We start from the raw sequence: 144,179 nt of genomic DNA, 5'->3' as shown, positions 1-144,179 counted from the left end.
TAAGAAAATATGTGTCACAGTCTTTTTAGAAATACCAAAAAATTATCTCACCCGAACATATCAGCTTATAGCAAGGAGCTGAAATAAAAGAGGATGGATATACTTTTTAGGCTCTTCCCACCCACTCTCACTCCCTCCCAGCATGCCATGCACCACCTTCAGATGGAGGGTGTGGCCAATATGCTCCATGTCTCCTGCATCCAGGATTGATTGGCCCACTGATTTTTTCTCTTTTGGGGGAAACTTTCATTTTGCGCTCAGGCCTTGTAGGAAATCAAAGTTGTAAAGCCATGGCCTATACACTTCATAGTGCAGATTGTGGCATATTTCCTTTTAAGATATTCTTAAGTTGTAGTCAATTCAAGTATAATTAAACAATTTTATACAAAAACATTTTTAAAATGTCAAAACTTGATTTATCAAAACAGTTTGCCAGTTTTCCATTTTCATTGGAAGAGTTAAGGGCATCATAACATGAAATTGTTTCCAATAGTTTCAAAATACAATTTCTGAAGGAAAATAACTCGGGGGACTCATCTTTGCGCACAGAATATGGCAGCTGACAAACGTTTTATGCAAAGAGTTTATAAAAAAAACTGAAAAATAACATCTCACATTCAGTAATGGAGCATAATGTTACAATCTCATTCATTCATAAGACTCTTTAAACAATTTTTCTGGGCAGAGTTTGAGAAACACTACTTTGAACATGTTATTTGGAATTGGTCCTAAGTAAGATATATGGAAATGGATTCTTATTCTTTGTGCAACTTCAAACATTTGGTTCCCCAAGATAAGTATTCAGGCAACAATCTAAGCATTATATAAAAAAATAATTTCTGCTGAAAAAATACAGCATTGAAAAACTGTGGAAAAACTGGTGATAGCTCCAAATGTACTAGCAATATGATTAGTGCTGATCGAAAGCGTTTTAATGTTTTAATTTTTTTTCTTTTCTATGCTTATCAGCTGAAGTCCCCTTGAGACTGGTTATCTCAAATAGTGCCCATTTCTGTATCTGCGTCCTTCAATTAGGCTTCTCAGTAAAAAAGAATTCTTCCTCACATCCACAAACCCATGCACTGGCCTTTTATTCAACGTTGACATGCTCTTCTACATTAACAACCCTTAAATGTAAACAAAATTGTTTCACAAAATAGAGTGCTTTTATCTACATGGTGATTTACGGATCGTGTTACCAACAGTTCTTTTGACAATTACTTGAAAAGTTAACATTTGAAGCAATATTATGTCTTCAGAATTAAAAAGTCAATATACTCCAATTGTGGAATTATCATTACAAATATCTAAGACATGTTAAATATTACAAGCATTTTGTGTGAATATTACACATAATTGCTGCACACCTCTTACACCCTTTAGAGTCATTTCAGGGTGAGTTTTTTGTATGAACTTTTAACAAATGTGCAACATTAATTTAATATAATCTTATTTGATTTATTTTGAAAGATTGCAGTTTCTATGATTGATGACAACTTCAATGTCGCTTAAAGCATATGCACAGGTAGTAACCATAATGTTGAAAATGTGTGTGTGTTTTTTCTAAATCTAGTGCCGTCGTTGTAAATCTGTCAAGTACTAATCAATCAAAATGCATTCAGCTTTGACTGACACAATTACACAGTGTCCTACGTGACAGTTACTATATAAGGAGTTTACTTCTAAAATTCCATTCATTCTGAATATCAGTAAGACTTTTGAAGAAATGCACACTGATGATACCCAGCACCCTGACAGCTTGGGATGTGTCAGGAATGAAATTGGTGCACAGCTGGAACCTATCCGCATGCTGAGATGACATGTAGAGTCATTTTTGCCACTGCTGTCTTGGCTTGACATATTCACAGCTGTAAATGATTTATCTTCCACATTCTATCCCAACTACTTCAAAGTGCAATTCTTCTGCCAGGGGGTGGGGGGCTTTGGGGAGTGCCCTATTGTTAATTGTTCTTTTCACTTGGACATTGTTACGGACAAGGAAGAGCAGGCGATGATAAAAGCCTCCAGTGGCCTCTCGGGCTGCCATCAGCTGGCTCAACCTAAGAGTGACCCTGAAGAAAGTGGGATACATTTTGTCAATGTACAGCTGCAAACTGTACTGCTGAGAGTGTCACTTCAAGATCGTTTGTGTGGTCTCTTTCCAGTAATATTTCCTGACTCCCCCTAAAGTAAAGTGACAGTTTATAAATTGCCCCTAGTTACTGACCTCCACAAACACAAGCAAGAAAATAGGAAAATAGCCGTCTGCTGCGTGACCTTTTAATACTTATAATATAAATTATACACCATCATTCACATGTAGTACTTAGTTATGTGAGGGGCTCATAGACAGCCAAAATGTATCAAATAATTCGTCAAATAATGTTTTCTGAAATTACTTTCTAAAACGTGCATAGTGTCATCCTGATAAAATGCTTGATTTCAATCAAAGGCCAAGTAATACTGGCTTTCTTTCCCTAAAAGGCATATAGTATATTTGTTCTGAAGCAGTTGAAACTCTTAACTTTATAGGTTTGAGATGGGATCCATATTCGCTGGTACTTCGAAAAATGTGCAGTGATTCTATTTAAACAGTTAATATTAAATCGTGGTTTTCCTAAATGTGTTGGCTCATATCATTTATATCCAGGGTGTAGATAGCAAATTTGGAATTGTTCCCACTTCCTCCAAATACTTGCTCCACTCGTCCACTATCATACAACAACAACTTGTATTTATATTGCGCCTTTAAAATAGTAAAACGTCACAAGGCTTCACAGTAGTGTTCTCAAACAAAATTTGACACCCAGCCACATGAGGCAATATTAGGACAGGCCAGAGAAGTAGGTTTTAAGGAGTGTCTTAAAGGAGAGCGAGAGCTAGAGAGGTGGAAAGGTTTTAAGGAGGGAATTCTAGAGCTTAGGGCCTAGGCAGCTGAAGGCACAGCCACCAATGGTGGAGCGATGAAAATCAGGGATGCGCACGAGGCCAGAATTGGCCATAGAGTGAACAAACACCATTATCTGTATCTGTTCTAATTACTGTGTGCATTAAAGTTCATCAGCAATCGCAGTGTTTGATAAATCCATGTTTAGTCAATATTTGATGTGAGCCTTTCCACGGTATTGAAATGAAAATATAATTATAATACAAAATGAGGTGGCGATATAGCTAATGCCACAATTAGAATATGTCCTTTTGCCAGATGATACTTATAATTACTTAGAACAAGGTTGAAGCTATTGGCCTCAAACAAGTTTCCATTTTAATTTGCGAAGAGTGAAGCTGGCGATAATACTCGGCCTTTTGAAAATGTATAACCATGTTAAATATATTTTCGATTGCCATTTGAACAATGCATCTAAAACGGCACAACACTTGCAAAAGTGCAGCTCTTAGCAAAAGTTTAATCATAGACGTATGTTTAAAATAAACAGACACATTTAATGCCTCTACTGTTTAACTTGGCGTCGCATTGAGTCCCGGGAAATACATGTCAATTTCCTTTCAAAATGCCTGGGATTACATCCACATGTGTTAAACCCGGGCGCACCAACAAAAAAAAGTTGTCCTGCAGAGCAAATTTTATCCTAATTTCACAGTCCATAGAGAAGCTCCAAGAGATTCAGCCCAGGTGAGGGAGGAGCGTTGATCGGACTGCAGAGGCCGTGCCCTCCTCGTGTGTGAGCGAGGGGCTGTCAGTCTCCAATCACCTTCATCCCTTTCAAAGGAAGAGCCACCTTGCATGATCATGCGAGAGGTGGGAAGGACACGCTGAGCAACGTCCAGTTCATCAAGAAAGGAAGCAGAACAATTAGCATTTCACACGCTTTTCAAAAAAAAAAACCTCCAGCCCTACCTTCCCCACAGAGTTCATCGTTTCCAATGGATTGTCCTTTTTTGGCCGTTGCATGCGTTGGCAGGGTGACAGTAGTCGAGTGTGCAAACTTGCGCTATTGTCCCAAGACGCTGCGAAGCCATGGAGACCCACTAATATGACATAGGAAAATGTTTACTGATGGATATTCTATGGGCTTTGTCCAACTCTTTCTCTATCATGACGACTCGATTTAAGTCTCTAACTGTTTGACTACAAATGCAAGAGTGCTATCCAACTCGATCCCATTGTCAGGGCGGTTTGAATGGGTAATTCAGCTTTTGTCTGTCTCGATTGAGGAGGCAAACATAAAGACAAGATTCTTGAGCGCTCAAGCCCCCTATCCATGGATATCTGCACATCTCTTCAGTTTTTTTCTCCGACTTCTCCTTCTGACATCAGCCCCCCAAAAAGCCTGAGCAGAACAGTTAAAAGTAGGCAAGCCAGACTTGCAAAGCCAGCATTGTGTTACTGCACTGAAGCATGCCCGTTGCAAGCCTCCAGACAGCTTAAGTTATTTTTCCATGAAAAAAAAACCCTCTACCGAGTCTTTGTACATTATCCGCATATCATGTTTTATAGCAAGGGGTGAGGGGGCGAAGAGAGAGGGAGAGAATGGGGAAATTGCGCTGAAAATGATTGTACTTATTGGCTCACTTTTTTCTCTCTCTCTCGCGTTTCCATAACAACAATTTGTGATACAAAAGAATGTGGAACAAGCCAGCCCAGCGCCTGATTGGGATGTATTGTGTTAAGAAGGAGCTGCTGATTGGTCTGGAAGTGCCTTAACTACAGGCAGTTTATATTCATTCAGCTTACTCTAGTGGGAAAATAGAACGAAATTTCAAGATTTGTTCGCCAGCGGGTCTCAAAGGTGAGTATCAGCGATTAAACAAGGGGTGGGTTCTTGATGAAGATAATGTACAGGTACTGAACATGCAACCAGCATTGTGTTTACTTGTTTATTTATGATAATAGCCATACAGTGACACAACGGGTTTCAACCAGGGAATATATTAAATAGAAATGTACAGAAAGTATGACTAGGGAAGTTTTCTGCTAATACTAGATACTTGTACATAGAATAGGGAAGGTTGTGAGTACCTGGAATGTTGCAGGAAGTTAAACTCGCTTACTCTTTTAATGTGTTGGTATTTCTTTTCCAAAGAAGCTGTTATCAAATGACCGAATAAATGTGTGTGTATTTATGTGTGTGCTAGGAATCGTTACATAGGGCTCGTCAAGGTAAACATTTTAACGGTAAATATGAACAGCGCAAACTACTGTACATACTGAAATTCAGACAATGCTCGCGATTAACATCTATGAACACAGTCACGTGTGGTTGAAATCTCTGGTGCTTGATGTGTATAAAAGTATTGAAAGGAGTTGACATTGTTTGATGGGGGTCTACTCATGCCACTGATTAAAGTAAGTGACTTTTCTAACACTGCTGGTTTATAATCTAATTACTAGTGAAATGATCTCACTTCGTTATCTTACAGTCTTGGAGAGAGAAATTCAGCCACTTGAACTGTTGATGGCAAACCAGCCAAAGGCACGGATGCCCTGAAGTTAGGATTAAGATGGCATCGGCGGACAGCGAGGTGAAAACTTTACTGAACTTTGTCAATCTGGCTTCGAGTGATATCAAGGCGGCTCTGGACAAATCTGCCCCTTGCCGGCGTTCGGTCGATCACAGGAAATATTTACAGAAACAGCTCAAACGTTTTTCGCAAAAATACTCCCGGATCCCGCGGTGCCACCCCAACCGAGTGCTGGAGACCAGTTCGAAGAGAGGGTCAGAGGACAAGAACCGAGCTTATATTCTGCAGCATGCCGACTCTCACTTACATTTCAAAGCTGGCGGTGAGAAGGTATCTTGTGCGGCCGGCCAGGATTGCAGTGACACTTTGCCGGGCACTCTCACAGCGGAAGGGAAACAGCTGGGCAGACAGGACCAGGTGCCCATGAGGAAAAGACAGCTCCCTGCCTCCTTCTGGGAAGAACCGCGGCCGGCCAAGAACCTTCAGCCCTTGAATTTGCTCCGTGTAGAGCAAGTGGTTGGTGCCACTGATGGTCCGCCCGCCCACGGATCTGAGAGCAAACGAGCCCAGGAATGCTCCAACCCACCCAAACACGCTTCCGCACTTCCAGCGCTCCAGCAGGACTGTGACAGAGAGCCCGTGAAATTTCACTTTGCCTCCCTGGCACGTACAATGAATCTCTGCAGTTGCTGTCCATTTCAGTACCATGGCCACCGGGCGTACCAGAGCCACCTGGGCCTGCCTCATTCCGGCTTCCCTGACATTGGGATGTGGAGGAAAGGTGCGAACTTGCCAGCCGAACTCCACGCTTACTCCAAAGACTCGTTAAACGGACAAAAAATCCACAAACCTGTCGTTTTGAAACCCATTCCCACCAAGCCCACTGTCCCGCCTCCTCTGTACAACGTGTATGGGTTTCTCTGATCGCGGTTACAACAGGCTTTGCTGCATGATTGGACTTTCAAACTCAACAGTAGGGACATTTATAACGCTGGGGATACATGAATGTTTACAATTTATATCCAATTGATCACTTAATCACTGAGCAAGCAGTTTTCGGGATTGTGAGTGTGTGTGTGTGTATGTGTGTCTTTGTGTGAATGTCCTGTTTGTGTAGGTGCACGTGTGTGTATGTATTTTCTGTGCGCATGTGTGTCTGTGTGTGTGTTTGTGTCTGTTTATGTGTGGGGTTTGTGTATATGTCGGTCTGTGTGTGTGTTTGTGTGTGTGCGTGTGTTTGTGTCTGTGTGTGTGCGTGTCTGTGTGTGTGCGTGTGTTTGTGTCTGTGTGTGTGTGTCTGTGTGTGTGCGTGTCTGTGTGTGTGTTTGTCTGTGTTTGTGTCTGTGTGTCTGTGTGTGTGCGTGTGTTTGTCTGTGTTTGTGTCTGTGTCTGTGTGTCTGTGTTTGTGTGTGTGTGTCTGTGTGTGTGCGTGTCTGTGTGTGTGCGTGTGTTTGTCTGTGTTTGTGTCTGTGTGTGTGTCTGTGCCTGTGTCTGTGTGTGTGTGTCTGTGTTTGTGTCTGTGTGTGTGTTTGTGTGTGTCTGTGTGTGTGTGTCTGTGTGTGTGTGTGTGTGTGTGTCTGTGTTTGTGTCTGTGTGTGTGTTTGTGTGTGTCTGTGTGTGTGTGTCTGTGTGTGTGTGTCTGTGTGTGCGTGTGTCTGTGTTTGTGTCTGTGTGTGTGTGTGTCTGTGTCTGTCTGTGTGTGTGTGTGTGCATGTGTGTGTTTGTGTATGTGTCTGTGTGTGTGCGTGTGTGTGTGTTTGTGTATGTGTCTGTATGTGTCTGTGTGTGTGTGCGTGTGTGTGTGTTTGTGTATGTGTCTGTGTGTGTCTGTGTCTGTGTGTGTCTGTGTGTGTGTGCGTGTGTGTGTGTGTGTGTCTGTCTGTGCGTGTGTGTGTGTGTGTCTGTATGTGTCTGTGTGTGTGTGTCTGCGTGTGTGTTTGTGTGTGTGTCTGTGTGTGTGTGTGTGTCTGTGTGTGTCTGTGTCTGTGTGTGTCTGTGTGTGTGTGTGTCTGTGTGTGTGCGCGTGTGTGTGTTTGTGTATGTGTCTGTGTCTGTGTGTGTCTGTGTGTGTGTGTGCGTGTGTGTGTGTTTGTGTATGTGTCTGTATGTGTCTGTGTGTGTGTGTGTGTGCGTGTGTGTGTGTTTGTGTATGTGTCTGTGTGTGTCTGTGTGTGTGTGTGTCTGCCTGTGTCTGTGTGTTGGTGGTTGTTTAGATATTCATGCTGTGGTCTTTCCAGAGTAATTCTAACCATACAGCCCAGCCTATTTTAAATGTAGACCCAGTTCCGGAAGGTAATGCTGCAATCGCTAGCTGGAGAATATTAACAAGCACGGTTTAATGAGCTTTGCACAAGTAGGTCGAACTGAACAGAGGACGAGTTAAAACATCCCAAAAATAATTTCAAGAGCAGGCAGACAACACACGCTCTGTGGGAAGAGCGGCCCACGGCAGATATGTTGGCGACAACGGCAGCAATATTTCGGGGCCTTTTCTGCAGACATTGAGCAGGAGGTGCATTTCATCCGGCGAAAATGTTGTAACATTGTCACTACATTTGTCTGGATGGTTCTAAATGACGTCCAACCGCGTGTGAATTCTAGGTTCAAGAAATGGTTTCCCTCGTGTGTTACTTGTCTTTTATGTCTACACGTGATTAATGTAATGGAAGATATAATTTTATTGAATAAAAGAAAGGGACGTGTCTTCTCATTATCAAGTCAGTATGTGAAGTACTTTGTGTTGGCGAAGTGAAAGTGCTGCAAGTCTCGACTCACACATGGCCAGAGCCGGCTCAGTGTGGCCGCCGTGAGGCCGCACTCAGACCTGTACCTGGCTCGTTGCATTTACTGACACAGGGAGCTTCAATGTTGTATTTTGAAACACGGTGTGCCAGCCAAGAAATTTGTATCGTGTTTCATCTGCTCATACTTCTAATTGTGTAATACTAAAAATATACACTTAAAACAAAAAGCCATGGAACGAGGTTCAGAAATATATTTTGTTTCTGAGGGAATGGTCGGTTCCTAGCGTTTCCTTTAGATTTTCAACAGTTACAAACCTATAGCAGATATTAAGCAGAACGGGTTGTCAGCAGGCTTGAAGTGCACTTATAACAAACTATCGGCGTCCTTTTTATAATTAGATATGATTTACTAAATTCAGTGACTGGGACTGCAAACTTGTCTCTTTCGTGTCGAAGACTAGGGGGGTGGGGGGGGGTGGAATTCATCCCCTTAGTGCCTCTTGTTAGCGCCAGTAGATGGCGCCAATGGGGTGCTAGACCAGTATCACTGGGGCAAGGTGAATCCAGCACCGCACGCCAAATTCGGCCACCCCGCAGCAGCGCCAGTAAGAGCTATTGCTGGGAACGTCAACGCCAGGTAGATCGTGACATCAGTGAGTGTGCAACGCTCACTGACCACTGATTTGCAAAATTGATTCTAGCCGCTTACCTCACTGCCTGGAGTAAACACCGACAGGGAGAGCTGGCACGCAGCACCAGGAAGCCGACTCCAGGGACGTTATTTAAAGGGATCGTGAGTAATCACTCGCAGCTGTCAGGTTAGTGCTGTTTCAGAGGGGTTTTTTTTAGTTTCACCCACTGCAACAGTTTCATTCTGTAACTTCAAGGTTCTTTTGTATCAGGAGTCTTCTGGCAACTAAAAAGTAGCTACATTTATTCTTCAAAGATTGCTACACTTGGTAACATTAATGGGGACTGTATGGGCATGCCACCTCACCCTCCAGGATCTATGGCGGAGGGAGCAGAGGCAGCGAGAAATATGGGAACACGTATGCAGAGAGATGAGGAGGGACATCAAGGTTCTCACCAGGAGGTCTTACCCTCCGAGGGCATACCAAGAGCACTTCTCCTACCTTCAATTAAGTGAGGAGCAGTGTATTAGATGGCTCCGCTTCACCAAGGAGGTGGTCACAGAACTCTGCCACCTCCTCCAAATAGACCTCCAGCGTCACACCAGGATGGCTTAAAGCCCAGATCCCCTTTGTTCACCACATCCCCATCATTCCATCCCTCGCGCAGGCCATATCACAGTGCAAAGCTGAAATGGGAGACACCACAAAAGAATGGTAAGTGAAGTAATACATTTATAAAAAAGCAGTGGACACATATTTATCCCAAAAATATTTACTTTTCATCCTTGTGCAATCCCTTAGTGCCTGTTGTTACTGTGCCTTTTCCTGCTCTAGAGCTCCTACGAAGGCCCGGCTGTAAACTGCACCACCTCATAATGGCGGCAGCAGCCTGGGCTGGCTGGATGACAGGCAGCGACAAGGGCAATGGCGGAGTGGCAGTGGTGGGAGCAGGAATGCTGTCATCCTGAGAGAGGACAGCAGTTTCCTGCTCCACTAACCCACTGCCACTCCCCCGGGGCAGCATCTCAGCATCCCTAGCAATCTGTTGCAGCACAGATTGCTGGCCTGCTGCGACACAGTGAAAGCCCCGGTCGACGGTGGTAGACCCAGCCACGATGGCAGCTGTCAGAGCTTGCATGGCATCAAGCTGAGCCTGCATGAGAGCAGTCTGAGATTGGATGCCACCAACTATAGACTGCATTACAGCACTAAGACATTGCGTCGCTTCCGCCTGTGCTGCAATGGAAGCTGCCAGATCACCCTTCACACATGGCATCAGGCCTGGGTTGCCACAGTCTCTCTGGGAGTCTACCATCCTTTGCAGACTGGAAATGATGGGCTCCATGGTGTGCGCAGAGTCTTGTGCAATGTTGGAGGCAGACTCATCCACGCTCCTTACCATTGCCGAGAGGCTCTCGGGCACCCTTGCCATTGCACCTATCATCTCCGTGTGCATGCCCATCATCCTTCTTCTAAAGGCCTCCGCATCGAGGTCCTCATCTGAGTCCTGTGCAGCAGAACTCGCGCGTGAACTTGCCCACTGGGGAACTGGCTCCAGAGCTACCCTTTCCCCTGGCCTTGCTGCAGCTCACTCGTCCCCAGTGCCTCGCCCTGTGCTGATCCCACTACTATGTTAGCCTCTAAAGAATGTGTAGTGCCATTATCTCAGCTGATGCCTGTGGGCGAGACATGCAGTAATGTGGTGTGTTCTTCCTCCTCCTCTTCTCCAGCCTCGCTCTCAATGATGCCCTCAGGGACAGGCTGTTCAGGTGCTTGCTGATTATCTGAAAGCATAAAGGCACAAAAGTTGGGTTAAGGTGAGGGGAAGGGGGCAGGAAGGGAGAAATACATGCATGCAGCATGATTAGCTGGAAAGTGCGAAACACTTGTGGGGTGAGGGGGAATTGGGATGTGAGAAGAAGGAGTAGGGATGAACATACCGTTGTTGTTCCCTAGGGGTTTAACATCGTCGGTGGCCACAGCGCCCACCACCTGGTGCCCAATAATCTCCAGCATTCGATTCTCCAGCGCAGACTGTGGTTGGGTGTCAGCTTGTCCCCCACCTGTGCACTCCTCCTCCCTCCTGTTGTGAGCCAGCTTGGCCTGTAAGAGAAAAGAAAGTGTGTGAGTGAGTGTGGAGCAATGTGTTTGGGTGATGTGCCTGCCATAGTTGAATAGCTATCATTGTGTGCAAGGTGTGAGATGTGGGTGTGAGTGTTGGTAGGTAGAGATTGTTGTTGGGTGAGTGTTGGGGGTGTGGTGCTTTGGGCAGTGTGTGAAGACTGTGGCACAGATGGTAGTATGTAGCATTTATTGAAGCATTCACTCACCCTGACCACCCGAGTGAGGTCGTTAAATTTCTTCCTGCACTGTGTGTGGGTCCTGGGGACCACAGTGCTGCCCGAGACCTGCTGGGCAGCCTCGCTCCACATGGTGCGGGAGACTTGTGGTGAGAGCCTCCTGCCACTTGCCGGGTAGAGCACTGCCTCCTGTCTCTCCACAGCAAAAACTAACTCCTCCAGTGCTTCATCGCAGAATCTGCGGGCTATCTCCCTGGGGTGTGGCCCTGCCATGATCACACCTATTCCGCCCATTGGAAGGGAAGAGGACCTCCCTGCGTGCTGTGACTCCCTCCATAAGCATATGGAGAGAGTTATGGGAGAGCCTGGATGCAGCCCTGCGCCTCTGTGCAGTGCTTGTCAGTGTTTGCAACATCTCAATGCTGTAGATCACCGACAGCACAACTGTCAAAATTAATTTGCGCACAGGCCTTTAAGGAAACTGGCTGATGACACATCATCAAGTGACATCATCAGACCCGCTTCCTTCAATTGGCCGACAAACGCGCTGGGTGGGCTTAACAAGCCCAATCTCGGTAAAATCATTCTACAGAGCGGGCTGGAGCCAGCAGTGAGGTCAGAACCTGCCACCGACCACAGCCGCACCAGACCCGCCAAGGTAAGGGAAATCGCAGTCAATGAGTTGCAATTAGACTGCACCCAATATTGGTCCACCCTTTAAGTCTAACGCCAATGAGCTTGGGTTTTGAGACTTGATTTAGGACTCCAATCATTTTATTGAGCAGTGAGCACGAATTTTTCGTGCAGTCTAGATCATTTGCACCTGGCGCTAATTCTCCAACTTTTCATCTGATACCGCCCATTCCTTGGCTGTAACAAATTTCTAGCCATAGGGCTTTTGCATTGATCAGGACATTGAAACATTGAAATTTACGGCACAGGAGGCCATTCGGTCTATCGTGTCTGTGCCGACTGAAAAACAGCTATCCAGCCAAATCCCACTTTCCAGCTCTTGGTCCGTAGCCCTGTAGGTTATGGCACTTCAAGTGCATATTGAAGTAATTTTTAAATGTGATGAGGGTTTCTGCCTCTACCACCCTTTCAGGCTGTGAGTTCCAGACCCCCACCACCCTCTGGGTGAAAAAAGTTTGCCTCAACTCCCCTCTAATCCTTCTACCAATTACTTTAAATCTAAATATAAGAGTGCACAAGACCGGAAAGGACCATTGTGGTCAGCTTAGAGGGGTCCCACTTGGTCTTTTAGTTCCCTAATACACATTAAGGTCACTTTAATATCAGCTGTCATATTTCTGGATATTGATGATGTTACTGTCCTCCCAAGGTACTTTAAACCCATTGGAACACCTTTACAATTCAAAGGGCCATTGTACACAGTTTCAAAGGTGGATGTAAGATGTTCTGTGGGAAGTAAAGATACAATGGGGGCGAAATTCGCCTCCTTTGTGCCTGCCGTTAGCACCTCCGGGGGGAGCTAACGGGGTGCAAAGTGCTTATCGCCCATGTGGGGGGCGCTAATAGCACTGGCCGAGAAATTCGGCTGTGCCCCGCAAGGCTTCCGTGAGCGATGTCAACGACAGCCTTGCTTATTTTGATCTGGGCCGCATACCGCTGGCGGGATGCTAATTAAAGGGGCAGTCCAGTTGCACCCCGCGCCGACATTTTTTTTTGGCTGACCCCTAGCGTGGTCTGTGGCCGCCATTGTACCGTCCGGCACCATGTCTCAGTCATCTCTCTCGCACCTAGACACATGTAGACGTGATGTAGCTTGAAGAAAAATACGTTATGCGCTATTTTAAACCTGGTGGGCTAGTGGAGGCCATCAGATGGCCTGCAGAGTGCGCAGCGGCCCTCCCCTTTAACGGAAGGGGAGCTGAAACACGTCAGCGCTAAGTGGAGTGGCTGCGTAGTGCTCCGGCGCTACCGCACTTTGCGCCCCACGAGGAAGTGCAGCGCCCGAGATAGCCGGGGCGGTAAGCCCAATTTAGCGGCTGGGGTGGTACTCCCTGCAGAAATCATCAATTAGTTTAAACAGAGAGAAAAAGTGTTGCATACCTTTTGGTCTCCAGCCTCACTCTGAAGGGGATATTTTTTTTCCTTTATCTTGAGGCCCCATTGGCCCTGTGCCAGTCATGCTTGATTCTGTTATTTTATGGGAGATTTTATGTTTGGGCTTGTGCTGATGAATTTGCATGGAAACTTGGGTGTAACTTCACCTCGGCAAAACTAGCGTAGTGCGGGCACATTCTGCGCACAATTTGACGATTGCGGCGCCCTAGCGGAAACTCCAGGCCAGGGTGTTATGCTGGTAGTGACTGTTAGGGATAGAATTGGCCAGAGCACACAAGGGGCTATCATGCCTCATCTGGGAATTATGTTAGGCTGGAACCCTAATAACCTATAAGTTACAAAGTAATTTAAATGTGTTTTAATGTTAATGTTGATAGTTGCATGTTACAATATCTTGCTGTTAAATACAGACCCAAACACCTGAAATACATGGTGGAACGTTAGGTAGTTTTAGACGTTGCACTTTCTAGTCTTCATGCAGATGGAAAAAATATACCACTGTGTGTTAATGAATGCAGAAATGAGGCACATGGGGTACAGTATCCACAAACTCCAAGTGTACAGGACACCCCAAAGGTATACAGCATTTTTCTCTCTGTTTAAACTAATTGATGATTTCTGCAGGGCAGACCTGTGGCTTCAATTGAATGCTGGTCACTGCTGGTCAGACGATTAACGCTGGATTAATATAACCACATTTAGGCTGCAGATGCTCTCTGAGACCAGTAGCTGTTGTATCATTTCTAACCAGGCAGTACTTATTGGAATTTTCTCAACTACAGGAGACCTCTGGGCATGCTTACAGGCAAGTACAGATCATTGTTCAAGCCCTTCAATTCTCAATGTTTTGCGAGGGTGTGCCAATGGTCCAAAGTATTTAAGTGAGCTCAGATGACTTTACACTAGAACGGTAATGTTGCTGAGAAATAGTTTTGCTTTGCATGGATGCCACAGCTAATGAGTAAATGCAGCCAATGTCCAAAATCAGAGCCTACACTAAAATGCAGTGAAGTGAAGAAGTGAGTGTCACTCTACTTGGTTCCAAGGTCAGATTGGGCCAGAACTCCACTTTTACACTATGCAAGTTTAGTGTAATGTAAATACTAAACTTGTAATGTAAGAACACCCTTAAAGGTGTGTTTTTTAAATCCAGTTTGGCACCTTACTGGAGCTATACTCAATGTGCTGTCAAACCTTGGAGCTATACTCCATGTGCTGTCAAATCTTGGAGCTATATTCCATGTGCTGTCAAATCTTGGAGCTATATTCCATGTGCTGTCAAATCTTGGAGCTATATTCCATGTGCTGTCAAATCTTGGAGCTATATTCCATGTGCTATCAAATCTTGGAGCTATATTCCATGTGCTGCCAAATCTTGGAGCTATATTCCATGTGCTGTCAAATCTTGGAGCTATATTCCATGTGCTATCAAATCTTGGAGCTATATTCCATGTGCTATCAAATCTTGGAGCTATATTCCATGTGCTGCCAAATCTTGGAGCTATATTCCATGTGCTGTCAAACCTTGGAGCTATATTCCACGTGCTCTCAAAGATAAGCCGTTTATCAGCAAACACATAGAAAGAAAAGAAAACTTGCATTTATTTAGCGCCTTTCATTACCTTAGGACATAGAAACATAGAAACATAGAAGATAGGATAGGAGCAGGAGTAGGCCATTCAGCCCCTCGAGCCTGCTCCGCCATTCAATGAGATCATGGCTGATCGTCCAAATTCAGTACCCTGTCCCTGCCTTCTCTCCATATCCCTTGATCCCTTTAGCCTTAAGAAATATATCTAACTCCTTCTTGAATATATTTAATGAATTGGCCTCAACTGCCTTCTTTGGTAGAGAATTCCACAGGTTCACCACTCTCTGGGTGAAGAAATTCCTCCTCATCTCTGTCCTAAATGGCTTACCCCTTATCCTTAGACTGTGACCCCTGGTTCTGGACTCCCCGACCATCGGGAACATCCTTCCAGCATCTAGTTAGTCTAGTCCTGTTAGAATTTTATAAGTTTCGATGAGATCCCCTCTCATTCTTCTAAACTCCAGTGAGTACAAGCCCAATCGACCCAATCTCTCCTCATACGTCATTCCTGCCATCCCAGGTATCAGCCTGGTGAATCTTCGCTGCACTCCTTCCATGGCAAGAATATCCTTCCTCAGATAAGGCGACCAAAACTGCACACAATACTCCAGATGTGGTCTCACCAAGGCCCTGTACAACTGCAGCAAGACATCCTTGTTCCTGTACTCAAACCCTCTCGCTACGAAGGCCAACATACCATTTGCCTTCTTAACCGCCTGCTGCACCTGCATGCTTACTTTCAGCGACTGGTGCACAAGGACGCCCAGGCCTCGTTGCACTTTCCCTTCTCCCAATCTATTGCCATTCAGATAATAATCTGCCTTCCTGTTTTTGACACCAAAGTGGATAACCTCGCATTTATCCATGTTATATTGCATCTGCCATGCTTCTGCCCAATCACCCAAGCTGTCCAAATCATACTGGAGTTTCTCGGTATCCCCCTCACAGCACACACGCCCACCCAGCTTTGTGTCGTCTGCAAACATGGAGATATTACATCTAGTTCCCTCATCCAGATCATTAATATATATTGTGAATAGCTGGGGTCCAAGGACCGATCCCTGCGGTACCCCACTAGTCACTGCCTGCCACTCGGAAAAAGCCGTTAATTCCAACTCTTTGCTTTCTGTCTGCCAGCCAGTTCTCTATCCAAGTCAATACCTTGCCCCCAATTCCATGTGCCTTAATTTTACACGCTAATCTCTTATGCGGGACCTTATCGTAAGCCTTTTGAAAATCCAAATACACCACATCCACTGGTTCTCCCTTATCTATTCCAAATTCCAAAGCACTTTATAATCAATGAAATAAAGAACTTTGTGCAATTATTGAACCAGTTGGTTGAATTGAACAAGAGATAAATGAAAAACCCAGTAATAACCTTACCAGCAAACAGACTAGCGCATGTACATTGAGCAGAGTAGCTCACTACAAATATCTTGATGGTAACAGCCTAAATGTTTTGCAGGTTTTCCTGCAGCAATGAGAAACATTGACCTGAAGGCAAATTACATCCAGTGAAAATATTATAACATTTTAACTAAATTTGTTTGAATGGTTCTAGGTGATGTCAAACAGAATGTGATTTCCTGGTTCAAGAAATGATTTCACTTTGTGTTAGGTGATGATTACATGGTTTTTTTACTGTGTGTGTGTGTGACTGATATGGCTTAATGTAATGGGAATTATAATTAAATAAAACAGACATATTCTGAATAATATGGAGTTATGTGATGGAGAAACGGTTTGTTATATTGCTTTTTATTTAATTTTATGGATTGGATTTTGCTTTGATTTCATTACAGACAGGTTTACCAGTAAAAATGATGCTTGCAACAGTTTAATGGATAATGCAATATGTTTTTTGGGAGATTATAACACAAATCAACCATTTTTCTTGGAACTGATTCCTTCCTTTTCTGGGACATTTCCAGAAATCAAGCACCCTTGGAGAATAGTGTGAAGTAGTGGAGGGGTTCTCAGGTTGATTAATAGTCTGACAGGCTCCTTCCATAGTTGTAGCCGTTTTTTATACCAGCCGATAGGTGGTTAGTCCTATATGGCAGGAGGGTTTTCTGGGCTCCCACAGCCCATACAATGAGGGGGGTGGGGAGCACCCACTGGACGCGAGTATCCCATTGGATGTCAACCCAGAATTCAGAGCCGGAGCTCTGGTCTCCACGCAACAGGACGGCCAATTTAGATTAATGGCTTTGATAATTACTCTGTTTAATCCAGACAGTAACGCTTTTGTTCTAATGTCTTCCTCTTCACCTTAGTATATTTTGCCACATTCCATCTCTTCCTCTTCCTCTACCCAGCCCCTCTTGCACTGACAGATCTCTTTATATGCCCAACCATTCCCTCTTGCACTGCTATGTCTCTTTAAATGCCCCAATCTCCTTTACTTTTACTTCCAGGTCTCTGTATAAACAACCTATCCTTTTCTCATTGCAAAGTTGAAGGGCCTCTTGCAGGCAGCCTTATCACCAGCTGTCAGTCATCTGCAAGAAAGGAATTGTGAGAGACAGTTCAGACTCTCTACAGAGAAATTTAAATTAATGACTGTAAAGGTTTGTAAGACAGAGAGATACGTGCTGCTCACCTTGCAGTCTCCAGCCTCACTCTGAAAGGGTATTTTTATCTTGCCTTTTACGCTGACCAAGCACCTTGAGGCGCCATTGGCTCCATTCCAGTTACGTTTCAATAACTCTCATAGATTGCGCTGACTGATGGGTGATTTTAAGCTCAGGCTTATGGTAATTAGTTTGCGCAGAAACTCAGGCTCAATTTCACCTCGGCCGTCCGGGCACATCTTCGGGCGCAGTTTCCCGATTGCGCCCATGGAGGAAGCTCCGGACCACAGTCTGTCTTTGATATATTCCCTCTCCTTTCACTGTCATTCTCTCTCTGTATTCAATCTCGCCCTCTTTCATTAGCATGTTTCTCTTCATCTCCAAGGTTCCCCACTTTATCAACAACAACAACAACAACTTGCATTTATATAGCGCCTTTAACGTAGTAAAACGTCCCAAGGCGCTTCACAGGAGTGTCATAAAACAAAATTTAACACCGATTACAAAAATTAAAGCAGATGACCAAAAGCTTGGTCAAAGAGGTCGGTTTTAAGGAGCGTCTTAAAGGAGGAAAGAGAGGTAGAGAGGTTTAGGGAGGGAGGGCTAGATTTTACCAACCTCGGCGTTTCCATGGAGGGCAACATCGGTGGTGGGTCCCTGCCCCAATTACGGCTCCAGCCCACTGTCCAAAATGATGTCTCCCTGATTGGGCTTGCTAAGCCCGCCTAGCGCGATTCCCGGCCAATTGAAGGAAGTGGGTCTGATGATGTCATTTGATGAGGCGTCATCAGCCCATTTCCTTAAAGGAACCATGTGCAAATTTAGTTTGACAGCGGTGCTGTTAGTGTTCTACAGCATTGAGGTGCTGCAAACACTGACGAGCACTGCACAGAGGTGCACGGCTGCAGCCAGGCTCTCCCATGACTCCCTCCATATGCTTATGGAGGGAGTCACAGTACGCAGGGAGGTTCCCTTCCCTTCAAATGGGCGGAAGAGACCTCCCCAGGAGACCAAAGCAGCCTGGTTGCACATTGCACAGGAGGACACAAGCAGGGATGTCGTCAGGAGGACCAGGCTGCAGTGGCGCAAATCTTTCAATGATCTCAGTAGATCACGAAACGTTACTGCAAAGCCACATTCAACCTCATCCTGCTGTGCCACTCATCACATCCCCATCACTCTGCCTTCTCTGCCCTACTCCTGCACATCCTTACTCACACCAACTTACCTTGCACCTCCACCTATCCCTCTCTATCTACATTATCACTTCCCCATCTCACTAACCACGCTTCACACTCACCCTCATCCTAGTGCAATCATACCAATTAACAACACACAAGGGTAGGCACTTGAGTGTTTTAGCCAATGTTCATGTGAAGTTTCTGTTAATGTGCTGTCAAACATTTGAAACCTTTATTTTCAACACTTTGCGTTCTTGGACAGGTCTGTGCGCACCTTTGGAAGTGGCTTAGCGAGTTGCAGTGAATGGTGAGACATAACAGTACCCCCCGCAATGCTGATGAGTGTGAAAGGAATGGCTTGGGCATTGTAGGGATGCTTTATGGTGTTGGTGTAGGGTGGTGCCAACCTGGCGCATCATGTGGCAGCCAGGGTGTACAGCCTCAAGTGAAGTAAATCTGGCCATGGTGAGGCCATCTCTGGCGTCCCGGGCAGCAATGTGGTCGGGTGCTGATGCCCTCTGTCCTGTGCAGCATCGGTTGATTGCGGAGAAGTTTGGTGTTGTTGTTGGTGATGCTGGTGTGCCTGGTGCTGCTGATGTTGGGGCTGATTGTGGAGGGATTCTGAGGATCAAGGTGAGATAGTTTCAAGGGCACCGATGCTGATGTGATAGATGGCAGGTGAAGTTGAGATGACAGAAGCGACCTGTCAATGGTGAGAGAGGTTGCTCCAATGAGGTGACACTGAATAGCGAGTTTACTCCAAACACTTGCAATCTGCATAAAGCTCAATCTGTCTTCCAAGTGCAGTAAGAAACAGCTTCTGAGCCTGGAAAGTGAACAGCATGAGATGGGAAATTTTATAGCACATTTCCAGCTGTCAAGTAATGAGATGATTCCATGGCCATTCAACTCCCGATCTGCTTACCTGACATGATCCCCGAGCAGCGTAGACCCCATGGGCGACCTGGTAAACTCTGAAGGTGAGCTCAAAATAATTCTTAATGGACTGTTAACAAGGTCATAATGACCTGAATTGCCTCCCCCACCGCTGTGTGTCGGGTCTGCTCAGCGTTGACAGACCCGACTTTTCGGAAAGGTGTGTGGTGGCGGGTTGACAGCGAGGTCCTGACCTGCTGTCAGAAAAAAATATTTTCCCACCCGACCCGCAACCGATGGCACCCACTGACCCCCTGAAAAATTCCCCCCTGAATTCCAGAGCTTACGGCTTAGGCAGCTGAAGGCACAGCCGCCAATGTTTGAGCAATTAAAATCGGGATGCTCAAGAGGCCAGAATTAGAGGAGCACAGATATCTTGTGGTGTTGTGGGGCTGCAGGAGGTTACAGAGATTGGGGCAGGTGAGGCCATGGAGGGATTTGAAAACAAGGATGAGAACTTTTTAATCGAGGTATTGCTTAACCGGGAGCCAATGTAGGTCAGCGAGCACAGGGGTGATGGGTGAACGGGATTTGGTGTGAGTTAGGACACGGGCAGCTGAGTTTTGGATGACCTCATGTTTACGTAGGGTAGAATGTGGGAGGCCAGCCAGGAGTGCGTTGGAATAGTCAAGTCTAGAGGTAACAAAGGCATGGGTGAGGGTTTCAGCAGCAGATAAGCTGAGGCAGCTGTGGAGACGGGCGATGTTACAGAGGTGGAAATAGGCGGTCTTAGTTATGGTGCAGATGTGTGGTCAGAAGCTCATTTCAGGGTCAAATATGATATCAAGGTTGCGAACAGTGTGGTTCAGCCTCAGACAGATGTTAGGGAGAGGGATGGAGTCAGTGGTTAGGGAATGGAGTTTGTGGTGGGGATGAAGACAATGGCTTCGGTCTTCCCAATATTTAATTGGAGAAAATTTCTGCTCATCCAGTACTGGATGTCGGACAAGCAGTCTGACAATTTAGAGACAGTGGAGGGGTTGAGAGAAGTGGTGGTGAGGTAGAGCTGGGTGTCGTCAGCGTACATGTGGAAACTGACGCTGTGTTTTCGGATGATGTCACCAAGGGGCAACATGTAGATGAGAAATAGGAGGGGGCCAAGGATAGATCCTTGGGGGACACCAGAGGTAACGATGCGGGAGTGGGAAGAGAAGCCATTGCAGGTGATTCTCTGGCTATGATTAGATAGATAAGAATGGAACCAGGCGAGTGCAGTCCCACCCAGCTGGACGACAGTGGAGAGGGGTTGGAGGAGGATGGAGTGGTCAGTCGTGTCAGAGGCTGCAGACAGGTCCAGAAGGACGAGGAGGGATAGTTTACCTTTGTCACAGTCACATAGGATGTCATTTGTGACTTTGATAAGAGCTGTTTCGGTACTATGACAGGGGCGGAAACCTGATTGGAGGGATTCAACCATGGAGTTCCGGGAAAGATGGCCACGGATTTGGGAGGCGACAACATGTTTAAGGACATTGGAGAGGCAAGGGAGGTTATCATCATCAGTCTCTCTACACTGAATCTTCTTTTATCATCGTACCCTTACCCATATCAAATCCTCCCTCCTTAGTATGGTATCCTCATTCTCAGTGTCTCCTTGTTGTGTATCTCTCAATAGCCAATCTCCAGCTTTTAGTACCATATCCCTATACAAGCCTAGTTTCTCTTTCTTTTATTGCATGCCCTGCTTTCTCTGTTTCCAAGCTCAGTTACTTACACTGTTCCTCCATATCACCAACTTCAAACCATGGTTTCTACATGTCACAGCAGCGATGGTGCCACCCAGTGGCTTCCTGCTAAAAATGCCTATAAAATAATGTTCTGTCAGCCGAGACACTGGCAAACTTAAACTGAGAATAGGAACACAAGGCTATGAAGCTACCTGCCCCTTAGCCTCCCAGAAAGAGATGGCACAGTGATGGCTGCTCTTCAAATACCAGAGCAATTAGTTTTGTACTTGAAAGGGCAAGTGGTTTATTCCTTGGCAAATCCAGCTCACAGAAAAGGGGACACTAAAGGAATCCTATGCAAGAGGACATGGAATAGGAGGATGGGCTAAAACAAAATAAAAGGGAGGTTTAAAATAACCTTTACACAGAGAGCGGTTAGCATGTGGAATTCTCTGCCACTAGCTGTTGCTGAGGTAGAGTCCATGGGCCTGATAATAACTCGGAGCCTCAAAGAGAGTGGGAGAGGCGGACGGGGCACCCGGAAGTAAGAGTTCCCCGCAAGGCCTGCCGACATTAACAGCAGGACCTGTTTTAAATGATCTCAACAAGTTTCCCACCCGACAACCAGCCAGTTTGACAGGCTTGGCTGTCTGTTGGGCTGGAAAGCAGCCAGGGAGCAGATGGCAGGTTCGTCCGACGTTGCGGGGGAGGGGTGGAGGGTGCTGGGGTAAAATCGGACATCGCGGGGGGGCGGGTGCTGGGGTAAAATCGGACATCGCGGGGGGGGAGGGTGCTGGGGTAAAATCAGACATCGCGGGGGGGAGGGTGCTGGGGTAAAATCGGACATCGCGGGGGGGGAGGGTGCTGGGGTAAAATCAGACATCGCGGGGGGGCGGAGGGTGCTGGGGTAAAATCGGACATCGCGGGGGGGAGGGTGCTGGGGTAAAATCAGACATCGCGGGGGGGTGGAGGGTGCTGGGGTAAAATCAGACATCGCGGGGGGGGAGGGTGCTGGGGTAAAATCAGACATCGCGGGGGGGGAGGGTGCTGGGGTAAAATCAGACATCGCGGGGGGGGAGGGTGCTGGGGTAAAATCAGATATCGCGGGGGGGAGGGTGCTGGGGTAAAATCGGACAGCGCGGGGGGGAGGGTGCTGGGGTAAAATCAGACATCGCGGGGGGGGGAGGGTGCTGGGGTAAAATCAGACATCGCGGGGGGGGGAGGGTGCTGGGGTAAAATCAGACATCGTGGGGGGGGCGGAGGGTGCTGGGGTAAAATCAGACATCGCGGGGGGGGCGGAGGGTGCTGGGGTAAAATCAGACATCGCGGGGGGGTGGAGGGTGCTGGGGTAAAATCGGACATCGCAGGGGGGCGGAGGGTGCTGGGGTAAAATCAGACATCGCGGGGGGGCGGAGGGTGCTGGGGTAAAATCAGACATCACGGGGGGGGGGAGGGTGCTGGGGTAAAATCGGACATCGCGGGGGGGGCGGAGGGTGCTGGGGTAAAATCAGACATCTCGGGGGGGGAGGGTGCTGGGGTAAAATCAGACATCGCGGGGGGGGAGGGTGCTGGGGTAAAATCGGACATCGCGGGGGGGGTGGAGGGTGCTGGGGTAAAATCGGACATCGCGGGGGGGTGGAGTGTGCTGGGGTAAAATCGGACATCGCAGGGGGGCGGAGGGTGCTGGGGTAAAATCAGACATCTCGGGGGGGGCGGAGGGTGCTGGGGTAAAATCGGACATCACGGGGGGGGAGGGTGCTGGGGTAAAATCGGACATCGCGGGGGGGAGGGTGCTGGGGTAAAATCAGACATCTCGGGCGGGGGCGGAGGGTGCTGGGGTAAAATCAGACATCGCGGGGGGGTGGAGGGTGCTGGGGTAAAATCAGACATCGCGGGGGGGTGGAGGGTGCTGGGGTAAAATCGGACATCGCGGGGGGGGCGGAGGGTGCTGGGGTAAAATCGGACATTGCGGGATGAGGATTGAATATCGGTGGGGGGGTGGGTTGGTTGACATCGAGAGGGGTGGGTGGTCGGCTGATCGTGGGGTGTTTAAAAGGTAAACTTGATGGGCTGGTATGGGGGGAGGGGAAGCACTCCTGCTCCTCCTGGCCCATAAGCAATGCAATAAAGACACTCACCTCCTATCCTCTGCCGGGAAAACCGGTCTGTTGAAAAAAAAATTTTAATTAGTTAAAATGGAGGCACACAGCTTCCTTAAAATGTTTCAGTCACCGACCCGCCTCCTGAGAGCAGATTACTCACCAATCTCCCAACCCCCCAGTCCGCCTCCGTTAGAACCAGAAGTGGTTGGGTTGGAGGTGGGCTGGGGTCAGGTTTCCCATTGTTTCATTTTTACTCCACTCCCACCTCCCCCACCACCCACCCTGGGACTTTAAAATTATTCCCCGTTTGTTCTTAGAAAGCAAATTAGATGTTTGCTTGAAAAAGAGGAGTATTAAAGAGTATTGCAAGAGGATTTGAGTACCGGAGCAAGGATGTCTTACTACAGTTATACAGGGCCTTGGTGACACCACACCTGGAGTACTGTGCGCAGTTTTGGTCTCCTTACCTAAGAAACGATATACTTGCCATAGAGGGAGTGCAGCGAAGGTTCATCAGACCGATTTATGGGATGGCAGGACTGTCATATGAGCAGAGATTGGGTTGACTAGGCCTGTATTGACTAGAGTTTAGAAGAATGAGAGGGGATCTCATTGAAACATATAAAATTCCGACAGGGCTAGACAGACTGGATGCAATTGAGGATGTTTCCCCTGGTTGGGGGGTCTAGAACGAGAGGTCACAGTCTCAGGATATGGGGTAGGACATTTAGGACTGAGATGAGGAGAAATTTCTTCACCCAGAGGGTGGTGAACCTGTGGAATTCTTGACCACAGAAGGCTGTGGAGGCTCAGTCACTGAATATATTTAAGAAGGAGATATAGATTTCTAGACACAAGGCATCAAGGGATATGGGGAGAGAGCAGGAATATGGTATTGAGATAGAGGATAGCCATGATCATATTGAATGGCGGAGCAGGCTCGAAGGGCCGAATGGCCTACTCCTGCTCCTATTTTTCTATGTTTCTATGTATGGAGAGCAAGCAGGAGAGTGGAATTAAACTCGATGGCTCATGTAGTCTGCATGGATTTGAAAGGCCGAATGGCCCGTTTCGATGCTGTGTCATTCTGTGATTTGTTGATGTGTCAGTGCACTACTGTCTTGTTCAGAGGTCAGTTTCATTTTCTTTGAAAAGCAAAGAATATGGAGGGTGAGAAATTGGACTTGGTAGCGTCCGTTATCTGACACAAAGCGCGCCGGACGCCATCTTGATAAAGGCATTGGCGCATGCAGTTAACATCCACCAGAAGTATGCGGGGCAGGCAGATCATGACGCCAATCAGCGTGCAACGATGATTTGACGCCAGTGCTGCCATTTTGGAGCTCAACGCTCCAGCCAATGCCTTCTCTTAGGCTCGCACAGTTGAACATGCATTAAGAATAGGAAGGACCCCTCATCAGCACTATTTAAAGGGATCATCAACTACTTTCAGATTAGTTGCTGGTTGATTTCTTATGGCTGTTTCTGGAATGCTACATATTTTTGGTGCTTTTCATAATTGTTTCAAGTTTCAAAATTCTCCAAGGAGTGGTGTGGCAGGTGCTGAAGTACTTTGTGCTGACTTCAATGCTTCTGCACAAACCAGTTGCTCCCAGACATGAGTGCACGAGTAAGCCTAACTCTTGGAATCGAGCATGACTGGGAGAATGAGCAGAGGCCACGCAGAGCAGGACAAGCTACTAGAAGAGGGAGGAGGAGGAGGGGGAGAAGGGCTCTCAGCAGGCAGCCATATCTGTCCAGCGTGTTCAGGGAGCAATTCTCCTACCTGAACCTCAGCTTCACAAAGGAGGTCCTCACTGAAATCTGCCAACTGCTGCAGCCACAACTCCAACTTCAGAGCAGGAGAAGGACCGCATTGCCAGTGCCTGTGAAGGTGACCGTGGCTACGAACTTTTATTTATCTGGCTCCTTCCAGGCTGGTGTTGGAGGTATTAGCAACATCTCGCAGTTTGCCATCCACTGTTGCACAAGAGAGGTCACTGAGGCTCTCTATTCAAAGAGAGATAACTTCATTTCATTCCCTCTTGCTAGAGACAAGCAGGCAGATCAAGCACGAGGATTTGCAAGGTTAGCAGGCTTCCCCATGGTGCAGGGTACCATTGAGTGCACGCGCGTTGCTTTGCGAGCACCACATGTCAACTCTGCCATGTACCAGAACTGAAAAGGATTCCACTCCCTCAATGTGCAGCTGCTGTGTGACCATAGGCAGCGCATCATGCAGGCCAATGCCCGGTAGCCTGGCAGCAGTCATGATGCCTTCTTTCTGTGGCAGTCCGCTGTGGCAGCTGTATTTTAGCAACTGTGGCAAACCAAAGGGTGGCTACTGGGCAACAAGGGCTCTCCAATTATGACATGGTTCATGACTCTGGTGTTCAACCCACACACACATGTGCAGCATACATACAATGAAAGCCATGCTGCCACACGAAATGTGATCGAGCAGACCATTGGCATGCTGAAGCAATGATTCTACTGCCTGGACTGCTCTGGATGAGCCCTGCAGTACTCGACTGAGCGGGTCTCAAGATTCGTGCTGGTCTGCTGAATGCTGCACAACCTTGTCATCATGAGGGGACAGCCCTTGTCATCACCTATCAGGCGAGAAGGTGAGGAGCAGGAGCATGAGGAGGAGGACGTGGAAGAGGAAGGGAGGCGACAACCTAGACAGCCCCTTTCTGCTTGGGCTGTACGTGAAGAACTAATTCAAGTGCGATACCAGAAATCTCAACCCCAGTTCCCCATTCATCAACAGTACCACACTCCTTACCTTCCCTCTGTCACTGATCATCACAGCAATAAAAGCCAACACAAAATAAACATTCCAAACCAATTTTATTAATGAAATCATACCATATTGCATACGAACTTAAACCAGTCACCCTTGTGCATTCCCTTAGTGCCTGTCTTCCATGTGCCTTTGCCTGTCCTAGTGCTGTACACAGTGTTACCCCAGTGGCTGCAGCCTGGCCGGTGGAAGGCTGCTGACTTTAAATGGAGGAGACTGTAGATGGCCTTGGAGGACGACCTCAAGCAGCTCTGGGGCTAGAAGGCCCGGTTTCAGACTGCACCATCTCACCATGAGTGGCAGCAGTCCGGGCTGGCTGACAGGCAACAGCAAGGGCACTGGTGGAGTGGCAGGGGTGAGAGCATGAATGCTGTCATCCTGAGAGAGGACAGCAGGTTCATGCTCCATGGAGCCACTGCCACTCCTCCGGGCCAGCGCCTCAGCAATCCTAATAATCTGTTGGAGGAGAGATTGCTGGACTGCTGTGACACCCTGCAAGCCCCATTCCACACTGGTATCCACAGCAATGGTGTAAGAGGTGCAGGCTTACACCATCTGCAGCTTGTAAGTCAGAAGAGAATATGGGATCAGGGGGAAGTGGGATGTGAGAAGGAGATTTAGGTATGAGGATACCATCATCTTTAATGGACTCAGCCCCGCCGCTGGCCACGTCCTCAGCAATGGCCCTTCCAATAATGGCCAGCACCGTCTCCTCCTTTGGGATTAGAGCATGCAGTCATTCCTCTCCCCCTCCGGTTTGTTCCTGCTGCCTTCAGATGTGCACCACCTTCTCCTGCAAGAGAGAGGGAAGTGTGTCAGTGTCGTGCAATATGTTTGGGTGATGTGACTGTCATGGTTGAATATCTGCCTGTGTGTGCAAGCTGTTGAGGTGGGTGTGAGGCTTGCAACATTGCTAAATGTGTGAGGGTGAGGTGAAGCATGTGCATGTTAGGCATGAGTCCTGATTAATAGAGATTGTTGGTAGGTGAGTGATGGGATGTAGTGATTTGAGCAGTGGCTGTGGCTAGTGGTGCAGCTGGGATGATATGGCATTTGAAGATGCATTCACTAACCTTGACCACTCGTGAGGTCATTAAACTTCTTGCGGCACTGCATCCAGGTCCTTGGGGCTAAACTCTTGGCATTGACCTCTGTAGCTATCTGCTCCCACTGCCTTCTCACCGTGTGTCTGTTGGGCCTCCTGGCCCCTTGTAGTTACAGGACGTCTCTCCTCCTTTCTACCTTCTCCACCAAGACCTCCAGTGCAGCATTGGTAAACCTGGGTACCTGATCTCGGCCATATTCAGCCATTTTTCTGTCTTTCCCAGGTCAGGTTCTGCTCATATAGGACTCCCAGCACCTGCTTCAGCCATCATGCACCTCCCCTTTAAGAGGTGCAGGCTAGCTTTAAGCAGTGCAGGATTGCTTTAAGTAGTGCTAGCATCTATCGATTTTGGGCCCCCTTGATGATGCGTGCAGCCAATCAACAGTGCGTTTAGTGCTGGCTGCACACAGAAATCATGGTATTAAGCAGGCAGCACAAAGATGCCATGCTGCCTGCATTACACCGAACAGGCATGGGATAATCACGCATCACAATCCCCAAGCCCATTTTCGGGGACTATATGAGGCCATATGGGTTGAACTGAAAAACAAAAAAGGGGCAATCACGCTGCTGGGAGTGTACTATAGACCCCAAAACAGTCCAAGGGAGATAGACGAGCAAATATGTAGGCAAATTTCTGGGATGTGCAAAAATAGGGCAGTAATAGTAGGGGATTTCAACTTCCCTAATATTAACTGTGATAAAATTAGTGTGAAAGGTATAGAGGGAACAGAATTCTTAAAATGCATTCAGGATAATTTTTTTTAGCCAGTACGTAGCAAGCCCAACAAGAGAGGGGACGGTTCTGGACCTAGTTTTAGGGAATGAAACTGGGCAGGTAGAAAGGGTATCAGTGGGAGAGCATACTGGTGGTAGTGATCATAATTCAGTTAGATTTATGGTAGTTATGGAAAAGGACAAGGATAGACCAGAAATAAAAGTTCTCAATTGGGGAAAGGTTAAATTTTACTAAGCTGAGATGTGATTTAGCCAAAGTGGACTGGAGACAGAAATTTGAAGGTTAATCAGTGTCAGAGCAGTGGGAGGCATTCAAGGAGGGGATAGTGAGGGTTCAGAGCAAGTATGTTCCCTTAAAGAAAAAGGATGGGACTAACAAATCTAGAGCTCCCTGGATGTCAAGGGGCATACTGGGTAGGATAAAGAAAAAAAGGGAAGCTTGTGACAGATACCAAGGGCTCAATACTGCAGAAATCCTAGAGGAGTATAGAAAGTGCAGGGGTGAAATTAAAGAGGAAAATAGGAAAGCAAAGAGAGGGCATGAAAAATATTGGCAAGCAAAATCAAGGAAAACCCAAAGATGTTTTATACATTCATTAAGAGCAAGAGGATAACTAAAGTAAGAGTAGGGTTATTAGGGACCATAAAGGTAACCTGTGTGTAGAGGCGGAAGACATGGGTATGGTTCTTAATGAATAATTTGTGTCCGTTTTCACAAAAGAGAAGGACGATACAGACATTGCAATCAGGGAGGAGGAGTGTGCAATATTAGATGAAATAAACATAATAAAAGGGGAAGTATTAAGGGGTTTAGCATCTTTGAAAGTGGATAAATCCTCAGGCCCAGATGTAATGTATCCCAGACTGTTAAGAGAACATAAGAACATATGAAATAGGAGCAGGAGTAGGCCATTTGGCCTGTCGAGCCTGCTCCGCCATTCAATAAGATCATGGCTGATCTTCTGCCTCATCTCCACTTTCCTGCACTATCCCCATATCCCTTGATTTCCTTAATATTCAAAAATCTATCAATCTCTGTCTTGAATATACCCAATGACTGAGCCTCCACAGCCCTCTGGGGTAGAGAATTCCAAAGATTCACCACCCTCTGAGTGAAGAAATGTCTCCTCATCTCAGTCCTAAATGGCTGACCCCTTATTCTGAGACTGTGACCCCTGGTTCTAGACTCCCCAGCCAAAACATTCTCCCTCCATCTACCCTGTCAAGCCCTGTAAGAATGTTGTATGTTTCAATGTGATCACCTCTCATTCTTCTAAACTCTAGAGAATAAAGACCTAGGGGGTGATTTTCATTCAGAAGTCGGGAAGGAGGCGTGACTACAACTTTTGGGGTTGTAGTCCCGCCTCCATCGAGATGCGGCCAATCCACGCGATTTTAACTTGATTGACCTTGTTGAGCCCGCCCAGCGGGCTCAGCAGGCCAATTAAGGGCCACCCAGCAACAGGTGACGTCACAGACTGAAATTTCATCTGTCAAGACGTTTTGACAGATGAAATATCAGTGTTTCACAGCTGTTTGAAGTCTTACTTGTAACATGAGTCCTTCTACACTGACTTAGTTAGAAATCTCACCGACACAGAAAGCTGAAGGCTGTCACTTTTGACAGATCGCAGCCATTCTGCTTTCTGTGCCGGTTAGATGATGGACTCCCGAAACCTAAAGGAAGCAAGGCTGTAAAGGTAAGTACAGGTAATTTAAACTTCTTTACACACTTTAGACACACCAAACACACTTACCTTTATACTTATGCACACATCACTCACCTGAACACCAACATCTCGACCCCTCCAAGTCCTTCAACCCGACGGCCTGACTCTTCTAACTTGGCGTAGTTTGGAGCCGTCGAGAATCCCACACTTCAAGCTTCAAAATAGGGATTAGGCTAAAAACTGCCTGTTAACTATCTGTTAATAGGCAGTTAATTGGCACTAATCCCTTCCCGCCTCGGGTAGGCGGGTCCCAGAGCGGGGCGGGTACCCGCCTCCTTTGAAACTTACATGGAGGCGGGTTGGGGGCGGGATGGTGTCGGGACCCCCAAATTCAGGACTTTAATCCCCCGCACACCTCCAATCCCACCTCCACGGGTCAGTGAAAATCGATCCCCTAGTCTATTCAATCTCTCCTCATAGGACAATCCCCCCATCCCTGGAACCAGTCTGGTGAACCTTTGTTGCACTCCCTCTATGGCAAGTTTATACTTCCTTAGGTAAGGAGACCAAAACTGTACACAATACTCCAGGTGTGACCTCACCAGAGCCTTATATAATTGCAGTAAGACGTCTTTACTCTTATACTCAAATCCTCTTGTAATAAAGGCCAACACACCATTTGCTTTCCTAATTGCTTGCTGTACCTGCATGTTCACTTTCAGTGATTCATGTACAAGGACACCCAGGTCCCTCTAAACACTAACATTTCCCAATCTTTCACCATTTAAAAAGACTCTGCTTTTCTATTTTTCATACCAAAGTGGATAACTTTACATTTCTCCACATTATATTCCATTTGCCATGTTCTTGCCCACTCACTTAACCTGTCTATATCCCCTTGAAGCCTCCTTGCATCATCCTCACAATTTACATTCCCACCCAGCTTTGTATCATCAGCAAACTTGGATATATTACATTTGGTCCCCTCATCCAAATCATTGATATAGATTGTGAATAGCTGAGGCCCAAGCACTGATCCATGCGGTACCCCACTAGTTACAGCCCGCCAACCCGAAAATGACCCGTTTATTCCTACTCTGTTTTCTGTCCGTTAACCAATCCTCAATCCATGCTAATATATTACCCCCAATCCCATGAGCCCTAATTTTGCTTAATAACCTGTTGTGTGGCGCCTTATCGAATGCCTTCTGAAAATCCAAAATACACCACATCCACTGGTTCCCCCTTATCTATTTTGCTAGTTACAACCTCAAAAAACTCTAACAGATTTGCCAAACACGATTTCCCTTTCATAAATCCATGCTGACTCTGCCCAATCCTATTGTTATTTTCTAAGTGCCCTGTTACCACATCCTTAATAATAGATTCTAGCATTTTCCCTACTACTGATGTTAGGTTAACTGGTCTGTAGTTCCCTATTTTCTCTCTCCCTCCTTTCTTAATTAGTGGAGTTACATTTGCTACCTTCTAATCCACAGGAACTGTTCTAGAATCTATGGAATTTTGGAAAATGACAACCAATGCATCCACTGGGCTGGATTTTCCTAAGCCCCTGGAGTCGGGTTGGAGGCGTGCGGGCGATAAAAATCGGAGATCCGGGGGTCCCGACCCCATCCCGCCTCCAACCCGCCTCCATGTCAATTTCATAGGAGTCGGGTTCCCGACAAGTGCTGGAACCCGACTCCCAGAGGCGGGAAGGGATTAAAGGCAATTAAACTGCCTGTTAACAGGTAGTTTTTTGCCTATTCGCGATTTTTATTGCAGGTTTGTGGGCTTCCCAACAGCTCCAAACCACGAAAAGTTTTCGAGGCGGGACGTGGGTCTGAGGTCTTGGAGGGGTCGAGATGCCCAGTGTTCAGGTGAGTGAGGGGTGCAGGAGTGCAAAGGTAAGTGTTTTGCAAGTGTTTAAATAAGTTTAACTTACTTTTACTTACCTTTACAGGAGTCCTGCATTCCGGTGTCGGGAGTCGGCTGCAAGAACCACAGAAGCTCCGATTTTTAAAAAAAAATCAGCTTCTTTGTTTCTACAGCAAAATGATTTTAAAGTTATCCTGAGAAAGGACTGAGGCTGAATTAGCAGTTTTTCAGTGCTTGACAGCTTCAAACAGCTGTTAAACACTGATATTTCATCTGCCAAAAGCTTTTGACAGATGAAATGTCAATCTCTGACGTCACCTGTTGCTGGGTGGCCCTTAATTGGCCTGCTGAGCCCACAGGGCGGGCTCAACAAGGTCAATCAGAGGAAAATCCAGTGGGTTGGCCACATCTCCATGGAGGCGGGACAACAAGCCCGCATGTGGGTTTCCCACCTCCAACCCACCCCCGTAGCAAAATCCAGCCCAATATCTCTATAGCCACCTCTTTCAAAACCCTAGGATGTAGGCCATGAGGTCTGGGGGATTTATGGGCTTTCAGTCTCATTAATTTCTCCAGTACTATTTTTTTACCAATACTAATTTCTTTCAGTTCCTCATTCTTGCTAGACCCTTGGTTCTCCATTAATTCCGGGAAGCTTTTTGTGTTTTCTTCCGTGAAGATAGACACAAAGTTTTTGTTTAATTTCTCTGCCATTTCCTTATTCCCCATTATAATTTCTCCTGTCTCAGCCTGTAAGGGACCCACATTTACTTTCGCTAATCTTTTCCTTTTTACATACCAATAGAAGCTTTTACAGTCTGTTTTTATGTCTCTCGCTAGTTTACTCTCATAGTCTATTTTTCCTTTCTTTATCAATTTCTTGGTCCTCCTTTGCTGAATTCTAAAATACTCCCAATCCTCAGGCTTACTGCTCTTTTTGGCAACATTATAAGCCTCTTCCTTTGATCTAATACTATCTTTAACTTCTCTTGTTAGCCACTTTTCCTGTGGGGTTTTCGTGCCTTAAAAGAACGTGTATTTGTTGTAAATTATGTATTAATTCTTTAAATGCTAACCAGTGCTTGTCTACCATCATACCTTTTAATGTAGTTTCCCAATCTACCTTAGCCAACTCGCCCCTCATACCTACATAGTTTGCTTTGTTTAGATTTAAGACCCTAGTTTTGGATTTAACTAAATTACTTTCAAACTCAATATAAAATTCAATCATATTATGGTCACTCTTCCCTAAAGGCCCCTTTACTACAAGGTTATTAATTAACCCTTTCTCATTGCAGAAGTGAGTGAAGAAATAGCAGAGGCTCTGACCATCATTTTCCAATCCTCTCTGGCTACAGGTGTGGTGCCGGAGGACTGGAGGACTGGTAACATGGTACCATTGTTTAAAAAATTAGAAAGGGATAGACTGAGTAATTACAGGCCAGTCAGCCTAACCTCGGTGGTGGGAAAATTATTGGAAAAAATTCTGAGAGACAGGATAAATCTTCATTTAGAAAGGCACGGATTAATCAGGGACAGTCAGCATGGATTTGTTAAGGGAAGGTCGTGTCTGACTAACTTGATTGAATTTTTTGAGGAGGTAGCAAGGCGGGTCGATGAGGGTAGTGCGTTTGATGTAGTCTACATGGATTTTAGCAAGGCTTTTGATAAGGTCCCACATGGCAGACTGGTCATGGAAGTAAAAACCCATGGGATCCAAGGGAAAGTGGCAAGTTGGATCCAAAATTGGCTCAGAGGCAGGAAACAAAGGGTAATGGTCAAAGGGTGTTTTTTGTGACTGGAAGGCTGTTTCCAGTAGGGTTCAGTATTGGGTCCTTTGGTTTTTCTGGTATATATCAATGATTTGGACTTGAATGTTGGAAGTATGATTAAGAAATTTGCAGATAATACAAAAATTGGCTGTGTGGTTGATAATGAAGAAGAAAGCTGTAGACTGCAGGAAGATATCAATGGACTGGTCTGGTGGGCAGAACAGTGGCAAATGGAATTCAATCTGGAGAAGTGTGAGATAATGCATTTGGGGAGGACTAACAAGGCAAGGGAATACACATTGGCCCAGAAATTCAGGTCTCCACAGGTGAGTAGACACGGGGTACTCACCTGTAGGCCCAATGGAAGTGCCGGTTTCCTGCATGCACGGCGCATGCGCGGGAAACTGGCACTTCCGTTCCCCTGAAAGCAGGGGTTCAGAGGTTGAACGCGTGTGCGGGAGAGGCTGCACGTGCGCATCGAACTTCGTTTTTTTTTACAGGTTTTCCCGGGAGGGTATGTCTCCAGAAGTTAGACATGTAAAAAGCAGGCGTAAGGCCTGCTTTTTACAAGGTAAGTGGTGAATTAATTAAAATTAAAACATTTTTTCCACAGGTTTATTATTTTTAAATATTTTAAAGAAAGGTAAGTTTATTTTTAGCCCCGTTAGAAAATAAAAAAAAAAATTCAAAAATTTAAATTATTGTTTAAAATAGTTATTTCATGTAATTTATAGTTTATTTAAAAATGTGATTAAAAAAAAATTATTTGAAGATTTAGTGATGTTTTGGGGCCCGTAGTATTTCTAAATTTGACAGCACTTCCTGTCAGACTTATGAATGGAGCATTCCCTGCTCCGATTGGCTCTCCATGGCCCACGTGATCCCAGGGGACGCACCGAACTAACTGTGCCCCTGGGATACGCAAGCACTGCACGCTGGCAGTTGGAGGAGGCCCAGGATCGGAATTCCACGGGGGCCCACAGCTCAACGGCCGACGCGCAAGGTAAGTGCAGGTCGGGGGCTTGCACCCGCAGGAAGCCCCCGACCCGAATTTCTGGGCCAATAAATGGTAGGACACTGAGAAGTGCAGAGGATCAGAGGGACCATGGAGGGCATGTTCACATATCCTTGAAGGTAGCAGGACAGGTAGATAAGGTGGTTAAGAAGGCATACGGGGTGCTTGCCTTTATTAGCCGAGGCATAGAATATAAGAGCAGGGAGGTTATGTTTGAACTGTATAAAACACTAGTTAGGTCACAGCTAGAATACTGCATGCAATTCTGGTCACCACATTACAGGAAGGATGTGATTGCGCTAGAGAGGGTGAGAGGAGATTTACGAGGATGTTGCCTGGGCTGGGGAATTTTAACTATGAGGAAAGATTGGATAGGCTGGAGTTGTTTTCTTTGGCACAGAGGAGGCTGAGTGGAGACCTAATTGAGTGTATAAAATTATGAGGGGCCTAGATAGAGTGGAAAGGAAGGACCTATTTCCCTTAGCAGAAGGGTCAATAACCAGGGGGCATAGATTTAAAGTAATTGGTAGGAGGTTTAGAGGGGATTTGAGGGGAATGCTTTCACCCAGAGGGTTGTGGGGATCTTTAACTCACTGCCTGAAAGGGTGGTAGAGGCAGAAACCCTCATCGCATTTAAAAGATACTTGGATATGCACTTGAAGTGCCGTAATCTACAAGGATATGGACCAAGTGCTGGAAAGTGGGATTAGGCTGGCTAGCTCTTTGTGGCCGGCATGGACAAGATGGGCCGAATGGCCTCCTTCTGTGCTGTAAATTTCAATGATCCAATTTAGCCCCGGAGTGTCTTGGGTTTCTCAGAGTCTAATAATAAGGGGAGACACAGTCATTCCTCATTTAAATATCTTTTGTGGTGATTAATTTTGAAGACAACTAAATTACAAAAACTCAGTCCAAATGCATATTTTTATTAGAATCACTGTCTGAAAATGATAACATTTATATTAAATTTAAAGTTAAAAAAAAGTCCACAGAAACATTCCAGTCCATAAAACTACAACAATGTACTTTAACTAAGCGATACTCTTGCAGTTCCAAACATTGTTTTAAAGTAATGTCTGCTGATCACTGGATGCCAGGGTTGAGTACAATCAGAGAAAATGGAGGACAATAGTCTTCTTTTGATGGATGTTATGATTGACATCATCAGCCATCCAGTGTTGATCCAAACAGCTAATATTTGAATGGCGTGTCCAGAAATGCCTAAGATTCAAACTGGACATCAAGTCAAATTTTTCAAATAACAGTCCATTATTTTTACTTACTTCTGTTTCTCATGATGTAGAGACATTAATCATTCAGTTTATTAAGGTTTTCAATGCGCTTTCATCATCAGCAAAGCAAATCTTAGCACTCAAGCCATGACCACACCCCTCCTCCCACATTCCTGCTCTGACTCCAACCCTGTTCAGTCTTGCAACTGGCAAAAGGTGACAACCCGAGTTTGGGTCACAAATAAAATGAACTGCAATAGCACCAATCCAGTTCTAGTACAAGTATGCAGCGTTAAGACTGTCCTGAGTTTAGCCTGCATTGTCAGTATCAGCAGAAACAGTCCTCAGGGTTGTGAGTGTGGCTTAAAGAACAGAATTACCTGACAAGGGCAATGAAATTCCTGAAATTGGCATTGAAATGAATCAAATATATAAAGAACTCAGAACTGCATCCAACCTGGTGTAGATAAACAGGAGGTCTTATCATTCCCATTAGGCACATTTTTCCCAATTTTCGCCTATCTTCTGAAGTTGCTGCTGTCTAACATGCTGGCAGCTCTCCAGCACTTCACCCATGTGGCCTTTCTTCATGGATGGGTCTAGACAGTGAATGTTGGCATGATATTTGACCGTTTGGCTCGATTTTGACCTTATATGATGGTGGCATGCACTCACGTTCCAGCAAGAGTCACTGAATGACGAGTGGAAACCATGGTTACCTTTTTTCCCCTTTCCTAGCCCAGGAATGCAGGGGCTTTTTGTAGAATCTCATGTTGAGTTTAGAAGGTTGAGGGGTGATCCAATCGAGGTGTTTAAAATAATAAAGTGATTTGATAGGGCAGATTCAGGGAAACGATTTAACGATAAAGCCCAGAACAAGGGGCAATAATCTTAAGAGCGAGGCCATTTAGGAGTGAAATCAGGAAGCACTTTTTACACAAAGGGTAGTGGAAATCTGGAACTCTCTCCCTCAAAAGGCTGTGGATGCTGGGTCAACTGAAAGTTTCAAGATTGAGATCAATAGATTTTTGTTAGATAAGGGTATCAAGGGAAATGGAGCAAAAGTGGGTAAATGGGGTTGAGGTACAGATCAGTCATAATCTAATTGAATGGCAGAATAGGCTCAAGGGACTGAATGGCCTACTCTTGTTTCTATGTTCCAACTGCTGCCTTGGATAAGATCAGCACAGACCATGATGTGAATTTGGGACTTGCCTGGTCTGCATGGCTCAATCCTACATGATGCATTTACCACCGAGACACCTCAGGAGCTGAAACATTTTGAAGGTATTCCAACAACTATATGCTATCAGTGCAGTAAAAACCAACAGTATTAATTGCTCTTCAGCTGCTGTGATGTTCCATGCAACAAAAAGCATTAATCAAGACACCCAAGACAATTAGTAATATTTTGCTGCATGTCAGCATCTTATAGCTTGATGTTTATTATATTAAAATAAGGCATAAAAATTAAATAATGTATCATACTTCTATCAACATTTTGACTATAAATGGCTTGGAGCTTGTTATGGCCTGTATGCTTTCAGGACAAGGTGCAAACCGAAGCGAAGTTCCATGCGTAAATTGCGTCTGAGCCGCAGGAAAACCGAACAATCAGTTTCTTTGCTATTCCTTCGTGAGAAATGGTTATAAAATCTTTCTCTTATATGATGTTGATGCAACAGGTTATTCCTGACGTAAACTTTGGTACATTTTCTACATTGATAACGTACAGATTAAAATACTGAAATCTAAGAGATAAAAAGAAAAACTGTGAGTGCTGGAAATCTGAATTGAGAACACAAAATGCCGGAAATACACAGTAGATCAGGTGGCATTTGAAAGAGAAAAGAGAAGCTGATATTTCTGGTGCGACCTTTCATCAGAACTCATGAACCCAAAATTTCAGCCCACCTTTTCTCTTTTAGACACTGACTGACCAGCTGTGCATTTCTGGAATGTTTCTGTTTCAATACACCCCGTTTTAGGTTCCTCTATTTGGAACTATTTAAATCCAAAGACCCTGGCTTATTTTCCAACCTTCCAGTGCTTATTCATTCAATCGTAGGCCACATGAAATCTGTCCACGATTAGTTAGTGGATCTTTTACCTCTGTGCTGTTATCCCATGAAATATTGGGCCAGAATTTGCGGTTGGTATACCGCCTTTGAAATGGGCAGCAAGTTCGGGATTTCCGCATGCGCTTGCGCTAAATCCCAAACTTACGATCCGTCAAGTTTCAACTTGACAGATGATCCGCACTGACATTGAAATCCTAATTGCTGGTGCAGAGTTGGGCTAATTGCCCACCAACTGCCCAGCAAATATGTATGAAAATTTTACGGCTGGTGCAAATAGGCACAGGACCTGTTTGCACAGCGTAAGGGGATACCTCCTGACAAATCCAAGTAATTTTAAAAGCTATATGAGGCCGGAAATGGAAACATTTACATATGATCCACAGGATGTTGTTCATGGTGTCCACTACGTGTCATGATTTAAAGGTTAATTTAGTTGGGGATGAACTCAACAAATGTCAAGTGAAATATTACATGTTTCATTTAATATAAATCTTAGATGTTAGCACGAGAGTCATTCTTGCAGCTCTTAACAAATAATCTAAGCAGCAGAAAGCATTGTACTAGTGATGTTAATACGCAAGTTTTGCTAGACCTTTTGTTTGCTGATTGAAGCATCGGCCCACGTGATCCCAGGTATGCTTACGCACACGGTGCGCCCTTGTCATCCGTGGGTCACTACGCTGCCCTCTACTCCGCAGCGCCTGACAGCAACTTCTCGGAGGAGGGTTCCCAGCAAGTAAATGCGCATTCGATTCGGATGCCGGCGGCGTAATCCTTGATTACACTGCTGACTGCAAAATCTGGGCCATTACTTCCTTTGCATTGTTGCACAGTTATATATCATAAATCATTTGTGGTTGCCACTACCCCGATTTTGGACTGACTCCTTTCTCTGCACTCTGTAATATGCAATTACTTTTCTTGTAGATTGCCATGTGGTTTCTTGCCAATGGATGAATTTACACAAGATCATTTGTACAGTTGTGCTCCAAGTATCTTCTCAGCCTGCCCGGGAGAGGTAGCACTTCAATAAGTTTTAATCTCTCATTTCCCAGAACCTTTCGAACTTTAATTCTGCAAAGATGGGCAAGAGGTCTTGGCGGTTCTAAACAAAGATTGAAATGAACATATGATAAGCAATGGAAACAATGGTTGTTGTGACAAAAAATATCTGCCGATGATAGTTCTTTCACTCCTTTCTCAAGCAAACGAGTACATGCAATAATAAGAATGATTGCAATAGGATCTCAGCCACATTTGGAGGGAATGCAAGTTTGCCAGAAGATCTTCAATGAGTAATTTTAACAGAGGTGTTAACCTGGTTATAATCAATGGGCTAACACTCCCATTAAAATGGCCGAGAAAGGAATTTTAGACAAACAAGTTACGTGTTTGTTTACTTATATCCCATGGCTTCATTGCCATATGATGGCTAACCTTGGAATACTATTGCTTTGAGCAAATAACATTTGATATGCAAAATCCCCTTTTAATACAGCTGTTTCCAGATATATAAAAATAATGTAAAATAAAATAGCATATAATAAAATCGCAGAACTAATGCCAACTATTCTATTAGATTTCATGTTTTAGAAGCCCTTGAAATTTTACCAATGGGAAGCTTATTTTACTAAGCCTGGCTAATGTAAGTATAGCATTTTATTCATAATTTAAGCAATATTTGTAAGTTTTTAGATAGGCTCTAAAAGGTTAATTTTATTCAAAGCTTTATGTTAATCAATTTACATTACTATGACAATTTGTTGTTTGGAATGAATTTATTCAGAGACTTTACCGCGTTTAAAGATCAGTTAATAAACTTCGCAAGCTTACAAAAAATACATTGTTATATTCAGACTTAACGGTTACAGAAACTACATGAAACCTTTTAATTAGGCCAGTGGTTTAAAAAGATACTCCTATAAGCACATTCTTTATTGTCCCATATGCTAAAAAAAAAATCACCGATTAGATCTTCAGTTTAAAATATGTTTGGCTTCCTTGGCAATGTGATTTAGAAGCTACAACAAGTGATGTACTTAGTAGTTTTTTTTAAAGATTATATTAAACCAATTTCCATCAAATGTTGCAGATTGCACGGTGCACCAGTGATTCAAATCTACAGTATTGGATCACTATTGGCCATTTTGCAGAATGAACTGCTATGAACCAGAATGAACCAGCTAGTTTGAACACGTTGATAAATGCAGCCAATTCAGTTTTTCATAGTAACCAGGTTTGCTAAAAGATTACTGCTCCTGCCCCTTCCTTCTGCTGTGAACCTAAATAAGTCTAACTGCCATTTGGAGACTCTCTAAGAATGGTACAGTGCCATGCTTATATTCTAATTGTCATGGCTTGCCATAGGGCAGGTTGAGAAAGTGGTTAAAAAAGCATACGGGATCCTGGGCTTCATAAATAGAGGCATAGAGTACAAAAGCAAAGAAGTTATGATGAATCTTTATAAAACACAGGTTCGACCTCAACTGGAGTATTGTGTCCAATTCTGGGCACCGCACTTTAGGAAGGATGTGAAGGCCTTAGAGAGGGTGCAGAAAAGATTTACAAGAATTGTTCCAAGGGATGAGGGACTTCAGTTACGTGGATAGACTGGAGAAGCTGGGTTTTTCTCCTTGGAGCAGAGAAGGTTGAGAGGAGATTTGATAGAGGTGTTCAAAATCATGACGGGTCTAGACAGAGTAGATAGAGAGAAACTGTTCCCATTGGTGGAAGGGTCGAGAACCAGAGGACACAGATTTAAGGTGATTGGCAGAAGAACCAAAGGCGACATGAGGAAAAACTTTTTTACGCAGCGAGTGTTATGATCTGGAATGCACTGCCTGAAAGGGTGGTGGAGGCAGATTCAATCGTGGCTTTCAAAAGGGAATTGGATAAGTACCTGAAGGAAAAAAATTTGCAAGGCTACGGAGAAAGAGCAGGGGAGTGGGACTAGCTGAAGTGCTCTTGCAGAAAGTCAGCACGGGCTCGACGGGCTGAATGGCCTCCTTCTGTGCTGTAACCATTCTATGATTCTATATAAACTGAGTATGTCAAATTAAGATCTGTCACCTGAAATGTGGTTATAGTGTGTTCTCCAGCAGGTTTTATACTGGTATATATACAGTATATGAGACACACAACTGGTTAAACCATGAGGCAATAGCCAGTAGTTTTATTTAGCTCAGGGTCTCCTCTTTCACAACAAGCTGCTGGATATTGAATTGCAGCCATTAGTTACACCCTCTGTAACTCTTCCAGTCTGTCATCTCACCTATATTTAGACCGTGGCTCGGTGAGCCCGGGAAATGGGGAAATAAACAGATGGAGTTTACCTTAGAAAAATAACATTAAAATGACAGTTGAATTTTACAGTAAAACCTAGCTTTGTTTCTAGTAAAATTAGTTATATTTGCCACCCATTTTTTTGGTTATTTTTCCCTCTCTGGGTCTCCCTGCGTCACTCAGTGTTCAGTGAGAGTGGGCAGGAAAGTGGTCCGTGATGTTCTAGAACTTGACACCACGACAACAACCTTGAACTGACTTGCTATCTTGTTTTTCTATCCCTTCCACTGGAAAAGCACTTCTGCCAGTTGGGAGCCAACCATAGGACAGAGTGTGGAAAAGATTCCATTCCATTGCGGCACACCATCCCTAAAATGTTCTTATTTACTAAATCATCTGGTTACTTGCTAAAAACCGAGTAAATTAAAAATAATAAAAACACTTAATTTTAGACTGCTTCCCCATCTAGCTCTAACAGACCAACAAAGTGATTCTTTGAGGTTTTGAATTTATATGTATATACTTGCCTGATTTTGCTTTGATATCTGCCCAGTCATCATAACTGTCGAGATGTTCCTTCAATTTACTGCAGAGTTTCACATTACCGACATAGTCAAGTAACACATCAATGATTGGCCCAGCCCATCTGTAGATTCCAGGTGTAGACACCATTTCACAAAACTGAAAACAAGATCATAAGACAAATGAATTGCTCCTGGGCAAAGGCACAGTAGTAATCAGTTTGAGATATGTTAACATTACATCAACTTGTTTAATTTTGTGATGCTACTTTGCTTAAAAAGTCAAACCTGGGTTACCCAATTATTGCAGGTGTCAGTGTTGAGGCTATCCATTCTGACACAAAGTGTGACAATTTCCTTTCTACATGGATTAGCAGCAGTTAAAGGCATGTGCTTTCTGCCATTAACATTTAATATGTCACATACACAAATAAAATAAGTTGATATCTGCAAGGCTCTAAGTCACTGTCTGATAATCTGTGAGGCCCTATCTTCTTATGTTGCCGCTCGATCCAATTTCTTATGAAGTCCTATATCACTATCCAATACCCCGTGAGTCCCTATGTGACTACCCAACATTCTAGGAGGTCATATATCACTACCCAATATCCTGTAGAGCCCTATAGTATTATCCAATATCTGTGAGGTCCTATAATCACTATTCAATATTCCTTGAAGCCATATGTCACTATCTGGTATTCTGTGAGGCTCTACTTCAATATTCTATGAGACCAAGGTTCAATATGCTGTAAAGACCTATTTCACTGGCCAATATTCTGTGATGTCCTATATGACTATCCAATATTCCATGAGGCCCTACATGCCTGTCCGATAATCTGCGATGCCCTATATAATGGTTCAATATTTTGTGATGCCCTTTCTCACGGTCCAACATTCTGTCATGTTGTACATCACTGCTAATAACTTGTGCAGTCCAATATTCTGTGAGATCCTATGGTTATTTGGAGCTAATTTAATCAATATACAATTTCTAGAAAAAAATGGCACATTTCTATCCAAAATTAATGGAATTCACCAACAACAATGATCAACGTGAAGTATATTTCTGATTGGTAACATGCTAATTTTTCACTGTAGTGGCCAATCAAACTAACATTCCTGACTGTCTCCATGGAAACCATAGCTACCAAGTCAAAAACATGTTGATAAAGAAAAAAACCTGTTTAATGGGAACGTTCCTATTGGGACTAAAAGTCTTTGTAACCACTCATGTGTACAGAAGTATACGAGCAGAATCTGCTGAATGGCAGCGTGCCACGTAAATGCTCAGCAGATAAAGTCTTGACCCTTTCTCCAAAAAAGAATACAACCGCAACCATTTGCATTTTTTTATGTGCAGGAAGACATTTCCATGTGTTTTACATTCGGGAAGCTAAAAAAGTGGACAGTGAGCAGGACAAATAAAGGAAAAGTAGAGAGGGCAAAGTCAAAGAGAAAGATTTTGATGAGGTTTTTGAAAGAAGGGAAGGAAATGGGAAGGCAGAAGGAAACTAGGCCGGGAATTCCAGAGAACAGAAGCAGAGGGGCTGAATGAAGAGCCGCAATGATGGAGTGGAGGGAGGGAAACAGGGAGTAGCCCAGTGTTAGAGGAACAGAGCTCTGGTGCATGAGGGATTAACGGTGTAGCAATTAAGATGGGGAAACGCTATGGAGCAATTTGAAAGCAAGGATTCATAGTTCTGAAGTCAACTTTAAAATGAGCAAGAGCTTGTTGCTTAAAAGCAGCAAAACAAAAAGGAAAGGTTGGAGGATTATTGTTTAGGGTTTCATGTAATGCTATTTTTAAATGTTTCAAATCATGAAAGGTGTTTCAGTCACTGTATTTGTGTAATTCACAGAATGATGTCCCCTAGATTTTGCCTGGATAAACAAATGGCCCTTACAGTGTTTAAAATGATATTATGCAGTTACATATGTATATCCAGCAGAGGGAGGCTATTCCTACAGTCACTTAATTGGTGAGCTCTTGGCTGAACGTAAATGGTTAGTATGTTTGAAGGTGGCTGCTGAGTAAAGACGCTGTGGACAATGGCATTTAGATTTATTTGGAATCCTGCTTCAAACATAATTTTTGGTTGAAAACAGATAAATTTGGCTGGAAAGGCAGCAATCCTCTGACCTTTCACTTGGGAAACAATTGTCAGCAGCAACCAAGTTTGAGAGGAGGAAGTCTTTTCTTCAGGTTTCTGTTAGTTTAATTCAAAGAGACTTTATTTTTCTGATGAAGAAAAAACTGTGAGAGCATTTAACTCTAAAGGACCGTTGTGCTCTGTGTGTGTGTGTGTGTGTGTAAATATTGCCTTGTGTAGCTAGTGCCTAATCTTGGACCTAATTTTGGTGCTGTTAAATTGTAAATAAATAATGTAAAATGTAAATAAATAGGTATTGTTAGCCTGAGATCTATGTGGTTGTGAAAGTAGATGTGGTCAATAATACCCTGACAATTTTGACACTCCATTCCAAGTGCAGAGTTTCACTTGACAGATCAGAGAATCTGGTATAAAAGCGAAATACTGCGGATGCTGGAAGTCTGAAATAAAAACAGAAAATGCTGGAAATACTCAGCAGGTCAGGCAGCATCTGTGGAGAGAGAAACAGAGTTAACGTTTCAGGTCGATGACCTTTCGCCAGAACTGGAAAAAGTTAGAGATGTAACAGATTTTAAACAAGTGCAGGGGCAGGGAAAGGGTGGGGGGGAGGGGAGGAATGAACAAAAGGGAAGACCTGTGATAGGGTGGAAGGCAGGAGTGATTAAATGACAAAAGGTACAAGGCAAAAGGAGATGGTAATGGCATAAGTAAAGAAAGAAAAGGTGGGTCTAGAAGAGGTGTAAATCGGAAAAGCAGAATCATCAGCAACAGCTGCCGTCCGAAAAAATGGGGGCAGAGTTCACGATCTGAAATTGTTGAACTCACTGTTGAGTCCGGAAGGCTGTAAAGTGCCTGATCGAAAGATGAGGTGCTGTTCCTTGAGCTTACGTTGAGCTTCATTGGAACAGTGTAGGAGACCAAGAACAGAGAGGTCAGAGTGGGAGTGGGGCGAAAAGTTAAAATAACAGGTGACCGGAAGTTCAGGGTCACGTTAGCGGACTGAACGAAGGCGTTCCACAAAGCGGTCACCCAATCTGCATTTGGTCTCCCCAATGTAGAGGAGACCACAGCGTGAGCAGCGAATACAGTATACTACAGAGAATGGGTACACAGTAGATAATTCAGTATTTTTTATCTTATATAATACTCCTGTGAAGCGCCTTGGGACGTTTTACTACGTTAAAGGCGCTATATAAATACAAGTTGTTGTTGTTGGCAAAGCATTCACTGCGCCTGACTCACAGTGCTCCTGATTTCTGGGCCATTAAATTCAATGTCCAGAAAATTGGAATGCTGCTCAATGAGACACTGCATTGGGCACAGAACTTGCAAGTTTGGAGCTATTAAAAACCAGTATGTTTCCTGCAATCATGATATTTGTTATTCCTGGGCCCACGTAACCTCTGCAAAGGCAGATCAAGTCTAGATTGTGAGAGTCGGGGTCTGATCAGAGTAATATGTCTCTCACAATATGGGCAATCTGGCCCGAATTTCCTTGGGGTTCTGACAGACTCCCGCTGTCACTCTGATGGGGGACTGGGGAACCCATCAGAAAATGGCCAAATCTGGATTTTTCGGTAAGCTTGGTAAGGGAAGGAGCCTCTACCCACCCCTTACAAGGTTGATACTATCAGGGTGCAGCCACGGGAAGCAGGGGTTCCCTACAGTTTTTTAAAATTCATTCACGGGATGTGGGCATCGCTGGCAAGGCCAGCATTTATTGCCCATCCATAAGTGCCCTTGAGAAGGTGGTGGTGAGCCGTTTTCTTGAACCGCTGCAGTCCGTGTGGTGAAGGTACTCCCACAGTGCTGTTAGGTAGGGAGTTCCAGGATTTTGACCCAGTGATGATGAAGGAATAGCAATATATTTCCAAGTCAGGGTGTTGTGTGACTTGGAGGTGGTGGTGTTCCCATGCGCCTGCTGCCCTTGTCCTTCTAGATGATAGAGGTTGCGGGTGTTGGAGATGCTGTCGAAGAAGACTTGGCGAGTTCCTACAGTGCATCTTGTAGATGGTACACACTGCAGCCACGGTACGCCAGTGGTGGAGGGAGTGAATGTTTAAGGTGCTGGATGGGGTGACAATCAAGTGATCTACTTTGTCTTAGATGGTGTTGAGCTTCTTGAGTGTTGTAGGTGCTGCACCCATCCATCACACTCCTGACTTGTGCCTTGTAGATGGTGGAAAGGCTTTGGGGAGTCAGGAGGTGAGTCACTCACCACAGAATACCCAGTCTCTGATCTTCTCTTGTAGCCACAGTATTTATGTGGCTGGTCCAGTTAAGTTTCTGGTCAATGGTGACTCCCAGGATGTTGGTGGTGGGGGATTCGACAATGGTAATGCTATTGAATGTCAAGGGAAGGTGGTTAGACTTTATCTTGCTGGAGATAGTCATTGCCTGACACTTGTGTGGCACGAATGTTACTTGCCACTTACCAGCCCAAGCCTGAATGTCATCCAGGTCTTGCTGCATGCAGGCACGAACTGCTTGATTATCTGAAGAGTTGTGAATGGAACTGAACACTATGCAATCATCAGGGAACGTCCCCAATTCTGACCTTATGACGGAGGGAAGGTGATTGATGAAGCAGCCGAAGATGGTTGGGCCTAGGACACTGGCCTGAGAAACTCCTGCAGCAATGTCCTGGTGCTGAGATGGTTGGCCTCCAACAACCACAACCATCTTCCTTTGTGCTAGGTATGACTCCAGCCAGTGGAGAGTTTTTCCCCTGATTGCCATTGACTTCAATTTTACTAGGGCTCCTTGATGCCACACTCGGTCAAATGCTACAGTGGGAGTTCCTACTTCCTTGGCTCAGTTGGGACCTAACATGGGACTGGAGGATGGCATGCTGAGTACGAGGAGGCATACTGGCCTCCAGATGGGCCTAAATGGGCCCCAGTGAGTGAGTGGGTTCAGCTAAACCAATTTACAAACAGCGGTTTCGAATCGCTACCCCTCCTTCAGTTCTGAGTGGAGGAACTTATCATTAATGGGCTTAAATCACCTAGCATTCTGGACAATAGAGCAGTTGTATTTCCCTTTTGTTTCAGCCCGGGGAGCTCCGGAAGACACATTAACCCAGTCCAACCACTCTGAGTTAGCCAATCACAGCTTTCTCTTGTGTATTGGACCCTTTGGGCGGGAATTTTGCACACAGCCCTTGCAGGGCAGAACGGCAGGACCTCACCAGGTATATAAGATAGCTGCTGAAAAGCTATCGCTCTCTTTACTTCGCTGGACCACAGGTGAGCAGGGTGTTCTGACTCCTCGGCAAGGCAACCTAGCAGGAGTTAGGGGGTGGTGATTTGAGGGTAATTGCTAAGATTGTTTAAATAACATTGGAGCCATTTTATCCCTCGTTTTCGCCGTCTGCAACCCCGTTATATAGTTTTACTGTAATTACTGTGTTCGTGTGATATAGTTTATTCTTTTGATTGTAGTTTATTTAGGTAATAAAACTTGATTTTTCTCTCATCCAAACCACTTGTCCGTTTTAAAATCATTAATTATAAGTTCCTCCACTCAGAACTGAAGGAGGGGTAGCGATTCAAAACCGCTGTTTGTAAATTGGTTTAGAGTGCAGCAGCAAAAGGCTGCTGATCAGGTGAATTACTGTAAACCAGGTAAAAGGTTGGAATTGGTCAGAGCTCAGAGGCAAAGGCTGCTGGCCAGGTAAATTACTATAAACCAGCAAAAAGATGCCCCCCTTACACTGTTTCGGATGAGATGTTAAACCGAGGCCCTGTCTGCTCTCTCAGGTGGACGTAAAAGATCCCATGGCACTATTTCAAAGAAGAATAGGGGAGTTATCCTCGGTGTCCTGGCCAATGTCTATCCCTCAATCAACATCACTAAAAACAGATTATCTGGTCATTATCACATTGCTGTTTGTGGGAGTTTGCTGTGTGCAAATTGGCTGCTGCGTATCCCACATTACAACAGTGACTACACTTCAAAAGTACTTCATTGACTGTAAAGTGCTTTGAGATGTTCGGTGGTCGTGAAAGGCGCTATATAAATGCAAGTCTTTCTTTCTAGAGGGGTTGGACTAAAAATTAGTCTGGGCTTATTTTCAGCTTTCAACAGGTGTCAGTTTCCTAACATATTCAAGGGGTCTAACGCTGTTTCAGGCATCCACCCGAGACGCCTAAAACAAGGACCCCACAAATTTTGCAGTGGAACCAATGCCTGTGCAGAATGGCGCAGGCTGTCCCACTGCTCAATTGGTATACTTTGCACCCATTTTACACCCAAAAAACAGGCGCAACGCATATCAATTTCTACCAGGTTATGAAGGGTGAATGGGGTGCTCCAGGGAAACACTAGAATTTCTAACGGTCAGTCTTGCCTCTGAGTCAGAAGGTTGTGGGTTCAAGCCCCACTGCAGTCTAGAGCCCATAATCTAAGATGACAGTACAGAGGAAAGGCTGCATTGCCAAAAAGGATGTTATGTTGGTAGCTATCACTTTAAAATTCAGTTACTGTACAGAGGAATTTTAACTGCCAGTGCACTTGGCCTATTGTTTCAAGGTATAGTGTTGTGGTCTCCCTGGGAACAGGCTTGAAATAGTCTGACGCACAATTCTCAAATATATACAGAGTTCAAGATTGGTTCAGTTTGTATACGATTGATAGTCTCACTTTGAATCTTAGAGGCCAGCTATTCAGATTCCAGGATGTCCCTGGTAGCCCTTTTCAGGATATAAAAAGCAAGATTCTATTGGAAACAGGGGTCAGTTGGACATCCTCTCAGGGAAAGGCAGTTAAAGACAGAGAGGCAGTGATTTGAAGAATCCTCTCAGAGTCTGTGAGCAGTTGGACAGTTCCTATGAGCAACAGTTGAGGAATTCTCTCAGTTTCGGCCGTCACCTTAAAGTACTTCAGAAGAAGAAACATATGGCAATTTAGAAGTACAGGTTAACTATCCCTTATCTGCAATTCCGAAATTCGGAAAGCTCTGAAAACCGAAAGTTTTTTCGTGGAGCGTCTCTCGGTATTTCCAGTGTAAAAGCTTGAGCAGCTTGCACGGGAGTTTGCAGATTACTGCGTGGCCGTGTGCAACTTTGAGGAAACATTGCTGTTAACTATTTCTTTATAGTAATCTGGTTACCTAGCCAGGTTTGCATCCATCACTAGTGGTGTAGTTGTAGGGTAAACCCGACGGCTGCCTCTTGTCCAATTATAAGCATTATTATTATCCATTCTGAAATCCAAAAAATTCTGAATTCCGAAACACATCTGGCCCCAAGGGTTTCAGATAAGGGATAGTGCACCTGTATTGTGTATATTTATAATAAATTCTATATATAGATTAGGTTAGTTCTCTGAGTTACAGGCACTGGAATTCCTGAGGCAGGAAAAGTGGAGAGAGGGCACAACCCCCGCAGCTGGAGGAGAGGGGAAGGGGCGGAATTTGGGACAAAACCTGGATCTTCTCTTGCGTTTCGATCCCGGTTAAAGTTGTCCTCAAATTCCAATTTGTGGGGGGAGGAAGTGGACAATTTTCCAGATGGCCCCTCTACATCAAGGGGGCGTGTCTGGTGGAGTTCCCGAGTCACCTGGGGAATTCTGCCAATAATGCCCTGTGAGGCCTTCTTGCCAGCTGAGAGCTGCCATTCGTTCCATTGAGGGCCTTAATAAGGCCCCAAGACTGCCCAGGCCAAAGGTAATCAAACCTGGATGGGGATCGATCATCTTCAAAAGGAAAAGCTCCATTAAGAGCATTTTACCACTGTCTCGCCTCCTTTTCCTTTGACCTTCCTAGGCTTCCAGTCCAGCCATGGAGCAATGTTGCACCACTCCGATTTTCATGGCCGCTATCAAGGTGAGCGCCTCTGAAGCACCCTTACAGCATTGTTCTGTACAGACTGCTAGTTAATGGTTTCCCAACACTACTAATTACCAGTCTGTACAGAGTAGTGCTCTCCATTCCTTACTACAGAATAACAATTAGCATGTGTATTTGTCATAAAGATTCACTAATAATATTGCAATTGTACTCCATGTGCCTCAAAAATTAAATTCCTAACTCATTGTTATTTGAATGATAGAAATATTAAAGTTATTTCCAGAGCTTACTTGTACAGTTTTGGGCTGTTTATACTCCAAATGTATGTCGTGTCTTCTTATCTCTTGTTCTGGATGTTGACGACTGCCGTATTCACACGTAAAACAGGATTCTCCATCACCGCCAAAATCCATAATTAACTTTAACAAACTGAGGTACTTCATAGAAAACATGATTGTTGCTGGGAAGGAAGTAGGGTGTGTTGGAATATAGGCATTGACGTTAGCTCCATAGTCCATGAGCAGCTGTATGTTTCTGATGCAGCCATTTCGGATAGCGATTAGAAGGGGATTCATCAGATCAACATTGGGATTTGCCCCAGCCTTGAGCAGCATTTCTGTGGCTTCTACATTGTTGTTGTAAACAGCAAAGTACAAAACAGAAGTACGTTTGTCTTCAAAAAGCCGGGATCTTTCAGGTGACAAGAGGGCACTGATACTGTAGCCAGCTTCAATCAGCTCTTCAATGATATCATCTTGGTTGTGTTGAGCAGCGAGGTGAAGAGGGCTAATTCCACTGCGCCTCACCCGAACTTTGCTGGTAACTGGAATCAGCATTTGAACTATCCTGAGTAAGAATAAACCACATTTGTGTTATTACTAAAGCATTGACAATGGTCTGTGACAGATAAATCAAACACTTTTATAAACAACACATAGTTAGTGTGATTAATCTGTGTCAGAAGTGGTCTGAGCATATTAACGTTGTGTGAGTTGAATCACACTGTCCTAAAGCTGTTTGCACGATAGAGACCTGGGCGTGTAAAACAAAACCCCTCATCACCTGAACTGGATTTTGCGTCCTTTGCACTAAGGTTGAGCGAGCAAATACTTGATGAGACAAATCATTAAGCTGTTTTATTTCACTGTGAATGAACACAGAGAGTAACATTTATGATAAGCTTCATTAATTCAATCAGTACAACTTAATACAAAATAAAGAACACACCATGCTTCCCTGCATCAGTAGATTGTCTTACTCGACTAAAACAAGTGTCTTCTAAGTGTTTCTCCAGCAATTTTGACTTTCTGAGTCTGCCTGAAGCCTTCACAGCTCTCTTTTTAAAAGCCTTGCTGACCTCACAGACTTCCTGTTTCAAAAAGCCTGTCAGTCCTCCGGTTTCTCTTTTTTGGCCCGGAATTTGTGGTCGGGATGACAGCGCACTGGCAGCGTTCACCATCATCCCGCCTTTGAAACTGACCGCAACTCCGGGATCCGGCGCATGTGCAGGCGCATGTAGAAGTCCCGAAGTTGCGGTCTGTCAATGACAGAAACTTTTCCAAAAAAATGTTTTAATTTCTTTTTTAAAGTTTGTCCATCTTTATTTCAGGTTTGCCTTTTCCCCGTGTGAAAGTCCCAATCTTTGTTTTGCTCTCTCTAAGTATTTTAAAAAGTTGGAAATTTAAGGTAAAAAGTAGCTGTTCTGACTTAAGGTTATCGACCTGAAACGTTGACTCTGTTTCTCTCTCCACAGATGCTGCCTGACCTGCTGAGTGTTTCCAGCATTTTCTGTTTTTATTTCAGATTTCCTGCATCCACAGTATTTTGCTTTTGTATTAGAATTTTAAGAGCTTACTCACTTCTTGTACGCTGTCTGTGAGAATCCTGCCTTTTGATTTGCTGCTTAGACAGCCTCTTACTGTCACAGGAGTTCAAACAAGGGGATCCCCACTACAATCCATTGATTTGAATTCAAGGTCGGAAAACCCAAGATTCTCGACACATGGATTGTGAGATCTTTGTGCGAAATGTACTTCGGGGTTCAGCAGCGAACGCCTTCACTTCGCTTCTGACCGCAAATTCTGGGCCAATATCTCTCTTGTCACAGACAGACATGGGTCAAAGGGCTTTCCAACATAATGGGTATGAGGTGTGATGTAAGAAAACTACTAGGCCCTTGGTCTGAGTATTAAACAAGGCTTTAATCAACTGTTTTTCAACATGGAGACCTAGTTGTGTCCTTCACTAGTTCCTGTTAAAGAATGTCCTGAGCAAGCTGGGCCCATGCCCGAGTATTAATACTCTCCCTGGACAGCGCCACCAGCAGGCCGCCAAGTATAATTTCATAAGTCATTTCCACATGAATGACAAGATTCATGTCAAGGTGTTCTTTGATTACCTCGACAAGCTAATGAATTGCTTGTTGTTTAGACTCTGAGAAAAGCATCTGCCATTTAGCATCTATTGTCCATACACTTTGCTGAAAAAAGGTCAACATTAAAAGTAACTCTTACTTGCAAATCCCTGTGGAATTCTGTGGCTGTTACCTTTTTTGTCATTGATGTTTTAGTATCTCATCCAGTAATTTGCATATTTCATCATCTTTTGTGAATTTGCCTTTCGAACGACAGTATTTCATACCTATGCAACTAAAATCACCCTCAGGTTTGTTTTCAAGAAAAGTGATTCAAGCAGACTTAATGGCCTAAATTTCAGCCCGTAGGCAAGTTCCGTGCAGAGGATCAGTTTTGAGGTTAGGAAACCCGGAAGAATGGGTTTCCCGAATGTCCTGCAGTTTAACTGCAGGGCTCCTGTAATTTTTTTTCCTGTCGGGTTCCCGCCCACAGGCAACCTGATTGACAGGCTGGCGGCCTGTCGGGCGGGGAAGCTTGCTTCACAAGGCCGCAGCCTAGTAGAGCAGGTAGGTTTAGTGAGGGAGTGGGGCAGATTGTGGGGGGGTTCTGATCGTGGGGCAGGGTCCGATGGTGGGAGGGGGGTCGATGGTGGGAAGAGGGGAGCAGACAGATCGTGGGCGGCAGATTTACTGGGTAGCTTGTTGGGCCTGACCCAGAAGTAGTGCTTTTAAAGCACTTACCTCATGGATTCAGCTCTCCTTGCCTCCTTTTAACTGCCGAGTTTCCCGAAGCCTGGGAAACCCGGCCAACATAAGTTAAAAATCGAATGACTGTTAAAATGAATGCAGGCAGCCTCATTATAATATTTAAATGACCAACCAGCCTCCCGCGAGCAGATTGGTCGCCCGTCCCTCATCCGGCTTCAGTTAAAATTGGAAGTGGATGGGTTCGAGGCAGGTTGGGTCCCTGTTTCAGCTTTTTTGAACTTTAACCTCTGACACGACACCAACCCACCCATTTGTGGGAGTTAAGATTCAGCCCGATGAAATCAAACACAAAAGTGCTGGAAATGCACAGCAGGTCTGTCAGCATTTGATTCAGATTTCCAGCATTTGCAGTTATTTTTCTTTTTATCCCTACCCTTCTAATGAGTCAATCAAGGGACGTGATTTCTGTGGATGGGTGCTGCCACTCCCTGGCTGATGCTCCACACTTAGAGCATATATGGTGCCAGGAATGGGGATTTGTATGAACAAGTTCATCAGCGTTAACTAGCCATAGGGCATTTTTCACTGAAAGCTTCAAAGTCTATTTTTATGAAGAAAAGAAAGTAAGGTCTTGCATTTATATAGCGCCTTTCACAATCTCAGGACATCCCAAAGCACTTTACAGCCAATGAAGTACTTTTGAAATGCAGTCACTGTTGTAATGTGGGAAACGCGGCAGCCAGCTCCCACACACAACAATGTAATAGTGACCCGATAATCTGTTTTTAGTGATGCTGATTGAGGGATAAGTATTGGCCAGGTCACCGGTGATAACTCCCCTACTCTTCTTCGAAATAGTGCCGGGGAGAGTGGGAGAGATTGTAAAAAGCACAGAAAAACTATACCAATATATGACATACCTAGAAAAAGCATTTAATACAGTTCCCAAAGACGTAATTGTGCAGCAGCTATAATAATAGGTTCATCTAATGATGTCTCACTGGAATTATACATAATATATACAATGCTAGGGGTAAGCCATTGACTGGAAGATAACAATGTTATATTAATTTCTCTCTCAAAAACACAGAGTAACAATGTAACCGGTTTATGTTATGTATGCTTCACACTGGTAAATAATGGTAAAGTTTCCTAAGACTGGTCTTGTTTAAGAAAGCTGCATTGATAAATTTCATACGAGAGCACAAATTTAACAGAAAATTCATTACTTTAATCAACTAAAAAGCACAAATAAATAGTTCTTTCATTGCCAGTGCTCCCAAGTCATTTCCTTATGGTCTCTTCCATTCTATGGCTTGCGATCAGTGCCTCTAACATAAAAACTGGGCTGCTTAAGCCATAAGCTTCAGGGACTTGCACTTCCAACTCCTCTTCATTGATCCTCGCCTCTGGCTAAGATTATTATAATATTAGTTGAGGCGGTTAGGTGAGGATTTTGCCCAATGCTGGCTCTGGATCGGTGGAAATAAGATTCACTGAACTGTGCAATATATCTATTTCTTTAAACAGCAGCCGGCAGTAAATAATGTACACGGCAGTGTGTGTAAGTGTTTAATATTGGTTAACATCTGGAAGCCTTTAATAAATGACTGTGTGTGAGTGGTCATCCTTTGAATTAGGAAAACCTGTGCCGCAGTGCAGGCTCTGTCAGGTTTTTCTGGAAAATCAACTATCACAGACTCGTCTAGCCCTGATTTATTAATCCTGATATCAGTGTATAAAATCTTTATAGGAATTCATTTTATAGCTTTGACGCATCAAATGGTAGCAGCAATGTGCACACAATGAATATACTTGATCTAACACATTGCCTGATTCTATAAATGCTTCTTTATATATCAGGAGTTCTCAAGAGTCAAATACGTCATTTTGAAGTATTTAAGTGGATGCTCCCAAATTTTTAAACTAGTGCTGGCATATATAGTCAGGAATCCGCACTGTTGCTAAAGCAGATCCACATCGAGGAGCTCAATAAAGGAGTCCTCAGCTTCTGTTTCCTTTTAATGGCAAATACTCAAGGTTCAAATTCAGCCTCAGTGGCCTGAACTCTCAGTCATAGAAACTTGTGCAAAACTTTAAACTCAGGAAGTTATATCCCTTACAACTTACTCCATATTGCCCTTTGCAGTTGCAATGTGAAGGGGCAGCCAGCCATTCTTGCTTCCTTTGTTTGCATCAGCATTTTGTGAAAGAAGAAACTCCACGACGTCTTCATGCTCGTTTTTGCAAGCTTCATACAGCGCTGACGCATTATCACTGGCTTGGGTGTTGATATTTGCACCTGAGGAGAGTTTGGTTATAATGCATAGCATACTGTAATCAATATAGCTATTAACAGAAAACAGAGAGCAATGTTACTCAACAGATAAAATATTTTGTAAAATACTTTACTAATCTTAGTGTATATGTTTTTGAAAAACATAAATGGTAGCAGTTCCTTAAAATGTTGTACTTATATTACAACTTTAATTCTGTTCTTTAAAAATTGCACCCTTTTTTACCATTTGGAAGTTCAAGAAGACAATTCTATACATTGTGCATAAAGCCAACTCAAAATACCCATTTTCTAGAACTATAAATGATCCATTCCTTTTAACGTAGTCACTTCTTTAAACAAGGTGATTGGCGTAAGAAAACTACTAGGCACTTGGTCTAAGCGTTAAACAAGGCTTTAATCAACTGTTTTTCAACATGGAGATCTAGTTGTGTCCTTCACTAGTTCCTGTTAAAGAATGTCCTGAGCAAGCTGGGCCCATGCCCGAGTATTTATACTCTCCCTGGACAGCGCCACCAGCAGGCTGCCCAGTATTATTTCATAAGTCATTTCCACATGAATGACAAGATTCATGTCAGTGATTCCAAGTTATAAATAACGAGTTCAAATGATATTTTTGAAGTTATTTGGACCTAAATGCTATACCGCTTCGAGGTGGCACAATGTGTACCATGGCAGCCCAGGCCAACTCATCTACATTGCAATTAAAATCACAGTGGCATTCATACTGCCCTTTGCCCCCTTCTGAGTGGCACAATGGAAGCTCCAAGGCACAATGCAAATAGGGAGACAGACTAGGGTTCATTTGCATGCCACAGGGACAATAAAATGTAGTGCATGGAGTTCACAGAGACAACACATCAGTAAAATCAGGTTTACCTAAAAGAATAAAGTAACCGGTGCTGTATCCTTGTGTACTTCAGAGCAACACAAGCACAATGAGAAAGTCCACAAGGCCAGTTGCCCCTAAGATACACTCTGCAGCTGAGACATAAAAGGCAGGGATCAGCTCATTTAAATATCCACTGACATTGCTGGAACTTTCTTCTTAGGCAGTCCCTCGGAACCGAGGATGACTTGCTTCCACATTAAAAATGAGTTCTCTGGTGACGGATGAGTCCAATGCAGGACCTACAGTCTCTGTCACAGGTGGGGCAGACGGTGGTTGAAGGGGCGGGTGGGTAGGGTGCTTGGGTTGACGTGCGCTCCTTCCGCTGTTTGCGCTTGGCTTCTGCTTGCTCCCGGCGAAGAGAGTCGAGGTATTCGGCGCCTTCCCGGATGCTTCTCCTCCACTTTGTGCGGTCTTGGGCCAGGGATTCCCAGGTGTCGGTGGGGATGTTGTACTTTTTCAAGGAGGCTTTGAGGGTGTCCTTAAAGTGTTTCCTCTGCCCACCTGGGTCTCTCTTGCCATGTCGGAGCTCCGAGTAGAGCGTTTGTTTTGGGAGTCTCGTATCGGGCATGCGGATGATGTGACCCGTCCATCGGAGCTGATCGAGCGTGGTCAGAGCTTTGATGCTGGGGATGTTGGCCTGAGCGAGAACACTGACATTGGTGCGCCTATCCTGCCAATGTATTTGCAGGATCTTGCGGAGGCAGCGTTGGTGGTACCTCTCCAATGCATTGAGGTGCCTGCTGTACATGGTCCATGTCTCTGAGGCATACAGCAGGGCGGGTATTATTACTGCTCTGTAGACCATGAGCTTAGTGCCGGGTTTGAGGTCCTGGTCTTCAAACACTCTCTTCCTCAGGCGACCGAAGGCTGCACTGGCACACTGAAGGCAGTGTTGGACTTCGTCATTGACGTCTGCCCTTGTTGACAGTAGGCTCCCGAGGTATGGAAAGTAGTCCACGTTGTCCAAGGCCTTGTAATGGATTTTGATAATCGGGGGGGCAGTACTGTGAGGTGGGGGCAGGTTGGTAGAGGACCTTTGTCTTACGGATGTTTAGTGTAAGGCCCATGCTCTCGTACACTTCTGTGAAGATGTTGACGATGGTTTGGAGTTCGACCTCCGAGTGTACGCAGACGCAAGTGTCACCTGCATACTGTAATTCGATGACAGAGGAAGGGGCGACCTTCGATCTGGACTGGAGGCGACGGAGGTTGAACAGTTTCCCATTTGTTCTGTAAATTAGCTCCACTCCAGCGGGAAGCTTACTGAGGGTGAGATGGAGCATTGCCGCAAGGAAGATCGAGAAGAGCGTTGGTGCGATGACACAGCCTTGCTTGACCCCGGTCCATACATGAATTGGGTCTGTGGTGGGACCGTTGGTCAGGATCATGGCTTGCATGTTGTCATGAAGCAGACGGAGGATGGTGACAAACTTTTGAGGGCAGCCGAATTTGAGGAGGACACTCCATAATCCCTCACGCTTGACAGTGTCAAAGGCCTTTGTGAGGTCAAAGAAGGCCATGTACAGTGGTTGGCGCTATTCCCTGCATTTCTCTTGAAGATCATGTCCATTGTGCCCCTTGCTGGAACACAACTCCCATGTAACACGGGAATACTGCACCGAGGGGAGGCAAATTTCAAGTGCAGCCTTTAAAAAAAAACAGGGTTTGCTGAACAGTGCAGCAGCAGGTACGTAAGTAAGTAAAACATGTCTTCAACTAGACCCAAAGATGAGGAAGTCCATTGGAAGGAGGCACAAAAGAAGAGCACAAAACTTTAATGAGTCTGACCTTCAGACACTCGTAGATGGGCTGCAGAAAAGGAGAGGCAAACAGCTGGGTGCCCATGGGAGGAAACCTCAGGGAATTGTCTCACGACCCATGTGGAAAGAGGTGGCACTACAGGAAAAAGTTCAATGACCCGGGCCGTCATGAAACCTGTGTAAAACAGGTGTAAGCAGCTGGACTACCTGGAAACATCTGTGCAGCCTTTACAAAGACAGTTCAGCCTGCACTCTTCAGCAGCAGACTGGGGGACAAACGGGTGAGGGAGGAACAGTGCTTGGCCCTTGCACTTCACTCTCTAATAACTTCACTGCACGGTTCAGCAATATTTTTATTATATTTGTACGGAATTAGGGCTACAGCAGGGCATGGCGCCAAGCCAGAGAAGAAGAACACAGAAGTTCACTGATTCAGACACCCAAGCCCTCCTTGAGAAAACCAATGGCAGGCGGCACAGACTCCTGGGTGTAGGTGCCACTAAACCACCTTGAAAGGTCACTTGTGTCACTTGAGCTCATCCAAAGCTCTGCTGCCCGTATCCTAACTCGCACCAAGCCCTGTTCACCCACCATCCCTGTGCTCGCTGACCTACATTGGCTCCCGATACGGCAAAGCCAAGATTGAAAAATTCTCATCCTTGGTTTCAAATCCCTCCGTGGCCTCACCCCTCCTCCAGCCCTACAGCCCCCCAAGATCTCTGCCATGCTCCAATTTTGGCCTCTTGCGCATCCCTGATTTTATTCGCTCCACCATTGATGGCCGTGGCTTCAGCTGTCTAGGTTCTAAGCTCTGGCTATCCCTCCCTAAACCTTGCCGCCTCTCTACCTCTCTCCTCCTTTAAGACACTTCTTAGAACCTACCTCTTTGACCAAGCTTTTGGTCATCGCTCCTAATATCTCCTTATGTGGCTCCGTGACTAATTTTGTTTGATAACACTCCTGTGAAGTGCTTGGGCATTTTACTACGTTAAAGGTGCTATAGAAATGCAAGTTGTTGTGTGACCTGGAGGGAGGTGGCGCTAGCACTGAACACCAACTCCCTCAACTGCAGGACTGCAAACCAGTATCGGAAAAAGTGCAATGACCTCTCTAGGGATGGCAAGGTAACACACTGGGCACTCTCTCCTTTTCTTCCTTGCCCAGCTTGGGCACCAGCACACTCTTTACCCTCTTAAAGCAACATTTACACAACTAACCCTCCACTCTGGTTAAGGGATGGCTCTAAATCAGCATCTTGACTATGGTTACCCAGCTTCCTCACAGGAATTGCTTACACGCACAATCCTAAAACGACCTTCTTCCACTTTAACAGCCGCATCCCCCCCACATCTCTTACTTCACCTCTCCCATGCCACTTGGCAGATACTCCTCAACTCCTAGCCATACCCTCATCACTCTGTCTTCTTGCAGGACAGATTGGCACACAATACCCACCAAAGGCAGTACACCGAAGGGGGCATCCCCACCTCACCTCCTTCAGGGAGAAGGCAAGGAGCTAGTGGGCATTCACCCATCTCTTAGCCATTGGAGGACTTGCCGAGGTCAGTGGAATCTTGCTGGTGTCAGGTTAGTAACTGAGCACCTGCACTGTTGCCCTGGCTTCCCTTTGAAGCACTGCTCAGAGACAGTCTTCCATTCCCTGGTGGTAGGGTAGCTCCCCAAAGTTGTTACCATGGGGTAGTAGGTTTGTGGCTATGTCTCATCAAAGAATGATTTATTCATTTTAGATCTATCGCTGTGCGGAAGCATCCAGAAGAAACTGGAAGCTTCCGCCACACATAAAGAGCCAGCGCCTTTTTTATGTATTTCCCAGTGGCGAGTTTCAGGGCAGCATTATCAAAGCCCTGGAGAAAATGATCTAGCAACTTTAAGGGTAGGGGTGCTACTAGGTGTTGGAAGACCAAGAAAGGGTAATGGCAGAAAGAGAATGAATTTGAAACAATTAACACAAATCAAAAGTAACAGAAAATTCTGACTTAAAGGAATTTAAATCAGAGGTTATTTTTTTGCTATCTACTCTTAGGTTAGAGGTTATGCAAATTAAAATCAACCTCAGAAGATCACCTTCTGGTCACCAACCAAGAAATTAAATCTATTCTAGGAATTCATATTCACAGAGATGACGACCATCAAAGACTACATTCAGATTTAGTCCCTTTACAATCAAAGGCAGCGGCCCTGAATTTCCTTGGGGCCAGAGATACACTCCAGTGTAAGTCATCCAGGATTGCAGCACAAGCGCAGGAGGTTTGGGTGGACCTAGAATGTCAGATGGAGCAGGATTTCCCATGCTGGTACTTTCCTCAATGTTGTCCTCCCTACTGCCCAGCGACCTGGACAGCAGAAAGAAGCCGGCATGGAGATCAACCGAGGGCAGAGGTGATGCCCACCAAGATCTCCAGGCCGGTGTCATTGCCTGTGAGACCACCAGAAATGCAGCCATTCACAATCTGGTTCCACTCTCCAAAAAAAGAGGACCGATCAAAGGCAAATCCTGCATTTCTGAGGAGTGGGGGGCGGCGGAGATTGGGGGGGGGGGCTCACTAGCATTCCCACACAAGTGGTCATCTGAGGCCATTTTCTCCTGTGGGCCTGAAGAACTGGAGCCTGTAGGACTGATTAAAAAGCGCTGTGATTATTTGCACAAACACCTTTGCGGCCTTCTGCGCAGGCACGCGGTATACCGGAGCCGCACATGCGCAGTACCCAGTTGCCTGCACCGTAGGCCACGCTTTCCTCGGCTCCGCATGGAAAAGATCAGGGGATCTGATGGTGGCTGGGGGAAGATCGAGGATCAAAAGGGGAGAGAGAGGATCGAAGGGGGGAGAGAGAAAGAGAGAGAGACTTGAGGAGAGAGAGGCAGAGACTGGAGGAGAGAGACTGGGAGAGAGAGACTGGGAGAGAGAGATTGGAGGAGAGAGAGAGGGAGAGAGAGACTGGAGGAGAGAGAGACTGGAGGAGAGAGAGACTGGAGGAGAGAGAGGGAGAGAGAGACTGGGACAGAGAGACTGGGGAGAGAGAGAGAACGACTGGGGGAGAGAGAGAGAGGGGGAGAGACAGAGAGTCTGGGGGAGAGATAGAGGTAGAGTGAGATTGGGAGACAGAGAGAGAGAGACTGGGGGAGAGACAGAGAGGATCGGAGGGGGAAGAAAGTGGAGATCGGAGGCTGGAGAGAGAGAGAGGGAATCGGAGGGGGAGAGAGACAGGGATCAGAGGGGGGAACAGATATCGGAGGGGGATGAGAGAGGATATGGGGGGAGAGAGGATATCGGGGGGGGAGAGGATATCGGGGGGGAGAGGATATCGGGGGGGATAGAGGCTATCGGGGGGGATAGAGGCTATTGTTGGAGGGGGAGAGGATATCGGAGGGGGGAGAGAGGATATCGGAGGGGGGAGAGAGGATATCGGAGGGGGGAGAGAGGATATCGGGGGGGGAGAGAGGATATCGGGGGGGAGAGAGGATATCGGGGGGGGAGAGAAGATATCAGGGGGATAGAGGCTATCGGGGGGAATAGAGGCTATTGGAGGGGGAGAGGATATCGGAGGGGGGAGAGAGGATATCGGAGGGGGGAGAGAGGATATCGGAGGGGGGAGAGAGGATATCGGGGGGGAGAGAGGATATCGGGGGGGAGAGAGGATATCGGAGGGGGAGAGAAGATATCAGGGGGAGAGAGGATATCGGGGGGGAGAGAGGATATCGGGGGGAGAGAGAGGATATCGGGGGAGAGAGGATATCGGAGGGGGGAGAGAGGATATCGGAGGGGGGAGAGAGGATATCGGAGGGGGAGAGGATATCGGGGGAGAGAGGATATCGGGGGGGAGAGAGGATATCGGGGGGGAGAGAGGATATCGGGAGAGAGAGAGGATATCGGGGGAGGGGGAGAGAGGATATCGGAGGGGGGAGAGAGGATATCGGAGGGGGGAGAGAGGATATCGGAGGGGGAGAGGATATCGGGGGAGAGAGGATATCGGGGGGGAGAGAGGATATCGGGGGGGAGAGGATATCAGGGGGAGAGAGTGAGGATATTGGAGGGGGGAGAGAGGATATCGGAGGGGGGGAGAGAGGATATCGGAGGGGGGGAGAGAGGATATCGGGGGGAGAGAGGATATCGGGGGGAGAGAGGATATCGGGGGGGGAGAGGATATCAGGGGGAGAGAGAGAGGATATCGGAGGGGGAGAGAGGATATCGGGGGAAGAGAGGATATCGGGGGAGAGAGGATATCAGGGGGGGAGAGGATATCGGGGGAGAGAGAGAGGATATTGGAGGGGGGAGAGAGGATATCGGGGGGAAGAGAGGATATCGGAGGGGGGAGAGAGGATATCGGAGGGGGAGGAGAGAGATATCGGAGGGGGGGAGGATGTCGGGCGAGAGAGGATATCGGGGGGGGAGAAAGAGGATATCGGAGGGGGAGGAGAGAGATATCGGAGGGGGAGAGAGGATATCGGGGGGGAGAGAGGATATCGGGGGGGAGAGAGGATATCGGAGGGGGGAGAGAGAGGATATCGGAGGGGGAGGAGAGAGATATCGGAGGGGGGGAGGATGTCGGGCGAGAGAGGATATCGGGGGGGGGAGAAAGAGGATATCGGAGGGGGAGGAGAGAGATATCGGAGGGGGAGAGAGGATATCGGGGGGGAGAGAGGATATCGGGGGGGAGAGAGGATATCGGAGGGGGGAGAGAGAGGATATCGGAGGAGGAGGAGAGAGATATCGGAGGGGGAGAGAGGATATCGGGGGGGAGAGAGGTTATCGGGGGGAGAGAGGATATCAGGGGGGGAGAGAGAGGATATCGGAGGGGGGAGAGAGGATATCGGAGTGGGGAGAGAGGATTTCGGAGGGGGAGAGGATATCGGAGGGGGAGAGAGGATATCAGATGGGGAGAGAGGATATCGGAGGGAGAGAGGATATCGGGGGGAGAGAGTATATCGGAGGGGGAGAGAGGATATCGGAGGGAGAGAGGATATCGGAGGGAGAGAGAGAGGATATCGGGGGGAGAGAGGATATCAGGGGGAGAGAGGATATCGGAGGGGAGAGAGGATATCGGAGGGAGAGAGAGAGGATATCGGGGGGAAGAGAGGATATCGGAGGGAGAGAGAGAGGATATCGGGGGGAAGAGAGGATATCGGGGGGGGAGAGAGGAGAGAGAGGATATCGGGGGGAGAGAGGATATCGGGGGGAGAGAGGATATCGGAGGGAGAGAGAGAGGATATCGGGGGGGAGAGAGGATATCGGAGGGAGAGAGAGAGGATATCGGGGGGAAGAGAGGATATCGGGGGGAGAGAGAGGAGAGAGAGGATATCGGGGGGAGAGAGGATATCGGGGGGAGAGAGGATATCGGAGGGAGAGAGAGAGGATATCAGGGGGGAGAGAGGATATCGGAGGGAGAGAGAGAGGATATCGGGGGGAAGAGAGGATATCGGGGGGAGAGAGAGGAGAGAGAGAGGATATCGGGGGGAGAGAGGAGAGAGAGGATATCGGGGGACAGAGGATATCGGAGGGGGAGAGAGGATATCGGGGAGGGAGAGAGGATATCGGAGGGGGGGAGAGGATATCGGAGGGGGGAGAGAGATATTGGAGGGGGAAGAGGATCGGAGGGGGAAGAGAGAGAAAGGATCGGAGGGGAAGAGAGTGACAGGATCAGATGGGGAAGCGAGAGAGAGGGCAAAAACAGGAAGGTAGATTATTATCTAAATGGCAATAGATTGGGAGAAGGGGAAGTGCAACGAGACCTGGGTGTCCTTGTGCACCAGTCGCTGAAGGTAAGCATGCAGGTGCAGCAGGTGGTTAAGAAGGCAAATGGTATGTTGGCTTTCGTAGCGAGAGGGTTTGAGCACAGGAACAAGGATGTCTTGCTGCAGTTATACAGGGCCTTGGTGAGACCACATCTTGAGTACTGTGTGCAGTTTTGGTCGCCTTATCTGAGGAAGGATGTTCTTGCCATGGAAGGAGTTCAGCGAAGATTCACCAGGCTGATACCTGGGATGGCAGGAATGACGTATGAGGAGAGATTGGGTCGATTGGGCTTGTACTCGCTGGAGTTTAGAAGAATGAGAGGGGATCTCATTGAAACTTATAAAATTCTGACAGGACTGGACAGACTAGATGCAGGAAGGATGTTCCCGATGGTCGGGGAGTCCAGAACCAGGGGTCACAGTCTAAGGATAAGGGGTAGGCCATTTAGGACAGAAATGAGGAGGAATTTCTTCATCCAGAGAGTGGTGAACCTGTGGAATTCTCTACCACAGAAGGCAGTAGAGGCCAATACATTAAATATATTCAAGAAGGAGTTGGATATATTTCTTAAGGCTAAAGGGATCAAGGCATATGGGGAGAAAGCAGGGACCGGGTACTGAATTTGGATGATCAGCCATGATCGCATTGAATGGCGGAGCAGGCTTGAGGGGCTGAATGGCCTACTCCTGCTCCTATCTTCTATGTTTCTATGAAGTTGAAAATATGGAAACCCGTTTTGTTCAGTTCTTTTTAATACTGTGAACTAAAGAACTACAGCACTTTATATTTGTTGGTTGTCTGGTTGCATTGTGATTAATATTCTAATTACTTATGTGGCCGTACAGACCGCCAGCACCATAGGAAAGCCGCTGCTCCTGCTGCTTGTGCAGCCTTTGCTATAGTGACATGAGGGATGGGCTGATATATTGAAAACATTAAAATTAATACAGATTGCACGAATAGATACGCCTCTTTCAGCTCACCTTGGGCTTTTGGATTGTTTGTCGATGTATAACCGTGTAACTCAGTGACATTTCTGAAGTGTTGATGCATTATTATGCAGTTGTTTGATATCCCAATCATTTCTGACAAGTCATTCTTTTAAAAAAATAGAGTTTGTACATGACAAACTAAAAGCTTTTAATTAATTCTACCGTAAACAAACTTGCAGAATGGGCATGTAAATGACAAATGAATTTCACTTTGGATAAGTGTGAGGTGGTGTATTTTGGTTGCAGGAATAAGGAGGCAACTTACTCCTTGGAAAATAAGAGTCTGAATGGAGTAGAGGTGCAAAGGGATCTCGGGGTATAGATTCACAAATCATTAAAAGTAGCAACACAGGTTAAAAAAGCCATAAAAGTGCAAATAAAGCACTGGGATTAATTTGTAGAGGAACAGAATTCAAAAGCAGGGAAGTTATGTTAAACTTGTGTAGAACCTTATCTGATTGTCTCATGATTTGAGATGGTGGGGTGGCAATATAGCGTTACTGTATACATGTTTTTAAGTGGTGGCTGTTGCTGCCATTGTTGTTGTAAAATTTGTTGTTATAAAATTTGCCCACAGACAAAAAGTTCGTGCTCAAAGGAGTTCGTGGCCCGCTCAGTACAAAAAAGCATTAGAGGGAACATTACTTACCACACTTTGTGAGAAAACGTACAGCTTCCAACTGTCCACTTTGTGCTGCAACAAATAATGGCGTGATTCCATAAACATTTGATGCCTCAATCTTGGCACCAGCCATGAACAGAGCTTCGATGATGTCCATATCATTTCGTACCACAGCCTCGTGAAGAGCAGTCCATCCACGGTTGCAGCGGTGATTCACATCGGCGTGATATTTTAACAGAAGTCTAATAACTTCCACACTTTTATTTTCACAGGCTGTTAAAAGAAGTAACTGTAAAGTTAAAGCACGTGCTTAGGACATTTGGAATATTTTTTAGTGGTTCAGGATCAGATTGTACAGCTGTATAGTTTATGTGTAAACATTCTGCTGGCCTGCCCCAGTAGAGCATATTGTAAACTTGTACACTGCAGGACAGTGATTTTAGGATGGGAAATTGTGAGCTGGGAGTGCACAATTTTGTAATGTGCGTTCCTGGCACAACCCATATAATTCTCAAGCATTTACCATGCTAGCAACTGTAATCTGTACACAGGAATGTATTGTATTTGGCACAGTAGGTTAACTGAGGTCAAGCAGTTACACTTCATCAGTTTTATTTTACCTTTGTAGAGCGGAGTTTCTTTCGTCTTACTAGTGATGTCACATTCTGCTCCTGCTTCCAGTAAATAAGTCATGCACTCCAAGTATCCTTTGGCTGTCGCTAAGTATAAAGCGGTTTCCTCTGCTAGTGTCCGACAGTCTACAGTTCCGGGATAAGCTATTAAAAAAAAACATTTCAATGCAAACTTCAGGAACAGTACCTCATTTTCCTCTTGGTCATTCTGCGGCTGAGCATTGATATCAATCGTTTCAGACTTTAGCTCTATTCCGTACTTTCATATTTACTTCTTCCTCTATTACTCCATTTCAAGTGTTTTCCCTTCTAATTTTAGAGCCATGTCTGACTCATCCCTCTGCCTTTCCAATGACTTGGTCTGCGTGCCTGACCTCTGGCTGAGATGGATTTGTATAGTGTATAACTCTTTACACTTCTTTCCAGTGTTGTAAAATCTGTTTGGCTATCAAACCCATTAACGGCTAGTTTTCATCTGTACGTGCTATTCTCCTCTTCCCTTGTCCTTAATTTTTCTTATCTAATTTAAGAGGCTTCTCCAACCTGATCAGTTCTGGTGCATTATACCTGAAATGTTAACCTTTAGGAACATTCAGCCCCTCGAGCCTGTTCGCCATTCAATTAGATCATAGCTGATCTGTATCTTCATCTGTCCGCCTTGGTTCCATACCCCTTAATACCCTTGCCTAACAAAAAAAGATTTCTGTCAGATGCTGATGGACAGGCTAGGAATTCCAGCATTTATTATTTTTATTCCAGATTTCCAGCATTTGTGACTTTTCTTTTTCCATTTATATTTTTATCACTTCATGTTTCATGGTTTGTTTATTTTATAGAGAACAACTATTGCATGGGAATTTGACTTTTTTTTAGCTCTGATAGATAGTGAAGTGGGAGCCAACTTTAAATAACTTCTACAATCGTCACACAATATTCTTAAAGAAACAAAGTAACAAAAATAACAAACATCTACTCACGTTATCATGTAATAAACAATTTTTATTTGATAATAACATCTCGATGGAAATGCTCTCCCACATTCTCTTGAGGGTTACAAAGCATGTTTTCTCCGCCAACTAAAGGCTCTGACATACCCTATCAGTTAGAGACTTTAATTATGCGTGGCTTTATTTAAAAATATTTGGCAGCCTTCTTAGAAAGCTAAGAATATTAATTTAAAACATCCCATCAATCTGGCACACTGATTTTTATTTATTTTTTTAAACTTGGAGGCTCAATGCTAGTTTTAAGTGATCATATCACTGCACTAAAGTAGCCTGCAAATGTACTTAGTAAACAAATCTCACAATATTTGTAGCCATTTTTCCAGTATTTCATAAGGTAATTTCTTTGCCATTACAGCGGACCTCATTTCATCTTCGACGCTGCTCAAGATCCATTGAAGAAGTACCACTGTCTTTTTTTTAAATAAAATTAATTGTATAAAGTACATTAGCAATTGCAACCACAATCAGATCACTCCACAACACAATAGTATCAGTCTTGCACTCTCATTTCAGCCACAAATACACATATAAGTCTGAACCAATGAGACACATAACATATTTATCTTGGGCATTGATACTGAATATTCATTATCTATCTCTCTTTCAGTCTTTCACCCTCTCTAGTTACATAATAAGAAGTTTTCTGTCTGTAGTGAATGTTGTGCACTAGTATCATCAGTTTTCTTCTTGGTCAAGTCACTGTCTAGTTCTTCTTTCTAATTAGTTATTTTCTACTTTTGCTAGTCACCACTCATAGTCTGCAGAAATATCTGCCCAATAATATTGCAAGAAAAAATTCTGCTCAAACCTGTAAAAATAAACTTCCTCGTTCCACCTTCCAATTGCTCCAGTGTTTCCCCTTCCGAAGCATAATCAACAGCCTCAGTCAGTTAGCAGATAACCCTGCAATCACCTACACCCTGCACCCAGGACCCTGCCCAACTGAAGGCCCAGTGTCCTAAAGCCAATGTGAAGAACATCCGCCTATGTGCAACAGATCAAAGCCATGTGCTCACTGATGATACCATTCCTGCCTGCCCTCCAGATGCTTGCCGCTCTTCCGTCTATTTGCTCCCATGGATTTGATCTGGATGAGAGAAGCAAAGAGAGAAATGCAGAGGGAAAGAGAGAGTAACAGGGGCAATTTAACAGAGATAAACATAGGGGGCAAGAGAGAGTAACAAGCACAGGAAGAAAGTGAGAGAGAAAGAGTAACAGAGAGAAACAATGAAAGACTGAAACAATGTAAAACTGACAGTGACAGACAGAACTACAGAGAGAAAATGAATGATTATCATAGACATAAGGGGAACCACAGGACAGGTCTTTAACTCTTGACATGACCCTGCATATCAGGTGCCTCTGAGATGCAGCTAAAAGTCACAGCATTTATGAAGCTTCCCTCCACCCCCAAATGTTCACTGTGCAGAAAGTTCCGACAGATAAACTGAGTTTTGTAGACAAATGCTGCAGCCAATTTTCATACAGTAAGGTCCCATAAACAGCAATGAAATGAATGACCAGTTAATCTGTTTTTGTGGTTTGGGGGATGAATGTTGACCAGGACATTGAGAGAACTCCCTGCTTTTCTTCTTCAAAAAAAAGTAATGGGATCCTTTACATCCATCTGAATAGACAGATTGGGCCTTGCTTTAATGTCTTATCTGAAACACAACACACATGCAGCACTCCCTCAGTACTGCACTACAATGTCAGCCCAGATTGTGTGCTCAAGTCCTGGAGTGGGCTTGAAATCACAACCTTCTGGCTCAGAGGTGAGAGTGCTACCACTGAGCCATGCTGATACAAACTAGAAGATTTTGATGAGAAACAAAGTGACATCAGGTCAGTTCAGGTAACAGGAGAAAAAATTGCAGGGATATGGGGAAAGAGAAGGAATGTGGACAATGGGAGTGGAGAAGCCTGGTGGTGCAGGCTTGAAAGGCCAAATGGCCTACTCCTGCTCCTATTTTTTATGTTCTTATGAGTGGGACTAACTTGATTACTCTTCAAGAGAGCCGGCACAGACTCGATGGGCCAAATGGCCTTCTTCTGTGCTGTACTATTCTATGATTCTATATACAGAATACCATTATCCAAGCCCCAAACCACTTGTGAACCATACCACAAGAGATCTACTAGTTTTAAGAACATAAGATCATAAGAAATAGAAGCAGGAGTAGGCCATTCGGCCCTTCGAACCTGCTCCACCATTCAATAAGATCATGGCTGATCTTCGACCGTCTTTGTATGAAATATACAGAGGGCTTTTGTTCTTTTTGTGTATCCTCAGCAATTGTTTGTCACGTTCCTCTCAAAGTCCCAACATTCTTTTATCACCGACTTAACTGCTTCGACTTCTTCCTAGTATGTGATGTCTCTTTCTTACCTTCTTCAGTGTATTTTTAAATATATGTTTCTGCACTTCCCTCCTTTTCTTTCCTGAAGGCATTGACTCTGGGTTACAGTTCTACATGTTTAAAATGCCCTTTGGTGCTTCTTCTACAGGGCCAACTTGTAGGGTTATGGGGAAAAAGCTGGGGGTGGGACTAAATTCGGGAGCTCTCTCAAAGAGCAGGCACCGGCATAACAGGCCGAATGGCCTCCTTCTGTGCTGTAAGATTCTATGTGACTCTTCTTCATTGAGAGCCTTCACAGCTGAGCCTGATTCTGTCCTTCTCTGCCATTCAAACACACACACTTCCAGCGGGGGTCATCTGATAGTGACCAGGCATGGGAACTTGTGGCTGTTTTTCCCCCTCCCTAGAAGAAGGACTTGCATTTATATAGCACCTTTCGCGACCTCAGCATGTCCTAAAGTGCTTTACAGCCAATGAAGTACTTTTGAAGTGTAGTCACTGTTGTAATGTAGGAAACACGGCAGCCAATTTGTGCACAGCAAGCTCCCACAAACTGCAATGTGATAATGACCAGCTAATCTGTTTTAGTGATGTTGATTGAGGGATAAATATTGGCCAGGACACCAAGGATAACTCCCCTGCTCTTCTTCGATATAGTGCCATGGGACCTTTTATGTCCACCTGAGAGGGCAGACAGTTTAATGTCTTATCCAAGAGAAGGCACCTCTGACAGTGCAGCATTCCCTCAGCACTGCACTGATGCATCAGCTGAGATTTTTTGTGCTCAAGTTGAACCCACAACCTTCTGACTCAGAGGCGAGAGTGCTGCCCAATGAGCCAAGGCTGGCACTTGGTGAACTGAAGCCAATTGTAGCCCCAACTGTCATCAGTTGAATCAGCTCAGACCAGGGCTTGAACCCAAGACCGTCCTAGTTTGTAATGGACCAAACCGCTGAGCATCGGCCTAGTGAATGAATTATCTTCACCGCCCATCTTAGGCCAGCCTGAGATTTTTAACAGCAGGAGCAATAGAATGAGGAATGATATGAAAGGCAACTCAACAAAAAAGCCACAATGCACCAAACATTATATTACAACAATTCAAATTGATAGTTGCGTTTATCAGTAAATTAGTTACTTAACGGAGCTGCCTGCACTGGTGGCAAGTAACAAAATTAAAACTGATATAATTGCATGTCTAAAGATATTGGAAGATAGCAACATGTACAATACAAGGTTATATCTTTGAGAAAATTTGGTGCAATTAGTATCCTGTAAATTGTACAATAGGACAAATGACTGCATAAGTGCTGTTTCCCAGCTCCTGCACAGCCCAGGTCATTTCCCCAAACTGAACTAAAGGTCTCGCAACCCCTTCATTACACGATTGGCCCACAGACAAGGTACATGCCATGCAGTTTAATCTTTTATAATACAGTATAGTCGTTCCTATCCGATCACTTACTGACCTTTTAGCAGCAATTTCACACAGTCCGGTTTGTTGTAATAGACAGCTTCATGCAGAGGGGTCCAGCCGTTCGTATTTGCCACAGAAAGATTTTTTCCGGATTTGATCATATTTGACAAGGTTTCTTCATCACCATTGCTTATCGCAACGATGGCAGGATCAAGCTCCCTAGATTAAAAACCGGTTAGATGTAATAAGCACCACAGTGCAGTCTTTCAACCAGACAGCAGAAATGTGCATACCCGGTAAAATATTCCAACACTTTAAAGCGACTTATTCAATCATTAAATAATTCCTTCTGGACAAAGACCCCATGTTGCATAAGGCGCGCCCTCGGAAAGTGAGACATGTTGCTGGACCCCGGTTGATGATACTATGGGCACCTCTAGCGGTACTTTCTGACTGGCCGAGAGGGATTGCGAGCTCCGCCTCTTCTTTCCACAGGACCGATGTCATTCATTGGAGGCATTGAGGTCATCGCTCGGTGTCACAGCAAGTGCGGCGACAGCAAGGGGACCGCACAAAATAAACCAAGAGAAATTCAAACATTTAATGGAAAATAAAAAGGCAGACATTCCGAGCCCGCTAGCAGGAATGACCATTTTTGCCACTAGCTTCAAACCCACGGGTTAGAGTCACGCTCAGCCTCTCTCTCTCTCTCTATATCCCTGGACCTCAGACTGACCCTCGGCTGATCTGCTGTGATCTTCTGCTTCATTGTTTCCCCATGTTCCTTATTGCATAGTTTTATTTAATGGGAACGTTTGGGCACAGATTAACTTCAGCAGAGGCTTAGAAGGCTGTGATAAAAGATTTCTGAATCTTGACTGAAGTAAACGTGCTGTAAGTAAAGGTGATAGTCCAATTGTAAGACGACTTGCTACACTGTCACCGAATATATTTTCATAAACCGAACCCGTTTATTATAATCTATTTTCCCACCGCTAGATCTCTAAGTTCTCCAGTTATTTTTTTTTTAACCATCTGTTTCTTGGGAGTTGTTCCCGTTCCTTTTTTTTAAAAAGGGACGAGGAGAGGTTTTTTTTTCCTTCAATAAACGAGAACATCCCGCGGCTGTAAACAAAGACACACTTACACAGCGGGCTTGGCGATTGGAAATAGACTCCCGTCGTATCTTCTGTAGAAGGCTCTTCTTGGAAGGTTCGCTGTCGGAGCCGCGCTGGTCACAGGCGACCTGGCAGAAGGACGGGAGTGAAACAGTGAAAAATATTGGGAATAAGAGAAGCCCGTCATTTTCCCCGCAGTCTCTTTTTTTTTGGAGTCAATGTGAGCAGCTGGCCTCCAATCTGCTCTCGCACGTGTTTATTTTTGGCTTCGAGACGCCGAGGGACTATTTGACCATATAAGACAATAGAGTAAGCGGCTTCAGAGAAGGGGGCACATCGCAGAGCCAACTATTGCTGGGCTCAAGCAAGAAAACCCACGCTACAAATGATTCCTGTAACTTCAATTCACTGCAGTTGAAATTTGACTTATGCTGTCGTCTTTATATTTGTTGAGACCTACCTATAGTAGCCTATTATTTTATTTTTTTTAAACGTGATCCCAAACCAAACAAGTATAACTAAAAAGCTAAAAAAAATGTTGAAAATCTGGAAAAAAAATAGAAAGTAGTAGAAATGCACAGCAGATCCGAGAGACTGTGTGGAGAGGACAGGACGAGGCTTGGGACAGACTGACAAACAAGCATATTGATGGGAGGGGTCGGAATAAAGAACACATTCACACCACGGAGGGTTCGTGGGTTGAATGACCAGCTTAAAAGAAAAGGCAGGAGGTTGTTAGATGATGCGCAAGAGTATCTCGGGGGGATGTTACCAACACCACCTACCTAAACAGAATACTCCGTTGTCCTCCAATACTGTTAGATAGTAATATCAGGATTTCGTTTATAAATCTGGCATGACTTTCACATCAAACGTTATTAGTATATAAATGATCAATTAAACAGAATCAGTAGCAAGTATGATACAGAAATGAGTTTGATAAGTAAATAGAGCCCCGTCAAGAGTTAATAAGTTCACTTTCTGCCAAGGTGCTTCCTTTGTTACTATTGGCTTTACTGGGTATGGTTGCCTGAAGAGACGGGCACTTTAACTGCTCTCATACACCACACACACACAATCAAAGGCCAGAGAACACACTGACTGGTCGATCGCCTGCCTGCCTGCCTGCTTGGTGCAATCGTGTCCTAGTCTACTTTTGCCCTAGGGATGCGACCCAAAGAGGCGTGTCCCTCTGAACAAGGCCCCTGGGGCTTTTAGCCCGAGGCAGGCGAGTGCTGGATGAAGTGGTCTCTGGGGCTCTCAGCCTGGAGGATGTGTGTGCTGCTCTGGTTGGTCCTTTGAAGCTGTCAGTCCGAAGCACGCGTGCCCTGTGTCTAGACACCCACCTGTTCTTGGCGCACGGCTGTGGGACAACGTTCTGAACCGCTGGGCGATTCACCTGGGGCTGACCTCGGCTTCTGGGGTGAGTCTGGACCATCGAACTAGGAGGCTGGCCCGAGGAAGAAGACGTCGCCAGGCTTTGCTCGACCGCCATCTGAATGAGTTCGTCTTCACTCAGGCCGCTGTAAAGGCTGTACTCCTCCTGGCCAAACAGGCGTCCCGGGCCTCTGGTGGAAGTGACTCCCGTCGCCATTCTCCCGCAGCGTCAGGGGGCTGTGGATGGAGAAAAACAAAACCACAAGCTTTAAAAAGCCATTGCTCGCCAAGGGTTTTTTTTGTTGCATTCCTTTCCATTTATGTGCAGTTCTGTTAAAAAACAAATCTGGGAGGTTCACGAAAAATCAACGTGATCTAATTTGTCTGGTGAGCACATGTGGTTATTTTGGATTGCTTAATACGGCGTCTTTATTCTATTTACTGAGCTTCAAGATTTGAGACATGTTACATTAGCCAGACGTGTCCAGTTAGAGATTGCTAACACGTTATCATCTTATCGTCTTGGAGCTGTAACATTGTGGCACCTTCACGTGGATTAAGTGCGAATTAGCAACCAGAAATCGGCTCGGAGTGGAAAACCAAAAGCCTCAGGTGTGAGTCTTCCAAGGTCACAAGGGAATTCACACACCCTCTCCCCAACCTCTCCAAAGGTCCTGGGATCAGTTACAGATTGATCAGTTTGCCAACCAAAGCCAGGGATCGATTACACTTACCATCTCCTCTATAACCACACACTTCACTCAGCCAGGGGGAAAACACAGTATCAGACCCTGGACCCACTGTACCACAGCTTTAAATAGTGAATTAAATAACGCTCCTGGTTAAGCAACGCCTCGATATTAAGATTCTCATCCTTGTTTTGAAATCGTTCCATGGCCTCACTCCTCCCTATCTCTGTAATCTCCTCCAGCCCCACAACCCTCCAAGATCTCTGCGTTCCTCTAATTCTGGCCTCTTGAGCATCCCCGGTTTTAATTGCTCCACCATTGGTGGGTGCCTTCAGCTGCCTAGGCCCTAAGCTCTGGAATTCCCTCCCTAAACCTCTCCGCCTCTCTACCTCTCTTTGCTCCTTCAAGAAGCTCCTTAAAACCTACCTCTTCTGTTCTAATATCTCCTTATGAGGAGAGATTGGGTTGACTAGGCCTGTATTCACTAGAGTTTAGAAGAATGAGAGGGGATCTTATTGAAACATATAAAATTCTGACAAGGCTAGACAGACTGGATGCAGGGAGGATGTTTCCCCTGGCTGGGGGGGTCTAGAACGAGGGGTCTCAGGATACAGTGTAGAGATTCACGTATCTCTGGTAAACAGGATGAAGTGCAAACCAATATGGTGGGTATATTGTGTTTAATCAGAGTTTAGACGGAATATAACACACTAGCAATACAGCAAAAACATACGACCGTGACAAGCAGCTGGTACCGGACCCGATCAGACAGACGGCTGGCATGCGTGAACAGTTCTCTGGCTTCTGGCCTCTCTCTCTCTCTCTCTCTCTCTCTAGGGCCTTCAATGGTGAGCATGGGATCACTCTCAAAAGAGTGTTCGACCAGCCCAACTTCTCTTTTTAACTTCTGTTCGGCTCTCCCTTCCACCGTCTGTGTGCAAGCCCTTGGGGTGTCACTTTTATTCTCTTTTTAGGGGTGGGCCTGAGGCCAAGTTATTGACAAGACCATTTAACCTATAGAGGTTCCTCCAAAACTTCATCAACCAATGACAACTTAAGTTCTTTGTCTTGGTGTTTGTATGAAAGCTCTCCCCAAAAGAAGGTCTCATTACTTCATCCTTGTTTTTTACATTTTGAAGGTTGCTCCATTGGAATCCATCTTATCTCTTTTTACTCTCTCCCCCTTAACCCAGCAAGTACAAGGCCCCAGTCAGAGCTGTTGCACATTAACCAGTCGCTATCTCACCATTCTGACCTTCACAAGTAAGGTCTATGATACACTTCCTTTTTCTGCTGTGAACTTTTCTCTCAGAACTTTTACATTCCCATGAATTATGGTTTTGCGCTGCTTTCATTGTTCAATAGCTGTTGCTTTATACTTTTTTTTTCCTTTCAAAAATACATAGCAACTTGCAGCTGCTTGGGCTATGTACATTTTTAGGCACCCCTAGTTTCTAACAGTCCCCACCTTGAGAGGGAGAAAAACTCTATTTCGACCTCTCATTTACGAACCTCTACCAACCGTGCCAACTCTAAATTATTGGTTCGACAGTTCAATTCACTGTTCCAGTGTTCCAATTCTGCCCCGCCTGGGGTATCCTCTGTTTCTTCTATCTTTCCTGATCTTACCCCACCTGGGGTCTCCTCTACATTGCCTCTGATTTTCATCCATCATTAATTCATTAGTACAGTTAGTCATGATTATAGATACACATTTGGCTTATGCATCAAAGTCTTACTACACAGGTTACATATATCAAATATACTGTCATTACAAGTTTGAGAAGTACCAGAGCATGTGGAATGATACGAATCTATGGGTGAGCTGATATATAAACCCCAATATTCACCAGTGTGAATCGTCCCCGATGCTGTCAATTTCAATATCTATTCTCGAGTTGTCTTGCCCCAAAACATAAAATTGCTTTAGGGGGGGAGTTCAGTCGCATCACAAACTCACTGAATTCCTCAGACAACAGGAGAATGTCGTACCTGAATTGTGCCAGATAATTGTGCAGCTCATACTGGATTGTATTAGTGGTGGGGAACATGGAGATGGCAAAGACACTGAACAAATATTTTGTATCAGTGTTTACAATAGAGGACACTAAAAATATCCCAACACTGGACAAACAGGGGGCAATGGGGGGGGAGGAGCTAAAGACGATTAAAATCACGAAGAGGATGGTACTCAGTAAAATAATGGGACTTAAGGCGGATAAATCCCTCGGACCTGATGGCCTACATCCTAGGGTCTTGAGAGAAGTGGCGGTAGGGATTGTGGATGCATTGGTGATTATTTTCCAGAACTCCCTGGACTCAGGAAAGGTCCCGGCAGATTGGAAAACTGCTAATGTAACACCCTTATTTAAGAAGAGAAGTAGACAAAAAGCTGGAAACTATAGACCAGTTAGCCTAACATCTGTGGTTGGCAAAATGTTGGAGTCCATTACTAAGGAAACAGTAACAGAGCATTTGGATAAACATAATTTAATAGGACAGAGTCAGCATGGTTTTATGAAGGGGAAGTCATGTTTGACAAATTTTCTCGAATTCTTTGAGGATGTAACATACAGGGTGGATAAAGGGGAACCAGTGGATGTAGTGTATTTGGACTTCCAAAAGGCATTTGACAAGGTTCCACACAAAAGATTACTGATCAAGATAAGAAATCACAGGATTGGGGGTAATATACTGGCATGGGTGGAAGATTGGCTATCTAACAGAAAACAAAGAGTTGGGATAAATGGTTCATTCTCGGGCTGGCAATCAGTAACCAGTGGTGTTCCGCAGGGGTCAGTGCTGGGACCCCAACTCTTTGCAATCTATATTAACGATTTGGAGGAAGGGACCGAGTGCAACATATCCAAGTTTGCCGACGATACAAAGATGGGAGGGAAAGCAGTGAGTGAGGAGGACATAAAAAACCTGCAAAAGGACATAGACAGGCTAAGTGAGTGGGCAGAGATTTGGCAGATGCAATATAATGTTGGAAAGTGTGAGGTTATGCACTTTGGCAGAAAAAATCAAAGAGCAAGTTATTATCTAAATGGAGAGAAACTGCAAAGTGCTACAGTACAAAGGGATCTGGGGGTCCTGGTGCATGAAACACAGAAGGTTAGTATGCAGGTACAGCAGGTGATCAGGAAGGCCAATGGAATCTTGGCTTTTATTGCAAGGGGGATGGAGTATAAAAACAGGGAAGTCTTGCTGCAGTTATACTGGGTACTGGTGAGGCCACACCTGGAATACTGCGTGCAGTTTTGGTTTCCATATTTAAGAAAAGATATACTTGCTCTCGAGGCGGTTCAGAAAAGGTTCACTCGGTTGATTCCGGAGATGAGGGGGTTGATGTATGAGGAAAGGTTGAGTAGGTTGGGACTCTACTCATTGGAGTTCAGAAGAATGAGAGGCGATCTTATCGAAACATATAAGATTGTGAGGGGGCTTGATCGGGTGGATGCGGTGAGGATGTTTCCACTGATGGGTGAGACTAGAACTAGGGGGCATAACCTAAGAATAAGGGGCTGCCCTTTCAAAACTGAGATAAGGAGAAACTTCTTCACTCAGAGGGTAGTAAATCTATGGAATTTGCTACCCCAGAGAGCTGTGGAAGCTGCAACATTAAATAAATTTAAAATGGAGATAGACAGTTTCCTAGCAGATAAGGGAATTAGGGGTTACGGGGAGAGGGCAGGGAAGTGGACGTGAGTCTAGATTCGGATCAGCCATGATCCTATTGAGTGGCGGAGCAGGCCCGAGGGGCCGTATGGCCTACTCCTGCTCCTACTTCTTATGTTCTTATGTTCTTATGTATTGGCTTTTCCCACGCTCTGTTACCTACAAAACACAATGATTACAGTCACAGTTTTAATTCAGTCTTACAACCATTAGCACATCGACTAAGTATATACATTTCAAGTGACAATGATACAAAACAAAGAATACAGAAATTGTGAAGAAAGCTACAGTTTATCATCTAACCAGGAATACTTATTCTTTCACAGTTTTCAACTGATTGATATGGTACCATTTAGCCACCTTGGCCCTCCCCTTTTCCCCAGGGAATTGGACCAGATAAACCGAAGGACTGGCCCTGTCAATAATTGGGAAACATAACAGAAACATAGAAGATAGGAGCAGGAGTAGGCCATTCGGCCCCTCGAGCCTGCTCCGCCATTCAATGAGATCATGGCTTCTTCCCATAGTTTAGTACCATTACAACATCTCCCACTTGATACTCAAATGTTCGAACCTTCTTGTCAAAGTATTTCTCTGCCTGGTTGTTTGATTTGCCTGTTTGTGTAGCTACAAACATGTTAGTTTGTTCTATGTTCTCTACTACCATTTCAAGCCATTTCTGGTTGTCAATTCCCTGTACTAGGGGTGTGGCTGAAGGGGTTAACAGATGGGCTGGCATTCGCATTAGTCACCCGGTCATAGCCTGGTAGGATGAGATACCCGTTGTGCTATGTGGGGTGGATCTAATAGCCATTAGACACATTGGCAACATACTGGACCATTTGGTGGGGTGATCTGCACAAAATTTGTTTAACATAGTTTTCAGAGTTCGGTTTCCTCTTTCCACTACACCAGATGATTGTGGGTGATGGGAGATGTGAAGTTTATGCGAGATACCCATTATCTGTTGCAATTCGGTAAAAATTTGGGCGGTAAAGTGTGATCCCTGATCACTATCAACTTGAATTGGCATTCCCCACCTGCAGATCACCTCCCCCAATAAAAGGCGAGCTGCTGTCAATGCGGTGTTTGTTTTACATGGAAAATCCTCCATCCATTTAGTAAATTTATCAACTATAACCAGACAATATCGCAAGCCAGAAGGTCCTGTAGGTAAGGGTCCTATAAAATCAATTTGAAGGTGGGTCCACGACCCATCGGGAGGAGGGGGACTGCGCAACAATGCCCGATTAGTGTGGGCACTTAGATTGTGCTGTACACAGGGCAGACAACGATTCACCCTATAAGTGACATCTATGATGCAATCGGGATATCATGAAAATTTGCGTCGTTTCTGAACAGTTGCATCAGCTGAATAGTGTCCTCCTACCGGATGTGAGTGCAGGAGATCAAAAATTTCAGGTGCCATGGATGGGGGAACACAGACAACCGGGAGATCAGATGATAGCCACCGCATACGGGGGTTGTACATTAACACGGGGAGCAGCTTCCCCAGACTGATCCGGAGCCAATTGTGTGTCCGCAGCCCATGGAGTGGGCTGAGGTAACGGACATCCATTCTGATGCCATGCAATAACAACTGCATAGGGGGAATAACTGGCCTAGAGGGAAGGGAGGTTGATGTCCCCACCTTGGATACTCGAGACTGATCTTAAGGGAGGGGTAGGGGCTTTCCAGAGGTCACCGTTAACGGCGGCGTCCTTGGCAGCATGATCTGTCTGTGAGTTACCTTGGGTATGTACATCTGAAGAACGTGAATGGGACTTTACCTTACCAATACAGACAGGGTCTGATCGTGAATTTAAAGAATCCCAAAGGGAAGCAAAGAGGTCTGCATGGAGCAGGGTCTTGCCATCAACAGTACAAAAATTATTCCTAGCATACAGTGGTAAAGATAACAAAGTATTAATCGCATAGGCACTATCTGACCAGACATTAACAGGTATGTCATGAGTAATTTGGATTGCTGTCACCAGGGCTGTAACTTCAGCATATTGAGCAGAGTGGGGAATGCATTTATACTTAAGTTCTCGGTCAGGCATGACTACTGCAAATCCAGTAAGGGGCTTTCCATCCCTTTGATAGGATGACCCATCAATGTAGATGTTCTGGGTGTCACTTAGCGGAGTAGGAGAGACGGGTTGACGGTCGAACTCCAGTGGTGGAAGGGGGCACTCATGGTTGCCCCCCTCATACAGTAGGAGCTGAGGTAGTAGAGTTGTCTGCCTTGGCGTTATTTCCAAATCCCTCTGAGTTAATAGAAGTGTCCAGTGACTGAGTCGGGCAAAGGAGACCAAAGTGTCCCCTGATTTAAGTAAAAGATTCAAAGGGGTGTGGGGGCTATGTATGATCATTTTGGTCAGCCCAGTAATAAACGTGAAGTGTTTGACTGCCCAAAAAGTGGCTAGCAGATGTCGCTCACACACAGTGAAATTCTTTTCCACACCATTCAAAATACGGGAGGCGAATGCGATTGGCATAAGTTTACCCTGTACCTCTTGGCACAGAACAGCAGCAAGACTCTGATCGGTGGATTCCACCTCCAGGTGGAAAAGCTTCTCTCGGTGAGGACTTGTCAGGCATGTGGCTTGCATAACAGCAATTTTAAGGAGGGACACAGCCGTTGTATGTTCGGTGGTCCAGTCACGGGCCACAGCATCCTCTTTACCCTTTAACAGTTCATATAATGGTTTGGCTAGCTCCGCAAATCTGGGAATAAATGAGCGCTGGTATCCCACTAGGCCCAGGAAGGAACGAAGTGCGGTTTTGGATGCGGGCAATGGTAAACGCTGAATCACTTCAATCTTATGCTGGTCAGGGCTGAGTCCCTTTTGTCCCACAGAAACCGCTAAAAATGTCACTTCTGGCTGTAACAATTGTACCTTTTTGGGGTTAAGTTTCAGCCCAGCTTTTAAAAGAAGGCCTAATAGCTCTTCCATTAATTTAATATGAGTCTTTTTGTCAGGTGTTGCAAGCAAAAGGTCATCAACATACTGCAGCAGGCAGTTGGGTCTCGAAAAAGGTTTCAGTGCCTGAGCCATCCGTTGTGGAATATAGTTGGGGCATTGTGAAAGCCTTGAGGTAAACATGTCCAAGTATAACTTTGATCTTCAAAAATGAAGGCAAACTTGTACTGATCCTCTGACTTAACAGGAATACTCCAGGAGCCATTTGAAGTGTCAAAGGTGGAGAAGTAGCAGCCACCTGGTGGAATCTGGGACAGGAGAGTGGGGGTCTCCCGAACAACAGGGGCGCAAGCTGGGGTTACCAAATTAAGCTTGCGATAATCAATTGTTAGACGCCAACTATTGTCTGGCTTCTTAACTGGCCAGGTTGGAGAATTAGTGGTAAACTGCCAATGCAGATAACACCCTGCTTTAACAATGAATCGATAGTAGACCGAACATAAGGTTTACTCTCAGCCGGAATGGAATACTGCTTCGATAGCAAAATACTGCAGATGCTGGAAATCCGAAATAACAACAGAAAATGCTGGAAAAACTCAGCAGGCCAGGCAACATCCGTGGAGAGAAAATAGAGTCAACGTTTCGGGTAAACCCTTTGTCAAGACTGAAGAAGCACAGGAAATGAAATAGATTAAAGGGCCAGTATGGGGGCTGGGAGAGAACAAAAGAGAAGTGAAGAGACATTAAGAGGTATTCAAAAGGAAACAAGATGGTGATAGGACTAGTGGAGACAAAAGACGGCTCTAGATTAGGTGTGAAATGCGCTGGCAGAATGGGAGACAGCTGCCATGTGGGAGAGAAATAAAAGGTGGGGGGAAGGGGCCAAAACAAAGGTGTGGATAAAAAATATAAGTAAAAATGTAATAGGGGCCGAGGTTATGATCTGAAATGATCTGAAACCTCACCATCCTCGGCCTCTTGCATTGTTCCATGGAAGCTCACCGTAAACTCGAGGAACAGCACCTCATCTTCCGATTAGGCACTTTACAGCCTTCTGGACTCAATATCGAGTTCAACAATTTCAGATCATAACCTCGGCCCCTATTACATTTTTACTTATATTTTTTATCCACACCTTTTTTTGGCCCTTTCCCTCCGTTTTTTTTCACTCCTACATGGCAGCTGTCTCCCATTCTGCCAGCGCATTTCACACCTAATCTAGAGCCGTCTTTTGTCTCCACTAGTCCTATCACCATCTTGTCTCGTTTTGAATACCTCTTAATGTCTCTTCACTTCTCTTTTGTTCTCTCCCAGCCCCCATACTGGCCCTTTAATCTATTGCATTTCCTGTGCTTCTTCAGTCTTGACAAAGGGTTTACCCGAAACGTTGACTCTATTTTCTCTCCACGGATGTTGCCTGGCCTGCTGAGTTTTTCCAGCATTTTCTGTTGTTATTTATGGAATACTGCTTAACAGGAGGGTGGGAGGGTCCATTAATCTCCTCATCTCCCAACATCCTACCACAATCATGTTTGAACTTAGCAAAAACCTCTGAAAATGTATGAATTAATGTATTAACCATGGGGTCTTCAGTCCCGGGAAGGGTGAAATCCTCGGGTTTTTTAATTGCATATATCGAATGGGCATCTGAAATAGGTGTCGGTGGTCCCTCATTAAAGTGCCACCAAAGACAATCATTAGCATAGTCGAGGACAGCACAGTGTTTATGCAACATGTCACTTCCGAGGATACCTTTCTGGTCATGGGTGGCCATATATACAGGAGAGGGGACATCGACGGAATTCCCATCAATGGACAAGACTGTGGAGCTCAATCCCTGATTAGCTAACTGAGTAGAAGCATTAAAGCCAGAGAGGTTTAGGGTGGTGGCAGAATGGGAAAAGGGAGCGGGGTCATGTAAAATAGTCACGGCAGAACCGGAATCCACAAGCATAACATGGTGGCGGCCTCCAGGATCAGAGGCCCGGACAAAAGGTCGTCTGTCCTCCCCGTACCAGACAGGAGAAGACGTGGCCACCGTGGAGGCCTCTGACCGTCACTGGGGCCGTGAGTCTGGGAACGTATCTCCACTGTGAGAAACAGCCGAAATGTTTTGCACCCCCCGCCCCCCGCCTGACTGTGCTTCATGGCCTCAACTACTGCCGAAAGGTGTTCGAGCTGCTGCTGCACAGAGTTCAAATCAGACCCGTTATCTTCACGGATTGGAGGTTGGTAGCGTAGCCCATTATTTGGACGTCGACTATTGCAGCAGTCGCGAGCATAGTGTCCGGGCTTATAACAGTTATAACAGATTATGTGGCATTTGTCTCCTGACTGGGGAGGGGTTTGTGGAGTCAGAGGACCCTCCACCGCCGACACTTTGGACTCAGTAGGGGTGAGGGACGATTTAACTCGGTCCCAAGCTCGAATGCAAGCATCCTTCAGATCAGCCCACGGGGTTCCCTGATGAACAGTAATACCAAGAGCGTCCCTTACGGGGGGTAAGAGAGCATCAGTGAATGTCAGCTTAAATCCCTCTGTGTCCCAAAACTCTTGACCATTATAGTTTCTCTGGGACTGATTGTACAAATCATACAATCGATTTGCAAAGGCTATGGGATGCTCGTTAGTCTTTTGCCAGGCGTCCCCAGCCGCACGGGTGAAATTAACTACGTCCATGCCCAAACGGGAACAAACTGAATCCATAACATCCCACCACCCCTTACTTTTATCAGAGATTTCCCGTGAAAGTGATAACTTGAGTTCCTGTGAAATGCATGACAACAGAACTTGTTTTAAGTCTGTCAACACTAACTCAGGGTGACAGTGACGGAATATACCCCAATCACTTGTTAGGGCGACTGGGTTCGTCCCCCAGTTTATTGGCCCCATTTCTTCGGCTAGTGCGTTGCACTCTGCCGGGGTCAAACTTCTACTGGTACTGTAGTAGTAGTTACTTCCACATTTGGGGGCAGGTTGTAGGTTACGGAAGAGGTATCATTATCGAATTCATCATCCGAGGGTGTAGGGTCACCAAATTGGGTGGTAGTAGTGACTATATTAACCTGCTTGGTTTCTACCGGGGCAGTTTGTCCTGGATAGGGAGGCGGAGGCGCAGAGGGTGAGGGGCTATTTTGGCAGATGGGGTTATTATTGCACTGGGCTTTTCTTGTTAGGTATCCCAGTTAATACTGGGATCCCCTGGTTTAAGGCGACTAACAGCCGCAACAGCAGCTGTTTGTCTCCCCAGCTTTCCCTTCAATTCCATAATTTTTAATTTGCAGTGAGTATGGTCAGCGCTCACCAGAAGGGGTTTTTCAAGTAATTCTCTCAAGGCTCCCCTGGTGTCCTCAATTTGTGAGATCAGGGATTCATTTTTTATTTTTAAAACCTTGTTATCCTCAAACACCTGATGCTGGCATCTTGAGGCAAGTCGTGCCTCATCTGCTAAGGCTTGTTCTTGATGGAGAAGTGTACAGACTATGGCATATCGGCCTTGCCAGTCCTGTAAGTCTCTTTCAAGTTGTGCATTTCTCTCTTTCAGGAGTACAACTTCGCCATCCAAGTGAACAGCACACAAGTGGGCCGCGTAAGCCAGCCTATTCCTGGCTTCCTTAACTTTACATTTCTTCGCACCCACCTGGGAAGCTATTTCGCCCCAAATCTCAGAGTAACTCTTCTCACTCTCTCTCTCTCTCTCTCTCTCTAGGGCCTTCGATGGTGAGCATGGGATCACTCTCAAAAGAGTGTTCGACCAGCCCAACTACTCTTTTTAACTTCTGTTCGGCTCTCCCTTCCACCGTCTGTGTGCAAGCCCTTGGGGTGTCACTTTTTATTCTCTTTTTAGGGGTGGGCCTGAGGCCAAGTTATTGACAAGACCATTTAACCTATAGAGGTTCCTCCAAAGCTTCATCAACCAATGACAGCTTAAGTTCTTTGTCTTGGCGTTTGTATGAAAGCTCTCCCCAAAAGAAGGTCTCATTACTTCATCCTTGTTTTTTACATTTTGAAGGTTGCTCCATTGGAATCCATCTTATCTCTTTTTACTCTCTCCCCCTTAACCCAGCAAGTACAAGGCCCCAGTCAAAGCTGTCGCACATTAACCAGTCGCTATCTCACCATTCTGATCTTCACAAGTAAGGTCTATGATACACTCCCTTTTTCTACTGTGAACTTTTCTCTCAGAACTTTTACATTCCCATGAATTATGGTTTTGTGCTGCTTTCATTGTTCAATAGCTGTTGCTTTATACTTTTTTTTCCCTTTCAAAAATACATAGCAACTTGCAGCTGCTTGGGCTATGTACATTTTTAGGCACCCCTAGTTTCTAACACAGGGTAGGAAAATTAGGACTGAGATGAGGAGAAATTTCTTCACTCAGAGGGCGGTGAACCTGTGGAATTCTCTACCACAGAAGGTTGTGGAGGCCAAGTCACTGAATATATTTAAGAAGGAGATAGATAGATTTCTAGACACAAAAGGCATCAAGGGGTATGGGGAGAGAACGGGAATATGGTATTGAGATAGAGGATCAGCCATGATTATACTGAATGGCGGAGCAGGCTCGAAGGGCCGAATGGCCTACTCTTGCTCCTATTTTGCTATGTTTCTATGTGGCTCGGTGTCAAACTTTGTTTGATAACACTCTTGTGAAGCGCCTTGGGATGTTTAACTATGTTAAAGGCGCTATATAAATACAAGTTGTTGTTGTTATTTATATATTTTTTTAATCAAGGGTTACCATGGTCCAATCACAGCTGTCACCCTTTTTTTTTCTGTCATCCACCTTTTGTAGCCGAATGGTAAGGAAGTTTACCTGCACACAGCAGGGCCTATTGTAGTCTCTGCATATACACAGTGCCAATTTAAAAGAGACAAGCAAATTCCAAATTAAGTGGATTATGCAAAATTTGGATTGTCATAAATTAATCTGAAACAACCAATTCACTTCAAGTTTGGAATTAAATTCAAACTCCCCCCTTGCTGTAATTATTTGAAATGTTGTATCGCCTAGAGAATAGAGGTGCGGTCTCACTCATAAAAATAGACTGAGAATGATAGGAAGGAATTTATGACATACATTCTTGCTGACTAAAATTCTGACAGCATATGTTGCTTGTTTTTATTACCCTACAGCAGACAGTTACAATAGCATATATTCAGTATCAAAGCCAATACTGTAGTAGAACATCAAATTTATATGACCAGTCAATGGCCCTGTAGTTCTCCTCCAACATCCTCCTCCAATGACTCTACTCCATTGTTCAGCTGAGTGGGACTGACCTTACCCATTCTACTCTTACCTATCCAGTCGTAGCTAGAGAATCTCTGGCAATGGTTTCTCTTCCCACCCCTGCACCGTTACCTCTGGCATCCTCCAAGGATTTATCCTTGGCCACCTCCTATTTCTCATCTGCATACTGCCCCTCAGCGACATCATCTGAAGAAAAGAAGTCAGGTTTCACATGTATGCCGGTGATAACCAGCTCTATCTCACCACCACCTCTCTCGACCTCTCCCCGCCTCTGTGTTGTGAGACTGCTTGTCCGACATCCAGTTCTAGATGAGCCACAATTTCCTCCAATTAACCATTGGGAAGACCAAAGCCATTATGATCGGCCCCTGCCGCAAACTCCGTTCCCTCGCCAGAGACGCCATACCTCTCCTGCCCATTGTTTCAGGCTGAACCAAACTCTTCGCAAATCAGTGGCCTATTTCACTCTGAGCTGAGCTTCCAACCCCATATAATCTCCATCACAAAGACCGCCTATTTCCACTTCCATAACATCCCCCATCTTCACCTCTGTCTCAGCTTATCTGCTGCTGAAACCCTGATCCATGCTTTTGTTACCTCCAGATTCAACTATTCCAATGACCTCCTTGCTAGCCTCACATCTTCTACCCTCCATAAACTTGAACTTGTCCAAAACTCTGCTGCCCGTATCCTACCTCGCGCCAAGTCCCACTCACTCATCACCCTGTGCTCACAGACCTTCATTGACTCCTGGTCCACCATGCTTGAATTTTGAAATTCTCATCCTCGTATTCAACTATCTTCATGGCCTCACCACTCGCTACCTCAATAACTTCCTCCAGCCCTACAACTCTCCAAGAATTCTGCATGCCTCTTGTGCATCCCCCACTCTCTTCATCCCACCATTGGCGGCAGTGCTTTCTATCGTATAGGCCCTAAACTCTGGAATTCCCTCCTTAAACCTCTCTGCTTCTCAATCCCCCTCTCTCTCTCTCTTCCTTTAAGACCCTCCATAAAATCTACTTCTGTAACCAAGCTTTTAGTTACCCATCCTAATATCTCCTTCTTTGACTAGGTGTTATTTTTTGTCTGATTACTCTCCTGTGAAGCGCTTTGGGATGTTTTTCCTACATTAGGTGCACTATATAAATGCAATTTTTTATTGTCTGCCATAACATCTACCATTGACAATAGAAAATCCAGAAACACAAGAGCCTAGCCTTCCATTGAGTCCAAAGCACCCCAGGAAAATTGCCTCCCATGACCTTTCTGTATATGTTATTTAAGGCGATCGTCTACCTACATCTGCCTACTGTTCCAGTCACATTAGAAAACAGACAGTATGCAGACAATTATAAACAAATCTGACTGTTTGATGCAGCAGGGAATTGGGAAATTAGATAAAACAAATTATGGAACTGGACCATAATGGTAGAAGCAGGTTTGTTTGTTTTAACTGCTTTAAGATTAGTGTGCCAGCACTAGTTTTTCACTTCACCAATTGCCAAATGTGCCATTTAATAATGCTAAACATCTTGCTACTGAAAAACATGGGCAATGAGAGGTTATTTGATACAGCCTGATAATAAAGAAGTCATATCGCAGTGACATAATTAATCATATGTTTAGGGGGAAATGAGGACACTTTGTAACAGTATATAAATTCATGGAATGCCATGAGCCTCAGGGTAAATTAATTTTGTTTGTGTGTTCAAAATTAACTTCGGCTACAACGTGACTTGCTTTTATTGGCAACAGTTCCAAAAGGACATTGATCCTTTGACATTTTCTCTGAAGCTCCTCTTAGAGTGGGAAATGTGTGACACTGGAGTTACTTATTCCATTGAGACTGTACATCCTGCACCATTTAAACAGCTAATCGCAATTCTTCCCAGTGAGTGGCACAGCATTCTTTTGACATTAATCTTGACAAACAGCGATAATCAAAGAAGTACAGGTATCTTATCAAATAACAAAAAATACAAACTTTAGAAGAGCTCAAGGAAACTTGAAGTTATAAAGAAAGCACCTGCTTTATATAGCGCGCTTCATGTCCTCAAGACATCTCAAAGCATTTCATATTCAATAAATTACTCTGTAACTGTTGTTATGTAGGCAAATAGAGCTGCCAATTTGTGCACAAGGTCCCAGCCCTGAGATAAATGACCAGCTAATAGCTTTTGATGGTGCTGGTTGAGGGACGACTCTCTGCTAACATAAGAACATAAGAACATAAGAAATAGGAGCAGGAGTAGGCCAATTGGCCCCTCGAGCCTGCTCCACCATTCAATAAGATCATGGCTGATCTGATCCTATCCTCAAATCTACTATCACTCTACATCCCTCCCGAACCCATGTGATCTCCCGGGAGAGGCGAAAAACCAGATAAAAAACCCAATGGCCAATTTGGGAGAAAAAAATCTGGGAAATTCCTCTCCGACCCATCTAGGCGATCGAAGCTCGTCCAGGAGATCACTGTCCCTATATTTTCTACAGTACTTACCTTCTGTAAAAGGTGATCTCCACCCCAGCCAGGAACATTTGAATAATAACTTGGGATCTTTTACATCCATCTGAACAGATGGGCAGAGCCCCGACTTAACATCTCATCCAAAAGACAGCACCTCCAACAATACAACACTCCCACAGTACTACACTGAACCGTTAGTTAAGATTGTTTACTTTGGTCCTGGAGTGAGACGTGAACCCACAACCATCTGACTCAGTGGTGAGAGTGCTACCACTGAGCCAAGCTGATACAAGATGGTACCAATATTTGGAACTGATGAATCATGATTTCTATCTGAAAGAAACAGCTGGTCTGTTTAATGCAGATGCATTAGTGACAGGTGCCAGATTTTTGGTGATTATGAATGTGGAGGTAGGTGGAGCTAAATTTAAAAAAAGATTGATGATGACTGAACATAATATCTTATTTTTCTCAATCAACTAATATGTAGTATTTTGACAGTGGGTTGTCTGGTCTCTCATTAGACAGTGAATCCAGTATGAACAATAAAGCCCGACCTGTGTTAGCATTACGTGTGCTTCCTCCACATTAATATTACTGTGGGAAACTTAATGCTGTTCTCTCTCAAGTATCCTGTAAGTATAAATAGACCTCACTATACATTACTGCCCTATTATAATATATACACTGAAATAGACTTGCATTGCAGTGGAGAACATTGTGTTCACTTTCTACTTTGCGTTCACCTTCGAGTACTTGTCCTGTGCATTGGTTTATTGGGAGGCAGTGACGGGGGGTCATACTCACATTAGGTTTGGAAGGAGCAGGAAATTACAGGACTAAGACATGTATTTACAAAGTTATAGTGTGGGGTATTGATGCCTCACCCATGAGTGGAGCCTGGGAACTAATGGGAGTGAAGATGGAGATGAAGATGGAGCTAATTCTGGGAGTGAAGCAAAACCCAAGCCCCAGGCCCTTGAAAGAAGGTAGGCTTGAACCTGCCTATATTTGAGCAAATCAGCATGGTTATCTTAACAGGTAAAAGTTACTTCAGCCAATCAGGTGTAAGCATGACAGACACTGTGCATATGTGATACTTTGAAATGTGACATACACGTCTAGATGCAAGGCTTTTAATTCTATCGACAGACATTAGAGCTCTTTTAGTATCTGAACAGTGGAGCTTTCATTCCTGAATGCTGATCAGAATCATGCAGAGATGGATAGACAAAGAAATATTAATTTCCTGCTACAAATGAAATTCACAAACTACTTTAAGCAGAGATTTTGTATGAAACTGAGGCATCTTGTTCTCAAGCCAACTTAGATACTCAACTACAAGTGCCTGAATCCTGCGAACTCATCCATCCAAAACCACTGCCAACAGAACGGCTGTTTTCCTTGTAGGAATTTAAGTTGACATCAGTTCATGGGGTCAAAATTAGCATGTGATGTCCCAGATTTAGATTTGAAGGAGGAATTGAAGGAGAGAAGTAGGGCTGGATTTACCAAGCCTCTTTCGTAAAACCAGAAAATAAGAGGATGTTCTCAAAGAGATTCTTATTGGGGAGATATTCGTGCAATGTCTGCAACATGAATTTTGGCTTTCAGGCTAAACTATTCTAAATGTGAAAACTAATGACAGAGACATATTTTTGGTAAAACTCCAGAGTTACGTTTTTCTTTATAAGCTTTATTAAAGAAAACGTTTCATGTAAAAGGGTAGTCAAAGGAAGGGCGGGGCCTATTAGGGACCAAAAAGGAGATCTCCTTGTGGAGACGCGGGGCATGCTTGAGGCACTAAATGAGTACTTTACATTGTATTCACTAAAGAAGAGGATTCTGCCAATGCCACAGTAAAGGAGGAGATAGTCCAGAAATTGGATAGGATAAAAATAAAGGAGGTACTTAAAAGGTTGGAAGCAGCCAAAGTAGAAAAGTTACTGGGTCCAGATGGGATGCATCCTAGACTGCTGAGGGAAATAAGGATAGAAATTGCGGTGGCTCTGGCCACAATCTTCCAATCCTCTTAAGATATGGCAGGGGTGCCAGAGAACTGGAGGATTGCAAATGTTACACTCGTGTTCAAGAAAGGGGAAAGGGATAAACCCGGCAACTACGGGTCAGTCAGGGTGACAAAAATAAAGAGTTTGGCAAGCAGCTTTTTCTGAAGTAGTTCATCAGGGCTGTACAGTCCATCTTGTCTCAGGTTTCAAGCTGTTGACCGTGTTTGTCTTACGTAACAGGAACGCGGGTAAACAAGGTTGATGAAAAAATGTACTCGGCTCTATCTCACCAGGAAGCTATTTTACATGAAACGGATCAATATTGACATTGGCCGTTCAATACTGGCAATAATCGGTGCTGTACACGTTATAAATGAATGCAGAGTAGCATAAGCACACAGTGGCACAACAAAAATGCTTAGAAGTAGATTTTAACTGGAATGTTTTGCAACTCTCATTAGGCGATCCTGTGACCGGCTTGGATTTCCACAGTGTGTTAACATGAGTAAGAAAACAGGAGCTGAAGTAAAGCTGCAGCTGTGGGGCCTGGCGCTGACCCCTGGGTACAAGTCGATGTAAACACAGCAGATATACCCAGCCTAGTGCATACTGAAAATGCAAGCATGGCTTTACCGAGACCGGATCCTCATGCAGCAGACCGGAGAAACGTTGTGTGCTTATTTCGTGCAGCAGTATCTGACCACTCGGACTTAATGATAGGTTTCGCTAAAGTTAGGAGTACATTTAGGATATTTTGATCGAAGCAAGCCTGCTTATTTTTTGTGCACAAGCCTAAAACCGAAATCTTTGCTGCCCCGTAATTTTTGTTGCTATTTGCATTTTATAAAGTCCTTACTTTACAGGTTTACTTTACTCTATTAAGAAAAGAATGCAACCAAGCGTAGCGCCCATCCAAGCACTTATCTGAAGCGTTGGCAGTGATATTACCGTCTGTCCGTCACGGGGCTTCCTACAATCAACAGTTCAATATCCTTCTTTGATCTTTAGATTAACAGCCTGTCGGGAGACTTTTCTTGAGCTTTCTTGGTGGTCCTGATTTTTCTCCCAGTCTTGTCCGCCTTCCCCTCTGTCTGCCCTTTATACAAGGGTAGAGGACAGTAAAGCGGCTCTATTTTTGTACCAGTACGTGACCAATCATGATAGGTGAACTGTGTTGGTGTATGAGCCAGCTGAATGTGTGACTGGAAAGTATAATTAGCTGTGGTGAACTATCCCTCCTCATCGTTCTGGACCTGTCTGCAGCCTTTGACATGGTTGACCACACCATCCTCCTCCAACACCTCTCCTCCCTTGCCCAGTTGGGTGGGACTGCACTCGCCTGGTTCCATTTCTGTCTATCCAGTCATAGCCAGAGAATCTCCTACAATGTCTTCCCTTCCCGCTCCTGCACAATTACTGCTGGTATCCCCTGATGTGCCTCAATAATTCCGAGACCCGATGTTAGCGAAACAAAACAAGGCTTTTATTAACTTAGAAAGTAACACGTAAGAGAGAGAGATATCTTCCTTCTGGAGACTGAGGCCAGACTGAGCTAGCTTACAAAAGGGGCCAGGTATGGGCGGAGCCCTACACACACAGCACATTCCAGCACATTCCAATAAACAATACAATGAGGACTGGGGGAAGGGAAATGACACTGAAACCGACCACAGTCACAGGCAGTGATGAATGGAATATTTCATCACATTCACCCCTTCTATAGATTTAGTCTGTTCGGGGGTTTGATAGTCCTCTGCGACCGACGTGGCTGTTGTGGTGCCGCGGGTGTCGGCTGGGTGTCCCCGGTAGCCTCCTGGGTCTCTGCCGGGGGTGCCGCCAGGGTTGTTGAAGGGGTAGTTGGTGGGGGTGCCGTTGGTCGATGTTCTTCCGGGGGTGATGAAAGAGTAGTGGGTGGGTAAGAGTTGCTGTGATCGTTGTTGCTGCTATTGCCGTGGTTGTTGTCGATGCCGGCTGGGGCGACGTCTTTTATGGACACGGTGTCCTCCCTTCCGTCGGCGTGCCGGACATATGCGTATTGGGGGTTGGCGTGGAGTAGGTGTACTGGCTCCACGAGAGGGTCCGTCTTGTGGCCCCTCACATGCCTTCGCACGAGTACCGGACCTGGGGTGGAGAGCCATGACGGCATGGATACGCCTGAGGTGGATTTCCGGGGAAAGACAAACATTCGTTCATGAGGCGTGGCATTAGTGGCCGTACACAATAGCGACCGTATCGAATGGAGCACATCCGAGAGGACTTCCTGCCAGCGGGAGATAGGGAGGCCCTTGGTCCTTAGAGCTAGAGTGACTGCTTTCCATACTGTCCCGTTCTCTCGCTCCACTTGGCCGTTACCCCGGGGGTTGTAGCTGGTGGTACGGCTCGTGGCGATCCCCTTGGACAGCATGTACTGGCGTAGCTCTTCACTCATGAAGGCCGCCCCCCTATCCGTATGGATGTAGCTCGGCATACCGAACAGGCAGAACAGGCTGCTGAGGCATTTAATGACCGTGGCGCTGGTCATGTCTGGGCAGGGGAAGGTGAATGGGAACCGGGAGTATTCGTCCACAATGTTCAGGAAGTAAACATTGCGGTCGACGGACGGGAGGGGGCCCTTGAAATCTAAGCTGAGCCACTCAAAGGGCCGTGTAGCTTTGATTAAGTGGGCTCTATCTGGGCGGTAGAACCGAGGCTTGCACTCAGCGCAAGTGCGGCAGTTCCTGGTCAGAGACCGAACTTCCTCAATCGAGTAGGGTAAGTTACGGGACTTTATGAAGTGGAATAGCCGCGTGACCCCTGGGTGGCAGAGGTCGTTGTGGAGGGTCTGTAGCCGATCCCCGGTGGCACTGGCACACATCCCTCGTGAGAGGGCGTCAGGGGATTCGTTAAGGGCCCCTGGCTGGTAAATGATGTCGTACTCGAAGGTGGGGAGCTCGATCCGCCACCTAAGAATCTTATCATTTTTAATCTTCCCCCTCTGTTTATTATTGAACATAAACGCTACCGACCGCTGGTCGGTAAGTAGGGTGAAGCGTTTGCCGGCTAGGTAGTGGCGCCAGTGGCGCGCTGCCTCCACGATGGCTTGGGCCTCCTTTTCCATGGAGGAGTGTCTGATCTCGGGCCCTTGGAGGGTCCTCGAGAAGAAAGCTACGGGCCGCCCCGCCTGGTTGAGGGTGGCCGCCAAGGCGAAGTCAGACGCATCACTTTCCACTTGAAATGGAGTGTTCTCGTCCACTGCCTGTAGCGTGGCCCGCTCAATATCCTGCTTAATGCTTTTGAAGGCGGCGTGGGCCTCAGCAGAGAGCGGAAAAGAGGATGCTTTCAAGAGGGGGCGGGCTTTGTCGGAGTAGTTGGGGACCCATTGGGAATAATAAGAAAATAACCCCAGGCACCTTTTCAGGGCTTTGGGAGTGTTGGGCAGGGGCAGCTCCCGTAGGGGGCGCAATCGGTCGGGGTCTGGTCCGATTTCCCCATTCTCCACCACGCTGCCTAGTATGCAGAGGCGCGTGGTGTTGAAAATGCACTTGTCCTCGTTGTATGTGAGGTTGAGTTTTTGTGCGGTTTCCAGGAACCTCTCGAGGTTCGAGTCGTGATCCTGCTGATTGTGGCCGCAGATGGTGACGTTGTCGAGGTAGGGGAAGGTTGCCTGCAAGTGGTGGTCATCGACCATGCGGTCCATCTCCCTCTGAAAGACCGAGACCCCATTCGTCACCCCAAAGGGGACTCTGAGGAATTGGTAGAGGCGTCCGTTCGCCTCGAAGGCGGTGTACGGGCGGTCCTCTGGTCTGATAGGGAGCTGGTGGTACGCTGACTTGAGGTCGATGGTGGAGAACACCCGGTATTGGGCGATTTGGTTCACCATTTCTGATATGCGGGGTAGCGGGTAGGCGTCTAGTTGGGTGTACCTGTTGATCGTTTGACTATAGTCGATCACCATCCGTTTCTTCTCGCTACCCCTTACCACTACCACTTGGGCATGCCACGGGCTGTTGCTGCGTTTAATAATGCGCTCTTTCAGGAGCCTGTCTACCTCGGTCGCGATAAACCGCCTGTCCTCCCAGCTGTACCTCCTGCTTTTGGTCGCTATTGGCCGGCAGTTAGGGGTAAGGTTCGCGAATAGCGAAGGCGGCTTTACCTTCAGGGTAGCCAGACCGCACACTGTGAGGGGCGGCTGGGACCCACCGTACTTGAGTGTGATGCTTTGGTGGTTGCACTGGAAATCCAGGCCCAAGATCACGCTCGCACATAGGTTCTTCATGATTAATACTTTAAAATTATCGTATACAGTTACGTTAATGCCCAATTGTACCGTGCAGTAACCCAGAATGGTCGATGTCTGGGTTTTATCAGCCATAGAGATGGTACCCTGAGCAGGGACCACCTTTAAGGAGAGTTGTTGTGCCAGTTCAGGGTGGATAAAACTCTCCGTGCTTCCACTGTCAATTAAACATTTAACCCGGCACTCGTTTACCTCGATGTCCACCATTGATTTGGATAGCGGGTGCGGCCTGGTCTGGTCCACTGTGACCGATGCCACTGTAGGGCCCTGATTGCTACAAGATGGCGTCCACGCTGTCTGCTCATAAGATGGCGGACCCCACGAGGTCGGGCAAGATGGCGTCCAAGATGGCTGCTCCCACGGCGCACACGCGGCGGTGGCAGGTTTTCCGGCGGTTGGTTTTCCGGCGGGGTTCCCTCTGCACACCTTCCCGAAGTGCCCCTTCTTACCGCACTTAAAGCAGGTGGTGCCTTTCACCAGGCACAGGTTTCTGGTGTGTTTTGGCTGCCCGCAGAAGTAGCAGTTGGGTCCCTGACGCATCGCGGCTGTCGTAGGGCTTCTGGGGGGAGAGCGGGGCCCCGCCGGTGTCGGGCTGCCGGGCGGGGAAGATGCCTTCCAAGATGGCGGCACCCTCGGTGCACACGTGGCGGCGTGGACGGCGCGGGCTGAAGAGTAGGCGTCCGAGTTTCTCTGGGCCACATCCAGGGATCGCGCGGTGTCCGCAGCCTGTTTCAGGTCCAACCCCATTTTTTCCAGCAGTCTTTGCCGGATGTAAGTGGAGCTGAGGCCTGTGATAAAGGCATCGCGAACAAGCTCGTCAGTGTACACTGCGGCTGTTACATCTCGGCACTTGCAGTCTTTGCCAAGCATTTTCAGGGTGCTTAGGAACTCCTCCACCGATTCCCCGGGTCGCTGTGCGCGAGTAGCGAGCAGATGCCTAGCATACACCTCATTCGTAGGCTGCTGGTAATGCGCCTTTAAGATGTCGCAGGCGGCCAGGTACGTATCGGCGTCTTGGATGAGGGGGTAAACCCGGTGGCTTACCCAATTCCGCAGAATTCCGATTCTCATCCTCGCAGCGTCCGTAGCGTCTTTGACGGCTGCGGAATTGTCCAGGAAGAATTCCATACACTCAAACCAGTGTCCGAAGCGTGCTGATGCATCCGGAGCATGTTGATCCAAATCCAAACGTTCGGGTTTCAGGAGTTGATCCATAGTGTTGAAAAATAAGTTAATAAAATTGATGTGCCTCAATAATTCCGAGACCCGATGTTAGCGAAACAAAACAAGGCTTTTATTAACTTAGAAAGTAACACGTAAGAGAGAGAGGTATCTTCCTTCTGGAGACTGAGGCCAGACTGAGCTAGCTTACAAAAGGGGCCAGGTATGGGCGGAGCCCTACACACACAGCACATTCCAGCACATTCCAATAAACAATACAATGAGGACTGGGGGAAGGGAAATGACACTGAAACCGACCACAGTCACAGGCAGTGATGAATGGAATATTTCATCACATCCCCCAAGGATCTATCCTTGGTCTCCTCCTATTTCTCATCTACATGCTGTCCCTCGGTGACATCATCCAAAAATGTAATATTGCTCATCTCTGCCCTGCATCAGTTCATCTGCTGCTGAAACCCCTCATTCATGCCTTTGTTACCAATAGACTTGACTATTCCAATGTTTTCATGGTCGGCCTCCCATCCTGTACCTTGCATAAGCTCATCCAAAATCCTGCTAACCGTATCCTAACTCGCACCAAGTCCCGTTCACCTGTGCTCGCTGACCTACATCGGCTCCCAGTCCGGCAACACATCAATTTTAAAATTCTCATCCTCGTTATCAAATCTCTCCATGGCCACGCCCTCCCTATCCCTTGTAGGGGGTTTTGGTTTGGGGATTTTGTCTGGTCAGTCAGTCATGTGCCTGAGCTGCTCCAGCCCCGTGCAGTTCAAATTGCTTCCCCCTTTTTAGTTCTGAGCACCGGACTTATTTACGAGTAGCGATATAGACAAACGAGACCAGTGGTTCGGTGCAAAGAAAACCAATGTTTATTAAAATGGAGAAATAATTACTATACAGAGAAAATCACTATGGATGCAACACAATTACACTTAGCGGGGGAGGAGAAATGGACACATCGAGGGAAAATGACTAAAATGACAATTTTAGCAATCCCCTTAACTCCCACCCTTTACACCTATCTAGGTTGTCTTGTGATGGGCCAGAAAATTGATGCTCACCAGTCTAAGATGTTGGAATGCCTGCTCCGTGCCCCATTGCCTGCCGATGTCTTTAGGGTTTTCACCGCCCAAAACAGAGATACCCCAGTGATTTAAATGTAACTGCAGATATCCTGCTTCCCTGGACGGGCTCTTCGTCGGTAATCCTCTTGATGGTAAGGCAGGGCACCGGAGTTGAGGCGGGAGAGAGAGAGAGAGAGATGACTTCCCGAGGGACTAGTTATACCCTTCCTGCTAGCCCTTATCTCTCGCCAGATCAGCTTGTTTCTTTGTCTGAGCTGGACGTGTTGAAGCTTATACAAAGGAAACCGATCTGGGCCCATCGACCTGGATGGCCAGTTAATCAGTTTTTAAACATCTCATAAGTGTTCCCCTTTGTCCAACTGGCTTCGTGATGGGGCCATTCCAGTTTGAATGCCCCATTGATCGCTTGCAAATAGTGTTGATGTCCTCTAACGAAGGTCTGAATGCAGCTATTACATATTGACTGTCTGTGCAAACGACCTTGATGGGTTTTAATCAGAGGCCCCAATGCCACTGAGTTTGCTTCTCATGCATAAATGCAGGAGGTCTGTCTACATTCTAATTTCTGGAAAGTTCCTTCTTTGTCAGCCCAAACTGAAACTTACAGGCCTTGGCCATGAGGTTGACCGCAGCCATCTTGTTGAGCCCTGGAGCCCTGGATTTTAAACTCAGTCCAGCCAGGGTTTCTTCAATAAGCCAAAAGTAAATCTTCGGGGGAGACATGAAATTTGCAAATCCTTTCAGTCCCCCCTAGGATACTGAAACTTGCTTGAAGTGTCCAATCAAGGTGAGCAAACTTCTGACCCCCCGCAACCAACCTTCCCCTATATTTATCTATCCACGATCCCTCGACACATACATTCCCCTTACTTAGAGAAAACCACAGTGCACGACAGGCATCTATCGATAGAAACAATTACTATCTGTTACAATAGTCCAAGCACGGAGGGGGTCCAACACCCCTGCACTACTTGGGATATCATAAAACTTTATTACAACACACAATCTTTGATAAAATTAAACATCAGGCCAAAAACATATTTATTAAAAATAACGAGCGGAAGGAACGAGCTTTATTAAAAATAACAAACGGATCTGCCATCACTCGGCAGTGATATGACACAAAGCTCACACGGGTGTTTCTTCTTCCACTCGGGCATACTGGTCCTTCCACAACCCTTTTGCTTTAAATTCTACCCCAGGACCCTTTCTCCTACACTGGACACAAACTAGGGACGATCCCTAGCTGACAGACTACTAAGATGTGGGATGCCATACGAATCCAGGAGGGAACCTCTATACTCTCAAAAATGTCCCACCAGGGCGGGGTCGTAATATCTAAAATGTCAGCCCCTATCTGTACAGTCTTCTGTTCCAAAGTGTAGAAGTGCTTTTGCGATACTAGAATGGCTTTTAATAATTTGGTAAAGTGCTCTGGGAGAGGGGGAATTGGGTAACCGAAGTGGGTGACATATTTCTGGAGGTGGGTAAAATTCTCCTCCACAGTGAGGTGAACAGTGGATGGTTCAGGAATGGGGACAATTCGTATCTGTGCCACTTGAACTTCTGCCTCGGGTTTGAAGCGGAAACTGCTGTCACTCACCATGCACCAGCTGTGCTGTCCGTGCTGGTAGTGAGACGCTCCTGTGGTGATGCAATATGTCCCACCTCCTATATATGCTACCTGTGGGGGAACATGGCCTTGTGCCATGGCTTCCATGGTACAATTTATAGGTTTCGCGTCAGCAGCTCTGAACCCGCATTGTGGTTTCGAATAGGCATTCAAGTGCTGGGGACACAGGATGATGTGTGCTCCCTGGCTACGGCACCCTGAGAGGTCAGTACCCGTCATAGCGTGCTCCCACTTTATGACATAGGGCGGGACCGCTGCAAAACGAATGTGTGCACCCCCTTGAATGATTCCAATATTCTCCACCCTGTATACCGGTGCGGGTCGGGCCGACCCGCCCATGACCGGCATTCTTACAACTATCCCCATAATTGGTAAAATTCTCCTCTGCATCCCGTTCGCCGCTCCCATCGATCACTATCGGTGCTGTGTCTCCGGAGCACCCATAGAGGTGGGATACTCCACATCACCTCTCCTTCCGAAGCTCAGACCTATCAGGGCGAGTAGGATTACGCCCCCCTTCATTCCGTAAATTTTCCTGTAACAGATATCGAAGCACACAGCCAGGTTCCCTAGAGATTCGTTGGCTTGGGTGAAGCATGGTCGGGTCTTGCGACCTCGACTCAAAATGTACACACTCTGAGCAGATTACTTAAAACTAACCATCACCTTAATTAGAATTAAATTAAACACCCTAAACTTAACACTATATAAACTTAAAAATTAAACTACCTAAACTATATACAACCGCCGCCCGTCTCCGGGCGGCCAGCCTAATCCCTGTTTGGGCTGCTGCAGGCTGCTCCCTGCGGTGTGGCTGCACTGACCTGCACTTCCGGTCCCTTGCAGTCTGTAGCTGCTAACTGGGGACCTTTGTCTTCCGACTTCTCTTTAACTCGGGAGGTTGTCGTTTTAAGCTGGGGAGTCGGTGACCATACCTTTCTGGGCTGGAGTGTCCGAGGGGACCTTCTAAGGAGGGCTACGGGTGGGGTTTTCTTGGCAGGTGGACCTTTGGCTCGGACCACAGCCTTTGCGAGCATAGTCTGTGGGTTTTCCACAACCACTGGCTGGGGGTCCTCTCCCTCAGGTTTCACCTCTCCCAAACTTGGGCTGAGGGCAGGTAACCTTTCGCCGCCTGTTGCAGCAGGCTGTGAGTCTCCGCCCCCAGGTTCCAAACCTGGGTCGGGGGCGGGATTCTCGCGCTCGGACTCCTCCCCATCTGAATCCCAGAGGATTGGGGGAGTGTACTGAACGGTGGGTGGAATGGCTCCTCCCCTGACACAAGCCACAGTGCCTGCCTGCGCAGCCTGTGAGCTTGTACCCGCTGCGGGCTGTGGATCTCTATCCTCAGACCTTGTCCCAACTGGCTGCTTTTTCTTTTCGGGTTTAAACAACTTACATCGTTTAATATAACTAGCAGCCTGCCAGTAACCCTGTTCTAAATTCTTTCTCCTTACCAGGGCAGCCTTAAAGGCGGAATCTTGGGCTAGGACCTGCTTTTGGTCCGGGGCCAAAGCTATCCCCTGTGTGCCTCCCTTGTCCTGGATTGCTGCTACCGGGCCTGCTCTACAGGGGTCCCAGAACTCTCCTTCCCTGTCCCCCTGCTTGGCCACCTCATCAGTCTTTTGGTTACCCTCCCATGTGGTATGGAGGGATCCTAAACCTATGGCCAAAGGTTTTGACCTTTCCCCAGCCTGCTCGTTCCCTGTGGATCCCATTAAGCTAAATGGGACCTTGTTAGACCGGGGTGAATTGGTCAGGTCTTCCGAATGGACCACCATGCTGGAAGCTCCAGTGTCCACCGAATATCTCCCCTGCACCGTCTTCACCCCCATCTTAACATAGGGCCTGCTCCCCTCAGCATTTTCGCGGGGACACAGGTCAACAGGCTGCGCTGGTTCTAGTTATTGCTGGGAGTGGGATGGGGCAGACGGGGTCAAAGCACTGGTGGTGGCTGCTATTTTCCCCTGGCTGGTCAGGAGGAGAGATCGTATCAACTCCAAGAGTGGCTCGATCGCAGCGGGAGGGATACCTGGCTCTGCCTTTTGGGCTGGGGCTGATGAATTCTTCCCCTTATTCTCCTTCCAGGGATTCTTGCAATCCTTGCACCAGTGGCCATCCTTCCCGCACCCGTAACAGTTTAACTTAGTCTGGGAGGGACGGTTCCCCTCCTGGTGCCACTCTCTCTTATTCTGGCCCCCGGGTTTGACCTCATGGACTTTCCCCTTGGGTTGGGGCGTCTCGATACCCCTTATATTTTTTAATGCAATCGTGAGCTGGCGGATCACCATTTCCTCGGTGGTCTGGGGGCTACTGGGGTCAAACCAGGCCGCAGCCTGGGCTTGGATTCGGGGCAGGCAGTTTGTCGTTAGACAACGGAGCCAGTGGGTCAATTGGACTTGGTTCAGTAATGTCCATGCTGGCATTCCCGGGCATGCACTCCGGTAGACTGGCCACAGCCTGTCTGCGAACGCCTGCGGGGACTCCCCTGGGAGCTGTACCGTTTTTTCCACCCGGGCGAATGGACTACCGTCATTGAGTCCCATGGCCTCCAATATCTCATTCCTCAAATCCTCATAATCTTTCTGCCCCTTCTTACATTCATCAGATAGGGTCTGGAGGAGATCACTCCCCAGAGAAAACAGCAGCATCTTAGCTTGCTCTGCGTCATCGCAGTCATTGATGCACGCTGCCTGTTCTATGTCCCTGAAATGCAGAGAGGGGTCTCCCTTTTCGATGAGCTTGGGGATGTGACTAACCATGGCCCTGAGCTGTTGGGTGCCATGCGGCACCACAAACTGATTTTGGATGGCCCCTGGGTCCTCGTCGTCAACGGGCGGGCCGTACCTCCGTTGTCGGAGGGGGTACACCGGCCCTGGTCCCGGCCTATCTAGTGGGGCCTGCTGTGCTTCCCCTACCACTTCATCCTCCACCCCCCCCTTGCTGCCAGAACTCCTAGCGGCCGTGGGACCTCTGATTCCCTAGCTAACTTTGTTCTGGGTGCTGCCTGTGGGACGGTTCTGTTTGGGTTGCCGGTAAAGTCCAACTGGCCTGCCTTCGGGCTGATAAGGCATATCATCCTCTTCGCCCTCGATAAGACCATGCCCAAGCTTTCTATCTCCTCCCTACAGGGCCCCTGATCTGCCTCCTCAAACCCCCGGTTGCAGGCTAGCTTGTATGCTGCCTTTACCTCCCTTACTTTCTCCTCCTGCTCTTTTAATTTTTGGGCGAGGTCGCAAACCGTGTCCTGCAGCTTTATCTCGCTGCCCCTTGCCTCTACTTTCAGCAGTCTGGTATTCCAGGCGCTCTACCCTTGCCTAATGTTCCCGTTGCACCTCGACGGCCCGGGCCTCCAGGCGCTCTACCTTTGCCTGGTGTTCCCGTTGCACTCCGAGGGCCTGGGCCTCCAGGCACTCTACCTTTGCCTGGTGTTCCTTGGCCATCTGCACTCTTTCTTGGCTTAACGCCTGAAGCGCCACTAGCACCTTTTCTTCCGCTAAAACCTTATCCTGCATTTCTAGGGCCAATTTCTTTAGCTTGGCAGCCTGCGCTGCTACAACGCTGTCCAGCACTAGGACTTGTTTCTTATAACACATTAACCAGACTGCCTTTTCAATTGCCCTCGTATGCTGTTTACTCGCCGTCCACTGGGCGGCGGCATCTATGGGACGCTCGGCCTTTAACATAGCGCCCACCCATTTCTTGGCAATATTGACCTTTCTGCACACATAAGTGGACAACCTCTCTTCCATTGCGGTTTCTCCCTCCGCACCACTGTCTGTCATATCGCATACTGTCGCCGATGCTGCTGGCTGGCTTGCCATTTCTGCAGGGGGTTTTGGTTTGGGGTTTTTGTCTGGTCAGTCAGTCATGTGCCCGAGCTGCCCCAGCCCCATGCGGTTCGAACTGCTTCCCCCTTTTTAGTTCTGAGCACCGGACTTATTTACGAGCAGCGATATAGACAAACGAGACCAGTGGTTTGGTGCAAAGAAAACCAATGTTTATTAAAATAGAGAAATAATTACTATACAGAGAAAATCACTATGGATGCAACACAATTACACTTAGCGGGGGAGGAGAAACGGACACATCGAGGGAAAATGACTAAAATGACAATTTTAGCAATCCCCTTAACTCCCACCCTTTACACCTATCTAGGTTGTCTTGTGATGGGCCAGAAAATTGATGCTCACCAGTCTAAGATGTTGGAATGCCTGCTTCATGCCCCATTGCCTGCCAATGTCTTTAGGGTCTTCACTGCCCAAAACAGAGATACCCCAGTGATTTAAATGTAACTGCAGATATCCTGCTTCCCTGGGCGGGCTCTTTGTTGATGATCCTCTTGATGGTAAGGCAGGGCACCGGAGTCGAGGTGGGAGAGAGAGAGAGAGAGATGACTTCCCAAGGGACGAGTTATACCCCTCCTGGTAGCCCCTATCTCCTGCCAGATCAGCTTGTTTCTTTGTCTGAACTGGACGTGTTGAAGCTTATACAAAGGAAACCGATCTGGGCCCATCGACCTGGATGGCCGGTTAATCAGTTTTTAAACATCTCATAAGTGTTCCCCTTTGTCCAACTGGCTTCGTGATGGGGCCATTCCAGTTTGAATGCCCCATTGATCGCTTGCAAATAGTGTTGATGTCCTCTAATGAAGGTCTGAATGCAGCTATTACATATTGACTGTCTGTGCAAACGACCTTGATGGGTTTTAATCAGAGGCCCCAATGCCACTGAGTTTGCTTCTCATGCATAAATGCAGGAGGTCTGTCTACATGCTAATTTCTGGAAAGTTCCTTCTTTGTCAGCCCAAACTGAAACTTACAGGCCTTGGCCATGAGGTTGACCGCAGCCATCTTGTTGAGCCCTGGAGCCCTGGATTTTAAACTCAGTCCAGCCAGGGTTTCTTCAATAAGCCAAAAGTAAATCTTCGGGGGAGACATGAAATTTGCGAATCCTTTCACCCTGTTACCTCCTCCAGCCCTACTACCCTGTGAGATCTCTGCGCTCCTCCAATTCTGGCCTCTTATGCATCCCTGATTTTAATTGCTCCACCATTGGCAGCCGTGCCTTCAGCTGCCTAGGCCCTAAGCTCTGGAATTCCCTCCCTAAAGCTCTCTACCTCTCCACCTGTCTCTCCTGTCTCTCCTCCTTTAAGACCCTCCTTAAAACCTACCTCTTCAACCATGTCTCCTTCTTTGGATCAGTGTCAAGTTTTGTCAGATTACGCTCCTGTGAAAAATCCTGGGGCATTTTACGACATTAAAGGTGCTAATATAAATGCAAATTGTTGTCGTTGTTGTTGTTGTTGTTGTTACGCAAATCCAAATAAGAAATGTAATTCTGACAATATGCAAAGTAAATGATAATATTTCCACATTGTGAGACTATCCTCATTTTACTTACATTGCACTCTGTTTTAGGTCTGAAATGATAGTCAGGATTATGTTCATGATTTTGATTTATAAACTAAAATTCAGTTCTACAATTAAGGAGGGTCTCCTATTATATTTCTTTAATAAGGTGTGTGCACTCTGTAAGCTGTTAAATGTAACATGTGGGCCACTTATAGGAGTTTAACAGTTTAAGAACTATGCATATATAAATTCTAGGTTACAACATTTTGTATGCAGGCACATGTCTGATGCAATATATTTATCTAGTAAGCACTTGATTGCTTGTAGGCTGAGCAATGAGATTTTAAACTTAGAGCAGAAACTAAACTGCATGCTTCATGGCCCCGGCATTTTGTGAATTATTGACAACTTTCCAAGAGCAGCCAGGAATTCCAGAAACACCTCTAAATAAGGGCAGGGGGGATGTTATGTAAGAACAGTATACAAAACACCGGAAACACATCACTTAAGGTGCTGCTCTACTGCCACTTTTACATTGTTGCCAAGATTTCCACCTCACAGCGATGCAAAAGTGAGGGAAAATCTTCATGGTCACCTGATCTGACTCCAGAGAGAAGTGATGTAAGACCCCCAACGGGGAGCTGTCTTGCACCATTTGGGTTATAACTGGCTGACCTAAGTACAACTTCTGTGCGTCATCAAACCAGGTTTAAAACTTAAGCCAAGTTTTTTTTACCCACAATGTTTTGAAAGTACAAATGCTCCTACCCACACTCTCAAAACATTCGATATTTACTGGCTTGGGCAATTGTGCAGAACTCTCCGGGGAGTGTCAACTAGGTACCGCCAGGTTGGGATCGTCTCTATAGCCATTAGTCTCAGACTGGTAGTTACAGTATAAATGCAGCCTCAGAATATATTTGATGCTTTGAAAAAAAAGGTTCATCAACTGCATAGACATCATCTACCCTGGGGAGTATTACAGTATTTGGTTGTGGTTTGACATTACTAGTTCCCAGAGAAATGACACTCTCGTAACTGGCTGTGATTTGTTATCATCATTTCTCAGAGAGGTGACATAGAGTAATTGGTTATGGTTTGTTATTGTCAATCCTCAGAGAAATGGCACTGCCTAGAGAGGGGACTTGTTATTGGCTGTGATGTCTTATCGTTCTTCCCAGAGAGATAACAGTGTGGTAACTGGTTGTGATTTATAAAACGCCCGGTATCAGCTTGGCCACCTGTTAAACACCTCTCCTAATTTTCGTTTCCATTGAAGTCAAGTGTTTAATGGGTGGCCAAGCCCTTATCGTGTGATTTGCACTATCATCTAAAGTCAAAATTACCCCCCAGGTATGTTGTTCTGGTTTTAAAATCTCTATTGGGAGGGTAAGGATTCCTCCTATCATGGCTCCTATTTACTTTTTATCCAGTTGCAGCAGTTTGCTCCTTCCTCCTGCCTTTCCTCTTCTTTCTCCTCCTTCTCCTAGAAGGACTCCCAGCAAGAAACAACTGCAATGCCAAAAGCCCCTTAACAGCTCAGAACCGACAGTAGCACTTTCAAATCCTTTAAGGTCAAAAAACTCACAAACTACAAGCAGCTGAGGATCCCTTTCAATAGCATTTAAAACGGCTGTCTCAGGACTTGTACTGCCTACAGTTGATGGGCAGGACTCACTGCCTGACCACCTTTGTCAGGCAGTGAGGTCGGAAAATGGCACCATTGTGATGACATCACTTGATTCTGATTTGAATTTGTTCATGAGGCTCCTGCCTGTTTCAGATCTGTTTCTGGCATCCGGGATTAATGTCGTCCCGTAAATTTCTGACCAGTTGTAAAAGACTAGAGGAATAGACATTTTATTTGCCACCCACTAGCGCACCATTTTTGAAACAGGGCAGTAAAGTGATGAAAATCTCCCACATGGTTTTCAGTTTGTTGCTTTACTGGTGGATTGGATACATGTCAACATTATATTACACCTACTCTCTAATGTCTCAGTTAGTAAATGCACTGTCTGGTGTACCACTGAGCCATACGGGCCAGGATGGTCTTAGCTTGATCCCTAGTTTGTGCTGAGTTCGCTGATCAGCACCTGGGCCAGTGACAGTGGTACTACAATAGGCCTCAGTGCCACCATGCTAGAAATGGAAAATCAGCCAGGGTTCTCATTTCTAATCGCTATCCTTACTGAAAAACGCACGTGTGTGTTTGTGGCTATCGATTGATAACCGGATGGGGCTTGGTTGTGTTGACCCCCATGGTCAAATAACTCATTGGCGTTATCTAGGCTCACGTAGGGTTACCAACCCTGGTTGGACATATTCCTGGAGGTGTCATCACATGACCTCCCACCTTGAACCCCCTCGCCCCCGCCCAGTCAAACAGCCTCCCTTCCCCCTCATCTACAATATTTTTTAAAATCTGAAAAACTTGAAAGTGCTCAAAGAAAAAATGTGTATATTATGTAACACGCTCTGATTTTTCTCCTGGGTTGCTGGCAGCAGTTTCCAGGAGATGAATCCTCAATTTCTGGAGACTCCAGGATAATCCTGGAGAGGTTGCCAACCCTAGGCTCACGTGTGAAGAATGGCAGCTCGGGGGTAGGGTTGCCAACTCTGGTTATATATATTCCTGGAGGTGACCTCCTACCTCCAATCGCCCTGCTCGACACTACTGCCATTGGTTGCCCAAGATGTCCGTACTCGCGGTGCACCACCTTCTCAGCCAATTGGAAATTGAATAGACTCTTCATTGGCCGATTGGATGATTCTTGACTGTCAGTCAGCTTTTTTCCCCATGTCTGATATTTTCATAACTAAATGAACAAAAGTGTTCAATGAATTTTTAAAAAATACATTTTTTTATTGCCCCTATGCTTGTCGCAGTGTCCTGGGGATTAGTGGTTAGGATTTGGAATGCACTGCCTGATAGGGTGGTGGATACAGATTCAATAATAGCCTTCAAAAGGCAATTGGATAAATACTTGAAGAAGAATTTTTTTTCATGGATATGGTGAGAGGTGGAGTGGGACTAACTGGATTGCTCACCAGTGGACTCGGTGTGCTGAATGGCCTCCTTCTGTGCTGTACTATGATTCTATTCTATGGAGACTCCATGGCAATCCTGGAGGATTGGCAACCCTATTTGGAGGAAGGGGGGTGGGTGAGGAATCAGAGGGCGATGGACACCACTGGAATTCTAGCCCAGCTTCAGGGGAGGAAAGGGTTTGAAAATCCTGAAGAGAAAGAACCCCCGGATTGGAAATGTTGGAATGCATTTGTATTTGTGTTGGATCGAGTTCACAGATGATCGTGTGCGGCTTGCCAGTCTTGGGGTGGTTCCCATAGCGATGGTGCAATGTTTGGCTTTGCACTGTCACCTGATCCCGGTGCCGCCCCCATTAAGCGGACGGTTCCTGTGACTCCGGGTTGAAGCAGACACACTTTCAGTTTGCGAAAAATAAATAAGTTTCACAGTCAACGTTGGATTCCAGCTTTTGCGAGGCTTTTAATTTCCAGTGGAAAAGAAAATCCACAACGACAGCTTTTTTTCCTGAGGCGTTTCCCTGAAACTTTGCTGCGGACCCGGTGGTTGGAAAATAACATTGAAGGATGAACGGCGACAGCAGCAATCCCCGCCGCCTGACAGCCGACCGCCGCTATTCGCTTCACATAAAATGTCCCAAGAAAAATGTCTTCGTCACTCAGCTGGGCGAGCGCAGGTAAAAGTAACCGCCCCGGCATTCTGGGGTCGCTTGAAGTTTGGTGCATTTGTCCAGCCTTTGTGCAGATTGCATTGGCACTTTTGTTTGATTGTCATTGTCGCTCTGCATGCGATATTTTTCGATGACAAGAATCGATTTATTTTATGGCTATTGCTACTCGTAGCGCCTTTGCCCAGTTCCTGTTCTTGGGTATGTGGTGTTATTTTGCATATCTCAGCTCAGGTGCCAGCAGCATTTTCAACAGTGGTGCCAGCAAGGAGATCCAGCAACCCTGCCACTCACACCCCTGTATACTGTGCCCAGGTGATAGAGTGGCACAACACCCCAGAACCCTGTTTGAGGCTGCTAAAGGGGAACTATAGAACCATAAAAGTTTACAGCGCAGAAGGGCGCCATTGAGCTCATCATATCTGTGCTAGCTGTTTACTAGACCAATTCAAAACTAATCCCACTGTGCTGCTCTCTCTCTCCATAGCCCTGTATCTGCCTCTGCTTCAAATGTTATCTACTTTACTTTAAAAGACAGCCTCTCCCTCAACTATTCTCTGTGGCAAAGTATTCCATGCTCCAACAATACTCCACTTAAAGAACTTTCTCCTAACCTCTCACCACTCTCAGTGATCATTTTAAATTGATGACTGCTCTTCACTGACTCCAACCAGAGGAAATACTTTCCCTATTCACCCGATTTAAAAACTCTTTATAATTAAAAAAAAACCTCTTATTGAATCTCCTGTTAGCCTTCACTCCAGTGGAGATGGTGCAGAATGAGGTAGTAGCGAGATGGGTGGCCGTACTTTCCACTCCAGGGCACCCTCCCCATAGTATTACAGAATGCCTGGCAGGAAGCAGGGCAAGGACAACTTGGAGCACAGTTGTCAGTTTGTGTCACTGACAATGCCAATCCCATGGTGCACGTTAGCCACAAGTGTTCTTGGCGGCAAATGACAAGCTTTGCATCTGGCTGTCTCCTGACTCCAACTTATATAGCCAGGTAGATTCTGAAGGATATATCACTGCAAACACTGGGAATGTGAGTAAGTAGATGGAAAGAAAGACTTGCATTTATATAGTGTCTTTCTCAACTGCATGATGTCCCAAAGCGCTTTACAGCCACTGAAGTACTGTTGAAGTATAATCACTGTTGTAAAGTAGGAAACATGGCAGGCAATTTGTGCACAGCAAGCTCCCACAAACAGCAAATGTGATCATGAGCAGATCATTTTTTTTTGTGATGCTGGTTGAGGGGTAACTATTGGCCAGGATGCCAGGGAGAACTCTCCTGTTCTTTGAATAGTGCCATTGGATCTTTTATGTCCACCCAAGAGGGCGGGCGGAGCCTTGAAAGATGGCACCTCCAACAGTGCCTAGATTTTGAGCTCAAGTCTCTGGAGTGGGACTTGAACCCATAACCTTCTAAACCCAGAGCCGAGAGTGCTACCACTGAACCACGGCTGACACTTTTAAATAATGTCCAAATAATATCACCTGGGGCTAGTTTTCATATAATTGAAAACTGGTGGATACATCAAGTGCCAGTACAAAACTTCATCAAAAATTTGGAGGGGCATTTTTTTGGGCAGAAACTAGAATAACATCTCCATCCTTTTTTTCAAATTGGTTACATCTATTATAATTCAACTGATTAAGAACTAACAGACAGAACTGGCCTTAAGATTTTGAGGCCCCATGCAGCCAGTGCCATTTCACATGGAGCCTTGTTAGTTCCTTCAACAGGATCATTTCCATTGACTTCAATAGAAAGGAAAATTAGGCAAGGTGTATAACGGGCGGCCAATCTGCTACCATCAGTTTTCTCCCCGATGGTGAAAGTTCAAATCTACCCCAATAGAAAGGAAAATATGGTGGAGTGTATAACCGGCATATATGCTACTACTATATGTTTTCTGCTGCCTGTGTGTGTGTGTGACCTGCTTTTAATGGCAATATTTAAATCCTTTTCTCTCAGGGATGAAGACGAAGATGTTAATTACATCCCAATAATCAGACAGGCAAGTTCTTTTTCATTCCACGTTATTCTGTGCAGTTTGTAAAAAGTTTAGGTGAAGTAGCATTTACCCTCTATGTTACATTGCGAGGATCGGTATGTAGTTATTAAATTGCATTAGACTAACACCATTTTCCCCTGATGTAGTGACTTCAAATATCAGTATAGATCACGGATTTAATCTCCAGTATTTGCACCTGATTTGTGCAGTACAACTCCTGAGTTAACATTTAGAAATAGTATCCCATTGAGACTGTGCAATAAGGAATCATGGGATTCCAAGGCTCGCTTTTAAAAGTAAAGTGATGTTCCATTTGCTAGTAAAATGGCTTCTTAAATGTACAGTATTGCATTGCTACATGTTTTGGTGTTATTGTAGGAGACTTTATTGGGACTGCTTGAATCTTGTCTTCAACTGATGAAATTAGAAGTGAAATAATGTCTGATTAACCCCTCAGATCTGGTGTTTATATGGCTGTGTGGTGCAAATAACATTAATAAAGAACTTCATTAAGGCTGTCAATCTTTGCAGCAGAAAATGGCAGAAAAATACGAATCATTGACTTAAGGAGAGATATGGACTAGGTGGTGCAGTGAGCTAGCTTTTGCCCCATTATCTTTGAGGGACTGAATCCAGCCGAGACTGATGGGATGAAGGACTTTTCTCTTGGTCTGCTGTAAGAGGGTACCCTAGCCCATATGGCACTGAAACCCTCAGTGACGATTCCAATGCTCTCCTGGCCAGCCTTCCATCCTCCACCTTCCATGAGCTTCAGCTCATCTAAAACGCTACTGTCTGTATCCTATCCTGCACCAATCTCTGCTTGCTCATCACCCTCGCCCTTGCTGACATACATCGGCTCTCAGACTGCAAAGCCTCAAATTTAAAATTCTCACCCTTGTGCTTAAATGCCTTCATGGGCTCAGCCCTCGCTGTTCAACTTTAATACTTTATTTCAGGCAGCTGGTGAGATTCTAGCGAATGACAGTAAAACACTTCAGAAGACTTTGGTGCTGAAGAAAGAGGTGGAAGTTGACCAAGTTAATGCAGAACTTGCAGTTAAAAGGCAAGAGTTCTTTCAACGCATGGAAGCTATTACCCAGCGGAGGGTGGAATTTGAAAGAAAAGAACAGGCGGTAAGAAAATACACTATTATACTAATTACTGCTAGTTTATAAATCTGAACCTTACATTTGATCATGCCGTTAACCTTCCGTTAAGATCAGTGAGCACTATTTGAAAACCGTTCACAGTTGCATTTAGATTGGTGAGCAAGTGAGATTTTAATTGTTTGAAAGCATACTTCCTGGTACTGCTGACAGAGATAGTAAATGTTTATGGCTGTTTAACACGAAGGTGTTTAATCTTATTTGTACATTTTGATTTCTACCATTTTAAACAGAATATTATTTCGGCTGCAAAGTAAATAAATCGGAAGTGATGACATTTTGTATTGTTATTTCCATTATTGTCCATAGAATAAGGACAGAGCCCTGAAGTTTGATAAGTTTCTCAAGGATAATGAGGCAAAGAGGTGTCGCGCTATTACAAAATACCAGTTTGAAGTGAAAGAAAATGAGGCGAAACAGAAGGAGTTACAAGATCTACTTCAGCAATTTGAAGAGCTCAAAGCCAGGTACACAGCTGAGCTTCATTGCTCCTGAGGGCACATTGTAAACATATTGGGGGAGAAATTCGGTATCGCCCCGTTTGGGGTGCAATTATCGGCCGGGCACAAAGTTTCGTGCCTGGCACTAATTATAGCCTCCGACTGCAAACTTGGCTTCTATCGCCCCTGGAGATGATTGGAGCGCTAAATCAGGCGCTACACACTTCTCTTACGGCGCTAACGCCGAGGAGCGAGATGCTACCGCAGAGCGCTGGCGAAGCTCAGGTGATGTCAGTCAGCAATGGAGTACAGACACACTGGTGCCGGCCAGTTCTTAAAGAGGAGGGTCGATCTTGCTCTCCATCCACACCCTGCTCATTGCAGCCTTGAATCTCAGCCTGGAGAGACCTGTACATCAATTCTGCTGGAAAGAGCAATGGAGAGGCCCAGGGAAAGAGCTCAGAGTGCAGCCCCCATAGTCTCTTCTAAATCGATGCAAGGAAGGTCAAATCAAAATGAACCTGCAAAGTGCTGCTCAGTACCCAAAATTCCTTCACACAGCGTTGAATCTCTCCAGAAGTCTCTCTCTCTCAGAATGCGTGGTGCAAAAATGTCGCCGACAAAAAAAGGCAGGAAGCAGTCGCCTTTTAAATAGCGCTCCCCCAGTCCCTTCCTGACTGCAAAACGCTCCCCTGTTGTTGCTAGCAGCAGGCAGTAAGGCAGGGGGCGCCACTCAATATCCGGACCGGAGCGCTACCGGGGCGTTGCACGCGCAACTGACGTCATGATCTGCGGGTGCAGGAGATCGTGGCGGTAGTGTTTAGCGCCGCTCGCAAAATGTCTGGTCTTAGGGCACTAACGGGAGGCGCAAACCAACTGAATTTTTCCCCCATTATCTTTCAAAATGTTGTTGCTTTGGTGATGCAGGGCATTTGAACCCTGATCTTAGAGTTCAAACAACCTTCTGTTCACCATTACAGGATTTGAAAAATAGTAGTTTTTGAGACTTATGCTGGAGTAAGAAGGCCAGCGGGAGAGACCTGAGCCTTGGAGAACTCCAGACTCGCACAATAAAGAACAGAGAGGTATTTTCTTGTACCCTGCAAAGAGTAAAAATTAACTGCCATTATTATAACACTAGCACGAAATAATGTAGCTCTTACTCTGTTAGCATTTTATTATTATTTTACCCTCTTTTCCCCCCCCCCCCCACCCCCGATATCATCTCCACTGCACTCTGTATGCCAGCCACATATAATGGTAAAAATATTTAAAGAAGTAAATTTTAAAAAAAACTCTGCTCAAGTGGTTTACTAACATCATCTCAACTCCAGGGGTGTGTGTTACTGCCTTGTTGTGCCCTCCAGACTGTTATTATGAATAATGTATAGAAACATAATGATTTCTTAGTTTCCTTGACCTGGGGGAATGTAGTTTCCCAATTGTGTGCAATGTGATTAGGCTAACGTGATATCGCACCACATGATTCGGTTAAAAAGTGGTGTTGTGTCATGTAATTATATAAGAAATTATATCACAAAAGTAAGCATGGACAATGGAGGCTTTTTGAGCCATCTAGATCATTATTCCATAGAAATCCACTATCCTCCTATTACAGCATTTAACTGCCCCTTGAATGACTCCAGAGTTTTGCCTCAATGACCATACCCAGAAGACCCTTCCAAGTATTAACCGCCCTATAGGTGAAGAAGTGCTTTTTGACTTAAGTCCTGAACTAGCTTTTTAGCAGGTTTGTACCTATGTCCCATTGCCCTGCAGACATGGTTTAATTTCAAATACTGCTCATAAACATTTTCTATTCCACTTAGCACCTTCTTTACTTCCACAAGGTTGTCATTCCTGTGCCTTCTTTCAAGGCTGAAGAGTCCAGGTTTTTCCAACCTTTCCTTCTATCCCTGTCCTCTGTCACTTGGAATAAACGTTGTCACCTTCCCTGCCCTGCTTCCAGGCTCGAATGTTTTCCCTGTGCCTCAGTGAGCATAGTATTCTAGGTGCAACCTAACCAGATCACTAAGCAGCTTTAACAGGATTATTTTACCATCTATATGGAAGAATATCACAGCTTCTATGCTTTACACGTTTTACATGAAGCAGAAACATGTGCACTTGGCACTGGAAATGATGTGTTTGCTGATTTAATAAGTGGAGCAAAAATTCAGAGCATGCTCTTTTTAGCCATCCAATAGTTTGCTTTTACTTAGAACAATGTAGAAGCTGTGTTACTTGGAATAATGCAGTGACCTCGCAGGCATGTGATGCATGTGAGGGTCTGTATTATTTATAGTAATAAAAGGAATGGAAGAGCGAGTGCTGTTAATTTAGCGTTTACGGACTGGACTCTGTGCGTTTCTCATTTTAGGTGGTAACCAGATGAAAAATCTCTCTTTTTGGAATGTTTCATTTTTCATCAGAAGTGTTTAAATCCTCTTCAAGCAGTATTCAGTACCTATAAGGTGGGGAAAAAAGATCAACTAAAATTTCTGTTGCTATGAACAGCAACACAATATGATGTCTGCAACATTCTTGTTTGCACTATGATGAACAGAAAGAATGCAGTTGCATCTTTTACATTGAACAGATGACTCAAATGCTATCCTCATTTTAAAAAAATAAGAAAATGAATCTCCACTTTGTCACGCTCTTTCCATGTTCTTGCATTTCTGCAGTTTGTAGAAAAATGACCCAATTACTCAGTGGGTAACTACACTGCCTAGTGTCATGCAGAGCCACAGAGACCAAGATGCCTTCAAGTTTGATTCTTGATCTATGCTGTTAGCTGATCTAAGAACATAAGAAATAAAAACAGAAAATGCTGGAAATACTCAGCGGGTCAGGCAGCATCTGTGGAGAGAGAAACTGAGTTAACGTTTCAGGTTGATGACCTTTCATCTCTCCACAGATGCTGCCTGACCTGCTGAGTATTTCCAGCTTTTTCTGTTTTTATTTCAGATTGACAGCACGGCAGTATTTTGCTTTTGTATAAGAACATAAGAATTAGGAGCAGGAGTAGGCTATACGGCCCTTTGAGCCTGCTCCGCCATTCAATAAGATCATGACTGATCTTCGACCTCAACTCCACTTTCCTGCACTATCCCCATATCCCTTGATTCCCCTAGAATCCAAAAATCTATCTATCTCAGCCTTGAATATACTCAATGATTCAGCATCCACAGCCCTTTGGGGTAGAGAATTCCAAAGATTCACAACCCTCTGAGTGAAGAAATTCCTCCTCATCTCAGTCTTAAATGACCGACCCCTTACCCTGAGACTATGCCCCCTAGTTCTAGACTCTCCAGCCAGGGGAAACAACCTCTCAGCATCTACCCTGTCAATCCCCCTCAGCTAGGGCAGTGGTGGTAGTGCAGGATTTGACCTTAGTGCCTTGAGTTAGGGAGGGAAGAAATATCAAAGAGATTTCCAATCTTGATTGCTATTCAGTGTCCTCTGCTGGAAAGTATAGGGTGGATTTTACTCTATGGATGCCCGTTGGGTGAGCGACAGGCACAGTGCACTGGAGAGGAAGCACCAGAGAAGAAAACTGGAAGTGTTTGAATTATGGTGCTAAAAATATGCTGAGAATAATTTGACAAGAAAATGACCAATAAGGGAGAACTGATGAGGCTGAATATGATAATTAAATATGAAAAATTACATTCTGTGGACACATTATTAGATATCACAAAGAATGCTGTTGGGGGTGTTATTGTCTTTTTTATATTTGTTCATGGGAATATGGGCGTCGCTGGCAAGGGCAGCATTTATTGCCCATCCCTAGTTGCCCTTGAGAAGGTGGCGATGAGCTGCCTTCTTGAACCGCTGCAGTCCAAGTGGTGAAGGTACTCCCACAGTGCTGATAGGTAGGGAGTTCCAGGATTTTGACCCAGCGATGATGAAGGAACGGCGATATACTTCAAAGTCAGGATGATGTGTGACTTGGAGGGGAACTTGGAGGTGGTGGTGTTCCCATGAGCTTGCTGCCCTTGTACTTCTAGGTGGAAGAGGTCGCAGGTTTGGGAGGTGCTGCCGAAGAAGCCTTGGCGAGTTGCTGCAGTGCATCTTGTAGATGTTACACACTGCAGCCACGGTGCACCGGTGGTGGAGGGAGTGAATGTTTAAGGTAGTGGATGGAGTGCCAATCAAGCGGGCTGCTTTGTCCTGGATGGTGTCGAGCTTCTTGAGTGTTGTTGCAGCTGCACTCATCCAGGCAAGTGGAGAGTATTACATCACACTCCTGACTTGTGCCTTGTAGATGGTGGAAAGGCTTTGGGAGTCAGGAGGTGAGACACTCGCCACAGAATACCTAGCCTTTGACCTGCTCTTGTTGCCACAGTATTTATGTGGCTGGTCCAGTTTAAGTTTCTGGGCAATGGTGACCCCCAGGATGTTGATGGTCGGGGATTCGGTGATGGTAATGCCGTTGAATGTCAAGGGGCAGTGGTTAGACTCTCGCTTGTTGGAGATAGTCATTGCCTGGCACTTGTGTGGCGTGAGTGTTACCTGCCACTTATTGTCTGGAAAAGTTGGTAGTTAAAATTCAAGAGGCAGGCAGAACATAGCTAGATGATGTCTTGGAATGGGCTAATGTAACATCTGGAGTGGATGCAATCCACTTGTGTAGAGCCCAAAAAGTATAGAAATTACTGGGCTAAAAACCACTGGAGTAGAGAAGGCACAGAGAGAGTGAGAGAGAGCCTAGACCATGAGTATTCCACTGCTGTGCCTGCTCCTGTCTTCCAGTGACAATTACAAACACATGAGTGTAGATATTCCTCTTCATTTTGCCTGAGGAATCCGTGTTCCCCAGGCCTAGTGAGGAGGGACAAGTGTTGGAGGCCCATTACGTCAGTTCTCCCTCCTGCCTGCGCCGCCTCAGGCTCTCTCGGGGCTTCCCTAACTTGTGTAAGTGGGTCTGTCCATTGGACTCCCACAGGCCAGAAGGTTTGCAAGGGTCCCTGGGACAGGCTGAAATTTAAACAGGCAAAGTTAAAAAAACATTTTTTAGAAAGACCCCTTCATGATGATTTGAAGCAGCCAGGAGTGCGGGCCTGTGGCTGCACTTGCATTTCGGCCCTGATTTTGAGATGCCCAGAGGAAGAAACACATCCTAATCTGTATGGCTCAGCTACTCACTGGATAAGCTTGCTGAACCATCAGGGGAACCATGACTGCTTAAAAGTCACAGCTTAATGCTACTTCCACTCATCATTAGAGGTCCCAGCAGTGCCGGTGGCTGTTTTTTTCCATTGCAGGACATGTTTTAATTAGAATAATTCCACTTTCCAGCAGTGACACGGCTCTACACAACGTGTATTCTGTGCTGCCAGGTGAATATTCACAGTTTAATTTGTTTATGCTTTTGGGGGACTTATACATGGAGTGGAGCAGGGAGGCGGACTCACACAATCTACTGGGAGTTAAAGGGGCCATTTACACTGTCCCAGTTGAGATTCCCTATACAGTTAGTCCGGCATCTAATTCACAGGTTACTGTTAAGACATATTAGAGAGTGGACCCGCTTAGCCCAGTAATTATGGGCTATATTTTGCTCTGTTTGAAATAAATGGGAGAAATGACTGTTTTTAATCAAAATGAATGATCAGCTAACTAATCATGGGAATGTGCAGTTTGAAACTTTAGATTTCTGAGAATGGAATTTTGTGAGCAAGCGTGAAAAAATCCAGCAGCCAGGACAAACTTACCATAATGATCATCTAAGACTTCTCAAGCTGCTGACGAACCATTTGCCTGATTAACTGTCAAAAAATGTGTTAACTCGGCTGTCGAGTGCACAATATTTGTGTGAAATGAAGTATGAAAAGCCCCTTTTACCAACCAGACCACGGACACACTGATAACCAAGGTAACGGGGCAAGATTTCCAGTGGGGGACCACGGCTCTCAGCTATACAAGGAGGCAACCATGAGGGAGGAATTCATAGACACCCACTCTTCTGTGTTCAGATAGTGCAGTGAGGAAATACCCTCCGGCAGTGGCCTGAATGGAATAGCCCGTTAGCACCACTCATACTAGCAGCAGTTTTGCAACATCACACAGTCTGCACAAATGACACTAGGTACTGCTTATAAAAGCAGTGGGGGTAATTTTGACTTTGTGCAATAGTGTAAAACGGGTGATAGTGAGTCGGCGGCCTGTTTTACACATCTGTCCCGATATTTTTTATTTCTATTGACTCCCATCACCAATTATACACTATTGCACAATGCCAAGGTCTACCCCAGTGAGTCCAGCAAAGGAGACTCCTACCTGATGCAGATCCATCATGGTTAATAGCCTTTCAGTATCCCAGGCAGCTTTACCAGTTGGCTGTGCTGCCACCTACTGGTGCTACTTCATCAAAGTTCAGAAAACACGTGGGAGATACACCAGCCAAGCACACAAGTCACCTAAATCTCAAGCCATGCAAACTTTTAAATAGCTTTCAGTATATCTTTCATTGTGCAGAAAAGATAATGTCAATGCCTAGAAGGGAAACAAAGTGGCTTTTACAAATTTGTGTCTTCAGTAGATACCTTCTTGGGTTCAGTCACTCCCAGGGCGCGATTTTAATAGCCCTGAGGAGGCGGGACAGCAGCGAAAATGGGGAAAAAATGACTTCAGACACCCAACCCGCCCCCACGTGATTTCCGTGAGTGTCTGTTCAGCCGCTCCCAAACTGACCCAATTGGAACTGGTGGGACAGGAAGTTAAGGCAGTTAAGAGCCTTGCTAATCCTATTTTGATAGTGGTTTCCCATTTTCGTGCCTCTGGCTCCTGTTTCCCGTCTTGTCAGAAACAGGCCAGCTTCAAGGAGATGAGTTGCTGGAGGACATGAGTTGTAGTCATTGGTGGAGCACTTTAAAAGCGCTCCTGTAACGTGGCTGACATTCAAATGCAACAACCTTGTTGTTGGAGGTTTGGGATAAGGTTTTGCAAATCTACTGACCTTGACTTTTCAAGCTGACACCCATCTGCTGTATGACCTGTTAGGAATAATTTCAGGCCACTTCTAGTGTGCACTTGCAAGCTTCTTGCCTCAAGAGAAATCTATAGCTACGGGATGGGAAACATTTATACCCTGGTTGTCAGATTCGGAGGAAGAGCAGCCGTGGCAGCACCACAACCAGCCACAACAGCAGCACCAGGAGCGCCAACCTCCTCCTCACCCATCTGATGATGCACAGGGTGGAGGGCGTCAGTGCAGGGCTGCACCTCACCGCAGGAGATACCCACAACACAGGGTTTACAGGCAGAGGATCAGCTTCCTCGGCATGACTGAGCAGCAGTGCCAAAGGAGGCTGAGACTTTCGAGAGATGTAGTCGCTGACATCTGCGCAATGCTGCACCAACACCTGGAGCCCCGAAGAGCGTGTGGACACTCCTTATCAGTGACTGTCAAAGTCACCACCGCACTCAACTTCTTTGCTTCGGGCTCCTTCCAGGGATCAGCTGCAGACATCAGCGGCATCTCCCAGTCAGCCGCACACACCTGCATCACGCAGGTCACCAATGCCCTCTTTGCAAAGGCCCACAATTACATCCACTTCTCCATGGATGGCCCAAGTGTGACCGCGCGTGCGGTTGGCTTTGTCAATACGGCAGGCTTGCCAATGGTGCAGGGTGTCATTGACTGCACACATGTAGCCATTCGGGCCCCCTATCACAACCCAGCTGTATTTGTCAACTGCAAGGGATTCCATTCCCTGCACGTCCAGCTGGTGTGTAACCACAGGAAGATAATCATGCATGTTTGCGCTAAGTACCCTGGCAGTTGCCATGACTCCTTCATCCTGCGCCAGTCTACTGTGCCTCAGATCTTCCATCCGACAACCCAACTTTCCGGATGGCTTCTTGGCAACAAGGGCTATCCCCTGAAAAAGTGGCTCATGACACTGATGAGGAGGCCATCAAACGATGCTGAGGTACAATTTTAGCCACATCCACCAGAAGCATCATTGAGCAAACCATCGGCTTGCTCAAAATGCACTTCCGATGCCTAGCCAAATCTGGTGGAGCCCTGCAGTATGTACCAGCCAGGGTGTCCAGAAACGTCGTGGTCTGCTGTGCCCTGCACAATCTTGCACAGCAGTGCGTCTTAGTGCTGCTGCATGAACAAGTGGCTCAGTGCACAGGCTCCTCGGAGGAAGAGAAGGAAGAGGAAGAGGATGAGGAGGACGGGGAGTGACACTTTGCGGGGCCGGATGTGGCCAATCCAGCAGTAGGCGAACACATTGCTGGTCATCAGGCAAGGGATGCACACATCACTGCCAGATTCGCGTAAGCTTACACTTCAACCACAGGTGGCTGGCACATGGAGATGAATATAAGTCCGACATCCTCAAAACCCCAGGCATCATCTGTCGACTAAAGGACTCGGTGTCACCACCAACATTCTACATGGCATTCGCCCTGAGCCCTCACTCTTGAACTTCCATTTCCCAGAACACAGGGGCCACACTTTAGGTGATCTCAGCAGATCATTAAACCTTTTTCGACACTGAACCCATGTGCGTCTGCACACAGACCTCGAGCTCACTTCCTCAGTAATTTGCAGCCAAGCTGCCTTTGTTTGCTGAGGAGGCCTCCTCCTTCTGTTTCCAGGGAAGAGGAGCTCCTGACGTCCTCTAACTCCCTCCACAAGAGCATGGAGGGAGCCCTCATTGAACCTGGGTGCAGCCTTAGTTATTGGGGCTGCCATTCCTGCAGCTCCCAGCACCTTTAAGAAAAAAAGCATTAATTTTACTAAGCCAATGATTGGAACACATCGGGCATATTTTTCATTTCTTAGTCACATACTACATTGATAGATAAAAAAATCTGGAATAATATGACCAGCAATTTCAATCAATTATTTGTGTTCACACCAGACACTGTCAACTCCCCTTTCTAAATAAACAGAACCAAGCCATTCCAGTTACATTTTTTCCAAAGGGGACATGGCCCCTTTAAAGTTTTACTCCAAAAACGCCTCATCAGACATGAGAAACTGACATGCTCCAAGCAATTGCCTGGAGGGACCTGCACGTCAGCTGTAACGAGGCCAATCAAGCAAAAATCTTAATTGCGGGCCAGCGGCATCTGGGAGCGGGTCTGAAAGCTGCCGAGCAGCGGGCCCGCCCTCAACCCGCCTTCTCTATAAAAATCGAACCCCCAAAACCACATTCCCTGTCCTTCACTTTCTGGAGTTGACTGCTCAATATCTACTTACACAATAGCTTAATCCAGGGGACTAATAAAGCACCCCCTTGACATGTGAACTGCACATTGTGTCTTTTGCAGGTGTCTTCATGTGTACCTCTCCAATCTTTAGTGAGACGAGGCCAGAACAAATCATTAAGCTGTTTTATTTCTCCGGCAGCAAGTGAACACACAGAACAACAGTTATTATTGGACGCACTCCATGTCAATCAGCACAACTTATCATTGTGTCATAGTACAACCTAGTGAACTTCCCCACTTCAGTGGGTCATTTTGCTGGACCAACAAAGTACCTTCTTACCTCCTGCATCCTAACTTCCTGAGTCTGGGAGAAAGCCTGTCTGCTTTCTGTTTAGAAACCTGACTGTCAGTGAGTGCTTTCAGTCTCTACTTTATCTCCCTGTGTTCACAAACAGACAACCCTGCTGAGTGGCTGGGATCAGACACTTTCTAAAACAATGGGTGTGAGATGTTTAATGACTACCGAGACAGGCTAATGAATTGTTTATTGTTTAGCAGTCCGTAAGGGGGACCCCGAGCTCCCGGTGGCCTGTCACTTTAATTCACCGCTCCACTCCCACTCAGACCTCACCGTCCTAGGCCTCTTGCATTGTTCCAATGAAGCTCAACGTAAGCGCGAGGAACAGCACCTCATCTTCCAATTAGGCACTTTACAGCATTCTGGACTCAACATAGAGTTCAACAATTTCAGATCATAACCTCAGCCCCTATCCTATATATATTTTTTATCCACACCTTTAGTTTGTGTCTTTTCTTCTCTCCCACATGGCAGCTGTCCTTCATTCTGCCAGCGCAATTTACACTTCATCTAGAGCCATCCTTTGTTTCTTAACCTGTCCCATTACCATCTCCTTTTGCCTTGAATATCTCTTAATGTCTCTTAACCTCTCCTGCCTTCCATCCTATCACAGACCTTCCCTTTTGTTCTTTCATCCCCTCCCCCTTTTCCCAGCTCCTACACTTGCTTAAAAATCTGTTCCATTTCCTGCTTTTTTCCATTTCTAATGAAAGGTCATCGACGTGAAACGTTAACTCTGTTTCTCTCTTCACAGATGCTGCCTGACCTGCTGAGTTTCTCCAGCATTTTCTGTTTTTATTTCAGATTTCCAGCATCTGCAGTATTTTCTTTTTGTATAATTGTTTATTGTTCTTGGTTTTTGGAGAAACAATTTCAATGCCTAGTTCATTAACATTTTAACTATCTTTTATCTCCATGCCTTTTTTAAACTATAATACTAATTTTCCAAATCCTTTCTGTGGAAAAATAGTTTTTTTTAATCCTAAAATATGACTATGGCTGGCTCCTCTGCTGTCTCGCTGTGGATGCCTGGAAGGTATCTATGGTAAAGAAGTTCAGGAAAGTCCTGGCTCCTCTGGTCCCTAGTAATACTGTACCTGGCAAATGGTAGACTATCCCTGTGGGTCTTTGTGGCCCAGGTGTCAATCTTAGTCATAGCCTCCCTGGTGAGCATGTGTCCCCTTATACGTTGCTTCTCTGTCATTCTCAGGTGATGGACTTGATTGTGATTGTCCCACTGCCAAAGAAGTACCTGCTATGAGCCAAGTGACTTCTATTCCCTTTATGCTTCTGGGCCACCCTTTCCTTCTCTTTCTCCTGCTTGACTGTGATATACCACGGTGTCAATGTCTGCCACACGCATGCTCTCGGGTAGAAAATTCCTCAGTGCTATTTCACTTCACCATCTTGCTCTTAACTCCAGTAGGTGTATTTTTCTCCAGTTGCTAATGTAGTGCAAATATAACAAGTCTCCCCAGCAAGCAGAGGAAAATATACCCACAGTTTTGATCTTCCTTTTCTATTTGACTGCAATGTTTAACATTAATGGCTTTAACCAGCAATAGTCAGTGTTTTTGTCTTCTTTTTGTTTAAAGCAATACCAAATAGTTAACCTATTCAAACAGAGCAAAATATAATTCCATGTTTATCCTGGCCTGCACTCAGACATCTTTTCTGATCTCCTGGTTTATATTACAGAGACATTTGAATACAGTCTACTTTTAATTCAGTTGCTTAATTCAAATTATTGGTGATTTTGAATGATCAGAAGTAGACTGTAATTTACTATTCTGTTGGTAAACTTTCTACAGCAGGTTTTTCAATTGAATAAGAGTTTAGTCACTTTTCTAACCATCCACAGGCAACAGAAACTACAGAAAAAGGTGTCAAACTACAAAATGTATGAAGATTACCTCCTGAAAGTTATTGACAATTTGCCTGAAAGTAAGTACAGGGTTTACAGTTGGAAAGGTGAAATGTTTTTATTCTTGTATTAATTTAAATGAAATGTTCACTTCTTGAATGAGAAGGAACGCCTAGGAGAAATTTTTGCAGCACAAATTACTACCCCCACCTTTTTGTTTTAGAAAAACACAATAACAACAGTATCTCACATCATTTACGTGTCTTCATTTTAATTTTTAGTTTCATGGAAATCTGCCATTACATGTCTTTGCTGTCTTTGATTGATTGGTGTGAAGATGGACAGTAAATTCTCTCACGCTGAGCTCAGTTCCTGTTAATAATAAAACAAAGGTGGCTAGATTGCTGTCTGTCACTACTTCTGTTTCTTTTTTGATCTTTTTTCCTTACATGCCTCTAAGTGCATACCCTTTAAGACCTTAATAGGTGCCGTCTTTCGGATGAGATGTTAAACCGAGTCCCCATCTGCTCTCTCAGGTGGACGTAAAAGATCCTATGGCACTATTTCGAAGAAGAGCAGGGGAGTTATCCCCGGTGTCCTGACCAATATTTCTCCCTCAACCAACATAACAAAAACAGATTATTTGGTCATTTTCACATTGCTATTTGTGGGAGCTTGCTGTGTGCAAATTGGCTGCCACGTTTCCCACATTACAACAGTGACTCCACTTTAGAAGTACTTCATTGGCTGTAAAATGCTTTGAGACGTTCGGTGGTCATGAAAGGCACGATATAAATGCAAGCTTTCTTTTTTTTTTCTTTTTTTCTTTCTTTCACAAGCTAAAATACAATAAAATCCAGCAGCCCTGAAGTTCTGCAGGAGTTCTATCAGCCTCCCACTGTAACTTTGGTGGGTGACCGGCAGAACCCTCAGGGAAATGCCATAAATGTTTTTGAAAAGAGAATTTTTAAAATTACATGTCTTAAAAGGGCATCTGCCAAAAGTTGATTGTCATCTTTAACATTGAGAAATGCAGTCTTAAGGCATCTATCTATATATATATATAAATCGGTACTTCTGTCTTTCTGTCTTTCTGCCATTCCCTGTGCGTCTGGCGGGCTATGCGCTCGAAAGTTACAGGGCATACCTACGCGCGCGTTACCTCCAAAGAAAGCTTACGCTTCCGAGACGGTTTTAAGCGTATTTACGTTTCGGCCGGGCTAAAATTGCACCCGCGGTATCCCAAAAACCTTCAACATTCCGCTCATTAGCATCTCATTATCCGCTCATTAGCGACAGAGTGACCTCGAGCTCGACCAATCGTACGCCGGGTTGCTGGCGTGTGCCGCCAGGCCAATCGGTGCGTGTGTGGCCGGGCTTTATCGTTCTGAACCGAGGTGAGTCACCGCCATCTTGATTCCAAACTTTTCCTTTCTTTTTCCCGCTTTCTGCGTCTTTAAAAAAAAACGTTGCTTTTAAAACACATATTGTTTTTAAAAAAATGATTTAGAAACGAATTAACTTATCTAATCTCATTAATTTTCCTACCTTTCCCCGTTTTTCCAGGTAGGCCTCGAAGCCTCGGCTTCTCCTTCACACCCACGCCCGAGCTAGGCACCTCCCGGCCCCACTCGAAGGCTGGAGGGCCGAGCCTCAGCCCAGCGCCGCTAGGGTGCGCGCGCAGCAGGAGCTGAGACGCGGCGTCTCTCTCTGGCTCAGCCGGGGGGCGGGGCTTGCTGAGCGTCAAGCGTCACCCTGGCAACCGGCCCCCCGGCCGTCTTGCACAGCCGCAATCGGCGGTCTTCACCTCGGGGGGGGGGGGGGCGCGCGACCCTCGGGGGGGGGGCCACGACCCTCTGCGGGGGCCGCGACCCTCGGGGGGGGGGGCGTGACCCACGGGGGGCCGCGACCCTCGGGGGGGCCGCCAAGCGTCACCCTGGCAACCGGCCGCCCGGCCGTCTCGCACAGCCGCAATCGGCGGTCTTCACCTCGGGGGGGGGGGGGGGGGGGGCGCGACCCTCTGCGGGGGCCGCGACCCTCGGGGGGGGGGGCCGCGACCCTCGGGGGGGGGGGCCGCGACCATCGGGGGGGGCCCCCGCCCTCCCTCCCCCCCCTCCCCTCCCTCCCCCCCGCCCCTTCCCCCCCTTCCTCTCCCCCCTTCCCTTCCCCCCCGCCCTCCCCCCCAGTCGCTCTCTCTCTCTCTCTCTCTTCCAACAACAACATGCCCTCGAAAAAGCCTCGGCACCGCCGGGCACTTCAGCTAGTTTTATATAAATGATTAGAAATTCATTGACAGGACCAACAGCTCATTCCTTTATGCACATACAATGGTTATTATAACAGTTTGTTCCTTGTTAAGTAACTATGAGCAATTTCAATTCTTGCTTTAATCTTGTTATATGTTCCAGACTACTTGGAGTACGGTGCAGAATCTCTGGTGATGAGTCTCATTCGAAAGCATGAAACCCTCGGAGCCACCAATGAGACTCTGATAAATAATCTGAGCAAGTTATCAGATGAGATGGAACAGTGCCAGCACAACTTGGAAACTCTGCATCAAGAATCTGATACCTCAAAACTCGTATGGGTTTTATTAAATGTTGTATGGGTTGCGAAAACTATTTTATCAATCTATTCACAGGAAATTTTCAGGCACATTGAGATAAAGGGAAACCAAAAATGTGTTTGTACATTCTATGCATCCAATGATGCCATAGTGCTAACTTTATTTAACAGAGGCAAAAGCTAAGTAGGTCATTTAGTATCTGAAAGAAAAAAAAGGCTAATGTTTTGGTGGGAAGGGTCTCACCAGAAATATGAGGCTATCTTCCTCCTTTAGGTACTTACTGATCTGCTGTGCATTTTCAGGTTATTGTTTCAGATTTTCAGCATTTACATTTTTAAAATCTTGTTTGACAGTTATGACTTATAATAAAACACGTCGGATGACTATTGAGTGAGGCATGTTTCTACAGTCATTTATTCAGTGGATTTATTCTCTCCCTTTATTCACCTTTTCCATTATTGGCTCTATGTTTAACACCATCGTTCTCTGTCACCTTAACAATCCTCATAGTCTTTTTACCCAATCTTCCTCGAGATCTTTCAGGTATATTTCCTCTCATTTCATTAGACCACATGCTCTGTAATATCAGGCTTTCCCACAGTCTGTCTGTATTCTGTGTATTATTGTGCTCTCTTAGGCTGTCTGGCTTTCAGTTTTTGTTTCACTCTCTATACAACTGTAGTTCTGTGTTCAGATTTCACTGAATGTGCAAATTCACATGTCTCACGTAATTAAACCATCAACATGCATATATGTACATTCATTCAATCAATCACTATTCTGACCTCAAATCAACAGCTGCTATTGTCCCATCACTGACATGGTGCCATTTTACATGGAGCTAAAATGTAGTCTTTACTCAGTTAAAGATGAATGAGAAGTACCAAATAAATACCAGACTTTTATTTAACGTAAGTTCATAGAGGGAAATTTTCAAGTTAATTCCTTATTGATGTTGCAAGTTATTGATGCATACCCGATCAGAGTTATTTTAATGTCAGCAGTTACTGGAATTTTTTGAGGATGTAACTGGTAAAATAGACAAGGGAGAACCAGTGGATGTGGTATATTTGGACTTTCAGAAGGCTCTCGATAAGGTCCCGCATAAGAGATTAGCGTGTAAAGTTAAGGCACATGGAATTGGGGGCAAGGTATTGACTTGGATAGAGAACTGGTTGGCAGACAGAAAGCAAAGAGTTGGAATAAATGGGTCTTTTTCCGAGTGGCAGGCAGTGACAAGTGGGGTACCGCAGGGATCGGTGCTTGGACCCCAACTATTCACAATATATATTAATGATCTAGACAAGGGAACTAGATGTAGGCCTAGAAATTCAGTGGGCTGTGCCACCTGTTAGTGCCTTAAGAGGGCGCTAAGTGGGTCGGAAGCCACTGGCCATGCCTCCCGCTAAATTTAGCGGGACGCTAATGGCGGCACTAGCTGTTAGCGCTGCGCCGCTACTGATGACGTCATCGGTGTGCGCAGCGCCCCGCTACCGCCCCGATCGTGATATTTAGTTGCGCCCCCTGCTTTAACGCGAAGCTATTTGCGCACGGATCAGGGGGCCTACCTGTGGCGGTAGAGGCGCTAATTAAAGGAGAGGTGCGGGGTGGCCATTTTTTTTGCTGACCGCCTGCCAGCACCTCTCCGCGCTGCCGTCCCCGGCCTCCTGAGCCTGCCCCCCCCGCGGAGTGCTGACTGCGATCCAAGAGCCCGGCACTTCTCCTCAGTGCCGGGCTCTTTTGCCGGCACTTGCGATCCTCGATCGCGCTGCACAAGGTCCCTCCCCTTTAAGAAGGGGAGGAAGGCCTGCAGTACTGCAGCGTGTGGCGCTGCGGCACGTTGCGCAGCGATATTCAGCTGCAGCGCCCCAAGAGGGATGTGGGGCGCCTCCATAGCGCCGCGCTTCCCTCTGGGGTGCGCAAAGTGAATTTCCTACGGGCGGCCGCGACTACTTCCGGGGCGATACTTTTCGTGCCCTGGCGAGGCTGGCGCCTCAAACGGGGCGCTACTGAATCTCTAGGCCGTAAGATCTCCAAATTTGCAGACGACACAAAGCTGGGTGGGCGTGTGTGCTGTGAGGAGGATGCCGAGAAACTCCAGGATGATTTGGACAGTTTGGGTGATTGGGCAGAAGCATGGCAGATGCAATATAATGTGGATAAATGTGGGGTTATCCACTTTGGTGTCAAAAACAGGAAGGCAGATTATTATCTGAACGGCAATAGATTGGGAGAAGGGGAAGTGCAACGAGACCTGGGTGTCCTTGTACACCAGTCGCTGAAGGTAAGCATGCAGGTGCAGCAGGCGGTTAAGAAGGCAAATGGTATGTTGGTCTTCGTAGCGAGAGGGTTTGAGTACAGGAACAAGGGTGTCTTGCTCCAGTTGTACAGGGCCTTGGTGAGACCACATCTTGAGTATTGTGTGCAGTTTTGGTCGCCTTATCTGAGGAAGGATGTTCTTGCCATGGAAGGAGTTCAGCGAAGATTCACCAGGCTGATACCTGGGATGGCAGGAATGACGTATGAGGAGAGATTGGGTCGATTGGGCTTGTACTCGCTGGAGTTTAGAAGAATGAGAGGGGATCTCATTGAAACTTATAAAATTCTGACAGGACTGGACAGACTAGATGCAGGAAGGATGTTCCCGATGGTCGGGGAGTCCAGAACCAGGGGTCACAGTCTAAGGATAAGGGGTAGGCCATTTAGGACAGAAATGAGGAGGAATTTCTTCACCCAGAGAGTGGTGAACCTGTGGAATTCTCTACCACAGAAGGCAGTAGAGGCCAATACATTAAATATATTCAAGAAGGAGTTGGATATATTTCTTAAGGCTAAAGGGATCAAGGGGTATGGGGAGAAAGCAGGGATTGGGTACTGAATTTGGATGATCAGCCATGATCGCATTAAATGGCGGAGCAGGCTTGAGGGGCCAAATGGCCTACTCCTGCTCCTATCTTCTATGTTTCTATGTTACATCTGTTGTTAAGCTAACACTGAATAAAACACAGATTGGCTATCTGAGATAACATAGCAGTGAATTCCTAAAAGTGATGACTCGACAGGGTAATAATATGTAGTGAAAGATGTTGGAAATAGCAAAACTCATCAGGGAAATTACTGATAGTAACAAGAGGTTGAGTAATAACCAACTGAGAGCACTGGCACTTTTGTGCAAAGGCAAAATGTAGTCAAATACCTTTATTACCACTTTTGTATGTTTGTGTTTTTTGTTTGTGTGTGTTTGTGTGCGTCATGAGCTCATTCAGAGAATAGTGCAAGTGAAACGCATTTTTGATGTCTTCAATTTTAATTTATATTTTTATGATATTCATAATTAGAAGCTGACAGATGACTCTTTTTTTTAAATGCCTATTACATTGAAGAGTCCTGAAGATTTAGCACTTTGAGGTGCCCCAGTGGCTCAGTTAGTAAAAGCACATAGGAACAGGAGTAGGCCATTCAGCCCCTCAAGCCTATTCTGCCATTCAATTAGATCATGGCTGATCTGTACCATAACTCGGTAGTGGGGAAAATGCGAGAGTCCATTATAAAAGATGTAATAGCAGAGCACTTGGAAAACAGTGACAGGATCGGACAAAGTCAACATGGATTTACAAAAGGGAGCTCATGCTTGATTAATCTACTGGAAGTTTTTGAGGATGTAACTGGTAGAATAGATAAGGGAGAACCAGTGGATGTGGTGTATTTGGACTTTCAGAAGGCTTTCGATAAGGTCCCGCATAAGAGATTGGCGTGCAAAGTTAAGGCACATGGGATTGGGGTAAGGTACTGACTTGGATAGAGAACTGGTTGGCAGACAGGAAGCAAAGAGTTGAAATAAACGGGTCTTTTTCCGAGTGGCAGGCAGTGACTAGTGGGGCACTGCAGGGATCGGTGCTAGGACCCCAGCTATTCACAATATATATACATGATCTAGACGAGGGAACTAGATGTAATATCTCCAAGTTTGCAGATGACACAAAGCTGGGTGGGCGTGTGTGCTGTGAGGAGGATGCAGAGAAACTCCAGTATGATTTGGACAGGTTGGGTGATTGGGCAGATGCATGGCAGATGCAGTATAATGTGGATAAATGCAAGGTTATCCACGTTGGTGGCAAAAACAGGAAGTCAGATTATTATCTGAACGGCAATAGATTGGGAGAAGGGGAAGTGCAACGAGACCTGGGTGTCCTTGTGCACCAATTGCTGAAGGTAAGCATGCAGGTGCAGCAGGCGGTTAAGAAGGCAAATGGTATGTTGGCCTTCATAGCGAGAGGATTCGAGTACAGGAGCAAGGATATCTTGCTGCAGTTGTACAGGGCCTTGGTGAGACCACACCTTGAGTATTGTGTGCAGTTTTGGTCGCCTTGTCTGAGGAAGGATGTTCTTGCCATGGATGGAGTGCAGCAAAGATTCACCAGACTGATACCTGGGATGGCAGGAATGACATATGAAGAGAGATTGGGTCAATTACGCTTATATTCGCTAGAGTTTAGAAGAATGAGAGAGGATCTCATTGAAACTTATAAAATTCTAACAGGACTGGACAGACTAGATGCAGGAAGGATGTTTCCGATGGTGGGGAGTCCAGAACCAGGGGTCACAGTCTAAGGATAAGGGGTAAGCCATTTAGGACTGAGATGAAGAGGAGTTTCTTCACCCAGAGAGTGGTGAACCTGTGGAATTCTCTATCACAGAAGGCAGTTGAGGCCAACTTATTAAATATATTCAAGAAGGAGTTAGATATATTTCTTAAGGCTAAAGTGATCAAGGGATATGGGGAGAAAGTAGGGACAGGTTACTGAATTTGGATGATCAGCCATGACCTCATTGAATGGCGGAGCAGGCTCGAGGGGCCGAATGGCCTACTCCTGCTCCTATCTTCTATGTTTATTCTGCCCTTGCAGCGCTAAGGAAAGACAGCACAATGTTTCTACGTTTCTATGTAACTGCATATACTGGCCTTTGCTCCTATCCCTTGATAGCCTTACCTAACAGAAATCTATTGCTCTTTCTAGTCTGTATGACTCGGTACCAGTGTGGTACTGAGTCTTATAGACTAGGAAGGCCCTAAGTTAAATCTCTGGTCTGTATTGAACTCGTTGATCTCTGTACAGATGTGTGGGATATTACAGTTGGCTGCACCCCCTTGGGCTAGGAAGGAATGTATCAGCCAGGGATTCCAATCCTGATTCCTATCTAGGGAACCCTATTGAAAAGGGTGCGTTTGTGTGTGGACAATGTGTTTGAAAGAGAGTTCAGTAATAATTTATATAATGGGATGTTAGTCCTGAAGCAGTGTGATACTGAAGTGAGGTAATGTGATTCTTAACATTGGCAAGTAGAACATGAAGTTTTACAAAGTCCCATTTTTCATTTCAATATATTTTGGAATTTTTCTCATCATGGTAGGCAATTTAATTTCTAGTGAATAGCACTATTAGATGCAGCTCCCTTTACTGTATCTAACCTAAGAAGAACATCCCCAACTGCACTAATTTGACATGTGTCCATTTGCCACACTAGCTATCCTGTGCCTCCCTAAAAGAGATTAGTATAAAATTGTGGGTAGTTTTAAGCTGATGGCTCATTACAGAAGGAATTAGATCGAGGTCGCCCAAACTCATTTTCCATAGGATTCTTACAGACAACCGAATGAACTTTAATTCCATCAGTTTGCACTGGAGTCAAACACAGGTGCTAGAGGTGAGCGGCCCTCTGTAATCCACTATGCTACCCAATCCGCTCCTTTTATAATGCAACGAAAAATAAACCGTTCTGATGCTAATATTGGATATAGTAACTAGGCTTAGTTGATTATCTGTCAACTTGACTCTGAATCAGAGTTGTGGGTTCCAGGACTTGAGCACATAATTGAGGCTGACCCTTCAGTGTAATACTGAGTTAGTGCTGCATTGTCTGAGGCACAACTGAGTTATCCTGGTGTCCTAACTAACAATCTTCCCTCAACCAAAAACAGTTTCATTGATCATGCATCTCCATCTGCTGTTTTTGGGACCTTGCCGTGTGCAAATTGACTGACGAATTTGCCTATATCAACATTAACTGCACTTTAAAAAGTAATTCCTTGGTTGTGAGGGCTTTGAGGCATCTTGAGAATGTGATGAGGCGCTATATAAATACAAGTTCTTTCATTTGCTCTTGTAGTCACTATGGCAATAATGTAACTGCAGAGCATTTAGTGCTCTTATTTAACAGTCAGGTATATCACATCTCCATGTATTGAAGTGCTTTGATTTTTATCAACATACCTGTCTATCTGCTGTACAATCCTTGGTTGAATTAGGTCTCTTTACTGACTAGGCTTTGAACGCACAGCATTACGATCATCTCATTTGTCTATTTCTAGTCTTTTTCTTGGCTACGGTACTCTTCTTTACTGTTCCTATACACAAGATTGTTTTGTACTAAACAGTTCTGCTCTCCCTATTATAAAAAGGATATGGAGGCAGCGGAGAAGGTGCAAACATGATTTACTAGAATGATACCAGAACTGAGAGGTTATACCTATCAGGAAAGATTGAACAGGCTGGGGCTCTTTTCTCTTGAAAAGAGAAGACTCAGGGGTGACTTGATCGAGGTCTTTAAGATTATAAAAGGGTTTGATAAGGTGGACGTAGAGAAGACATCTCCACTTGCGGGGGAGACCAGAACTAGGGGCCATAAATATAAGATAGTCACTAATCAATCCAATGGGGAATTCAGGAGAAACTTCTTTACCCAGAGAATGTGAAACTCGTTACCATAAGGAGTAGTTGAGGCAAATAGCATAGATGCATTTAAGGGGAAGCTAGATAAACACACGAGGGAGAAAGGAATAGAAGGATATGTTGATGGGGTTAGATGAAGAAGATTGGGAGGTGGCTCATGTGGAGCAGAAACACCGACATGGCTCTGATGGGCCGAGTGGCCTGTTTCTGTGCTGTAAATACTTTGTAACTCAGTCGTTGAGTATGTTCAAGGCTGAGATAGATAGAATTTTGGATCCCAGAGGAATCAAGGGATATGGGGATAGGGCAGGAAAGTGGAGCTGAGGTCGAAGATCAGCCATGATCTTATTGAATGGCGGAGCAGGTTCGAGGGTCCGTATGGCCGACTCCTGCTCCTAATTCTTATGTTCTTACCTTTGTAAATAGTAGGCCCCATTTGTGCAATATGTAACGTTACTGAGGAGGGTGTAACTTAATTCATGAATGAATGATTAAATGAACTGGGGCATAAAGATTTGCAAGTTGGCTATTTTTACATACCTCTACAGAAATTTTGACCCCGGCAGCTTGGTAAATAGTTGTGGGTTATCAACATTCAATTCTATAATAATGCAGGGACAATTTGCTTCTTTTCACTGTGGTAAACAGTATTAGTGGTACGAGTCCTTTTGGCTGGCTTAACATCTAACAACCTTTGTTTTTAAATAGATGATTAATAGTCAACTTTCACTACTTCGAGTGGAATCCGATGAAATAAAGGAGAGGAACAAACGGATGGAACTGAAACTAAATCTACACAGAGGCAATTTTATTCATCAGGTAAATCGAAAGGTGATCAAGGAGAAAGTTAAAGAAATGCCAGTGACAAAGAAGGATTCAGTATTTAGTACTGCAAGAAACTTTGCCCTCCAATCAAAATTATGTCAAGTAATTAATGGAACAAAAAGATCCTGCAGCTTAATTTTTAAACCAAATTGATGGATCTCCTGTGGTTTATCATTATGAGTGGAAGATACATCAGTTTCTAACAACAGGACCATTATACTCTGCAACCACGGTGTATTACAATATAGTCAATCTCCATGAAGCAGTCCATGCCCGCATGCAACAAGACTTGGACGACGTTCAGACTTGGGCTGATAAGTGGCAGGTAACATTCACGCTACAGGAGTGCCAGGCAATGGCTATCTCCAACAAGCGAGAGTCTAACCACTGCCCCTTGACATGCAATGGCATTACCATTGCCGAATCCCCCACCATCAACATCCTGGGAGGGTCACCATTGACCAGAATCTTAACTGGACCAGCCACATAAATACTGTGGCAATAAGAGCAGGCCAGAGGCTAGGTATTCTGCGGTGACTGTCTCACCTCCTGACTCCCCAAAGCCTTTCTACCATCTACAAGGCACAAGTAAGGAGTGTTGTGGAATACTCTCCACTTGCCTGGATGAGTGCAGCTCCAACAACACTCAAGAAGCTCGACACCATCCAGGACAAAGCAGCCCACTTGATTGGCACCCCATCTACCACCTTAAACATTCACTCCCTCCACCACCGGCGTACCGTGGCTGCTGTGTGTACCAGCTACAAGATGCACTGCAGCAACTCGCCAAGGCTTCTTCGGCAGCACATCCCAAACCTGCGACCTCCTCCACGTAGAAGGACAAGGGCAGCAGGCGCATGGGAACACCACCACCTCCAAGTTCCCCTCCAAGTCGCACACCATCCTGACTTGGAAGTCTATCGCTGATCCTTCATCGTTGCTGGGTCAAAATCCTGGAACTCCCTACCTAACAGCACTGTGGGAGTACCATCACCACACGGACTGCAGCGGTTCAAGAAGGCGGCTCACCACCACCTTCTCGAGGGCAATTAGGGATGGGCAATAAATGCAGGCCTTGCCAGCGACGCTCACATCCCATAAAATGTATTTTTAAAAAAACACCCGGAGTCAATCTCAACTCACTGTGAGGCATTGCCACCTAATTTCTTTTGAGGTCGAGAAGGTCTGTGGGTGTATCAAAGCAAGCCAGAAATGACTCTGTGCCTGTCGAAGTGCGCCAGATTGGAAAGGATTCTGTTTGAGTCATGGCCTAATGGGAATGACTCCAAGCAGGTTGGGTAAAACGTCAGGTGGGTTGGATTAGGCCACAGAAGAGAACAGAGAGAGAGAGAGAGAAAACTGGCTGGGTCATTGGAACTTAGCAGAGGCAGTGGGTGGAGCCAAAATAAAGAGAGATGGTCCTGCTGGGATTGATTGTAATGCAATTGGGAGGACCCAAGGGATTTTCAGGAAACAAACAAAAGACCAAATTCAAGCTCCAGCCAAATACTCCAAATTAACACCTAGGCTCCCAGCACATGTGTAGGCCTCTCTGAAGAAAAGTTTTCAAGAGATTGCCAACACTGTGCTGACAATTCTGTGACGATAATAAGTATTTTATTCAGATTTATTTATTTTTGTGGGTTTCTTACATTATAAATTTTTCTTTTCCTAAATTTTTAGCTGGGGTAGAAATTCAAGCTGACAGATCAAACTATCTTCACAAAATTTTTGGACTGATTTGGTTATTTTCCACTAATTTAAAAAGAAAATGTCAATTGGATTGCTTGGCTTTCTGCTTACTCGTTCCTTATTGGTAATTTCCAACAGAATCAAACTGCATTTTGATTCATTTATATTTAGATAATTGGATATTTGATTAGCAGTTCAACAAAAGTGTCCTCAATTTAGCCAATCACTAACCTGTCCGATGGACATGTGGTGCCTTGAGGTTTGACAATTTTGGGTGTGAAAGGCGCGAAGATGCAAAGCTTTTAATTATGATGCACTGAAACACTGCTGTACTCTCATACTAGAGATGGTGACTTCGGCCAAACCCACTAAAGACCGTCACCTCGACATTCCACCTCAACAACCATCAAGCAAATTAAGCTTTTGATGTGCCTTCAATAACCACAAAACTAGAAGTTATAGACTTTAACAAGTTGGCTTTTAATCACTAAGATCAGAGCTAACATCTCAACACACCGACTGGCTCACAGGAATGAGTCATACAGATCCTGAGATCTTTAAGTAAGAGAAGTCAGGGGCGGAGCCAAGAGCCGAGACCTGGAACCTTCCAGGTTAGTCAGGAAAGAGGAAGTGAAACTATACACCGTGTGGGGGAGGGTAATATACATGAGTGCAAAACGAATACAGGCAAGACAAACAGATTTCATTACAGCTTTGAAAGTCTTCTTTTGTGGTGCAGAGGTAAACCAGGCCAAAAAATCCTCCTATTTAGGAGCCTTACTTGATCGCACCCTGTTGTATAGACAGCATCTCCAGAACCTTGGGAAGAAACTAAAGACTGGGCCAAATTGATCCAGAAACTGGCCGGATCCACATGGGGAGCAGACGCTCAAACCCTCCGTACGGCAGCACTCGCCCTGGTATACTCTACAGCGGAGTACTGCTCTCCAGCATGGCTATCGAGTCTGCATGTCAAATCCATTGATGTCCAGCTGAATTCTACAATGAGAATTATCACCGGTACGCTTTTATCGACACAACACCTTGGCTGCCCATGCTTGCAAACATCGCACCACCACACCTCCGCCGTGAATATGCAGTCTCCAGAGATTACAACCGCTACACCAGATTAGACATGCCGAACCAGGCCGACTTGAACAACCCACCACCAACCTGTCTCAAATCTAGAAGGCCATTTTGGACCGTCGCCGAGGCCCTTCAGCGATCTCCCCTCAGCCTTGATGACCAATGGCGGAATGCTTGGAAGAATTGTGACATACGGAATGGTTCCTTATAGAGGACCCCACAGTACAACCTGAAGGATCAAACCTTCCTCGCAAACAGTGGACAACCATCAACCACCTCAGAACTGGCCATGATAGATGCTGCCACCTTCTCCATAGATAGAAGATTAAAGCATCCCCATCATGCGACTGTGGAGCTCCTAATCAGACCCTGGAGCACATCATTGCACACTGCCCTCAGAGGAAATTCGCAGGCAGCCTACAAGATACCCACGCTGTTACACCGGAAGCTTTGGCCTGGAAATCAGACTTAGATATTGACATTTGATTTGCTTTGCTAACACCATACGAAAGAAGAAGACTGGAGATGCAGGTTTGAAAATTAGCCTCGACATATTTGAGTGCAAAACTTACTCATGAGTAAGTTTTCCAAGTTTTCTCTGCTTTCTGCTGGTTAGAGAAGTTTGCAGTAATTGGGCAAACCACTTTGGTGGAGCAAAGACAACTGTCTTGAAATAAAAACTGCTTCTCCTGTTAAACAATATGGATGTTGGTTGTGGAGATGTTCATGGCACAGAAGTACTTACACTACCCAAGCAACTGAAGGAATATAACATGTAGGCAGGGAGGGTAACTTTTCAGGGATGTTAGAGTGATAGTGAAAAATATCATTGATTTTAAACCAGTAAACAAAGATGTTCTTCCTTTTGTGCACAAAAATGTTTTGGTAGACTTGATTGCCAATGTCAACCATAATAGCACTCTAAATTATGTGTGAAGCTTTAAACTTCGGCGAGGGTATAAAACGGGCAATAGCAGATGGCTGCCTGAAGTCAATGAAAGGAAAATCAAGCTGGGTGTGTAAGAGGTGACCGATCAGCGACAGCCCATTTTACGTCCTGCTGAAGCTGACAGTTCCACCCATAGATTCAAGATGTTAAACTGCAAAAGGGCATCCAAGCCTGGATTTTCCGATTGGTTCTGCCCAATATACAGATGTATGCAAGGAGGATGTGATCAGAATAGTGGGTGGAGATCTGTAACACTGAATCTAAGCGACGTTTCTGTAAAAGATGGGTAATTTAATGTCATTTTCAAAGTGCTGATTCATTCTTTATTCTTTCTATTCATAGAGTGAAGAGCTTGGTGCCCTCTTATTGGCTATTAATAATCTGGCAGATCAATGCTATGTCAGGCATTATGGGATACTAGAGGAAATGTCCATTTTGACAAAACTGGACATGGTCAAGGTGAGAATGTTTAACTTTGCTACCTTTCTAAATGCAAGTTGTTATTTCCACCTCCGTAATATTGCCGGACTCCACCCGTACCTCAGCTCACCTGCTGCTGAAACCTTCATTCATGCCTTTGTTACCTCTAGACTCGACTATTCCAACGCTCTCCTGGCCTCCCATCTTGCACCTTCTGTAAACGTGAGTTCATCTAAAACTCTGCTACCTGTATCCTAACTCACACCAGGTCCTGTTCACCCATTACCCCTGTGCTTGCTGACCTACATTAGCTCCCAGTTTGGCAACGCCTCAATTTTAAAATTCTCATCCTTATTTTCAAATCCCTCCATGGCCTCACCCCATCCGATCTCTGTAACCTTCTCCAGCCTACAACCCTCTGGAAACTCTACACTGCTCCAATAGTGGCCTCTTGCGCATCTCCGATTTTCATCACTCCACCATTGCCAGCCGTGCCTTCAACTGCCTAGGCCCTAAGCTCTGGAATTCCCTCCCTAAACCTCTCCGCCTCTGTACCTCTCTCCTCCTTTAAGACACTCCTGCAAACCAACTCTTTGACCAAGCTTTGGTTATCTTTCCTAATATCTCCTTATGTGGCTTAGTATCAACTTTTTGCTTGAAAACACTCCTATGATGGCAATTGGGAAGGTTTACTACATTAAAGGTGCTATATAAAAGCAAGTTGTTGCTGTTTTCTCATCCTTGTATTCAAATCCCTCCATGGCCTTGCCCATCACTATCTCTGTAATCTTCCTCCTGCCCTACAACCATCCGAGATCTCTGCATTCCTCCAAATCTGACCTGTTGCACATCCCTGATTTTCATCGCTCCACCATTGGCTGCTGTGTCTTCAGCTACCTCGGCCCTGAGCTCTGAAATTCCATCCCTAACCCTCTTAGGAACCCTCTTAGAAACAGACATTGCTATCGGGGGGGAGGAGTGTGAAATATTAGATTAAATAAACATAGTGAGAGAGGAAGTATTAAGGGGTTTAGCAGCTTTAAAAGTGGATAAATCCCCAGGCCCAGATGAAATGTATCCCAGGCTGTTAAGCGAAGCAAAAGAGGAAATAGCAGAGGCCCTGACCATCATTTTTCAATCCTCTCTGGCTTCAGGTGTGGTGCCGGAGGACTGGAGGACTGCTAATGTGGTACCCTTGTTTAAAAAGGGAGAAAAGGAGAGACCGAGTAATTACAGGCCAGTCAGCCTAACCTCGGTGGTGGGAAAATTATTGGAAAGAATTCTGAAGGACAGGATAAATCTTAATTTAGAAAAACACGGATTAATCAAGGATAGTCAGCACGGATTTGTTAAGGGAAGGTCGTGTCTGACAAACTTGATTGAATTTTCTGAGGAGGTAACAAGGAGGGTAGATGAGGGTAGTGCATTTGATGTAGTGTACATGGAATTTAGCAAGGCTTTTGATAAGGTTCCACATGGCAGACTGGTCATGAAGTTAAAAGCCCAGGGGATCCAAGGCAAAGTGTCAAGGTGGATTCAAAACTGGCTCGGAGTCAGGAAGCAGAGGGTAATGGTTGATGGACGTTTTTGTGACTGGAAAGCTGTTTCCAGTGGAGTTCTGCAGGGCTCAGTACTAGGTCCCTTGCTTTTTGTGGTATATATCAATGATCTAGACTTGAATATAGGGGGTATGATTAAGAAGTTTGCAGATGATACTAAAATCGGCTGTGTGGTTGATACTGAAGAAGGAAGCTGTAGACTGCAGGAAGATATCAATAAATTGGTCAGGTGGGCGGAACAGTGGCAAGTGGAATTCAATCCAGAGAAGTGTGAGGTAATGCATTTGGGGAGGGCTAATAAGGAAAGGGAATACACGTTAAATGGTAGGACACTGAGTAGTGTAGAGGAACAAAGGGACCTTGGAGTGCATGTCCACAGATCCCTGAAGGTAGCAGGCCAAGTAGATAAGGTGGTTAAGAAGGCATACGGAATGCTTGCCTTTATTAGCCGTGGCACAGAATACAAGAGCAGGGGGGTTATGCTGCAACTGTATAAAACACTAGTTAGGCCTCAGCTAGAGTACTGCGTGCAGTTCTGGTCACCACATTACAGGAAAGATGTGATTGCACTAGAGAGGGTACAGAGGAGATTTACAAGGATGTTGCCGGGAGTAGAGAATCTTAGCTATGAGGAAAGACTGGATAGGCTGGGTCTGTTTTCCTTGGAACAGAGGAGGCTGAGCGGAGACCTTATTGAGGTGTATAAAATTATGAGGGGCATAGATAAAGTGGATAGAAAGGACCTATTTCCCTTAGCAGAGGGGTCAAAAACCAGGGGGCACAGATTTAAAGTAATTAGTGGAAGTTTTGGTCGCCTCATCTGAGGAAGGATGTTCTTGCCATGGAGGGGGTGCAGCGGCGATTCACCAGGCTGATACCAGGAATGGCGGGAATGACCTATGAGGAGAGACTATGTAGTTTAGGGATGTACACACTGGAGTTTAGAAGATTGAGAGGGGACCTCATAGAAGTGTATAAAATTCTGACAGGTCTAGACAGACTGGATGCAGAAGGAATGTTTCCCTTGGCGGGTGAGAACAGAACTAGAGGACATAATTTAAGGATAAGGGCTAAACCATTTAGGACAGAGATGAGGGGGAATTTCTTCACTCAGAGAGTGGTGAACCTGTGGAACTCATTGCCACAGAGGGCAGTGTACGCCAGCTCATTAAATATATTTAAGAGGGAATTAGATATATTTCTACGGGCAAAAGGGGTTAAGGGTTACGGAGAGAAGGCGGGGACGGGATACTGAATTAAAGGATCAGCCATGATCTCATCGAATGGCGGAGCAGGCACGAAGGGCCGAATGGCCTACTCCTGCTCCTATCTTCTATGTATCTATGTATCTATCATTCATTTCAAGAAAAAAAAGAAAGACTTGCATTTATCTGAAATAATGAACTCAACATAAGTGTGAGGATTTGGAAGTTTGTTTGTTGTTAGATTTTAAAACTAATTTCTTCTGTTCTTATCAACAGGAATTCATCACGGAAAAGAGAGTTGTTGTGCAAATGACAGTACAAACTGACTCTACATCAGCTTTCACTGGCACCTCAGACCAAATTCAGAGCAAACCAGGAGTAAGTAACCAGCTGAAGCCACAGATCAAGACCTCGACTGTAAATTCCAGCAAAACAGTAACTCACCAAAAGAATAGACTAAGGCCAACAAACACCAAGGCTCGCTGAATAGTTTCAACATCCTTGTTTCAAGAGGGAATTTGATGTTTGCAGTAGTTCTTTCAAAAATTGTTGGTGTACTGAGCCACCATATTAGCATAACAGTGCCCAGTGGCCTGTTGTTGTCAGGTGAGGATGAATTGGCAGCGGAGCGAGGAGTGAAATATTTATACAGCACAGGTACCCCAACTTTATGTGACTGCACTGAAGAAAGAAGTAATGTTGATCAATGTAATAACAAGCCATCTTGCATCATAAAATTTGTACCAGAATTCAGGCAAGAAGGTTTTTAAATAGTAGCTGTTTGAATACCAATCAGTTAATGGCCAGCATGATTATGACTGGAACGTCATTGACAAATAATATTTAATTTTGGGAATGTATTGGTTTATATGCATCTTGGTTGCATATATTTGAATAAAATGTTGAACAGCATAAGGTACAATAACTTAGTGCTACTGACACTTGCGATATCACTCTTTTCTCCTTTTTATCCTGCTGAATTGCAAGAATTAAAACTATATGGAAAAATCAATAAATCATTAATAGAATTGCAAATGTTAGCAACGCTGAACTACTGACCCTATACCTACATTAAGATTCTCCCTAGACAATGCAAAGACAATGTTATTTTCAAACTATGGGTTGCTAATTGAAGTCATTAGTTTCTTATTAATCACATTACTTCCTCATGAGCGATACATGATACATAATTAGGAGGAAGTGGCTCTTGAGTAGTTATAGGAGAAGTGGTCCCATTGCATGTCAGTAACAAATTTACATTTAATCATCCCGTATTCAATTTTTGGAGGGAAGCTCTTATGGAACAGAAGAAAGAAATAAGAGAAACAAGATTGTAAGAAAAAAGGGAACAAACTTAACAAAAGGTTCACAGAAACCCCACAGTGCAGATAGAGGCCATTTCGGCCCATCGAGCCTGCACCGACACATACACAAATCTGTGCGTAATAGTCATACATTTAATTTTCGTTGCTCAGGGAATCCGTAAATAAATTCCAAAATGCTCTTCATATTTGCAAGCAACATGACTTAGATTCTGTTAATGTGAAATCTGGGCAGGGAACCTGGACAGATCCAGTACCGAGCATAAAGTATAACAATCATATTTGAAGAAAAAATGGCCTGTTTTTAACGAGTGCAATTTCTGCTACATGGAGGGAGTCCGCTGTTCCTGCTCAGCAAAAATTCAATGGCGTTGCATTGGAGCCATAAAGAGGAGAAGGACTTCTTAAAGGGGCACAGAAACACTGCAAAAACATTTTAACATTTTACATTTAAGTCCTCAGACTGGGCCGAGGCCTCCATGGTGTGAAGCCAGAAGCGAGGGAGAGGTACTCAGTCCTGGGCCTTCTCTTTCCAACATTGGTTACACTGCTACCCAGGGTTTACCTCCATCCCTCTACTGGCGGTCCCTGGGGTCTCCTCCAATTCCGGCCTCTTGTGTATCCCCGACTTCCTTCACCCCACCATTGGCGGCCGTGCCTTTAGCTGTCTAGAACCTAAGCTCCCCGCCACCTCTTTCTCCTCCTTTATCGCGCTCCTTAAAACCTACCTCTTTGACTAAGCTTTTGGTCACCTGTCACCTTCTTTGATTCGGTGTTAAGTTTTGTCTGAAAATGCTTCTGTGATGCGCTTTGGGACGTTTTGCTACATTAAAGGCGCTATATAAATGCAAGTTGTCTGGCAGAATAGAGGGAGGGAAATTGTCTGGATTCCCAGGGCCAAACCCCACCCATCATTTAAAGCAAGAGGTGTGTAAGGGACAAGTAGCCTAGATCTCTGCAGCACGGAAGGAAAGTTTACCAAGGTACTGTCAGGGGTGGGCAACAGGCATCACCACCTGATTTCCCTTCATTTTTTGCTGCTATGCCACCCAACTTTAGGCAGTATAGCAAATGTAAATCTAGCTTATATATATATAAAAAAGATTGAGAAGTAAAAACATAGGAAGTTCATCTTGTGATGGTAAAATACATTAATATTTGGGATGCACACAGGGACTGCAGTTAAACTGTCATTTTCATGGTGCAAAGTACTTCACTCTGAGTGGAGTATAATTCAGTTTTTGTTTGTTCATTCATGGGATGTGGACATCGCTGGCAAGGCCAGCATTTATTGCCCATCTCTAATTGCCCTGGAGAAGGTGGTGGTGAGCCGTCTTCTTGAACCGCTGCAGTCCGTGCGGTGAAGGTACTCCCACAGTGCTGTTAGGGAGGGAGTTCCAGGATTTTGACCCAGCGACAATGAAGGAACGGCGATATACTTTTAAGTCAGGATGGTGTGTGACTTGGAGGGGAACTTGGAGGTGGTGGTGTTCCCATGCGCCTGCTGCCCTTGTCCTTCTAGGTGGTAGTGGTTGCGGGTTTGGGAGGTGCTATCGAAGAAGCTTTGGCGAGTTGCTGCAGTGCATCTTCTAGATGGTACACACTGCAGCCACGGTAGGCCGGTGGTGGAGGGAGTGAATGTTTAAGGTGGTGGATGGGGTGCCAATCAATCTGGTTACTTTATCCTGGATGGTGTCGAGCTTCTTGAGTATTGTTGGAGCTGCACTCATCCAGGCAAGTGGAGAGTATTCCATCACACTCCTGACTTGTGCCTTGTAGATGGTAGAAAGACTTTGGGGAGTCAGGAGGCGAGTCACTTACCACAGAATACCTAGCCTCTGACCTGCTCTTGTTGCCACAGTATTTATGTGGCTGGTCCAGTTAAGTTTCTGGCCAATGGTAACCCTCAGGATATTGATGGTGGGAGATTCGGCAATGGTAATCCCATTGAATGTCAAGGGGAGGTGGCTAGACTCTCTCTTGTTGGAGATGGTGATTGCCTGGCACTTGTGTGGTGTGAATGTTACTTGCCACTTATCAGCCCATACCTAAATGTTGTCCAGGTCTTGCTGCATGCGGGTATGGACTGCTTCATTATCTGAGGAATTGTGAATGGAACTGAACACCGTGCAATCATCAGTGAACATCCCCACTTCTGACCTTATGATGGGGGGAAGGTAATTGATGAAGCAGCTGAATATGGTTGGGCCTAGGACACTGCCCTGAGAAACTCCTGCAGCGATGTCCTGGGGCTGTGATGATGGACCTTCAACAACCACACCCATCTTCCTTTGTGCTAGGTATGACTCCAGCCAGTGAAGAGGTTGCCCCCCGATTACCATTGACTTCAATTTTACTAGGGCTCCTAAATGCCACACTTTGTCAAACGCTGCCTTGATATCAAGGGCAGTCACATTCACCTCACCTCTGGAATTCAGCTTGTTTGTCCATGTTTGAACCAAGGCTGTAATGAGTTCTGTACGTAGCCAAATTTAAACTGATACGGGGACAGTCCTTTGGGCCTCCTAGGCACTTTATAAACTCAATATTGACGCTTCTTAATATCATGAGATAATGAGCACTGTCATTTGTATGCTCCCCAGGTTAAAAAAGCAGCTGGAGCTCTATAAACATGTGTATGCACACAGTTCTGTTTGAACAGGCAGAGTGAAAGTGAGAACCTACAGTGTAACTCCAGGCTAGCCATGTGGGTTTTGCACTCTTTCCCTACTGGTCTCAGACCAATAATATAATGTCCCGGATATTGCGGTCAGTGGTGAAGGGATGGCGCTCACCACTGACCTCGAAAAAAGCTGCCGACAAAGGTTTAGCAGGCTCGAAAGCATAGAATTCCTCTATGTCAATGTCACTTTGAATTTGATGCCATTTATAGGATATCTGTGGCATCCAGCAATAGGGCAGGGAGCAGGTAGGCTTACCAGCCAATCAGATTGAAGAATTCTCCCAGACAGCAAAGCAGGAAGTAAAAAGCAGGGAATATAACACACATTTTAATCATTGTACAGAAAGCAAAATAAAGATTGCAACATACACATGGGATTATGGGAGAAACTTAAATATAAACTTAAAAAAATAAAATAAAAATAAATTTTTATTATTTTAAAAATCATGCAATTTTTAAATGTTCTTCTGAGGAATGAGACTCTACACTTGTAAAAATAGTTTTTTTTAGGGCCAGAGAGGTTGTTCAGCAGTAATTATGGCTTAATACACCATTAAAAGCTCCTGATTGAAGAAGGCTTAACATTTTCATTGTTTTTTACAGCGAGAATAGTGCATAAAAAATTGAAGTTCACGTCACATCAGTGATTCTGTGTTGATTGCATCTGGGAAGACTGCAACAGTGCAGCCTGCAGAGGAGCAGGGTATCACTGACAGCGACGTCTGATTTCCGCTTTTAACTGCGCTTGTGCGGACGCCAGAAGTTACTGTCAGCTTTACACAGTAATGACGGGGAACGCTGACAGTTTCACATTCATTACAACCGCAAATTCCAGGTCAATATATCTGCACTTGAGGATGAAATTCCTCTTTTAATTAAATGTGGGAGAAATTCAATTTGTCACTGTGATTAAAAATCCAGAAAACTATAAATTCAGAGCACAGAAGGAGAACATTCGACCCATTGCATTTATGCGGGGCTGGCTCGAGCAATCTGAAACTAATTCCACTGTCCTGCTGTCTTCCCATTGGTCTGTTGCTTCCTCTGCTTTATCTTAAAAGGTACAATGGTCTCTGCCTCAACTGCTGCCTGTAGCAAAACATTCCATGGTCCTACAACACACTACATAAAGAAATGTCTCCCAATCTCTCTCCTCACTCTTTGTGACAGTTTTAAATTAATGATCCATTGTCACTGACTCCCCAACGAGGGGAAATCATTTCCCCCTATTCATTTTATTAAAACCCTTCACAATTAAAAAAAAAACTTTTATTAAATCTCATTTTAGCCTTAGCGGAAATAATTC

At 45.5% G+C, this 144,179-nt stretch overlaps 3 protein-coding genes across 6 annotated transcripts; 2 read left to right on the top strand and 1 right to left on the bottom strand.

The window, feature by feature from the left end:
* Positions 1-4,517: 4,517 nt before the first annotated feature.
* LOC147109144 (protein FAM181A-like) lies at positions 4,518-6,710 on the top strand. The gene is made up of 2 exons (XM_086002782.1): positions 4,518-4,751; positions 5,383-6,710. The coding sequence occupies exon 2, from the start codon at positions 5,464-5,466 to the stop codon at positions 6,346-6,348; it is 885 nt and encodes a 294-aa protein (XP_085858908.1). The 5' UTR covers positions 4,518-4,751; positions 5,383-5,463; the 3' UTR covers positions 6,349-6,710.
* Positions 6,711-35,135: 28,425 nt separating this feature from the next.
* On the bottom strand, positions 35,136-90,663 carry asb2a.1 (ankyrin repeat and SOCS box containing 2a, tandem duplicate 1). 3 transcript variants are annotated; one of them, XM_086002780.1, is made up of 11 exons: positions 90,509-90,663; positions 74,732-74,876; positions 72,500-72,767; positions 71,183-71,281; positions 70,088-70,254; positions 65,240-65,395; positions 64,647-64,892; positions 54,435-54,606; positions 49,534-50,089; positions 41,348-41,501; positions 35,136-38,643 (listed from the first exon to the last, which is right to left on the bottom strand). In XM_086002780.1, the coding sequence occupies exons 3-11, from the start codon at positions 72,745-72,747 to the stop codon at positions 38,498-38,500; spliced, it is 1,944 nt and encodes a 647-aa protein (XP_085858906.1). In that variant the 5' UTR covers positions 72,748-72,767; positions 74,732-74,876; positions 90,509-90,663; the 3' UTR covers positions 35,136-38,497. The 3 variants fall into 3 exon arrangements, with proteins under 3 accessions (XP_085858906.1, XP_085858907.1, XP_085858905.1); XM_086002781.1 differs by lacking the exon at positions 74,732-74,876 and having other exon boundaries at positions 35,136-35,458; positions 38,455-38,643; positions 90,509-90,662; XM_086002779.1 differs by lacking the exon at positions 74,732-74,876 and having other exon boundaries at positions 90,509-90,662.
* A 15,796-nt stretch (positions 90,664-106,459) lies between these two features.
* Positions 106,460-139,809, top strand: ccdc197 (coiled-coil domain containing 197). 2 transcript variants are annotated; one of them, XM_086002778.1, is made up of 10 exons: positions 106,460-106,815; positions 108,788-108,834; positions 109,791-109,963; positions 110,306-110,463; positions 121,833-121,915; positions 124,244-124,416; positions 131,841-131,951; positions 136,027-136,143; positions 136,275-136,326; positions 139,145-139,287. In XM_086002778.1, the coding sequence occupies exons 1-10, from the start codon at positions 106,706-106,708 to the stop codon at positions 139,192-139,194; spliced, it is 1,074 nt and encodes a 357-aa protein (XP_085858904.1). In that variant the 5' UTR covers positions 106,460-106,705; the 3' UTR covers positions 139,195-139,287. The 2 variants fall into 2 exon arrangements, with proteins under 2 accessions (XP_085858904.1, XP_085858903.1); XM_086002777.1 differs by lacking the exon at positions 136,275-136,326 and having other exon boundaries at positions 139,145-139,809.
* The last annotated feature ends 4,370 nt before the right edge of the window (positions 139,810-144,179 follow it).

This window comes from Somniosus microcephalus, chromosome 12 (genome assembly GCF_052327205.1).
Source record: "Somniosus microcephalus isolate GS21.2 chromosome 12, FLI_Smic_1.0, whole genome shotgun sequence".
NCBI lineage: Eukaryota > Metazoa > Chordata > Chondrichthyes > Squaliformes > Somniosidae > Somniosus > Somniosus microcephalus.
The sequence above is the reverse complement of the archived record's forward strand: the minus strand, read 5'-3'. Positions and strand labels throughout refer to the sequence as shown.

What these genes read in the sequence shown, in the direction of transcription:
- LOC147109144 (XM_086002782.1), top strand. Translation starts at nt 5,464, where the DNA reads ATGGCATCGGCGGACAGCGAGGTGAAAACTTTACTGAACTTTGTCAAT.
- ccdc197 (XM_086002777.1), top strand. Translation starts at nt 106,706, where the DNA reads ATGAACGGCGACAGCAGCAATCCCCGCCGCCTGACAGCCGACCGCCGC. An exon ending in ACTCAGCTGGGCGAGCGCAG is followed by an intron (nt 106,816 to 108,787) that starts GTAAAAGTAACC and finishes CTTTTCTCTCAG; the next exon opens with GGATGAAGACGAAGATGTTA. An exon ending in TTGAAAGAAAAGAACAGGCG is followed by an intron (nt 109,964 to 110,305) that starts GTAAGAAAATAC and finishes TATTGTCCATAG; the next exon opens with AATAAGGACAGAGCCCTGAA.
- asb2a.1 (XM_086002780.1), bottom strand. Translation starts at nt 72,747, where the DNA reads ATGGCGACGGGAGTCACTTCCACCAGAGGCCCGGGACGCCTGTTTGGC. An exon ending in ACGTTTTCTCACAAAGTGTG is followed by an intron (nt 54,607 to 64,646) that starts GTAAGTAATGTT and finishes AACTCTCCTCAG; the next exon opens with GTGCAAATATCAACACCCAA. An exon ending in AGATATCAAAGCAAAATCAG is followed by an intron (nt 38,644 to 41,347) that starts GCAAGTATATAC and finishes ATCTTTGTTTAG; the next exon opens with AACCGCCAAGACCTCTTGCC.